Source organism: Marmota monax, unplaced genomic scaffold (genome assembly GCF_021218885.2).
Source record: "Marmota monax isolate L192 unplaced genomic scaffold, Marmota_monax_Labrador192_F-V1.1 WCK01_AAM20220418_F8-fsc00148, whole genome shotgun sequence".
Classification (NCBI taxonomy): domain Eukaryota; kingdom Metazoa; phylum Chordata; class Mammalia; order Rodentia; family Sciuridae; genus Marmota; species Marmota monax.
In genome coordinates, this window is record NW_026693034.1 from 520,980 (window position 1) to 634,735 (window position 113,756).

General features: G+C 40.6%; 4 protein-coding genes, 1 non-coding gene and 1 pseudogene across 19 annotated transcripts; 1 reads left to right on the forward strand and 5 right to left on the reverse strand.

Moving 5' to 3' along the window:
* Positions 1-21,361: 21,361 nt before the first annotated feature.
* Positions 21,362-40,084, reverse strand: Zkscan5 (zinc finger with KRAB and SCAN domains 5). Of its 9 annotated transcripts, none has more exons than XM_046453624.1 (7): positions 40,002-40,084; positions 38,282-38,781; positions 34,556-34,694; positions 31,159-31,241; positions 30,735-30,870; positions 24,916-25,524; positions 21,362-23,068 (listed from the first exon to the last, which is right to left on the reverse strand). In XM_046453624.1, exons 2-7 carry the CDS (start codon positions 38,693-38,695, stop codon positions 21,945-21,947), a joined length of 2,505 nt encoding a protein of 834 aa, XP_046309580.1. In that variant the 5' UTR covers positions 38,696-38,781; positions 40,002-40,084; the 3' UTR covers positions 21,362-21,944. The 9 variants fall into 9 exon arrangements, with proteins under 9 accessions (XP_046309580.1, XP_046309581.1, XP_046309583.1 ...); XM_046453625.2 differs by having other exon boundaries at positions 38,282-38,784; positions 40,002-40,079; XM_046453627.2 differs by lacking the exon at positions 40,002-40,084 and adding an exon at positions 39,376-39,394 and having other exon boundaries at positions 38,282-38,784.
* A 3,149-nt stretch (positions 40,085-43,233) lies between these two features.
* On the forward strand, positions 43,234-64,196 carry Znf394 (zinc finger protein 394). 4 transcript variants are annotated; one of them, XR_009227680.1, is made up of 4 exons: positions 43,234-43,853; positions 48,182-48,308; positions 48,835-48,908; positions 53,120-53,241. XR_009227680.1 is itself a non-coding variant. In XM_046453686.2 (4 exons), the coding sequence occupies exons 1-4, from the start codon at positions 43,365-43,367 to the stop codon at positions 63,487-63,489; spliced, it is 1,725 nt and encodes a 574-aa protein (XP_046309642.1). In that variant the 5' UTR covers positions 43,234-43,364; the 3' UTR covers positions 63,490-64,196. The 4 variants fall into 4 exon arrangements, 3 of the variants coding, with proteins under 3 accessions (XP_046309642.1, XP_046309644.1, XP_046309643.1); XM_046453686.2 differs by lacking the exon at positions 48,835-48,908 and adding an exon at positions 63,422-64,196 and having other exon boundaries at positions 53,120-54,160; XM_046453688.2 differs by lacking the exon at positions 48,835-48,908 and adding an exon at positions 49,329-49,377 and having other exon boundaries at positions 53,120-53,172.
* Positions 64,197-71,431: 7,235 nt separating this feature from the next.
* LOC124098756 (zinc finger protein 501-like) lies at positions 71,432-90,810 on the reverse strand. 4 transcript variants are annotated; one of them, XM_058582418.1, is made up of 6 exons: positions 90,565-90,809; positions 89,325-89,487; positions 88,346-88,431; positions 86,054-86,180; positions 78,157-79,299; positions 71,432-74,208 (listed from the first exon to the last, which is right to left on the reverse strand). In XM_058582418.1, coding segments are annotated over exons 2-6 (1,392 nt in total). In that variant the 5' UTR covers positions 89,359-89,487; positions 90,565-90,809; the 3' UTR covers positions 71,432-74,206. The 4 variants fall into 4 exon arrangements, with proteins under 4 accessions (XP_058438401.1, XP_058438402.1, XP_046309647.1 ...); XM_058582419.1 differs by having other exon boundaries at positions 71,432-79,299; positions 88,346-88,396; positions 90,565-90,810; XM_046453691.2 differs by having other exon boundaries at positions 71,432-79,299; positions 89,325-89,457.
* A 1,411-nt stretch (positions 90,811-92,221) lies between these two features.
* Positions 92,222-92,591, reverse strand: LOC124098757 (translation machinery-associated protein 7-like; annotated as a pseudogene).
* Positions 92,592-95,079: 2,488 nt separating this feature from the next.
* Positions 95,080-96,646, reverse strand: LOC124098775 (mesoderm-specific transcript homolog protein-like). Its single transcript, XM_046453726.2, has one exon. The coding sequence runs from the start codon at positions 96,610-96,612 to the stop codon at positions 95,632-95,634; it is 981 nt and encodes a 326-aa protein (XP_046309682.1). The 5' UTR covers positions 96,613-96,646; the 3' UTR covers positions 95,080-95,631.
* Positions 96,647-101,526: 4,880 nt separating this feature from the next.
* Trnaw-cca (transfer RNA tryptophan (anticodon CCA)) lies at positions 101,527-101,598 on the reverse strand. Its single transcript has one exon. It is a non-coding gene; the product is annotated as a tRNA-Trp (tRNA).
* Positions 101,599-113,756: the final 12,158 nt, after the last annotated feature.

Here is a 113,756-nt window from a genome sequence, read left to right on the forward strand (position 1 = left end):
TACTACAGAGCAATAGTTACAAAAATATCATGGTATTGGCACCAAAAGAGACCTGTAAACCAATGGTACAGAATAGAGGATACAGAGACAAACTCACATAATTACAGTTATCTCAAATTAGACAAAGACACCAAAAACATATATTGGAGAAAAGACAGCCTCTTCAACAAACGGTGCTGGAAAAACTGGAAATCCACATGTAACAAAATGAAATTAAACCTCTCTCTCTCTCTCACCATACATAAAACTCAACTCAAAGTGGATCAAGGACCTAGGAAATAAACCAGAGACCTTGCGCGTAGGCCCAAATCTCCATCATGTCAGATTAGGTCCCGAGTTCCTTAACAAGACTCCTATAGCGCAAGAATTAAAACCAAGAATCAATAAATGGGATGGATTCAAACTAAAAAGCTTCTTCTCAACAAAACAAACAATCAGTGAGGTGAATAGAGAGCCTACAGAATGGGAGCATATCTTTACCACAAGCACATCAGAGCACTAATCTCCAGGATATATACAGCACTCAAAAACCTTAACACCAATAAATAGTAATAATAACTGAATCAATAAATGGGTCAAGGAACTGAAAAGAGACTTCTCTGAAGAGGATATACAATCAATCAACAAATATATGAAAAAATGTTCAACTTCTCTAGCAATTAGAGAAATGCAAATCAAAACTACTCTAAGATTTTATCTAACTCCAGTCAGAATGGCAGGTATCAAGAATACAAACAACAATAAGTGTTGGCAAGGATGTAGGGAAAGCAATTCTTACCAAGAAGAGTGAAGCTGGTAGCACACTCATACATTGCTGGTGGGATTGCTAATTAGTGCAGCCAATCTGGAAAGCAGTATGGAGATTACTTAGAAAACTTGGAATGGAACCACCATTTGACCCAGCTATCCCACTCCTCGGTTTATACCCAAAAGACTTAAAAACAGCATACTGCAGGGACACAGCCACATCAATGTTTGTATCAGCACAATTCACAATAGCTAAATTGTGGAACCAACCCAGGTGCCCTTCAGTAGATGAATGGATAGGGAAACTTTGGTATATATACATAATGGAATATTACCAGTATTAAAAGAGACAAAATCATGGCATTTGCAGATAAATGGATGGAGTTAGACAATATAATGGGAAGTGAAGTTAGCCAATCCCAAAAAACCAAAAGTCAAATGTTTTCTTTGATATGAGGATTCTGATTCATAATGGCGATAGAGGGGGCATGGGAGGAATAGAGGAACTTTAGATGGGACAAAGGGGAAGGAGGGGAAAGGAGAGAACATGAGGGTAGAAAAGATGTTAGAGTCTGTAAACAAGTCTGGATGGCGCCTGGCAAAATGCCAGAGGGAGTGGTTTGAGAAGTAACAAAAGCGAGCCATTAAGTGTGGAGATTCCTTATTGGTTGACTGATGTATCTAGTTTATGCTAATTAGATAAGCTGTGTGGAATGTATAAATATCGCTCTGGTCCTACAATAAACGGCTCCTACTCCTGCTGTATCAACATACACAAGTTGTTCATCCCCCCCCCCCCCCCCGATTATTTTGCTGCAGCTGGACTGCGGCAGATGGTGGCCTGTTACGGGGAGCCCCAGGACACTCAGGGGTAAGTGACGAAAAAAAAAGCTGCCTGTCCATAGATAAGACGGGAGCAAATCTGCTCGTCCCTAGGCAGATAGGGCGAGAGGAAAAATGACCATTTCGAGAAAATGGAGAAGATTGATACAGTATGTTTGTGTCTTGTTTTGTCTCAGTGTAGTGTATTGTATTGTCTTTGTGATGAAAATATGGAAGGGGTGAGAAGTAAATTACTAAGGGAAGAAGGCACCCCAGTGGAACCAAGAATAGTTAGGGCATGTGTTGATAAGAGCCCAGGAACTCTAGTCAGAAAGAAAAAGAAAGTTCAGAAGAAGAAGGATTATCAGGAAAAAAGTTGCAGCAAAAGGCTATTACTAAATACCGGAGGGTGCGTGAAGCGGAGAGGCGGCTGCCGAGTGTGCAAGCCGGTCACAGCGCAGCAAGGATTTTCCAAGAGGCGGAGGCGACTGGCCCTTCCCCGCCTCCTGGCCGGGGAGCTGGCTCTTCCACTGCCGCGAGCCCAAATCTAGACCTGACCTGGAGGCACAGTCTCGCAGGCTCTTGCTCCCTGTGCCCAGTAGCAGTTTGAGTCCGGGACACTCCCCAGGGCCATCTGGGGCTACCCGGGACGCTACAGCCGCAGAAGACGCTACTGGTGTCCCTGATGTTTGGTCATTTTCAATGCCAATAACTAAGCTACAATGTTTCTCCCACACCTGGAAGCTAATGAGTAATGAGCACTATTAAGGCTTATTTCAAATGCAAAAAAACCTTGAGATAATGTACTAAATTGTTCAGAAGGTTGTTTTCTTAGTAGAATGCTACAGGATTTTCTTTAACATCATTGCTGGAGTTCCTGCCTTCGTCCCAGTGCCGGTGGGGACCAAGGTGGAAGAATTTCCAGTGTTGCTGAAAACTGGACGAAACTTCGGCTGAGAAATGGATGAGACTTCGAGACTTCGGATTAAGCTAGCTGCCTGCAGAACTTACCTGGACTGTGATTCAAGCTAGCTGCCTGCAGAACTTACCTGGACTGTGATTTACCTGGACTGTGAGTTAATCTATTGAGACACTGCTTTACCTAGACTGAGACAACAAACTGTAATCTATATCTTTGCTAACAATGTCATTGCTGGTATAATTTTTCCAAGGGCTTCTTGCATGGAGCCATCAATTGGCTTGGTATTGTGGCATTTTGTATCCTCCCTTTCTGTTTGTAGCAGGTCGTTATTTAAATTAAACAAAAGGGGGAATTGTTAGAGTCTGTAAACAAGTCTGGATGGCGCCTGGCAAAATGCCAGAGGGAGTGGTTTGAGAAGTAACAAAAGCGAGCCATTAAGTGTGGAGATTCCTTATTGGGTGACTGATGTATCTAGTTTATGCTAATTAGATAAGCTGTGTGGAATGTATAAATATCGCTCTGGTCCTACAATAAACGGCTCCTACTCCTGCTGTATCAACGTACACAAGTTGTTCGTCACCCTCCGGTTATTTTGCTGCAGCCGTACTGCGGCAAAAAGATGGTGGAATGAGTAAGACATCATTACCGTAAGTACATGTAAGAAGACACGAATGTTGTGAAAATACTTTGTGTACAACCAGTGACTTCAATTATGCACAATATGTGTATTATGAAATAAATTTATTATGAAATTAATTGCACTCTGCTGTCATATATAACAAATTAGAATAAGTAAATAATTAATAAAGAAAAAGAAAGGGGAGAAGAATAGCAACACAAATGATGACAGAATAAAAATGCTGTAAAATGGGACAAAAGTATACAGCTGTCAGAAAGGCTTAATGGGCTTCAATAAAAAGTACAATTTTAAGAGATAAAACTGGGAGCAGAAGATGTTACACAATTTCTTGAATATTTTGTTCAGAGATTGGAGTTAACCATATACATTTACTATTTCATATAGAAGTTCATTGGTTGTTCAGGGCAAGATACTAAGCAGAGAATATGAACTCTGGAATGAAATTTACATTTTGAAGATAACATTTGGATAACGAAATTGGCATATTTAAGTGATATCTTTGGCATTCTTATAATTAATTATGAAGATACAGGGGGAAAGCAATAACATATTTGAATATCTTGAACCTATCCTAGGATTCCAAAAGACATTATTGTGTGGCAAGCAAGCCTTTATATGTTCCCAACATTGTTGCAATACATTGAAAAGACATTAAGGAAGATGACTTAAAGGAAATAAGAGAGATTGTTGCATCTCCCTTCTTTGTCTGAAACCTTTGTTACTTTCCAGAAATGAAATTTGAAATTTTTAAAGAAAATATTTGGGTGAAAGACCCATTTGCTTTTCAAAACCTAGAATCAATAATTGAGTTAAACTTGATTCCTAGAAAATAAACTATTGCAACTCGGTTCATCATTCACACTGAAGAATTATTATAAGATGTTATAATAATTATCAGCCTTTTGAATTAAGATTAAAGATGAGTTTCCATTGCTGAGTAGAAAGAATACATTGCTATTATTGCCATTCACAACTACTTATTTATGTGAACTAGGATTTTCAATCTTAATATGATTTAAAACAAAGTAAAGAAACAGGCTCAACAGTGCACCTGACATGTGAGTAGCATTGTCTTTATGTTCCTGACAAGGAACTTATGAACAGACAAGCAGACCATCACATTAAAGAAAATCTTTACAAAACTTTGCTTTTGTACTTTTTAAGGTATTTTTCATATGTTGCACTTAAATGTTAATAAAATTATATTTATTTAGAATTAACTAGAATTTTCTTTTCTTGCAGTAAGTATTGTTTCATAAACCTTGTTTCGGTTACATGAATTTTTGTATATACACAGTATGACATAGCCAAGCACAGTGGAACACACCTGTAATCCCAGCAGCTCAGGAGGCTGAGGCAGGAGGATCACAAGTTCAAAGCCAGCCTAGCAAAAGCTAGGCCCTAAGCAACTCAGTGAGACCTGTCTCTAAATAAAATACAAAACAGGGATGGGGATGTGGCTCAGTGGTTGAGTGCCCCCAAGTTCAATCCCTAATACCAAAAAACAAAAACTGTGTGTGAAATAAAATATGTTCTGTGAGTTACTGTCAAGAATGCTGGGGCTGGGGTTGTGGCTCAGTGATAGAGGCTCAGTGATAGAGTGCTTGCCTGGCAAGTGTGAGGCACTGGATTCAATCCTCAGCACCACATAAAAATAAATACATAAAATAAATGTATTCTGTTCATCTACAACTAAAAAAAACTATAAAAAAAATAATGTTGAAAAGTAGCCAGGTGCAGTGGGGCACACCAGTGACTCAGGAGGTTGAGGCAGGAGGATCATAAGTTTGAGGCCAGCCTGGGCAACTTACTGACACCTGTCTCAAAATGAAAACTAAAAAGGGGAGGGGGTAAAGTGCCCCTAGGTTCTATCCCAGTACAAAAAAAAAAAAAGTTCCAGCAGAATCCCAGTTGCACTCAGTTATCCACCATCCATATGTTATGCGCTCTTCCCTTTTTATTGTAATTCCAGGAAGTGTCTTGCTCTTCCCTTTTTATTGTAATTCCATGCTCCTTGTCACTGTCCCCAGGTTACTTAGGTAGAGATTCGTTATAACTCTAGTTAGAGAGATGTGGAGGTGGTCTATTAGTAAACATCTGTGGAGGTTTCCATTGCTCTCAAAAAGGACATACAAGAGAAGACAAGGATGACAATGGCATAGTTTGTAAACCTCCCCAAATACCTCCTTTAAGATGCACAGCAATTAGGACAGGAAAACTGAACTGAATCTACAACAAAACCAAATGACAGTATATCACCAAGGGTAAAGAACTGACGACTTCAAGCCGTTGTGTAAGAGGAATCGAAACAAGCATCGGACACACCTGAGAATGGCAGAGTGATCAACAAGTGGCCAGGCATGGTGTACACACTGGAGTCCCAACTGAGAGGCTGAGGCAGGATGACTGCTTGAGCCCAATAGTTTGAGGCTGAGTTGGGCAACAGAGAGACCCTGCATCATTTCTTTTTTTGTACTGGGGATTGAACCCAGGGGTGCTTAACCACTATGCAACATTCCAGTCCTTGTTATTATTATTTTTTTTTTTTTCATAAAGGGTCTAACCAGGGGCTGGGGTTGTAGCTCAGTGGTAGAGCGCTCACCTCGCACGTTAGAGACACTGGGTTCGATCCTCAGCACCATATAAAAATAAATAAACAAAATAAAGATATTGTGTCCATGTATAACTAAAAAAAAAAAAAAAAGAAAAAGAAAGGGTCTAACCAAGTTGCTTAGGGCCTCACTAAGTTGCTGAAGCTGGCCCCAAACTTTCGATTGCTCCTGCCTCAGCCTCCTGAGTTGCTAGAATTACAGGCATATGCCACCATGTTCAGCTTTCAAGTTTTTAAAATAAAGCTGGGCATGATGGTGCATGCCTGTAATCCCAGCACTCAGGAGGCTGAAGCAGGAAGATCACAGGTTCAAAGCCAGTCTCAGCAATTTAGCAAGGCTGTTAGCAACTAATGAGACCCTGTCTCAAAACATGAAAAGGGCTGGGATGTGGCTCAGTGATTAAGTGCTCCTGGTTCAATCCCTCAAACCAATTTTATACCAATTTTACACTAATTTTTATATAGTTAAAGCAAATAGTTTGTGGACACTTTGGTGGAAGGAAAGTGCTAGAGGTTGGTGATGGTCTGGAAATTGTGTGGGTGGGCTCTGTGAAACAGAATCCAACTTGACCAAGATAGGAACAAAAGAAAGCAAGTAAAAGCCTTACCTTTTAAAAAATGTTTTTTAGTTAGACATAATACCTTTATTGCATTTATTTATATGTAGTGCTGAGGTTGGAACCCAGGGCCTCACACGTGCTAGGCGAATGCTCTTCCGCTGAGCCACAACCCCAGCCCCTAAAAGCCTTATCTTGATGGACTTGACAGTTGATCTCTCTTTTTTCCTCTACAAATTTAAGATTTGTCTGTCTTGCTGGTTGATGATGGCCTTTGATCAAGTTCTTGGATAAATCTGCACAAGCACCACCCCTAAGGATCATAGCAGTGTTGTAGATCTTCTCAATTGAACTCCTGCCCTTTCTGGGTCAAATACTTGCCTGCCTTCACGTTTTCTCACCATAACATAACAAGTATGTGTCTCAGTAGCAGTTTTGCCAGGGATATACTGGGATGGCAATGGGCACTTTGGGGGAAAACTTTACATAGATGAGATTGTTTTTGAAAAGTGCCTTAAACAAAAGGAGAAGAAACCAAAATATTACCCTTTTGTCTCTCTGAAAGAGATCATTTTGCTTAATATAGGAGACATGATCTCCTTGGTTTCTAGACTTCAGGATTTAATGAGTTCTGACTTCTTAATTGTATGGCTATTAAACCAAAGCTGGTTCTGAGGAGTTTTTTGTTGTTGTGTTTTTTGTTTGGTTTGGTTTGGTTTGGTACTGGGAATAGGATCCAGGGTACTTTAGAGATAGGGTCTCACTAGAAGCTTAAGGTCTTGCTAAGTGCTGAGGCTAGCTTTGAACTTGTGATCTTCCTGCCTCAACCATCTGATTTGCTGGGAATACAGGTGTGCACCAGTGTGCCCAGCTTAGTTATTTAGTCCCAGCTCTGATAATAGATGTAATAATCTCAGATTAGTTCTTTTGCTTTTATGGCCCTATTTTATAATTCCTGCTCCATCTTAGAGTGGGAAACTAAGAATTGTGAGATGTAAAGGCCTGTGTGTATGTGTGTAGTACGAGGGATTGAACCCAGGGTCTTATTCATGCTAGGCAAGCACCGTACCACTGAATTACATTCCCAACCCCTTAAAGCATTTTACAGTAAAACAAATACTCGTAATGCATAACACAGAACTTCCCTGATGAGTTACAAGAACACACAGAAGAACTGATGTCAAAGTTAGCTCACCACGTGCTAACTTCTTATCACTGCTACTTAGGTTTTGGGAATATAAAAACCAGGAAAATAGCCCTTCAGAGCTATTAAATCCCCTAATTAGAAGATTAATTCTCAAGATCAAAGATGATAAAGAGAAGTTGTTCCATGATTCTAGAGGCTTTGAACAATGCACTGATATCCCACTTTTTACAGCTATTCCTGCCCTGGGTTGCTCCAGGTGTTTGAAATGATTCTGGGGAGCTATCATAAATTTTATGAGAACATGCCCAGGCTTCCCATCCCTGGACTAGGAAGAACCAGCTAGGGTCCCAGAATAGAAGATAGTCTTTTGAGATCTCTCTCTCTCTCTCTCAGTGGGGGGCGTGGCAGTTCTGGGGATTGAACCCAGGGAGGCTTTACCACTGAGCTAGATACCCAGCCCTTTTTATTTTAAAAAAATATATTTCTAGGGCTGGGGTTGTGGTCAACAGTAGAATGCTTGCCTAGCATGTGCAAGGCCTGGGTTCGATCCTTAGCACCACATAAAAATAAATAAATAAAGGTATTGTGTCCAACTATAATTAAAATATAAATATTTTAAATAAAATTTAAAAAATATTTCTAACTGTAGATGAACACAATACCTTTTATTTATTTAATTTGATGTGGTGCTGAGGATTAAATGAAGTGCTTCACATATGCTAGGCAAGTGCTCTACCACCATGTTACAACCCCATCCCTTTTTATTTTTTATTTAGAAGCAGGGTCTTGCTATGTTACTGAGACTGACTTTGAACTTACAATCTTCCTGCCTCAGCCTCCCTAGCCACTAGGGTTACAGGTGTGCACCACTACACCCAGCTCATCTCACTCTTAAAGGAAGAGTGATGGAAATATTCTCCATTTTGAGATGAAAACTTTTGCCAACTTAAAGGCTCCTGGGGAGGCTGAGAATGTGTAAAGAAATGACCCCAAGTCTCCACATTCCTCTCACCCTCCTCATCCAGATGTTGGAACGGGGAGGTGAGCTCTAGTATTTCGCTGCCAGAATGAAAGAACTAGAAAGCTGTAAAAACTGGGCTCGGGATGTGGCTCAAGCGGTAGCGCACTCGTCTGGCATGCGTGCGGCCTGGGTTCGATCCTCAGCACTGTTACCGCTGTTGACCGGTGACGAGTCCTTGCTTCCCCAATGTTGAAGAATAACACCAAAGAAGCACACCGAGGCAAGGTCAGAGTAGAAATTAGAAGTTTATTAAAGGACAGCAGAAAAGACTTCTCCCGGAGGAAGAAGGGGACCCAAGAGGTGGAATCCATGGAAGGGATGTTGTCTCCCCTTTTTATAGTTCTTTCAGTGATGGAATGTAGGTGGGAAGGACCGAGGGGTGGGACACAGGTGGGCCAAAGAAGTAATCTGGTCAGGAAGGACTTCTGAGTCAGCACCTTTTTGCTGGGGGCTGTTCATTAACATTTCTTTGAGGTGGACTTTGGCCTAGGGCCTTTTAGGACTTCATTAACATTCCTTGAGTTGTCCTGCGTTTCCCGGAATCATTGCCAGCATGGCCTCCATTTTAGATTTCACTCGGTATTAGACCCGATTTACCTAACTACACTGACTACCTAACTTTAAATCTGGCTTCATTCCCCCCTCTAAGTTGGGAACTCCTTACTGCTGTAAGGAAGGGGGGCGAAGAGAATCTCTCTGGCTTCTTCAGGCTGAAAAGGGACGGTGTGGGGCAAGCAGTTTGGAGTCCCCCTTTAAAAATCGGGTCTATCGAGTGGTCCATGATATACATCTGATTGAGAAGTAATAGGCTGGAGGGCCATTTGAGTGATGGATGGTCTATAAGAGAAACAAGAATTCATTAGTACTGGAACCATATCGATGCAGCAGCAATAAATGCCATACCACAGGAATATGCCAATGAGTATGATGGCAAAGACAAAGATTAACAATGTTTTCCACCAGGAAGTACCAAGAACTAGGAGCTAAGATATTGTTTCCATGACAAAGTTGCTGAGGACATGGCTTCTATCTGAGCATGTAAATCTTTAAGGATATTTGTCACATTGCCAGAAATGTCAGGGATGTAAACACAACATTTAACTTTTAGGGTTACAGATGTCCTTTTCCTTAAGATACAGTTTAATAATTTAATGTCATCTGGTCTTGTAAAATCCTTTTACTAGTATGACCTCTGTGTCTAATAGAGAAATCTTTAATTCTGTTACTTAGGGCTGGATAACCATACTTGCAAACACTAAGCCTACCTGTGTAAGTTAGAAATAAAGGCCTTAAACTAAAAACTACTCTGGCAGTTCCTTTTGATAGTTATCAGGCATTCCTGTCTGAGAATCTCTTTTGTAGCCTCCAGTTTACTTATTTTTGGAAGTTACATTTAACTATTATTATTATTTAAAATGTCCAGGAACAGCTGTGCTTTGGCTTTGACTGTTTTTGCTAAGTGTTTAAGATGAAGCAAGTCAAACTGACTTTTGTTTTTATCTATTGTTAACAGTCAGCTGAGCTTCCCTGGGAGTCCTCGGGGAACTTCACAGCAGCTTCTCAGTTCTGCTAGTGCCATTGCGCTAGGATGGGTCCAGGCCTTGCTTGACCATGTGGCTTCCCTTGGAAGCATCAGGGATGTCTCCCTTTTCTGATGACCCTCCTCTTCACAGCAAATGCACTGATTGGCTTTCTGTCCTCCACTGGTCTCATTAATCTCCCTGATCGGGAGGTTATGTGGCCTAGAGTTGCAAAGCTCTTTGGAGAAGTCCCCTATTCCCTGATTCAGACTGACTCAGAGGGCAAGAGCCAAATATTGGTTTTCTTGGCCCTTTTAATTTAACTTTAATTTTAAAACTTAATCTTAAACATCCAGCAAATAAGTTTCAACAGCCTTATACTAAGAGTACTGGGCTTTAATGTCTATCTCTCTCTCCTGTAGGTGATAACTCCTTATCTTAAATTAACCCAGGTTGTGTGTTCTTAAAGCAGTACCTCTGCAAAACATTAACAGGCAATCTTAAACCATCTATAAGCAAACTACAAAATAAAATTATCAAGAGTAAAAACATTTAGCTTATATAATAGCTACCTTGAATTCTGGCAGGGTTATACATCATAATTCCCTGTTTGAGATCCTGGTAATCGTGACAAAAACCAACTTTTGGACACAACTTTAAATGTACTGAAATCTGGCCTACTTCTTCCATAGTCACTTTCACATGTAGTGAGATGGGACAGAGCCTTATCTCAAGTAAGGCAGGGCTGTTCATAAATCTTAAGTACTGTAGTTCTGAAACTGATCTTTGTTTTTTAAACATCATTTTACAAAGCCTACAAAAATTGTTGTGAACTTGAGCAAACACAACATAATATCACATCTAAAACATGAATTAAAGAAAGGCTGAAAGCTTTTAACCTTTTGTAGAAAAGTAGCAAAGTACTTTTGTGTTTTGCAATAAAACCTTCACACAGATTAGGCTCTCATTAACTTAAAAATACATTTAAATTGTATCTCAGTGTAAAAAGTAACATGGAACTTTACATATCTTATTGATAACAAGTCCAGTTATAGAACACAAATGATAAATAAATTTCCAACATGTTTTTCTTTTAAGCCTAAAATTACCATACAACTTTAGAACACCAGCTTGATATAATGCTCTTTTAAAACTTCTACCTTACAGACTTGTATACCTGGAAGATATGGACACATTAACACCACAATTACATTGATGTTTTTATATTAATCAAGTTTAGCTTTTTAAAGAAATAACATGGCACAATTCTCTAAAAACAGTACTTGTTTAACCAGCTGTTTAATTTCTTTAAGATTACTTGCTCAAAAACTTACACTTATAAGCAACTTACACAGACCTTTTTTATATCATTTACTTAAACCCTCTTAATTACTTAATCATATAGACTCTTATCCAGAAACACATTTTCCCTCTATTAAATCCATACCTAGAACCTTCTAATTTTTCTTTTTCATCTGTTAACCTCCTCCTGTTCACATTTTGAAACAATACTTGTAAATTTTTTGAATTTAAGCAGATTTAACATTTTATTAGGGCCTTTTTGAACATCTAGAAAAACTTATAAGCTTAATTTTAAAGACATCTTTACTTTCATCTGTTTACCCAATTTAAATTGAACCATTTGAATCACGTGAATCAAAAGATATTTGGATCCATTTTTTAAAAATTTTTCATGAGCGCTCCTCATTTGTCAATTGTCATATCCCTGCATGATATAGACATACACAAAGACATACCGACATACAACACGTAACACAAGTGTAACACAACACAATAGTAAAGGCCTTAGCTTTTTCAGGTGAAATCTCATTGCAATGTTTAAAAAAAAAACTCCAGTTGATCAAAAATAGAACTTATCAGAAAAACATTAACTTGTCTGTAGGATCAAAATCATGAGCTCAAAAAAATACAGAATCTAAGAAAAAAGCAAAAGTCCTAGAAAAAATTGACCGGCCAGTAATTAGTAAATGCCATACAATTTACTCTTTGGTTTAATCTAGTTTGAGTTCCCATAGAAAGACACTTTTACTCTTTTTTTTTTCCTTGGGCCTGAAATCTGCCCTCTGTTGAGCCCCAGGCTTCTTCTATTTGCATATCAGCTTAAGTCCTGGCTGAGGTCTGGAAGGAACTGGGAAAACTGGAATTCTGAGCAGAAACCTCATGCCTAAGGCATTTTAACCATAAGTCACAATTTTCAGGTTTGGATGTTGAAAATTATGATACAAGTTTAAGATACAATTTACAAAATTTCATACCTTTACATTTTCCTACACTAGAAAAACTTGCTCACACAAAACTGAAAATAGGATCTCTACCATCAGAAGAAATTTCTTTAGGATCATTAAGTCACTTCCTTTGTTCTGAAGTTTCTAAAGTAGTATTAAGTTACATTAAATCACCTGAAAAAAAATCTTGAGAACCACACACTACCATGTATATCCAAAATTAAGCTTTAAAAATTTAAGACTGTTGCTATTCAATGTTATTTCAATAAGCCAGACCAACGTTCCAATTCAACATTTTTCCTAAATCTTACACACTGAGGGGAACAGATACCATATCATAATTTACTATCCTTGCCCAAGTTAATGCACTGGTATACCTAGTGAAATCTTCTCAGGCTACCCAGTTCAAAATAAAACTAAATGATCGGGAGTTACTTGCCAACTTGGAAGTAGAATTCTTTTAATTTTCTATCCTAAGTATTTAAGTTCTCTGGCATGAATTATCTGAAATCAAACTAAACAATTACCTAACCCCAACTTTTAACTGCAAGATTATGCAGTGCTTCAAACTCATTTAGGTACCAGATGTTACAATGAAACATCATCTTTTAGACACACATTTAGCCTAGATTATCCCCAAGAAACAATCTATAATAACCTTTAAAATAGGCCAGATAAGAGAAAACTCTCCAGGTTTTTAACTTCCATTTAATTATGACTCCTATCAGTGGCACCTTAGATTTCCCATGAGTGGACCAGATGTTTTCACAGAGGGACAACTATAGGTGTAAAATCAAGGGTCTCAGTGTGACTGACTTTACTGCATTCAGTGTCCCTTCTTTTTAAGTGGACAGAGATGGAGCAATCCTTACAGTGCAGGGAAGAATGAGGAAATTCCCCAAAGCGAAAATGGCTCTGGCAGCTGCTGGGAATCCTCAGTTTCCCTTGTCTTGAAGGGGGAAGGGGGTATGTAGTTTGATCGGCCCAAATTTTTCTCTTGATTCTTTTTCCTCAGTGAGTCCAAGATTTTTTCTCTTCATGGCAGATATCATAGCTAAGTCTACTTTGCACTGTTGGCATAATTTAGGATTTTCCCTTAGAGCAAAGAAAATCTGAACATACAGCACCTCACACCATTTCCTTTTTGTAAATTTTATCAAACTGTAAAATTGTATTAAAATTGATATTTCCCTCTGGTGGCCAGGTTTCTTCAGAGAGTTTGTATTGAGGCCAGGCCAAGAAAATGAGGCGCTTTTTCTTGAACGTCTGAGGTTCAAATTTATCCCAATTTTTCAATACGCAGGCTAGTGGTGCACCTGGCATATTGGAGAGAGAGAAGCTCCCGTCTGAGTGAGAAGAACAGGACTCAGGCGCCCCCGCCGCACTGGAGAAAACTGTTCTCATTAGGGACGTCTCCCTAAGCTTGAGCTTCCTAAACGGTCCAGAAAACCCGTCTCTCACCTTGCTTTGCCAAGGGGTTTCTGGTCCCCTTTAGCAAAGTGCTAGGGTCTCAGTTTGCCCTGTGCCAGAGACCCTGGGAGGATTCAGACTTAAGGGCATTACTGCTTATCCTCCCGGCCACTAAAAACCCATTGCAAAAGAGAAACATGCGCTCTTTCATTGCCTTTGCTCTGTAGACTAAAGGAGCCTCCTAAGTGTTAAGGGATATCTACTGGTTGTAAGGTAGCAGATTACCAGAGGAGTTGATTCTAAAAATGCCTCTCTAGCAGCTTAGGGAACACAACGCATTTTAAACATTGGGGCGGTAAAACAGACTAGTTAAAGTTACCTATGCATCTTAGGGAACCTGGGCAGATTTTGCTAATTATCCCATGCCTTTCTCTCAGTCCTACAACCTGAATTGCTAACATTTCTGACCTGCGAAGGAAGGGGAGCATCCAGGAGGAATGGATGCGGGGTTGGGAGTGTTGCATGGCCCATACGGAGGCAAATGTGATTGGGGCTTTCCCTCAGTGCCATTCATCTACCGATCACCCTAGATACCCCTGAGGGCTGTCGGGAGGGGGCTCAAGAGAAAGGAACCTTAGGAATCCTCTGAGTGTAGCCCAGACCGGAATTCCGCAGTTGTTCCAAACTCCTTCCTCCACCTCCACGCATCCGAGGCAGATCGGGATTCGGGACACTGTGTACTTACGCCAATTGCTCTCCAGGCCCAGACAGAAAAGTTGGAAGCGGCTTTGGCAGAACCCAACATGCCTGCTCTGTATTGAACAGGTGATTGAGAGCTGCCTAGGCCGGGAAACCTCTCACCCGAGTCTTGAAGAGTGGCGGCTGCACTAATTGCGTTTAAGTAGCTGTCGGGTGCCCACCTTACCCTCCAGAAAGAAAGAGAGAGAAAGATGCACCTCAAACAGACATGGGGTGCGTGCACTTACCTCGGTGTAGAATCTCGGTGGGACCTCCAATATGTTACCGCTGTTGACCGGTGACGAGTCCTTGCTTCCCCAATGTTGAAGAATAACACCAAAGAAGCACACCGAGGCAAGGTCAGAGTAGAAATTAGAAGTTTATTAAAGGACAGCAGAAAAGACTTCTCCCGGAGGAAGAAGGGGACCCAAGAGGTGGAATCCATGGAAGGGATGTTGTCTCCCCTTTTTATAGTTCTTTCAGTGATGGAATGTAGGTGGGAAGGACCGAGGGGTGGGACACAGGTGGGCCAAAGAAGTAATCTGGTCAGGAAGGACTTCTGAGTCAGCACCTTTTTGCTGGGGGCTGTTCATTAACATTTCTTTGAGGTGGACTTTGGCCTAGGGCCTTTTAGGACTTCATTAACATTCCTTGAGTTGTCCTGCGTTTCCCGGAATCATTGCCAGCATGGCCTCCATTTTAGATTTCACTCGGTATTAGACCCGATTTACCTAACTACACTGACTACCTAACTTTAAATCTGGCTTCAGCACCACATACAAACAAAGATGTTGTGTCCGCCGAAAAACTAAAAATAAATAAATTCTCTCCTCTCTCTCTCTCCCCCTCTCCCTCTCCTCTCTCTTTAAAAAAAAAAAAAGCTGTAAAAACATCAGCTGCATAAGCTGCATAGTGTAGAGCATTATCTAGGTTAGGATTTAGGAAACCTGAGGTTTGGGGCTTCATTTAGAAAATAACTAGTTATGATCGTCATATCTTTGTGCTTCCATTTCTTCATCTGTGAGACTGAGATAACGACTTAGGATATACAATTAATCTTACCCCCTAGCTACTGAAATGCAGAAAGCACTTTACAAACCTTGAGCTTGAGCGACAAGCTCTCAGACCATGCCCTTGTGAAATGAGGGAAATACACAATCAACAGAAAAACTGGTGAAAAATTGTGTAGCTCTGCCCCACCTCCACTTCTTGTCCAGCCCTTAGCACTGGCCCTCTATAAATATTAACACCCCACACCAGAAGGTTGCTCTCTCTCCCCCTGGAGATGATCTTGCACCCATTCTCCCTTGAATGCTTATCTTCCTTCCTAAGTAAGCCTCCCTTTATGCCTTTAACTGGCATGTGCTGAAATTGTTTTCAATCACATTTATCAAGAACCCTGTTGGTCCTGAGTCCAGTTCCCCCTTCTCTCTGGGAGCTCTGCAGACCCTTCTCTGAGACATCTCTTCTTCTGCAACAAGATGGGTACTATACCTCCTGCTTTCCCAGCATAGCTTCTGAACATCATAAGACAATGCTTCAGAAATGTAAAGCACTATATGAACATAGTGTATAAATTCTCGTATATTAGAGAAAAGATATTACATATGCTGCAGAGAAAGAAAGAATTCAGGCTTCAGAGATGAGCATCTCAGAGTTTCAATCCTAATTCCAACTCTTTTAACAAGGGCCACTCCTTTGAGAACTGACTTTGGCAATTACTTTTTCTTCTCTTCTTTGCCCAGCATTCTAAATCCTAAAGAAAACCACACCTAAATGCCGGGTTTCTGTTCTCTCAACTAAAAGACTCAGGGGTTACTCCAGATGAACTGGGCTGACTGGACTGCGCAAAATAACCATACAAGGGACACAAATACCTTTTTCTTTGGGGTCGCTGTGACGGCTCCTCTGACCTTAAGGGTCCGCAGAAAGTGAGCGAGAGCACGCCCTGAGGAGAAGCTATTCAAATGAGGCAAGGGGTCAGGTTTCAGGGGGCTGAGTCTATCTTCATGATGTCCACTGTCAGCAGGTTGACTGACACCTGGGTAGGCCACACCCAAGGGCACAGTAAGAGAAGGGGACACACAAAGGCACTTCCATGGAAGATTCTATCCTAAACAGGGCAAGGGGTTATATTAAAAAGGAACAGGTGAGCATAGCTTCACCCATGGGGCTGTAGCAAGACACACCCAGGCACAAGACACCAACCCTCGAACCCAAGAAGGGTGAGGAAAGCTCTGCCACATTTCTGTGACTGAGCGCCTCAGCACCCAGCCAGGGAGTGTGACCCAGTCACCTGCAAGGTTGGTCTCTCACACCTAAATGCTTGATATTAACTTCTAAATGATCCTTTAGATTTACAAGACCCAGATCATCTTGTGACATTCAGGTAACATCAGAATGTGTAATGCCCCTCTTTATTCTTTAAATCTGTGTATCAGTTGACACAAAGCATGAAATATGTAACTTGCAGAAAAGTAGAATACTTGTAAGTAGGGACTGATGAAGAATTTACCCTGAGTGAAAGGTACAGGTAACCAAATTTGAGAACTAGCACATGACATCTATTTCTAATTGTTTCCTCTGCAAGAAAAGGGCCCCAACCTCATTCTCCAGTCTGATCACATGCAGATGGCCCCAGTATCTTTGGAAAAACTTCAACAGAAAAATTTAGCAGAATTAGCTGGGTATAGTGGCTAGGGGTCATTTCCTAACACACATTCTCAGCCACTCTGAAGACTTTAAATTGCTAAAAAATTTCAACTCAAAACGGAGACTATTCCCGTCTCTTTCCTTAAAAGAGTAAGATGTCAAAAGACTGCCTTGTGGGACCCTGGCTGGTCCTAGTCAAGAATTTAGCAGAATTATCTGGGTCTAGTGGCAGCTACTCAGGATATTGTGACAGGATGGTTGCCAAGTTCTAGGCCAGTCCGGGCAACAAGGGTCCTGTCAAAAACATAACATACACACACAACTTGCCACCTCTTTCTCATTTGGGTTTAATTCAAAGGATAGCACTGTTATAATGACCAGTGTGATATTCTACAGAATGTTCAGACAATTCAGGGCCCTTAGGACAATAATTAACATAACCTTGAGGTATGGAGGTAAATATATACTATCATCGATCTCACAGAAATGTCACTATTTCTGATCAGTTTTTCCTTGTGGATATTAAAAAATGCATTCACCAGATCAATAACCACATACTACATATCTGAAGGTGTTAATCAGTCCTAAGGACACCTCTCACATGGGACAACAGCTGTAATTGGGGTTAATACTTGGTCAAGTTTGTTGTAGTCTACTGTCATCTGCATGATCCATGAGCTTGGTTTATAGGGACATGACTGGAAAATCAAATGGAAACACAAAAGGGACCACTTACTCCCTTCCATCTATTAAATATGTAAAGATAGCACTAGTCTGCCATTCCCAAGATGAAATACAATTTTTGCTTAACTAATTTGACTTGGTTGGGGTAGTTTCAAGGGCTTCTGCCACATCCCACCATATTCCTAGCCTTTTTCTTGTGAAGACTTTCAAGCATAAAGATGCTAACCAAGGGATTACTTTTCTACTACAATAGCTCTTAATCTACAGGTGTAGGTACCAAGATGAAGGCTCTACAATGTAAGCTCGTCCATTCTACTCACATACCAAGAAACCTAGAAAAACACCATCAAATGTGCACCCAGGGGATCTAATGGGATATAAACCTGGGGTAGGACTCCATTTATTATCTGACCCTCTAAGAAAACAAAGGGGGAAACAGAAAGGGGAAATGATGGAGCTTCAGGTATTCTCCTAATTCCTCATGTTCAGTAAATGACCATGGGCCTTTTTAGGAGAAATAGGGAAATCACTCTGTACTTATTGCCATCATGTTGCAGGATCTTTCCTCAAGGCAACTAGATTCACCTCTTTTTTAGTGTGGAGGGTACTGGGTATTGAACCCAAGAGTGCTTTGCTACTGAATCACATTCCCAGTTCTTTTTATTTTATTGGTGAGAAATAATATTTAAAGCCATTGCGATTTTGCAGATTGTCAATCTTGACTTAACTAATTAATAATAAGGGTAGGGAAAAACTCAAAATTCTCATCAGATTTGATTTATAATAAATTAATTCAATATCTTGATGTTTTTCCTTCATTAATTAAAGACACTGAGCTGACATAAAAACATGCCCATTGATCAATGACCTTGCCCTGTATTCAAAGGTGATGTTATTGAATCACTGTTGGAAGAACATTTTTTAAGTTAATTTGTCCTTTTTGAGACAGGACTTGCTAAATTGCTAAGGATGGCCTCGAACTTGTGTTCCTCTTGCTTTAGCCTCTTGAATCACTGGGATTGCAGATATGCGCCACCATGCTCGGCAGGAATTAGACTCACTTTTAATCCGTGGGTTCTGCGAATTGGTTTAAACCTACAAACTGAGCCAGTTTTCAGTGGAGTGGTTGGCTCCAGACTTCTGTTCATCCTTATCTCTTCTAACTATGTTAAGCAACATTCTTGTTTCATTAGCCATCTCCATGTAGCCCTAAAGTCAGCTTCCCATCTGTCCTTTCAGGCCTTGCTGCCCATTATAGTAATTACACCCACTCGGTTTCTAACAGTTACATACTGCCACCTGGCTTCTGCTATTCCAGGATCCATCATCCCCTTTGCTACTAAGGAGCTCAGCACTGTTAAGAGCATTTCTTACTATCAGGCCCAGCAAATGAGGACAACCACTACTAGGCTTCACATTGATACTGACTGCCCTACCACGACTGTGGTCTTTATTACCTGTGTACAAGGAGTGCTCCCCAGACCCTCCCAAGAAACGTAGCTGATGGTGGTAGTCCCATCCTAGATCATCTATGAACTTTTAATCCTCTGTTCAGGGGTTATGGCACCTTTATTTCATTTAATGTGGGCCATTAGCCTTCGTAAGCTTTCAAGAATCATCTCAGCAGCGCATTAGACTCTTCTCCCTCTTGTCATATTGCTAAGTTCTGTCACACAGGGAGTATCTTCATGTTGTCAGGTGTTCCCATTCCAACTTTGACCTCTCTGGTCAGCACTCTCGGGATCCTCTCTCTGGCATGGTCTCCTGGTCCTGCCAGCACATGCTAACCAGGACTTGCAGCTCCTTCGGTGTGGAATCTCTGTGCTCCTTTAGCAGGCCCAGCAATTAATGTCGGATTGTGGTGAGACTTATCTTCCTAACCTGTCTGGGAGACCAATAGGGAGGTTGGAGCGGATTGTGAAGGTCAGCATTGTCTTGTAGATCACCCACCTCATTTGCGGCATCTTGGTTTATCAAGCAGAGGGAAAGTTCTATATTAGTGAGCCACTTTTGCAGGGCGAATTCAAGGGACTCTACGGATTTAAATAAGTACAGCTACCCACAGAGTCCCATCTTTTCCACCCCCTCCCCACCAGAGCCCTGTCTTTGGTTAGACCTATCTCAGTTGTGAATTCAGGCTTTGTTGATGTCCTGTCATTCTTAATTAAGCCTTTTACCTGAACTTCTGTGATTATGTTTGCAGATGAGGATCTTTTTAAATCCAAGGAGGCCTCCAGTCACTCATACTTTGTAGTTTTTGCTTTTTGCAGTGCTAGGGATCAAACCCAGAGCCTCATGCATGCCTGGCAAATCTACCAAGGAGCCACATCCCCAGCCCCCATACACTTTGAATTGGTGGCTATTTAACCAATTGTCTTTTCTCTCAAGGAATCAGTGGCTTTCAGCAGAACCACCCAATTCTACAATCCTTTTTCCCCCCGTTTTTCCCAAACTTTATACAAGTTAGTTCATCCCTTTCCACCCAGTTCACAAGTGAACATCTCAGAGACTGAAGAGGTACCACATGCCAAGGACTAGCAACACTCCACCCTCTATCAGTAATAGCTCCACAAGCCACTCCTTTTATTTGGTGGTGCTTGAGATCAAATACCTGCAGCCCTCTATAGGCCATTCTTAGCTTCTTTAGGTCCACTCATGGCCCCAAATGTCTAAGATCAAGTTCAAGTTCTCTACAGTACAGCCTGAGACAGGGCTTCAGAGTCAGTAACTAATGGAGGGCATGCTCCTCAAGAAAAGCCCTTGAAGGAGGAAAAGAGAAGACAGGAAAGGAAAAGAGCCAAGTATGGATGTGGCTTAAAGTTGACTCGGTCTGATCCTTAAAGAAGGTTCTGGAGCATAAAGTACACCATTAAGTTTCCCCATTCAGACAAGGGAATCCACCTTTTGTACCCCAAATCAATCAATCAGTAGCTAGGGGTGTGGAGGGGAGAACTCCTGACTGAAGCAGCTCCCATCTTCTGAGGACAAATCCCCAGTATCTGGAGCAGATCTGTGAGCACTTAGCAGCTAAAAAACAGAGCAGCTGAGTGGTAGGTGACAGTGTAGCCAAGGGGTCTAGACAGGACACCACCATGTGCCACACATCCAATTAACAATACTTAGTGGGCACTTATTGTGCACCAGGCAAAATCAGCAGAAGTACTCTTGCCCTTTCTGGCAAACAGGTTCAAGTCAATGTTCTTATCCATGTCATAACAAGACATTCCCACACTGCAGAGCTAACCAACCACATTCCTTTCTGTTCCTTGTTACTATTTTTCAATTCCAGCTGCAATGTAAACTCATTCTACGTGCCATCACCCTATCTATAGGGGAGATCTATTCCCAGGGTAGCTGGGATTGACACACACATTGCTTGGGCCAAGGTTTTTAATTCAACTTGGATTTAGCTGTCCTTTTCTTGTGAGTAATATAATATAAACCAGTCTATAGTTCTGTCTTCTCAATCACCCAAAGGTTTCTCTCCCATACCATAATATGTTCTTGGCTAGCACTATCTCTCATAAACTTAAAATTTAACTCCTCTAGCTAATCTTGTTGTCAGTAGAATCAAAACTAATGTTAGTGTTTCATGGAGAAGTTGTAATAAGGTAGTAGGAACACATCCCATCCAGCCTCAGAACCCCAATCTGCCAAAACAGAGATACCTTTAATCAATTTCTTTTCAAAGGGTTTAATACTCAAGATGAGAACAATGGAGTATTCTAGTGGTAGAATAATAATTTCTAGAAAAGGTTCATTGCTGAGGTACCAAACGGATATCATGCTAGAGAGTTCTTTCTTTCACTGCACTCTTCCCTGAATAGATATACGGTCAAACAAGGCCAAAACTACAAATAAAGCTTATTTCTACTGCATTCATGAGGCTTTTCCCAGTGTCAATATTCTGAGTCTCAAATAGACTGTCATCTAAAGGCTTATCCTTCATTGGGTGTCTTCAGAGATTCTTTTTGTCTACTTTCAAGCATGAGGATGCTAATCAAAGTGCTTCTCAATGGGAAGAACAAACAGGGATTTCTTTATTGTGATGCTCCCGGTTCCTAAAGCCAAGTTCTAACTGAAGGATTTAACACACCCATAGGTTTGATGGTTACGCTGGAAAAATGCTTGACATCATTACCACACTCATTATAGTAGTTAAGGTTTCTCTTCAGGAAGGCTGTTGGGCTAAACAGCAAAAGTTGGGCTGTTTTTCAACAGAAACACCTACACACTTAAGTTGTTTATGGAATCTGTCCTCTCATGGCTCCTCAGATGTTTAAAGAGGCTGCAACTCCAACTGAAACTCATTCCACATTCTTTACACTGAAAGGGTTTTTCACCAGTATGGATTCTCTGATGTTGATTAAGATGTGACTTCAAAGTGAAGACTCTTCCACATTCATTACACTGGTGGGATTTTGTGCTGGAGTAGATTTTTTGATGTTGTTTTGTGTGAGAACACTGGCCAACATTTTCTCTACATATATCACATTTATGGATTTTCTCTGCAGTATGAATTCTGTAATGCTGAATAAGGTCTGAACTGTAATTAAAAGCTCTTCCACATATATCACACTTATAAGGCTGCTCTTGTAACTCAATCTTCTTATCTTCAATCACTGTCAAATTCCAACTATATGCTTCCTCACAAATGCCATTTTTTTCATTTTTCTGACCCATGTGGAGAACTTGATGTTCAATTAGGCTAACATACTGGAAAAAGATCTCCCCACACTCATGACACTGATGAGATTTCTCCCTTGAGTGAAGTCGTAGATGTCCAGCAAGGTGTGACCGTCTCCCAAAGCCTTTCCCACATTCATTACACTTGAAGGGCCTCTCCCCACTGTGCACACTCTGATGCTGAACAAGATGGGACCTCACTCTAAACGCTTTCCCACATAAATGACAAGTATAGGGTTTTTCACCAGTGTGAACTCGCTGATGTTGAGTAAGGTGCACACGCTGATTGTAACTTTTTCCACATTCGTCACACCTAAACGGTTTCTCCCCAGTGTGTATTCGTTGATGTTGAATGAGATGTGCACTCTGAATAAAGCTCTTCCCACATTCATTACATTTATGTGGTCTTTCTCCTGTAGAGGATTTTTTGTGGACATAGGAGACGTCACTACAATTCATCCTCTTTGAAGACGGTTGTCCTAAAATTTCTTTCATGGGAATTCCCTGCTTTCTATCTGCCTTGCCTTGGTGTTCATAGCCTTCTCCAAAACCTTGAACTTGAGAGGCATTCCTCTGGATTTTTCCTGATAGTTCTATATCTGCTTCTGAAAGTTCTATTTTCTTCTTAACATTCAATTTTGTATTCTTATTTCTTTTGTCATTACCTTAAAAAAAAACGGAAACGTCATCAATTCTTTTACAAAACAAAAAATAACAGGAAAAAAGAGGATAATAAGATGAAATTATGATGTAATAGGTGTAACAAAGGGGGGTACATGTAGATACTTAATGCCAATAGGAATAAAAATAGAAAACTGCTCAATGTTGCGGTACATGCCTATAATCCCAGCAACTCAGGAGGCTGAAGCAGGGGGGTTGCAAGTTCAAGGCTAAACTGGGCAACTCAGTGAGACACTGTCTCAAAGGAAAAAATAAAAGGGCTCGGAATATAGCTCAGTGGTAGAGGATCCACTGGATTCAATGCCCAGTACCACACAGACAAAAAAAGAAAAGAAAAAGGAAAAAAAAAAAAAAAACTGTTCTGCTTATTCATCTTGTTAAAAAAAATTTTAAGTTTGGGAATGGTGGCACATGCCTATAATCCCAGCAACCTGGGAGGTTAAGACAGTAGGATGACAAGTTAGAGGCCAGACCGGGCAACTTAGAGAGACCCTGTCTCAAAATTAAACTGGGGATATAGCTCAGTTATGGCATTCCTGGATTCAATCCCCAAACAAAAACAAACAAATAGGGCTGGGATTGTAGCTCAGCAGTAGAGCGCTCTCCTAGCACAGGCAGGACCCAGGTTCGAACCTCAGCACCACATAAAAATAAAGGAATTGTGTTGTGTCCATCTACACCTAAAAAATATATTTAAAAAAAAAAAAAAAAGAAGAAGCAATTTGGGGCCGGGCACTATGGCATACACCTATAATCCCAGAGGCTCAGGAGACTGAGACAGGAGGATTGCGAGTTCAAACCTAGGCTCAGCAAAAGTGAGGCAATAAGCAACTCAGTGAGACCCTGTCTCTAAATAAAATACAAAAAATAGGGCTGGGGATGTGGCTCAGTCATAGAGTGCTTGCTTAGCATGTATAAGGACCAAGATTCTCTCCCAGTACTGCTTAGGGAAAAAAAAAAAGGAAGAAGCAATTTGGTGATATGCATACAAGGCAAGCGCTCTACCACTAAGCTACAACCCCAGCCTCCCAAATCAAGAGCCATAGAAATATATTTTGTCTTTTCATTACTAATTCTACGTCTATGATCTATAATAAGGAAATAATCCTAAATACAGGAAAATTCACAGATATAACACAGGACAAAGAAGAAGATATTAGAAGTTTAACTATTAAGGAACAGTTAGGTAAATTAAAACATCAACAACAATGGCAGGTTGTCAAAAATAAACAGGAGGGCTAAGCAACACTGGAAACTGTATATGTCTAATAATTGTATCCTGTGAGTATACAACTATGTAAAATAGACTCATGAAAAATAGAGAAGGAAACACACTAAATAATAACAGTTCTCTTGATTAGGATGGTGGGATTATGCGGGTAATTTTTTTTCTACCTCCTACTTTCCTCCAAACTTCCTACACAACTGTTATTTTATCATTTTAAAATAAAATGAGTGAAATGACTAAACTGCAAGAAGGGGAAACCAACAAAGAATCATGTAAGAGAACCAAAATCCTCATTTACTACAATATAAAGTCTACAGATAATGTCTGTTCATGAGTCAATCGATAGCGGTATTAGTATGCAAAATGGAATTATCAAAGAAACAGGTAAGACCTGGAGCAGATAAATGTAGGGAAAGGTGAGTTATTCAGTAGTGGGTTTTGCCTGTCAACTTGACAATTTAAGTTTAAATAAGAATAAAAAACTATTCATCTTTGCCCCTTCCTACTGCTCCCAGTATCACAACCTATCTGCCCTGTGGTACCAAGTTCATAAAACAATTTTTGCCTCCATTTATTCCCCAAGTACAAAATCCTCACACATACATCTTTGGGATTTCTCTCTGAAGTGGCGTTTCAGGTGTTCGATCAGGTGTGAATGGCGGCCGAAGTTCTTCCCGCATTCTTTACACCCATAGGGCCTCTCTCCACTGTGGACGCTGTGGTGCTGCACGAGATGGGAGCTCACCCGGAAAGCCTTGCCGCACACCTGACACTTATAGGGTTTCTCACCAGTGTGGACCCTCTGGTGCTGCGTGAGATGCACGCGCTGATTATAGCTTTTCCCACATTCACCACACTTAAATGGTTTTTCTCCAGTGTGGATTCGTCGATGCTGAATAAAGTTTGAAGCTTGAAGGAAAAATTTCCCACAATCGGTACATCTGTGGCCCCTCTCACCATTTGTGTTCTGCTTACGGTTAATGGCTGTGCTGACACCAAGATCTCTTTTCTGAGAAGGATTCTGTCTGGATTTCCCCACAGTGGGGTTTACCTGCCACCTCTGTACCATGCCTTTAAGGTCACTAACTTCGGCAAACTCTTGACTCTGGGGTGCATTCCTTTCAGGGCTTCCTGGTGCCATCCAATGGGTGTCTGCTTCATCAGAAATCTGCTTTACTATGAGCTCCATATCATTGTCCCTGGACTCATAATCTGAAATAAGACAAGGAAAATGGGGGAGATTAGCTATTCCTTGCATTAGAAGAAATGACTGAGGGATACTGGATAATTAAGTGAAACCCATACATCTAGAAATGCATGACTTTGTAAAATGACCTGCCAATACAAGGTCGGAATAAAGAATAGCCAAGCAGAAAACTGAGACAGGGGAATAAACCGAAGAGTTGGCAAGAATGGTTCAAAGATGAGACTGGAGAGCAGTCGTTCTAGTCATTAATGAAGAGGAGAGCTTCTTGGTGTGATACACAGAGGAACTATTTGTGAACACCTGTGCACTACTAAGTAAAATAGTCTTAATAAAGATTTGACATTGGGTTATGCAGCTAACCCAGTCTTTACTTTCCTCTTCCTTTGAATTCACAGCTTGAAGAAGAAAGGTGAACTTTCTAGTTTTTCCAATTTCCAAAGGATTTCAGTGTGGTAGGAATTAGTCTAAAGAAAAAATGAAATTCTTTCTATAATTAAGTACCTACTGCTTTTAAGAGCTAGGTTAACATACAGTAGTCACTGATAAATATATCATGTTTAAATGACTACAGCCCGTTCCCTTGTGACATTGTATCAGCAACTGATATTTTACTCAAAAGACTGAAGATTAATATAGTTGGCAAAGACAAATCTTTAGTAAATAACAAAAATCAGGCAATATTATTTTTTAAATGCTAGGGAGATCATGGCCTATTGAGAATTTTCTAATAAAATTTCTGTGAAAAGAGTTTTCAATATTACATAATTTAATGGTAATAGAGGTAACATTTAGCTAGACACAGAGGCACACACGGTTTTGCAGCGACTTGAGAGGCTGAGGCAGGAGTTTCAAGCCAGCCTCAGCAACTCAGCAAGGCCTAATCAACTAGGCAAGACCCTGTCTTAAAAAAATTTTTAAAGGGCTGGAGATATAATTCAGTGATAAGGCACCCCTGGGTTCAATCCCCAGTACCCCCCCCAAAAAAAGCTAACATTTAACTTATTGAGTGCTTGCTGTGAGCCAGGCACTATCCTGAGTGTTTTACAATTTATGGCATAGTTAATCCTCATAATGATATTTTGAGGTAGACACTATTACTATTTTTTTGATATAGTCAGGAGTTATAACTCTTGTACTATGAAGACATTTTAATTTACCATAGAGCTATTTTTATTTAATTTCTCTTCCTAAGGATATTTTAGCAGTGTAAACAAATATATAAACAAAAAACACTCTCATAAAACCAGACTTTTTGGGGGGGCAGTACTAGAGATTGAATTCAGGGTTCTTGCACATGCTAGGCAAGTGATCTATCAATGAACTATGTCCCAAGGCCCAAACTAGACTTTTCACATGTTTTTCTCTCCCCCGTTTAACTAATGAGATGATCCCAGGTACCATAATATTTTTTCTCTTTTATTCATATTACATATTTGTTTGGGGTTTTTTTTTTTTTTGGTTCCAAGGATTGAACCCAGGGGTGCTTAGCCACTGAGCCACATCCCCAGCCCATTTTATTTTTTGAGACACAGTCTCACTAAATTGCTCAGGGCCTCACTAAATTGCTGAGGCTGGTTTTGAACTTGCAATCTTTCAGCCTCAGCCTCCTGAGTTGCTGGGATTACAGGTGTGCACCACCACGCCTGGCTCACATATTTTATTCTTATTAGAATTCTCATGTTCCAAAAATCAAATATATACATGGCTTTCTTTTTACAGGACTGAATTTGAAAAAAAAAAAAAAAAAATCCACAGTGCATGTACCTCCTTGGGGCTATTAACAACGGTCCCTTTCCAGGGACAGGGTTGACACAGGTTGCTACACCACCTGGCTTATACACCAGCTTCTTGCCTCTTCCCCAGCCTCTTCTTAGTGTGCAGGACAAGCTTTCTGATGATTTCCCTGGCTTATCTGCATATGAAACATAGAACTTTCCTTGTTCAGTGCAATCCCAGGCTCCTGAGTAATGCAGTTGGGGGCTGGAGGTATATGAACACATCCGATCAGACAGACCTGGTACTTTACGAAATCATCATCTTCAACCCCACAGTGTCCTGTTTGGCATGTTGTTTTCTAAGGCTGGCTTCTCTCCTCACTCATTGTTCTTAGCAGCTATATCAAAACATTCCATCATAAACTTCCAGTTATATCACTGTGGTAAAAAAAAGGAAGCTGGGCCAGGTGCAGCGTGGCGCATGCCTATAATCCCAGTAGCTCGGGATTAAAGGGTGAGGCAGAAGGATTGCAAGTTCAAAGTCAGTTTGAGCGACTTAGTGAAAGTGTGTCTCAAAACAAATTATAAAACAGGTTGGGGATGTGGCTCAGCGGTCAAGCACCACTAGGTTCAAAAAAGAGTAAACAATGAAAGCTGGGCATGGTGACATGTGCCTAGAATCCCAGTAACTCAGGAGAGGCTAAAATAGGACATGAGTTTGAAGTCAACCTGGGCAGCACTGTGAAACCCCATCTCAAACACACACACAAAAAACAAAACACGAATAGTGCACATGAGCCTACATACATATAGAATATGTCCAGATCTGGTAATAGTTTTGCCTCTGAAAGGAAAACTATTTTTCACTTTATATCCATTTTACTATTTGAATTTTTTTACTATGGTGCAGTATGACCTTTTAAAATAAAAATCAACGTTCTCTACTGCATTGAAACCACTACTCTACCATCTACTTACAGCCTATGCTGTCATCTCTGAACAGGGATTTTTTTCTCCTATTTCAGGGAAAGTCAAAGCTACCCAGCCAAGAACTCCTTTAAATGTCCTTTACCCACATCTCTGAACTTACTGGTAGTCTCTTCTTTCCTCCTCCCTCGTCTCATAATAGAGAGATCTCTCTCTCCCTAGCCAAAGCCACCGCGTGCTCCTTCCTATACCCCGGACTTCATGTCTTCTTAAGTCCTCCCTACAGCACATTTCTGCTCTCACCCCTATATTAAACAATGAGTTCTTTCTCAGGAGCATTGAAATATGCTTAAAACTTCTCCATACAAAATATCCATCCACTCAACCCATGTACTCTTTTAGTGATTAGGTCTTTTTCTCTTCCTCTTTAGAGACATTGTTCTTGAAGTATATATCGTAATAGCTCTTTCAAATCCTTCTCCGTTGCAGTCTTCACAGACACTGTCTTATATTCCCCAATCTACACCATGAAAACTACTGTTTCCAAGATACATTCATTTATTTTTAAAAATCTCATTTCCAAACACAATAAACATCTTTTAAAATTCTGACTTTCTATGATGCTGTTAGAAAGCCACAGGCATGAAAATAACCAAATGCGGTCTTCTAAGAAAAGTTAAGGGGTTGGGGTTGTGACTCAGTGGTACAGTGCTCACCTAGCATGTGCGAGAGGCCCTGGGTTCGATCCTCAGCACCACATAAAAATAAAATAAAGTATTATGTCCAACTACAACTAAAAACTAAATTTAAAAAAATTTTAAAAAAGAAAGAAAAGTTAAGAAGACGGAAACTACTGAATCTATTTTTAATGTGGAGAAGAATACTGAAGCTGTAAATATGCTGTAATGAAGCCAATGACAAAAAGCAGATGGTAAGAAGTGAGAACTGCTTGGAGAATGATACAGGAAAGAAATACACTAAGCATCTCAAACTCTGGAACCCATGAAGTACTGATACAGTAACTGAAAAACATAAAGCAATATGAATAGACTCAAATTAGAAAATTAGACAAGTGAGCTATCAGAAATTAAAAGAGAATTTAAAAAGGCATTAAATACAACATTTTTATTATATAAATTCATTGACATAAAAGACTACTACTAAGATCCCAATAGATTAATGAACAAAGGACACATAAAAATAAATCAAACAAAAAGAAATACAAACAAATATTAACAGCAATCAAAAAACTGTTAAAAAGAGGAGTCATTTTTATACCTTTTTGGTAAAAGCATGTGACTGAACTAAAAATCCTTAGACAATGTACACTGACATAATGTTTCTCAAAAGAAATCTGGCCTTGTATGTGTTTGATCTGAAGTTCACCAGCGTGCCTGATATAGAGTGGTTCTTCTAGAAGTATGAATTTAAAAAAAGTAAAAAAATCACAATCTCTAAAATGTTTGCAACAGTGTTTAGCTACAGTTTATCACTGCCCCAGACAGCTAACTGAATGTTAGCTTTCAGGATCAAAACCTAGTTACAAATAGGACCTTAGAAACCAATAAGTGATATGATAAAATGCAGCTCCCAAGGTAAATATCACAGAATAGGGGTTGGTGGTCTGAGGATGGTCATGGGGTGAACAACTAACCATCCACATATGAAAGGGAAGGAAACAGTGTTACTAAAGAATCATAATAACCATTATAAGTTAATCAACAAAGTATGAGAAATTTTCATAAATCAGAAATATTCTGTTAAGAACTACCCAATTTATCAAAGAATAAAACTACCAAAAATTTACTTAAATTTAAACCTATTAGTTTAAACTTTATCTTGTGTGTGTGTGTGTGTGTGTAGTGTACTGGGGATACAACCTAGGTAACTCCACTACTAAGCTACACCCCCATCCCTTTTTTAAAAAATTATTTTTGATTTTTTAAGACAAGAACTCATGAAGTTGCCAAGGCTGGCCTCAAACTTGCAGATTCTCGGGTCTCAGCCTCCATAGTCAGTATGGTTACAGAATGACAGGTGTGCACCAACATGCCCAGTAAGCTCTTTTTTATTTTAAAAAAGCAAAAAGGATTTGCTGGATGGTAAACACTATTCCCCTAAGTACTATCAGTTTCAATTGTACCCTTATGAAGGCAGAAATAACCAGAATAAACTGAATAAGAAAAAAGGAGGTTTACTCTCTGGGAGAAAGAAAAAGAAAACCAACAGCAACTAAAACATACAAATTTCTTTTTTTAATTGTTGTTGTTACTGGGGGTAGAACCCAAGGTCTCATGCATGCTAGGAAAGTGCTGTACCACTTAGCTACATCCCCAGCCCTTTTCCTTTTTCCTTTCTTTTTTTAAAATTTATCTTGAGGCAAGATCTCAATAAGTTGTCCAGGGTGGCCTCAAACTTGAGGTCCTCCTGCCTCAGCCTCCCAAGTAGCTGGGATTACAGGCTTATGCCACTACAACTGGCCACATATGCTTTTATAGGACGTGCTAGAAATATTCTTTAAAAGGCAACAAAATTAAAATTTCCTAATCCATGCAGGTGGAAATAAGTCTTACCCATAGAAGTAATACTCCCATAATTCTCCTTCCTGCCTTCCCTATAAAGAGACTTCTGGGACTGGTCCAAATGTTCCCATTCCTCCAGGATGAAGGACACAGCCACATCAGCCACGTCTTCAATTTTCACCAACTTCTGAAACAGGAGATCTCTGCTAAATTCCCAGTCCCTATGTTCAAATCTGGAGCGAGGGGAAAAACTGGGAGCATTAAGGAAAGAAGTCAGGGGAGGGATTCTGCTTCAGAAAGGATTGAAAAGTACTGGGAAGAAAGAAAAAGACAAAGGGAATGAAGATACTAACCCCAGATGGGTCTGGTTGCTGATTAAAGAAACAAATCTCCTGATAAAGATTTGGGAACAAGGCGGCTAGTCTTTAGAGAAGAGATATGGGTCCTCACAGAGGGAGAGGGGGCTCCAGCTCACCTGGGACCCAGCTGAGAGAAGTGAGGCTGTCAGCTCCTGGCTGTCCTTCAGGGGAAGGGAAGGAACTTGGAGAACAGGAAGGGCTGAAGGAGGAAAAAAGGTGTAAGTGAGACTCTCTGTTTCGTTCTCAAAGCCATCATGTGCCTCCTTTGCTCATGAATCTACAATGACCCCTGCCACACCAGGCCAAATTCTTCTGCTTTGCTCTCAAGACCCTCTACATTCTGGTCCCATTCACATTTACCTTCTTTTTCCTCCTTTCCCCTCAAAACAGACTTCTTGCTCTGATCAGGGTAATCCCTGCTGGCCATTCCCCTGTAAAGGATGCTTTCCACTCTGCTTAGGTTGGCCCTATTTACCTCCAAGAATAATCAGAGTTCCATATCTTCCAAGCCCACAGCATTTCCTAGTGTCCAGGGCTTCACAGGAGACCCCAATACATGGCAAATTCTAACTCAAGAGTCCTGGGTGGGGCCTGAAATTTTGCATTTCTAACAAGCTCCCATGTGATGCCAATGCTACTGTTTCTTGGACTATACTTGGGTTAGCAAGGCTTCAGTTCAGTCTCTCCCCTCAAGGAATATCCACAGTTAGTTTATATTCAGTCAGGAAGTATGCATGAGGTCTATTCTGTGTTATAGAAATAAGTGGAAAAACAATTCTTGCCTTCGAAAACTTTTACCTTTGTGTGTGTGTGTGTGTGTGTGTGTGTGTGTGTGTGATATTGGAGATTGAACCCAAGGGCACTTTTACCACTGAGCTAAACATCCTTTCTACTTTTTATTTTGAGATGGGGTCTTGCTAAGGTACCTAGGGTAACCTGAAACCTGCGATCCTCCTGCCTCAGCCCCTCAAATTGCTGCAATTACATGGTGCACCTCTGTACAGCTCTGTATTTATTATTTTTAAGTCTTCTGAAGAACAAAAGGAAATTTATTTTCTTTAACTAGGATAAAACTCTTTAGAGATCCTTTGGATACTCGTACAAATCTAAGATACAGTTTAGAATCTGTGTGACCTTAGTTTTGTTATACCTTCAAATACTGTTCCATTTTATCAGCCTAAGAATTAACTCATTGTTACTGATCATTATTAATTATTCTCAACAATGCCACATAAGACTGAAATAATGAGAATGGAAAAAATAAAGAAAATATTTTGGATCACAATAGCAAAATAAATCATTCTTCATTTTTCTCAAAATATTACATGTTGCATCATTCTTCAAGAAGGTATAAAAGAAGACTGTTGATATCCATAGTTTCATTTGACACAGTTGAAAATTCAGAATTTTTCATTTGCTGCCCATATCAACAAAGAGAAGAAATTTGCAGAAGACAGTCACTATTATTAGGCAATTCAGGGGCTGGTAAATTAATTAATTAATGAATTAAGGTCTAACAAAAAAATAAAAGTCTACCAACAACTTTAAAAAAAATCAATGATAAATGTATTTCTAATTTCAAAAAGGAACTATAGCATTTTCATCTAGCAAATCCTTCAAAAGGAAGGACACCACCATGTCTTTTTCTTTCTTTTTTTTCTTTTTTTGGAGTTGTAGATGGACAACATGCCTTTTTATTTTATTTGTTTATTTTTATGTGGTGCTAAAGATAGAACCCAGTGCCTCATAAGTGCTAGGCAAGTGCTCTGCCACTGAGCTACAGCCCCAGCCCCACCATGTGGTATTTTGCAACAAGATCTTGGACCATCCCATTTTGCTAAAAGGACAGTATTGTGTGATAGTATTCTTTCATCTTTTATAAGACTTTTATGTCAAAATGTACTTGATACTGATTCAATAAAATTTCTAAAAGATTATTTCTTGCTATCTTTTGCATTTTACATAAATTATTCATGAAATGACTTAAAATATAAAAACCAAAAAGGTACTGACCCCAAATAGGACCATTTTTCCTGAGACTCTGAAGGCTAAATGAAGTCCAAAAGGTGAAAAATACTTAGAACAGTTTCTACACAACGTACACACTACATAAGGAAGAGCTATTGCTGCTGCTGCTGCAGTTTAACCAGCATGGAATTAAAGCTGGAAGAGATTAGGGCAGTAAGGTATGTCAAAGGAAATACCTGACCACCTGTAGGAGCACAGAAGAAAGTCTAAGGTCAAACAGAGAAAACACAACCCCTTATTCACAACTCGGAAATCCAACTCTAAATACCAAAGGATTGTTTTGTTATGTTTCTCTGACAGGATCTTGCTATGTTGTCCAGGCTCATCTTGAATCATGAGTTCAAGGATCCTCCTGCTTCAGCCTCCCAAAGTAGCTGGGACTACAAACATGCTCCATCATGCCCACCTCCAAAGGAAAGTTTTTTCAATAAGGTAGGCATCAAATTAATTTGACAGCAAAACCTGACCTGATGTGACGCTATTTCAAGTCTATTTAATCAACTTAATGTAAACATGCACACATTTCACTGCAAAAATATTAATCCTGCTGATAGTGTAACATATGATATAAATCATATTACCTTGCCAAATCTGAAAAATTCTGAATCCTAAAATATATTTCACAGCAAGGGTTTCTGATTAGGGAATATGGATTTGTGGACAAACATCATAATAAATATGACACTCAGGGCCTGGGGTAGCTCAGTGGTAGGGCACTGCATCGCATGTGTGAGGCACTGGGTTTGATCCTTGGCACCACATAAAAATAAATAAATATTTTGTATCCATCCACAACTAAAAAATGTTTTAATTATAAAAAAAAAAATGACACTCATCTGTTCATTTTTCTTCCTTGATATATCTAATGCAAGTAGATAAAATTGAGATGGGAGAGAGAAGGAGGGAAGAAGAAAACAAATGTTCTAAAGGTTTTTGAGAAAGCTGCTTCAAATAAGATTTCCAAGCAAATTTGCAGACAAAAATGAACATAACTGGGAACTGCAGAGCCTTTTCAAAAGCATATGACAACAAAATCTATGAAGCAGAGGTAAAAAACTGCAGCAAGATGATGGTACTTTTTTAACAGACTTAGTAGATCTTTGAACAGTACCTGTACTTACTTATCATCTGCATTATAATCATATGTGTTATAGCTTTTGCGATAACTCCTTTTTGGGGGATGTTGGGGGCGGGAGCTAGGAATTGAACTCAGAGTCTCACACATGCTAAGCACAGGCTCTACTACTGAGCCACACTCTCAAGCCCCATTATTGTTTCTGAACAGAAGTGCTACAGTCCTAGCTATCCTAGAAGCTGTGCTTTCTCAATACCAGCCCACCCCAGGTTTCCAGACCTTCCCAACCTCAGACCCTGCTGGTTGCAGAGAAGCTATCCAACCTCTAGTCTTTTACAATGCCACCTGCCCACGTGGCCAGGGTACCCAAGCTCCAGCCATGTCTGTTCCACTGAACTTCTGAGCCTCACCATTTTCCTCCAGAATATGAGGCTTCTGTGGCTCCTGTTCAGGCTGGGTGTCCATGGCCAGGAACTGGGAATCGAAGGACTCCTGCACTGCTCCAGGTGGGACCATCTTCTGAGGAAGCACTTCAGGACATGCAACAATCTAACAACCACAACCAATCAACACAGTTACATAGAGGGCTATGAACAAACAAAGTAAAATTCCATTGGATTTTCATTTGTTCCCTTACCAAGTATTTAATGTGTATCCACAATGAGTCGGACATTAATTATACAATGGTATAACAAACACAGTTTACTTCTACTTGTAGAAAACTTTCAAGGAATATGTCAACACACAAATAGTTAATTACCAGTTGTGTATATGTCACACAAGGGGAGAAACATGGTGCTATGAGACACAACAGATGAGACTGGGAGGCCAGGGAAGGTTTTTCTGAGGAAACATCTCAAGGATGAGAAGAAGGCATCCAGGGAAAAGCACAGAGAAATGACCCAGGCAGTCAGAAGACTAGCAAACACCTCAGGCAGAAAGAGGATCTTTGATACAATCCAGAAACCATAAGGAGTCCAGTGTGGGTAAAAGGTTAGTGAAGGGGAGAGATGAGAAAGGAAGTTGGAAAGATCATTATAGGACACAGGAAATCACACTTGGACAGACCAACACTAAGACTTAAAGCTAGTTCCTATCCAGTGTACTACAGGCCTCCACCTTTCTGCTCTTGGTCCTTGCTCAATCCTAGGGTACACACAATTACTCTGTCACAACCATTCTCTAGAATCTACCTGTTCTGAAAAATACCAGCTCAGTTCCAGTATACTGGAAGGTAACAGGATCTTGCACTAAAACAAAATTGCTATCTCCCTTTTCCCCTTCCTTAGGTTTCAGAGCACTTTAAATTTTAACCCTCCCAGCAAATATGTCATGGATTTTACATTAAGAGGTAGCTGCAACATACCTATGGCAAATACCCACTCTGAAAGTTTGTGCATTCCTGTGAGTCCACTCAGAACAAAAGTTCAGATGGTTCCAAGTATGTCAATGGGCATCTGAGCTCCAAAGAACCAAAGTAGCCCTTGAGATCCACTGAGAACAGGAGAAAGGACCCAAAGGAGTAAGGATGGAGTAAGAAATAAAGCTGAGGAACAAAGCTGGGATACAACAAGGCAGGTAAAGGGAAAGGCAAAGTGAGCTCTGAAGGTCCTTGGGAAAATTTCATCTATGGACCTGAAAGTACTGACTACCACTAAGAACAGATTTTTCTCTGTGTCCCTTCCAAAGACAAGCTGCACATATCACAACGAGAGGGGTAAACATGCAATATGTGCTATAAATTCTCTATTTTTAAAAAATCCTTTTAAATTGTACCTTTCAATATCTATTTCTGCAAAACACACTAATGGAAGTTGTCCATTAGTGTTCCAAGTTAGGTTCAGAAAAGGAATAACTGAATGTCACCATGAACCTTTACTTCATGTCGAGACTAAGCAACAGAAAGGTCTAAACGTTCCCATCTGAAGGTTAATCTTGCAGGACAGCTGCAGGGTCTGGCTGCAGGAAGGTCAGCAGCCATCCTTCTGCTGTTACCTGAATCACAGAGGGAGCTAAACTAATCCATAAGCCCAAAGATATTCTGGAACTCTTAAGTATCCCTTACCCAGAGGGTAGGAACAACGAACTAGTACCTTATGCTTAATTGCAGTGGCTCTAAGAAATGAAGGAAATTCTTTAGCTAGCTTTCAACTCTTATAAACATGACCCCAAGATTAAGATTTTTGTTTGTTTGCTATGGAAAACAAAAAACAAAAATTAAAGTTTAGATCATGAGGCTAACAGCAAAATAAAGGAATGGAGTTAGTTTATAAATTAGGAAAAGAAGATAAAAAAAATCAGTTCTCCTTGAATTAACCATGATGTAATGGAACACCAACAATAATACCAACAGGTTTTGGGGTTTGGTGGAAACTAAGTAAGTAATTCTTAAGTCCATAAGGGGAAAAGAAAACATTGAAAAAAAAAAAGTGGAGGGATAAGGGTAGTCCTATCAAAGCTGAGCATTTTATACAGAAATCAAATAATTAAAATATCAAAACATGAACAGCCAAGATGATTTAAAAAACGATAGAAAGACCTGAAAAGGACCCCAAACACAAGCAGAAATTTGATATGTGATAAAGGTGGCATTTTAGTTAGTTAAGAAAAAAAGGATTACTATAAGATGCAGTGGTGCATGCCTATAATTCCTGGGAGACTGAAGATAGGAGGATCACGAGTTTGAGGCCAGTCTCAAAAACTTAGTGAGACCCTGTCTCAAAAAGTGAAAAGGACTGAGGATGTAGCTCAGTGGCACAGCGTCCCTGGTTCAATTTCCAGTACCAAAAAAAAAAAAAAGATTATAAGTTGGTGGGAAAAACTTATCTAGGAAAAAATTAAGCTGCAACCATGCCATACAACCTACACAAAAATAAATTCAAGATGAAATAATCATTTAAAAGCATAAAAAAATAGTGGAAAAGAAAATGTTTTCATAATATTGTAGTGAAGAACATCTTTTTAAGTATTACATGAAACCCAGAAACCATAAAATAGACTTATTCTGATTGTATAAAAATCTTAAATCTCCACAAGCAAAGACAAACAACAAAGTGGAAAGATAATATGTGGAAATCATATGATACACACAATGCTTATTATTTCTAACACGTAAGGAACATGTAAGAAACATAAACAGATAATTTGCAAAAACAAAAAGCAATTATGATGTATGATTAACCCTTAAAAATATGTACTGTGGCCAAACTGACAAGACAAATGCAAATTAAGATGGCACAGAAAGGAAATATTGCATTTTTCACACTGATAATAATCAAAAAGTTTGATAACACTGTGTTATCAGACTGTGGACAAAAAAAAAAAAACTCATACATGGCTGGTGGGAATATAAATTGGTATAACCTTTATGAGGGGCAATCTGCAACAGCTATCCAAATTTCAAACATACCACCAAGTCAAAAATTTGACTTCAAAGTATCCATCCTATAATTGACATATATAATATATATAATAAAATATATAGGGGATACTCATTTCAGAAAAGTTTGTCATAGTAAACATTAAAAAATAATCTAAAGGAACAACTTAAATGGAACAACTTAAACTCCTTGAACAGGAGTTAAATAAATTATGATACATCCATACAATGGAATATAAAAAGAGTAAGGCAGATGTATTTGCACAAATTAAGATATAGGAAAAAAGAAAGAGGAAGAAGTGTATAGACTTAACATTTGTGTGTGTTTTTAAAGCACATTATATACGTATATGCCAAAATATAAATGAATATGGTATATCTCTGTAAGGATATATAAGTTTCATGTAACAGTGGCTGCCTCTGGAGAGGAGAACTAGGCAGTTGGGAAATTAGGGGTGGGAAGAAAACTTACTTTTCATTATAACCTTATGTACCTTTTTGGATTTTGTATCATGTCACTCAAAAAATAAATACAATCTTAAAAATAAATAAAATCGCTGATTGTCTTCTACAGGTTAACACACTGGATATTGCTTCTCTTTGCTGGAGTGGCAGGAAATCTCCACAGTGTACCTAATCCCAGGAGAACAAAAGAATATGAATGAAGCACCACAGGGCTAAAAATCTCACCACTGCTTAGCAGTTCCTTAACTCTTTCTTCTCCTTCCTCACTGCTCCTGCCTCTTCTTCCACTCACCTGTTGCCTGCGTTCCTCAAGCTCTCTCTGTATACTTTCTATCACAGCCACAGCCTCTTCGCCACTTTCAGGATGATGTTCTCTCACCCAGGCCTGGAACTCTTCTGGCAAGATGGTCAGGAACTGCTCCAGCACCAACAGCTCCAGGATCTGCTCCTTGGTGTGCAACTCGGGCCTCAGCCACTCACAGCAGAGTACCCGGAGTTGACTGAGAGCCTCACGTGGACCTGATGCCTCATGGTACTGGAAATGCCTGAACCGCTGGTAAAAAGTCTCAAATGGTGGCGGATTGTACTCCTGCATCCAGGTGCAGTCTTCTTCTTCCACCTTCACTATTAGAAGGTCTTCCTGTTCCTGTGAAGTCTCAGCTGGAGGATCTAAGTCTATAACTTCCCGGGATTCTGTCATTATCATTCCAACTCAGAGGGAATTCTCTCGAGGCTGGCTGTGTTACTCTGACCCAATTTGTCTTCTGAAGAGCACTTTCAGTAGTGTGCAACCTACTGATATATACCGGGAATCATTATTAGCAAAGAGAGACGGCAAAGACGTTCTATACAAAAACTAAAGATGACACTCAACGAAGTAATTTACTTAAAAATATGGACTGCAAGGCAGCCGCCACTCCATCCATAAGAAGATTATCAAGAGATTACCTCCAAGATTTAAAAAAAAGTAATGAACACTCATAAAAATTTCACATCAGTCTCAATCTAAGACACAATTTTAGAGGCAAAAATACTTGACAGTTCCTATAAATAATGAGACAAAACTTACTATTACAGATGGAGCCCTTCCTTCTCTCTACCATAAATCAAACTTAAGTCAGAATGGGGGTGAAAAACATTAAAATGTTCATAACTGGTTCTGTCCATCAAGCCACAAGAGCTTGACAGACAACTTTAGACTTCATTGGTCCAGAAGAGATATGGTATAAGGTAAAGATCTGGACCCAAATTCCTCTGAAACCGCTCCTGACCCCACCACACAGACAGCCCGGTCAAGGTTAGGGACAGATCCCCCGTCCGAATACAAAAGCCCTACTCCCTCCCCTCAAGTCCCCAGTCCCAATTAGCTCTCCAGAAAGATCATACTCCCCGCAGCCAAGATTTGGAAGACCGGGAATCGTACAAAACAGGAGAACACTGATGCTGACACTTCCCAACACTTCCTCACCGGAAGTAAGCAAGTCCAAGCTTAAGCCATAAATCCCACCCACGAGAGCACTTCCGAGGCCTCTCTAGGAATCCCGGAGGTCCTCGCCTCGCAGCGGGTGGGGTGGGGGGTGCCGCCCCTGGCCCCGCCCCAGAGGGAAAGATGACCAATCGACACCGAGATAGGGCGCGGCCGGACCCCCAGCCCACCGCCCACAACCCGGACGTCCCTAGGCCTCTAGGGTGCAAATACAAAGTTACCAGAGTCGGCCAGGAAACCCAGTCACCCTCTTCCCCACCCCACAGCACAGCCAAGAAACAGCCGAGCTCCTCCCCCTTTCTTGGAGTGAGGACAAGAGGCGGGGCATCAAGGGTTAGGCAACAGTTGCCGGCGCCTGATTGGCCGCGGTCCTGGCGCCTCCCCACCCCCAACGCTCTGCGCCCCAATTCGAAGTAGGTCCGTATCTATCTTTCTGCGAGTCCGTAAGCCTCGGACATCTTATACTTTGAGCACTTTAGGTTTTATTCACCCAAATTCTCATCCCTCCCTTTCCAAACACACCCACCTCTTTACTGCCACAGTCGGCTCACTGGGCCGAAGTCTCCAACGTCACACCCGCAATTCGCCAGCGCGAGAGGCTCTTGGGACTACATCTCCCAGGAAGCCCCGCGCGGGCTACACCAGCTAACCAATAGGGCCACGACTCTACTTCTAGCCTCGTTCTCGCGGGCCTATCAGAAAGCGGCAGGGTGGGTGGCGTGTCCGCTGGCGCCCGTCTGGAAGACTAGTGGGGGCGCCGGGTGCCTATTGGCCTTAGGGGTGGGGAGAGCAAAACTTGCAAAGGCCGTTGTTTACTCAGGGGTTCCCTATCTCAAGCTCAAGAGATTTAATAATCTCTCACTTTTAAGTTTGCCCGTTTTCAAAGCTGTCGGACAGACACGACAGATTCACTTATCGCCACTCTTTGGGGCTCAAACGGCTCTGGAACTGCAGCTTCTACCAACAGATTGGAGAGGATATTTAGAAGTTAAAGGACACTTTCCAGACCACTCAAAATCTCATGCATGATAGGTTGCTTCCTATTTAAGACCAAGACTCTGGTGAAAGTCCGCAATGTATTTTGCGTGTAAGTTGACATTTAAAAATAAAAATAGAATCGACGAAGGAGTGTGGTGTAGGATTTTGCAGCTGGGGCTTAATTTTGGTGCTTTTATTCAGTTGACTTAATGTATGTAAAAGTTGTCTGAGATGGATATCTATTTTTTCCAAGAAACCTACCTCAATTTGAGTGGCTTCGAAATGTTCTCCCCTTTTTGCGGGGCGGGGGCAGGTACCGGGGATTGAACTCAGGAGCATTCCGCCACTGCACATCCCCAGCCCTATTTTGTATTTTATTTATAGACAGGGTCTCATTGACTTGCTTAGCACCTCGCTTTTGGTGAGGTTGGCTTTGAACTTGTGATTCTTCTGCCTCAGCCACCGAGGGGCTGGGATTACAGGAGTGTGCCACTGCACTCTGCTGACCTTTACATTTTTAAAATGTCATTTATTTCTTAAAGTAGGGAATGGATTTGCATGAGCCAAAATTCAAGTCATTGTTTGTTTGTTTGTTTTTGTACCTGGGATTGAACCCAGGGGTCGCTTAACCAGTGAGCCACATCCGCAGCCCTTTTAATTTTTCATTTTGAGACAGTCTTTTGTATGATCCTCCAAAATCAAACATTATTTTGAATAATTATAATCCTGTTCCATACTTGTTTTATATATTGGAACAATAAGGCTTATAATCCTTAGAGGACTTTTCCAAAACCATATCTGGACCTTTTGGGCAAAGAAGATCCAAGTTGTCTCAGTTCTAGCCCAAGGTTTACTGTACTAAGTTACTCACAGTTGAAGAAAATAAATCTACAAGTTGCCCCTAAGGTAAAGATTTGGTGTAAAAAGTTCAAATCAATATAAATAGGAAAAAGGAAAAGTAAGGGTTAGGATTGTGGCTCAGTGATTGAGTGCTTGCTTAGTATGTGTGAGGTACTGGGTTTGATTCTCAGCACCACATATAAATAAAATAAAAGGTCCATCAACAACTAAAAGATATTTTAAAGAAAAGTAAAAATAATGGAAGAAAAGACTAGAGCATTAGGTATTGCTATCCTGTTCTAATACCAGTTCTGCCACTTAGTAACTGAAAACTTTGGGTAAATTATTTTTCTCTGGTTCTCAGTTAACTGCACTAACCCAGAGTGTCTCATTGTAAGGATTGAGATATAGCTCTTCAAACTTCTTAGCACATAATAAGCACTTGATAAGTGTTGGGGTTATCATGAATCATATAAATAGCAGTACACAAAGGCTCCATGACATAGAAATGAGGAAATCTGGGGAGTTTTCCAGTGATCATTCTCTGGGATAGGAGGGCAAATTGCTGACTGTTCTAAGTTCTTTCTTCTTTTACCCTAGATTATCATCTCACATTTGCTCCTTTTGAACCTGGAACCTTCTCAGAAATTTAGATAACAGACCTATATAGAGCTTATTCTTATGGATTGAATTGTGTCCCCCAAAATTCACATGTTGGAGTCTTAACTCACAGTAACTAAGAAGGTGACCGTATTTGGAGATAGGGTCTTTACCAAGTTGAAAATGAGGTCATTAGGGTGGGTCCTAATTGGTTATAACTGTTGTCTTATAAAAGGGAAATTTGGAGACAGACCATGCCTGCAGGTAGAACGACATGTGAAGATGGAGTCAGAGTGGGATGATACTTTTGCATTTAGCCAAAGAACAGGGAAGAGTGACACCAACCACTAGAAGCTGGGGTGAACTAAGAGCAGATTCTTCCTCTCAGCCCTTGGAAGGAAACACTCCGCCAACAACTTGATATCACACTTCTAGATTCCAGAACTGAGATGATAAATTTCTTAAACCACCCAGTTTGTAGGAATTGTTAAGACATCCCCATCACCCCCTATTCCATCCCCTGCTCTCACTTCATACAGCACCCTGAAGGAGGGAGGAGTTCTGTTACTCTGCTAGAGCTTCAAAGGTCTTAGATGCTCAGGAAATATTCACTGGGCATTTGGTGACTGAAGGGCCACAGTGTGCCCTGTACTTTTAGGAGGTGCAGTGACATGTACCAATAATAACAGGCCAGGTCAACTTGTCACTTTCCGGAGAGCAGAAGCACAGCAGTCAACTCGCCACCACCCACTGGTCCAGGGGATTGGACCCAGGGCCTTGCACATGCTAGGCAAACGCCCTGCCACTGAGCTACATTCTCAGTCCTTGGATAGGTTTCTTGAATAGATGAATGAATAAATGAACCAAATAGCTTGGGCGAAGAAATCGCTTTGGGGGGAGAAAAATTACAATAACTGAACATGTATCAGTGGAAAGTGCTCAGTTTTGGAGTTTGAAATGGGCATGTTGGTCTCATTTATTAGTCACAAGCCTATTGATTATCAGGCAAGACTTCTTCCAGCCACAGTTTCCTCATCTTTGAGAGAATCAAAGGCCATAACATGTGACGTACACAGAAGCAGTTAAAGTTCTTTTTTGTTTTCTCCCAACTCTGACAGTTCCTTGTCCTATCAACTGCTCCTAAACCGGTTATTTTCTCCAGATGCAGAAATCAGCACAGGAGTCGCCGCCTCGGGATGGCGGGAGTGAGAAGGATGGTAAACCACCGAGATGCATCTCAGTCCTCCGGGCCGCCTGGAGAGGCCCCGGAAATGCTGGAGCGGGCACCGCAGGGATCGGTGACGCACTTCCTGCGTAGGCTGGTTTTTTTTTTTTTTTTTTTTTTCTATCAAAGGACCTAGGGGGTGCCGGGGTATCCCCGGTGCTAGGCGAGTGCCTAGTGGACAGCGGGCTGCGTGGAGTCGGGTGTGTGGGACACGATTGCCGTGAGCCCTCGCTTTGAGGAGGGCCCATGAGTTCCTGGGGTTTGCTGTCTTCTCATCTGAAGGCAAGACTCTGGGAAAGTCAGCAAGTGCCGGAAAAAGATGGGTTCGAGCTTGTTTGCCCAAAGGCGCGGATGGCCGCGAGATCCAGGGTCGCCGCGCAGCCCCTACCTGAGGGGCTTTTCATAGTGAAGGTGGAGGAAGACTCCGTCGGAGGTCTGGAGTCCGACCCGCCCGGGGCCTGGCAGGACCCCGAAACTTTTCGACAGCAGTTTAGGCAGTTGCGTTACCAGGAGGTGGATGGACCCGAAGAGGCGCTAAGTCGGCTCAGGGAACTCTGTCGTCGGTGGCTTAGGCCTGAGATGCGCTCGAAGGAGCAGATCCTGGAACTGCTGGAGCAGTTCCTGACCATCCTACTCCACGAACTCCAGGCCTGGGTGCGGGACCACTGCCCAGAGAGTGGGGAAGAGGCTGTGGCGCGGGCTCTCCAGAGAGCGCTGGGCGGGACCTCACCCCCGGTGAGAAGGGGAAAGGCCTGTTCTGGATGGTGGGAGTGTGAGGGATGCTCCGAGTGGCCGACATTCTTTCTCCCTTGTTACATTTTGTGTGAACTTTGTTTTATTTCCATAGCAAGCAGGGCCTAGTAAGGACTTAGCATCAAGCAAATTACTGGTTATCCATTGCAAGACACCCTCTTCTTTTACTGGACTGGAAAAGAATGATGTCAGGATGGAAAGCGGGCTTATGTCCTTAAACAACTTAGAACAGCAATTTCTCAGCATCTTTAATGTGAACATCCCGTTTTGCTTTTTAACAGCTTAGTTATCCCCGCCTCCCACAGTGAAGTTGGTTGTACTTTTTTATTTTTCAATTTGCAGACATTACTTGATATCAGTTGGGGAGTCGGAAGCTGCAGCAGTGGTGGGCTTTTTTAATTTTTTTTTTTTTTTTAGTTGTAGATGAACACAGTAACGTTTATTTATTTATTTATTTATAGTGCTGATGATCAAACCCATGCCTCACACATGCCAGCCAAATGTTCTACCACTGAGCTACACTCCAGCCCACTGGTGGGTTTTTAGCGAAAGTATATTTGATGTAATAATGATTTGTGGATTACTGTTGGATTTGGGGGGGCGGGTAGCTGATTGAACCCAGAGATTCTTTACCACTAAGTTTATCCCTAGCCCTTTTTGTTTTTTTACTTTAGTCTCATAAGTTGCTTAGGACCTTGCTGTGTTGTCTCAAACTTGAGCAATCCTCCTGCCTCAACCTCCCCTTGAGTAGCTGGGATTATAGGGTGCCACAGTCCTTGGCTACTGTTGGACTTAAAATGAGCCTTGTTGCATTAAGGGATTCACTGGACCTAATTCTGTACCTTTATGGTACTTGCCATTGAATTCCATTTTGCTGCTGCAGGACTAAAGCCAAAGCTAACTAGTTCTAGTCATGACAGACATACCGCAGCCTGGCACAATATCACTTGCCTGTGATTCCAGTGATTCTGGAGGCTGAGGCAGGAGAATCGTAAATTCCAGGCTCTCTTGGCAATTTAGAGAGACCCTGTCTAAAAATAAAAAGGACTGCGGACTGTACCTCAGTGGTAAAGCTCCCTTGGGTTCAATTCCCAGTACCAAAAAAAAGAAAGAAAGAAAGAAAGAAAAATGCAGCAGTTGAGAGTCAAATTTTTTAAAATATTTTTTCAGTTGTAGATGTACACAATATCTTTATTTATTTTTTTTATGTGGTGCTGAGGATGCCTCATGCATGCAAGGCAAGTGCTCTACCACTGAGCTGCAACCCCGGCCCTAGAATCAAATATTTTTGTGATAAGGTGTCATAACATTAGCAGATCTTTGTTCATTGCTCTATGTCAGTCTTTTATGAATGACCTTACATTCTTCTGCACATTACTCCATATTTCTTTTCCACTAAAAGCAAAAAATGAAAAAGGGTATTTTGTTGTATGAGTATTGACACCATTGAACAACAAACCAGAACACTCCAGCTTTGGGGTTTTTTAATTCAATATTATTAGTTGTAGATGGACAAAATACCTTTATTTTGTTTATTTAGCTTAGTTTAGTTTTTTTTTTTTTGTTGTTGTTTTTTTAATGAGGTGCTTGGGATAGAATCCAGTGCCTCATACATGCTAGCCAAACGCTTTACCACAGAGCCACAACCTCAGCCCTCCAGCTTTAGCTTTAAAGGTAGGAAGAAAGGAATGTCACTGAAATCAGCAGGAGATTGACTTTATTACACAGTACTGGGTTTCCCAATCCTTAGAATCTGAAGATTTCCAGTACTGTGTTTGCAAAGCATTCTCTGAAGTTTCCATCTATATCTCTTAGGTAGTTTTTAAACACTGCCCACTCTGAAAATAAGTGATCATCTGTGTCATGGCAGCTTGCTATTAGGTTTTATTTTGTTTGTAATTATCCACAAGAATGAAAGTAGTAGCCAAAAGTCATTAATATTTGGTTTTAGCATATGGCCTTTTTTAAAAAAAATACTTTTTAGTTGTATAGATGGACACCATATCTTTATTTATTTTTATGTGGTACTGAGGATCAAACCCAGTGCCTCACACGTGCCAGGCAAGTGCTCTACCACTGAGCTACAACTCCAGCCCCTAGCATATGGCCTTTTGCAGCAATTGAAGACAAATAAAATCTAGTAGCTAAAAAATACCATGGCGGTGTCATCCTCTCTCATTTCAGAGATAAATATGAGGCACAGACGTTTAGGGTCAAAAAACTGTAAAATAGGAAAAGTGTCCATCTGGGAAAGAGGAGATCCAGATTCCGTAACCATATCTATCTGTTTAAAATGTGAGGGTTCATGCCACAACTTGCATGGCCGAACCTTAGAAACTGGCAAGGACCAGTTGGGTGTTAAGAAAAACACAATAACACTTATAGAAAGCAAGCTGGGACCAGGTGGGACACCATCCTCTGCTGGAGGAACAGTGACCCAGAGCTAGTACAGCATGTTTATTATGTAGGTTTTATCATCAAAAGGTTATTTATGAGCTGGGTGTGGTGGCACACACCCTTAATCTCAGTGGCTCTGGAGGATCACAAGTTCAAAGCCAGCCTCAGCAACGGCAAGGTGCTAAGCAACACAGTGAAATCCTGTCTCTAAATAAAATACAAAAAATAGAGCTGGAGATGTGGTTCAGTGGTCAAGTGCCCCTCAGTTCAATCCCCAGTACACACACACATAAAGGTGATTTATGGGAAAGTTTCTGCAAAGCCTGAAAGTCATGGCACTTACAAGGCATTGTGGTTATCTTATTATGTCCAGAATTATTTATCCCTGGCAGCTGGTGTCTGAGATCAGGGTCAAGACTGATATAGTTCTGTGCCTTTACACAGAGCTTCCTCAGGCAGGATGTTGCCATAACAACTGGGCAATCTTGACCTGCATGTTTGCACAGAAAATTCCCAGTACAAGTGCATCCACAGCCACAAGGCAGTCAGAGACCATGATCCAAGTCACCGTTCTCCACAGGTTTATTTAACAGTGTCTCCTGCCTTTGATTCCTGGTCCACAGCTATATACTTATGTACATCTTATTTACAATCCTAATTATTTTTGGGTTTTCAGATGTTAAAATACAACCGTGTGGTAGACTCTTCAGAAGAATACTAGAAAAAATAGTACTAATATTCTGAAAGGTACTCCATTACTGGTTTTGAAATATAATTTGGAGACTATAGACAAAAAAAGAAAAAAGATGGCCATTTCATATTTTAGCATGATAACAGGCAGAGTTTCTTAACTTCAGCACTATTGACATTTGTTGCAATACTTATTTGTTGTAGGAGCTTGAAACTCAAGAATTTTTAGATTTTAGCCAGGTGCAGTGGCACACACCTGTAATCCCAGTGACTCAGGAGGCTGAGGCAGGAGGATCCCAAGTTCAAAGCCAACCTCAGCAATTTAGCAAGGCCCTAAGCAACTTAGCAAGACTCTGCCTCAAAACAAAAAGTAAAAACGGCTAGAGATGTGGCTCAGTGGTTAAACACCCTGGGTTCAATTACTGGCACCAAAAAAAAAAAAAAGATTTTGAATTTTTAGATTAGGACTGCTCAGCCAGTAAAATTTATGCAAATATTCCAAAATCTGAACTCTAAACTCTGACATTTTTGCTCCCAAGCATTTCAGATACAGGATACTTAACCTGTAAATACACATAGGCATGGGTCGACATATATGTACATACACACAGTACGGTGAGTGGAAGAGCCTTGGAGTTAATTTATGACCCACACTAGAACTGGAAAAACATCTCCCTCACCACTTTTAGAATCTTCCCTTTCTATATATTGTGGCATTCACCCACAGAAGTAGTCAGCTTACATTTAATAAGCCATCTCAAAGAGTGTCTTGTTGCATAATTATCTTATTATAAAGTAGCCAAGGGCAGAGAACTGAAAGGACTTAGCACCCTCTGGCTGAGGTGTGTCTTTTGCTCATAAGGAAACAGCATCTCAGAGTGTCAGCACTGGAATGTGAAAGTTTCTGGTTATATATTTCTCATCTATATCAAGTTTCCGTTTTGATAAACCACAGTGATATAACATGCATTAAGTATTTGCTCCTGCCTACCCCAAATTAGTGTAGGCAGTACACAGAAAAGCTTTTTAGGATTACAAGACAATGTCAATCCCTTCAAATCTCCCCGCTCAGTACAAGACTCATTGGCCCAAACTGAATAGCTATGGTTGGTTCTCAGTGCTTCCTCTTCTCAGTACTCTCTGGAGTTTCACCTCATATTCAGACTAGTGACAGTGCTGCCCAGGGACAGCAGGTATTGAATAGGAATCTCATGTTGTTCCAGGGATTGGTGACACTCAAGGATGTGGCCGTGTCTCTACCCTGGGAGGAGTGGGAGCAGCTGGACACAGCTCAAAGGGACTTCTGCAGGGAGAATGTACAGAAGGATAATGGGAGCACAGTCCTGCATAGTGAGTGCTATTACTCTGCTGATTTATAATGTATGTAATTTGTGAAGGGCTCAGTTCACTGCATTTCCCGAGCCATTCTACCATGTACAGATGTGAGCCAAGAGCTTTAGAGTTTCTTCTGTGACCCAAGCAGGACCTTTCTATTCTCTGTTGCTAAGTGACAGATTCAGCTTTTGGGGGTGGTGGGTACCGGGGATTGAATTCAGGGATACTCGACAACTGAGCCACATCCCCAGCCCTATTTTTGTATTTTATTTAGAGACAGGGTCTCAATGAGTTGCTTAGTGCCTTGCTTTTGCTGAGGCTGGCTTTGAACTTGATATTTTCCTGCCTCAGCTTCCCGAGCCACTGGGATTACTGGCGTGTGCCACCATTCCCGGCTTGATTCAGCTTTTTATTTTAGTTATTTTTAATACTTTACACTTAGAGAAAATATAAAAAGATAATGAGCAACTGTTTATTTACCACCCAGGCTTATCAAATCTTAATATTTGGCCATATTGATTTTGTTTTCTATTCCCCCAAGAAATAAGAAGTCATAGCTAAAGTGAAGCCTCATGTACCCTCCTTGAAGCTATTCCCCATGCTCTTTCTCCAGAGGTAACCAATATCCTGATTGTGGTATTTATCCTTTCCACACATGTTTTATATTTCTTTATATACATTCAGTCACAGATCAGATATAATTAAGCTTTCTTTTAACACCTTATTTGCTGTGTGAAAACTCCAAAATTAACCTTCCATTCTGCCAATGGGCATTTAGGTGTCTAGTTTTTCACCATTACAATGTGACACTGAACATTCTTGTTACATCCCTGTATTCATATATGGGTGATTCCAAAGAGAATATACAGTATGCAAAGATGTATGCCCCTCTTGCTGTCCACAGAGCTTATCACCAATTTATATGCCTATAAGCCACTTATGAGAATTTTTCATTCTCTGCATTCTTGTCAACATTTGGTGAAATTGGCTGGTGGCATGACATCTTCACACAGCAGCCTGATTGTTCCTTTTCAGATGTTGGGTCATGTCACTCAGGACCTACAGTGGCTTTCATTTCATGAGGGTGAGAGCCATTGATTGTCCTTTGATGCTGGGAACCTTCCTCCTTGAGCACCCATCCTTTGGTCTCCCCACTGTCTGCAATCCACTCTGCTCTGACCACACTGCCTGGCTGAACTTGAATGTACCAGACATCCTGCCTCCTGGTCTGTGTAATGATTGCACCAATTGACTTCATTGCCTTGAATGTCCCTCCTCTGGATTTTCAGTAAAGCACACACTGACTCAGCTTCAGGAATTTGCTTAAATAACTCCTTTTCAATGAAGCCTGATCCTGACTGCCTTGTTTAATGCTGCACTTTGCCTATCAAGCCCTCTCTTCCCACACTGCTGATACTGCTGATCCCTCAGCCTTTGTTTTTGTTTTTTGTTGTTTTTGGTATCAGGGATTGAACCCAGAGGGGCTTGCTTAACCACTGCGCAACATCCCCAGCCCCTCCCCACAACACACACACACCACCGCCCCACCCCACCCCGTATTTTTTTTTTTTCCTTGAGACAGTGTCTTGCTAAGTTTCTAAGGCTGGCTTTTTAAATGTGTGGGCCTTCTGCCTCAGCCTCCTGAGCTGCTGGGATTACAGGCATGTACCATTGTGCCTGATATTTTTTTATACTAATCCTTTGTCATCTTGGCTGTATAAGGTGGCTTGCCTTTTTACTGTGGCATCTTTTATTATATAGAATTTTAAATTTTTAATATAGGGAAATCTTTCAATGTTTTATTCTGTGCTTTGTGTTTATTGAGTCTTTTAGATAAATATCAGACCCTTCTGAATCCAAATTTTAGCTTCTCATAGGCAACTATTTTCAAATCTTTTAACTATTGCTGAGGGTGTAGATTGATGGTAGAGTACTTGCCTAACATGCCCAAGGCCCTGCATCCAATCCCCAGTCTTGCAAAAATTAAAAAAAAAATCTTTCAGCTAGCCACTCAGCTATTTATTTTTATATTTCTAAATAAGATGCTTGTACTACTAACCCCCCCTCCCACCAATTTCGATTATTGTCTCTTGGCTGCCTACTGGGGAAAATGAAGAATTTTGTTCCCCCTGCATATGTATATTTAGTGGTCCATAATTCTCTACAGTTAAATTAGCCTTTTATAGTTTATAATTATAGTTAAATTAGTATACCATACTTCAGTATTATCTATATTCACCTATGTGTCTTTTCTGTTGCAACTTTTTGTTTCCCTGGAGTTAATAATGCCTCATTTTGCATTTCCTAGTTTTCTTTTTTTAAAATTTTTTTTATAGAGAGAGAGAAGAGAGAAAGAGAGAGAATTTTTTAATATTTATTTTTCAGTTTTTGGTGGACACAACATCTTTATTTTATTTTATGTGGTGCTGAGGATCGAACCCAGCGCCCCGTGCATGCCAGGTGAGCGCGAAACCACTTGAGCCACATCTCTAGCCCACCTTTTTTTTTTAATATTTATTGTTTAGTTGTTGTTGGACACAATATCTTTATTTTATTTATTTATTTTTATATGGTGCTGAGGATCAAACCCAGGGCCTCGCACATGCTAAGTGAGCGCTCTATCACTGAGCCACAATCACAGCCCCGCATTTGCTTAGTTTTCTATTGATCATTAGGTCATGGATGTGCTCCCAGTTTTATTTTTCCCCTTGCAGAGATCCTCCTCAAAGCTTCCTCTGCTCTGGTATGAACAGAATGCTTCTTTCCCAGGCCTGTTACACAGCTTTTGTCCTAGGATTCCCTTCATCATTTTCCTGGAAACTCCTTTTCTCTTTACTGGATTCTGTAATATTTTCTTCCTTGGTATATCCCCTTGATTTGGTAGAGAACATCTGCCAGAGAACATATACTTGGGAACTAAATCTTTTGAAACTTGGCATGTCTGCAGATATCTTTATCTCTCTCACACATTTGGATCAGAGTGTGATGCTTTGGTTGAACATGTTTCCCAAATATTACAGTTGGAAATTTAATCCACAAACTCAGCCTGGTAGTATTTTGAATTGGGACCTTTGGGAGGTGATTAGGAATAGATAAAAGTCAAGAGGGTGGGGCCCCCATTGGTGGGACTGGTGGCTTTATAAGCAGGGGAAGAGAGACCTGAGCTGACAACATGCTTGCTGTCTCGCCATGTGATCCCTCTGCCATGTAATGATGCAGTAAGAAGGGCCTTGCTGGATGCCTGCACAATACTCTTCAGTTCCCACCCTTAAGAACTTTGAGTTAAATGAGTCTTTGCTTTTTGTAAACTACCCATCTCAGGTAGATATATGGCTAGGTATTTCAGGTTAGAAATAATTTTGAAGACAGTTAATTTTCTATCTAGTTTGTCATGTTGCTTTTGAGAAATTCTGATGCCATTATAGTATTTTATCTTTGATGTGTATTTTCTTCATGTTTTTCATCTTTTTGTATATTATGACATTTTGACATCTTAAAATCTTTCTGACTGAGAAAGAGATTGCCAAGGGCTAGCCATTCTGAAAGACAGCAAAGAATTCAGCCAGGAGCATGCCTTTGCTGTGCAAATTAACCAACCCTGAACTCCAACCCAGATCCCCCTCCGTCTGGTCCACACAGCCTAGACAGCAGTATTCCAATGCCTCAGTCATCCCAGAGTCTGGTACCAGGCAATAAAGGATCACCTTTATGGCTTGGAGCCCTGCTAAATTATTCAGAACAGCCAGCCCTCGCCAGTTCACCCTGCCTTTCTTACCTTTCTTGTCCAATAAGTCATGGCTTAGGTTCTCCCTTACTCCTATCTCTTCTGCCTCTGCCATTGCTGCCTTCCTATGTGGCTTACATGGCTTGGTGTGCCTCCTGTCCTTAGGACTGTGAGTATAATAAACTGTTTCCTAGAGCCTCTCCTCAGTCTTCTCTTGTGGCCACACCTGACAAGCATATAAAAGAACACAGCACAATGTGTGATCTGTCTTGGGTGGAGACATTTAGGTGTTTTCCTTTGTATGCCTCAGTGTGAGATGTATTTTTTAAAATATTTTTAGTTGTAGATGGACACAATACCTTTATTTTATTTATTTTTATGTAGTGCTGAGGATCGAATCCAGTGCCTCACACATGCTAGGCAAGCGCTGTACCACTGAGCTACAACCCCAGCCCGAGATGTATTTTTTTAATTCATTGTTCTGAGTAGTTGGTGGGCCCTTATAACAGAAGCTCTGGGGCTCGGGTTGGGGCTGGGTGGTAGAGCACTTGCCTTGCACATGTGAGACCCTGGGTTCTATCCTTAGCACCACATAAAAAATAAATAAGTGAAATAAAGGTGTTGTGTCCAACTACAACTAAAAAATAAATATTTTAAAAAATAATATAGAAGCTCATGTCTTTGAATTGTGAGAAACATTATATGTCTTTTATCTATTTATTTTTATATCAACTTTTTCTTTTCCTTTTCTGAATTTATTTTTGTTGCCCCACCCCTGCCCCCAGTACTTCAGATTCAATCCTTTCTTGTCAGCCCTTCCAAATGTACCTTTCACAAATAATGACATATCACTGCAGTGGAGTGGGGCTAGGGAAGAAGAGCTGGGTTGGTTGACATAGGCATGAGTATAAAAGGAAAGATATGGGGTTTGCACTGGCAAATATGAGCATATCAGACAGGTTAACTAAATAACTTCACCTAAGGAATTTAATGGAAAATACTTAAAAGGAGGCTGGGGTTGCTTTTTTGCTAGTACTTGCTTGTTTTGCTATATTGCACAGAGATGAAATGAATGGTAGCAGTTTGTACTTTAATGTTTCAGGTTTGGAAACTAAAGCTGAGAACAAAGAGTTGATTCCAAAAGAAGAAATTTTAGAAGAAGCAGAGCCACAGGTGTGGCTACAAGAAGTTTCCCAGGGGAAGGCCTCCCTGTTTTCTAAGTGTTACAATATGTGTAAGGACAGAGTAGAAAAGCACCCGAGAGACCCTGTGTCACTGAAACTCAAAAATTCTGAAGAACAAGGACTCAGATCAAGAACTAGCATCTCAGATCTCAACAGCAGTGGTTCCACAGAAGAGAGAGTCTCCAAAAATAATGAATTTGGGAATAGTGCTAAAAGTTCCAGCTTTGTCCTTGGTCAGCACATCCAGACATCACTGAGGCCAGTTGATGGTGAGGAACAAGGGAACAAGTGCAAAGAAAGTTTTGATCAGGTGAAACATCACATAGTGAAACCTCAAAACTCTGTTGACAGTGAGACCCAGAGATGGCTCCATGAAGAAAGACCTTATAAATGTGATCGCTGCGAGAAGAGGTTCAAACAGCGCTCAGACCTCCTGAAACACCAGAGGATTCACACAGGTGAGAAACCCTATGAATGCCAAGAATGTGAGAAAAGCTTCAGACAGAGTGCTGCCCTGATTAAACACCAGAGGACACACACAGGCGAGAAGCCATATACATGCTTGAAGTGCGGGGAACACTTCAGACAGAGCTCGCATCTCAATCGGCATCAGAGAACCCATGCTGGAGAGAAGTTCTGTAAATGTGAGGAATGTGGGGAGACCTGCCATGTTTCTAACCTTTTTAGACATCAGAGACTACATAAAGGGGAGAGACCCTATAAATGTGAAGAGTGTGAGAAGAGCTTCAAACAGCGCTCAGACCTCTTTAAACATCAGAGAATCCACACTGGAGAGAAGCCTTATGGATGTTCTGACTGTGGGAAAAGCTTCAGTCAGAGTGCAACCCTCATTAAACACCAGAGAACTCATACTGGAGAAAAACCTTATAAATGTGTTGAATGTGGGGAAAGCTTTAGACAAAGTACACACCTTGTCCGACACCAAAGGATCCATCAAGGTAAAGTCCCATCACTTTGAAATGTTTTGCTCACTTGGATTTATTTTCGTGTCCAGAAACTATATTCTTTGGCATTTGGAGCATTCAGTCATTCATGAATCCTATTTCTGCAGGCATCCCACACAGGGTACATTCAGTCCAGCTTGAGTCTCAAGAAATACTTATGATGGAGAACTTCTGTGAAGGAGGAATGAATATAAACCCTCCAAAAGATTTGTACTAGATATGACATCTGATAAGAGCAAGAGCAATATGTGACAAACTTCTGTCCTTGTCACCACTACTGCTTTTGGACAAAATCTTTCCTGTTTCAATTACTTCTCTACTTCCCTAAGAATTTGGGCCCTTGGAATTATCTTGCTCTTTAGATAGTGAAAGAATTTCAACTACTTCATAATTCTAAAAATACTTGGTAAATTTCAACACATACATGAGACACTAGTTTTTACATTTTAAGATTGTGTATAGCCCTCTTTCTTTCCCATTCTAGGAGTCTTGATTTCTTTTAAAACAAGAAAAAAAATCATTACAAACACACACACTTCTGGCACAGTATCCTTTTAACAGTTTATTGAATAGGGTTCATTATTTGATAATTTTTGGTTTCTGAAAAAGGTTATCAGTAAACCATCACTGAACTGTACATGTATGGGCTCTTGTAATACCAAAAAGCCTAAAGCATTTTTCCTGAGGAGGCTTCTTATAGTGTGGAACATAAAGAAGTGCTCCTGTGGTTTTCCTTGGGGTCTTCAAAAAGAGAGGGCCCTGAGGACAGAGCTGCTTATTTTGTTAACAGCAGTATTCATTGGCATTATGTAATACTCTGCATTTCTCCATCAATTTCCAAGCACCCCTCCAAGGAACTAAGAACTTACCTTGAGCTGGGGCTGTACCTCACTGGTAGAGCATTTGCCTAGCATGTGTGAGGCACTGGGTTCAGTTTTCAGCACTGCAAATAAATAAACAAACAAACAAATATCAATCAACTGTTAAAAAGAAAAAAAAAAGAAGAACCTACTTCATCCCATTTACAAAGGAAGAGAGAAAGGTAGGTTGACATCAACACTTGAGAACTCAGGAGGTCTCAAGGCTTGCCCAGTCAGTGCAAGATTATATCTGTAGCTGAGTATGTGTCCTCCATCCCATAATTGACTTACTCTGCCCTTTACTCCAGCTGGATCCTCTGCAGTGGTGGGCTGTGGACCCCAGGAATAGCAGCAGAGGATCAGTGAGCGCATGCACCCCCACCGTAACAGAGAATATGAGCTGCAAGTTTTCAAACTTGATTGCTCCTTCACTTCCCAGCACTTTTTTTACCCCTGTATCCAGATGGAGGAAGGACATTGGGTTGGCTTTAACATACCTGTTAGGTTCAACTTGAGGCACACAAGTATTTGGTGAGAGAAAGGTAATAGCTAGGCATGGTGGCACACACCTGAAATCACAGCCACTCAAGAGGCTGAAGCAGGAGGATGACAAGTTCAAGGCCATCCTAGCAACATATCAAGACCCTGTCTTAAAAAGGCCTGGAAATGTAGATCAGTACTAGAGCATTTGCCCAGCTTATACAAATGTATCTAATCATCTTTCTAGCTCTGTGTACTCAAAACAAATACTGCATCAATTTTTTTTCAAATTCTTTGAGAACCTTGACTCTTAAATATATTTAAGAATATAAGCACCTTACTGGGTTTTTGGGAAAATAATAAAGGACAGTTCCACATGATCAACCTATTATTGGCATTTGATGGTATTTGCCTGTGATTTTTTTTTCTGCCAACCTGAACTTTTAGTTGGCATCTGTCTAGCTTCTTGGGGCGTAGGGTGGTGGGGTGGTAAGGCTAACCCCACTCTAAGCCCTCTTGAGATGGAATTCTCTTCTCCCAAGCAAGTTAGTTCAGCAAGGCTTCCGACCATCATTATCCCTCCCTCCTGTGTCCAGGGAATTCTGCTAAATGTTCTAATTTTATAGGGACCATTTACAAAGGTCCATGTAACTTAATTGTAAGAAATAGCACTAAAAAGCTCCCATTTTCCTACTGTTTGCCCACAAGAAGTCCTTGGGTCCTCTCTGCCACTGCTATCAAGTAAACCTTTCTGCAGCAGGAATAGTCTGTATCTGTGCTGTCCTCAAAATGTGGCTATTGAGAAGTCTAGTTTTAGTTTTATTTAATTTTAATGACTAAACAGCCTCATATGGCTAATGGCTAGCATACGGAACAGTGCAGCTCTGCATATCCTTGTGACAGAGCTGGCACTAAGCCTGTCTCATGTTTTCCCAGGATCCTGTGTTATACCTCTCTGCTTAAAGTTGATGGCTCGTGCACCTGATCAGAATGGACTTAGCAGCTTGGACCAGCCTGCTGTGTGCTCAGGCTTGGGAATGCTTTCATTAGGCCCCCATCTCCCAAGGTGGTGACAAAGGGAGCTTGTTTACTCCTCATTGGCTTACTACCTCCTCCTTCTGACATCTCAACTATTCTGCTTAGGGATGTACAATGTGGCAAATCTTTCCTCTTGCTGTTCATGCTGGCCAGCATAAATATACTGGTTAGGTATTTTTGAGCCAAATATACAGTCATAATTTTCCTCCCACAAAGAAGTAAGAGTTCCCAAGAATATGGGGTGCCACTTGCTTGTGAAAGTGTAGCAAAATTCCACCTGCATCCTCTTAGGGTCCCTGCTGGGCCCAAGAAGTAGTGACAGATTAACAGGATACAAATTCATTTACTACAAATTTTACATAGTACAAGAACTTTCATAAGTAAATGACCCAAAGAAGCAGTTACTTTTATACTCAATTAGATTACTAAATTGTCAAGAGGCAAATAAGATATGGGGGGAGTGGTTACATATAGTTATTTTAGTAAGAGCTGCACAGAATTCTCAGTCTTGACTTTCCATCTTGATGACAAGATGTACAGAAAGGACAGCTTCTATATAGGAATTTAATCTCTTTTTAAAAAACAGCATAAAGATGAGAGTGATCTTTTTGCATCTGCTGGTTTCAAAAGTCATTCGCTTAAATAGTTAAATATTCCAGAGTGGTATATTTTTAATGCTCATTCTCACTAGAACTTTTTAAAATTTTTATTTTATATGCTAGATAAGAAGTTATGGGGGGCTGGGGTTGTGGCTCAGTGGTAGAGTGCTCGCCTAGCATTCATGAGGCACTGGATTCAATCCTCAGCACCACATAAATGTAAAATAAAGATATTGTGTCCACCTAAAGCTAAAAAATAAATATTTTAAAAAAGAAGTTATGGAATTGGTAGAAGAAAATAAAATCAAGCAAAAACTAAAGATTGTGTACTATAAGAGGATCTAAATAGCAACAATTTTTAATATAGACCTAGGTCTGTTTAGGATATCAAAATAATAGGATATAAAATAAAAAATTTCAAAAGGATTTCTCTTATGGCTGAGCTCCAGGGAGAACTCTACAGTCAGCAACCTATTTATCTTGTCAGAATGTGCTGGGAGCAAATGTGGAAACAACAAATTTTGAGTATAGCAAATTACTTGTGGAGGAGGTGTTAAAACTGGTGAAGGCGGTACAAGACGGAAAGGGTACAGCAGATAATAAGGCAGCTACCACAGGAGTAGCTGAGTGTACTTCCATGGGGAAACTTGAAACAAATCCTCCAGTGATATTCCACCCAAGGGAAGAGGATGAGCCTGATTTACATTTCCATCAGTGACTAGTTGAGGGTTGCATGCAGGATGCATTATGCCCTCCAGGCAAGAAGATGCAGACACTGCAGTGTCATATTAAGCACACAGAAGGGGTGAAGCCAGAAGGGCAGGGATGGGACACCAAAAGCATCTGCTACAAACACCAACTTAGAACTCAATAGACTGAGCCTGGTGCAGTGGCACACGCCTGTAACCCCAGCAGCTCAGGAGGCTGATGTAGGAGGATTGGTAGTTCAAAGACAGCCTCAGCAACTTAGTGAGGCCTTAAGCAACTCAGGAGACCCTATCTCTAAATAAAATATAAAAAGAGATGAGGATGTGGCTGAGTGGTTAAGCACCCTGGCTTCAATTAATAGTACCAAAAAAAAAAAAAAATTCAGTAGAATCTAGTAACATGCTAATTTTTTATGGTGTCATTTTTTAAATACTTTTATTTTTTTAATAGTGATTTTTTTAATATTTATTTTTTAGTTTTCGGCGGACACATCTTTGTTTGTATGTGGTGCTGAGGATTGAACCCGGGCCGCACGCTTGCCAGGCTAGCGCGCTACCACTTGAGCCACATCCCCAGCCCCTAATACTTTTATTTTGTTATTTATTTTTATGTGGTGCTGGGGACCGATCCCAGTGCCTCACACGTGGTAGGCCTACGCTCTACCACTGAGCCACAACCACAGCCCTGCTAATTTTTTATAGATTATAAACTTTAGCTTTTTTTTTTTTTTTTTAGTGCTGGGGATTGAACCTACAGCCCCACACATGCTAAGTAAGTAAACTTAACACATCCTGAGCTGGGCCCCAACTCTGCTACATTTTTTTTTTTTTTTTTAGTTTGAGTCAGGGTCTCACTAAGTTTCTTAGGGCCTTGCTATGTTGCCATGGCTGGCTTTAAACCTGCAATTCTCCAGCCTCAGACTCCCTAGCTGCTGGGATTATAGGCATGCACCACTATGCCTGGCTGTAAATCATGGCTACAGCAGGAAAATAAGGTACACATAGGAAAACCACTTCAGTTCTGTTTATTACTTTTCATGAAACTTGTTATATATACTTGCAGTAGATGATAAGTTCTGGTCTTTAAATGACAGCTCTTCTGATACCATCATGTATATCCCTGTCCTTTGTGTGTACCCTGATGCTTAATAAAACTTATTCGCCAAATGAAAGATTTACCACACATGTCACATCTATAAGGTCTCTTTCCAGTGTGAATGATCTCATGTTGATTAAGATTTGTCTTGAAACTAAAAGTTTTTCCACATTCTGTACATTCAAAGAATGCCTCCTTGGTATGGATTCTCTGGTGCTGAAGGAGATCCACATTCACTGCACTTACAGAGTTTTGTTTACTATGAATCTGTTGATGGCTCCTAAGGGTGGAAAACCGACTAAAGGCTTTTCCACATTCAAGGCTTTTATGTGGCTTTTCTCCACTATGGATTAACTGATGTCGAATAAGGATTGAATTCTAGCTAAAAGTTTTTTCACATTCTCCACATTTATAGGGTTTTTCTTTGGTATGAATCCTCATGTGTTCAACAAGATATGCAAGCTGACGGAAACACTTTCCAAGTCATGACAAGTTACGTGGGTTTTTTTGCAGGTGACTTTGTTTATGGTCAATAAGAGTTGACCGTTGTTTGAAGGTTTGTCCACATATGGAACATTCAAAGGGATTCTCTAAAAAGTGAATTCTTTGCTGTTTATCAAAATTTGCCTGATGCCTAATGTTTTTTCCACATCATTCATAAGGCTTTGCTCTTTTAAGAATATGCTCATACCTCAAAAATAATGACCTTGGGTTGAGTTTCCCACATCTGCCCTGTTTCTTCCATGTTCGAGCATTCTGATGTTGAATAAGATCCAGGTTTTCAAGAAAGTCTTAATATCCATTGCTACTACTGGGGAGTACAAGCTTGCTACTGTCCACAACTTCATTACATCTATATAACTTTTCTGAAAATTTCTTGGTTATTTCCTGCATTACCAGTGATGGCTCATACGACTCTAAATCTTCAGAAATTTTTTGCTGTGTAGTTGGCTTTTTCATCTTGTAACTGGCTCCGGGACCTAGCCAAATACAAGGAAAGACAAATGATGTTTTCTACCACTGAAGAGACAGAAGGAAAAGCAGCCAACTGTTTGGGATAATAGACAAGCAAATGATGCTGAGAAGTGCTCATTTGTTTACGTCATTCTACCCAAGAGGACAAAATTCTAAATTCCATAGGACTCTGCTGTTAGAAAGAGCTCTTGGTATCAGCAGACCCACTAAAAACACATAAGTATATGCCAAAGAATGTGTGAACAAAAAAGTCCATCATGAACTGGGGCTATAGCTCAGCTGATAAAATGCTTGCCTTGCATGCACAAAGCCCTGGGTTCAATCTCCGGTACCATCAAAAAGAAAAAAAAAGTCCATCAAGAAGACAGAAAGCAACGTTATGGGTACTCAGTAGTGTCTCATAAATGTAGTTTTGAGAGGCAGCACCTTATATTCTAGATAGGCATGCTTTTAATACTTCTGGATGGAACTCCATCTGGAGCCTCTTTGGTTGTCACAAAAGGGGTAGGTGCTATAATTAGCATGCAGTGGATAGAGACCAGGGACACTGCTTAACAAGCAGCCTTCCACAAAGAACTGACCAGCTAAAAATGGCAACAATGTTGAGAGTGAGAAAGCTTGAAGCAGAGGGCAGAAGCAGAAAGAGGAGATGTATCAAGAAATACTGAGGGAATAGGAAAACAATACTACAGCAAGAGAGCAGGAAACGGTATGGGGAATGGATCAGAGGGGTGGGATGAAGGTCTCTGGGAGGAGCATGAGAGCTGCCATTTAGCAAACACCAGGCAGCTGTTTCAGAGAAGCCATTCCATATTGCAGCAGAAAGAGGATGAGCTTCTCAGACTTGGAATTCAAATCTCAACTGTGAACCTTCTCACTATGTGAGAGACATCTTCCCTTTCCCATTTCTTTATCTGGAAGAGGTGGGTGATGATCATCCTACCACCTTCCCAGGGCAGTAGCAATGAGGAAGTGGGTATAATATATGCTGCACATTTGGCACACAGAAGCAGCTCTTTAGCATGCCTTCCCTTTCTCTTCACGACTTCTCTTGCCTGGGCATCCTCCTCACCCACCTGGGCAAGCACCACTAGAAGCTTTCCTGATCCCAGCACTCTGCAGATCCCAGATCCATGGCTCGTCCCAGTTTTCCAGCTGACAGATCACCTCAGGTTTGGGAAACCAAGATCCTACTCATGGAGAAGTAAATGGGAGGTGGCTGTTAATAAACTGCAGAGAGATGTCCCAGGGCTCAGTCTCGCCCCTCTGAGTCCACAATGACAAGCAGAAATAATAATAATAATTAAAAGTGCTAATGAGAACATAAATTGATGCAATCTTTGTGAAGACTGGCAATCTTTATTGAAAGCCTGAACAACATTCATGCCCTTAGATAGCAATAATTCACTCTTAGAAATACACCCTAAGGGGGGGCTGGGGATGTGGCTCAAGCGGTAACGCACTTGCCTGGCATGCGCAGGGCACTGGGTTCGATCCTCAGCACCACATAAAAATAAAAAATGTTGTGTCCACCGAAAACTAAAAAATAAATATTAAAAAATTCTCTCTCTCTCTCTCTCTCTCTCTCTCTCTCTCTCTCTCTCTAAAAAGAAAGAAAGAAAAGAAATACACCCTAAAGAAATATTAGGGAAAAGATGAACATACCAGAGATGTTTGACATAGTGCTCCAGCAGTGTAAAACTGCAAATTAACTGTGTTTAATAGAGAGACTGAATATAAATAAAGTATAGCATGTTAATACAATGAAGTTCTAAGTATTAGGCAGATATTAAAAATCCATGTGTTCCCTTACTAACCTAGGAAAATGTTTGCTCTGTGTGTGTATGTATGTGTATTTATTTATTTTGGTATTATTTCTTTATTAATTCCCCCAGAGATTAAACCAGCATCCCCAAGATAAAAAACCCAAACAAGGCTATTTGAGCATTCTTTTTTTCCCCCACTATAAAGCTTTCCTCTGCTGTCTTTGGGGCTCTGCCCACCTCAGTGCTAGTGGTTGACTTCCTTGTTGGAGGAAGCTCTGAATAAAGAGCCATTGCTTCCTCTCATTTGAGTGATATTTATTTACTTCCACATCACACAAACAATTTCAGGAGATCATTGAAGAGTCCAGGCTGCATATAAACAACGAGGCTATTATAGTATTCAATATTGTTTGCTCAATATTGAATCATAATTCAGTATTGTTACTCTCAGGGATACAGATAATTCTAATTTTTTGTGTTTTTTTTTTCTATTTTCAGAATTCCTCAGTGAACTTAATGTTACTTTCATCAAATAAGTACACTTAGATAAGAAATAGGTTTTATCATTTTTTTTTCTTTAGTCACTTGAACCATCAGTGGACTCTTCACCAAATCTAGCCATCTAGCTCTTTAGGCAGTAAGATCACATCTGGTAACATCATATTTGTATTTGTTTTTCTACATGTAGTTATGTATTGCCAATCACGTTCCCACTGCCAACTCTAGCCACTAAAACCACCTGTGCCAGCATACAAATGCTAAAATAAATATAGTGAGGGGGGAAAAAACTTTCTATCCTTATCACAAAAGAAAAAGAGAAAGAAAATGAATTGGTCAATAAAATTCCCCCTTGTGCTGGGTGAGTTGGCATCCATGATTATCACTTTGTTACTTAAAGTCAATTTCAAGCGAAACTGGAAAAACATCAGAAATTGGGGAAGGGGAAGCCAACCATGGCGATATTGGGGATACCCACATTCCCGCTAGTGTAGTGATTTGCTAGAAGGAACTGAGGACTACACAACAGAAATAACAGACTAGCCTGCTCACCACAGGTGACGATATAAATTCATCTTCAAGCCGCTCATACAGCCCACGTACCCTAAAAGCGTTGTTTGGAAGACCCCCACACAAACCCTCGCCCTTTCCCCATCCCCTTAAACAAAGTCATTTCAAAAACTGTCCTGATCTGTGGCTCCAAGACTGGGACAGAGGCCTCCTCCCTTGCATCATCTAAACTGCATTTGTTGAATAGCTACTGTGAAGACGGTGCTCAAGAAAAATCAAATAGACGCACGGTTTGCGTACAATCCTCCGCCAACCACCCAAACACCACGGAACCAAAACTTAGAATCACCCTGATTTCCCCAAGATGCTAGCACTACATGAACAAAACCCGCTTTTCTTGTCCGCATGAAAAGGCCAATCAATCAACTTCAGAGGGTAGGCTTACGCACGTCTCTACCTGCCCTAAGCGGTGCAAGTTTGTAACAGCCACTTAACAACAAGATCACTGCACCTGCTCGTTGATGCTTCAGAAGCTGCGACCGCATACTGTTCCTTTGTGTGCACAATGTACTTTGAGCTGGTGTTAACTTTGGGCAGACTCTAAAATGCTACTGCATCATGATGTGAGCACCTTGGATTTAAAATCGCGTTTCGCTTTTCCCCATAAGAAAACCACTGTGTGCAAGAAGCAGTCATTCATCGGATTTTGTTCCTCCTTTTCTGCAGGAAAGCTGCTGAAAGCTAGCGCCACAGACGTCAGAGACCCTGCGCAAACGCCCTGGAGCTTTCCCTGACGGCCGGGGGGTCTTCGCTCAGCGGCACCCATAGCTCTCCTCACACTAGTTTCTCTCAAACCTCCGCTCCTCCGACATTCCGCCCCGCCGCCTCCTCCAGGAAGTCCTCGGCGCGGTGCACTGGGACCACCTGCTACGGCCATGAAACCTGGGCTCCGTCTCTTCGGGTTCCCAGGCTCGACCAGGAGTCCCCTCCCTTGGCGAGCCCCACCAGAGAAAAAGGTCCCCTGACCCGGCCTCAGGAACGTCCTGGGCGATTTCGCCCACCCACGCGCACGGGCCGGGCTCCGAGTCCCTACCAGCGTCCATTCTAGGACTGCGGTTTGCAGCTCGCTGGTCGGGACAGGAGCGCGGCGGCCTTGCGTTTGCCAGGACCAATCAACAGCAGAAGAAGCCCCAATTCTGTCATGTGACCGCAAGGCCCCGCCCCACTTCATCTGACTCTCACCGGCGTCCCGCAGCGGGTTTTCGGCTTCTTTGATCCCGCAGGGTGGCTGGGTCCTACGTCCTCCTGGGTATCTTTTTGGTCTGGGGAACCCAGGGACGTTTTACAACGGAGCTGAATCCCTAGTTCTTTTTATTCTGGAAACAGAATCTTCCTAAGTTACCGAGGGTCTCGCTAAATTGCTGAGACTGGCTCGAACTTGGGATCCTCCTGCCTCAGCCTTTGGAGTACCTGGGATTACAAGAATAAAGGGTGCAAACCACGCCTGGCTGAAAACTTCATTTTTCAGAATTGCCAAACTGCTTAATTTTAGGATTGGCCACATAAATTTGCATGAGACATCGAGCGTCAAGCATATTTGAGCTTAGAAGTTGGGTTTAAGGAAAAAATAAAAGAAGTTGAGTGTAAGATAATAGCTGTTGAAGTTCAGGCACGTCATTATCCGGGGCTCCTTGTTGACATCGGGCTGCAGCCCAGTGAGCAGCGGCTTTAGCTTTCACCAAATTTAGGAGAAGGGTAGAAGCTGAAATCCAGCTCCTCTAGATCTTATAGGATCTCCTTAAACTTTTCTGAATCCTGAGTCAGGTTCATTTGCAGCTTTATAGCGAAGCATGGCGTTCATTTTTTTAGGTTACCTGTGTCATCAATGTAGGAATTTGGAAGTGGTGAGAATACAATGTGGGTCTAGCAAGAGATAGATGCGAGATTCACTTTGTCCTTGTTCTTCTCCACTCCACATCCATCTTCTCTTATCAACTGTCAGCCTAGCTGACTTAAGGCCTAGCACCAAAGCAATGTCAACAGATTTATATTGCTTATCTAGTTTCCAGTTATAAATTCCTTAGTGGTTCTTCTTCTCTGATCTTATTCTAACTAATGTACTTAATGTTCATATAAGTTTCCAAGTTGTTAACCGTATCACTCTTAATGATGCACGCCTGTAATCATTAATGAGTTTTCTATTGTTGCCATAACAAATTATTGTTGCCTATAATCCTAGCGGTTGGGGATACTGAGGCAGGAAGATCACAAGTACAAAGCCAGCCTCAGCAATTTAGCAAGGCCCTAAGCAACTCAGCAAGACCCTGTCTCTAAATAAAATATTTTAAAAGGCTGGGGATGTGGCTCAGTGATTAAGCACCCCTGCGTTCAATCCCTGGGACCAAAAAAGAAAAAGTGTATTAAAGATAGTTCAGCATTAATTTATATGGGTTTTGATAAGGTAGCATTTACAAAAACTAATATCCACAATTTTTGGTTTAAGACAGGCTCTTGCTAAGTTGCTGAGGCTGGCTGCAAACTCACAGTCTTCCTGCCTTAACCTCTTAAATTGCTGGGATTACAGGTGTGGGCCACTGCACCCTATTTGATAGCTCTCAACAGGAGGATACATCCATATAACTCACACTCATATCAAGATATATTTTCCTCATTCCAGAAAACACCGCAGTGTCCCTTCCCATTCAATTCCTACTAATGTAGACAATAATAATTCTAATTTTTCACTATGATTCATGTATGTGTTTTCTATTGTTGCCATAACAAATTATCACAAATTTAGCAGCTAAAAACACCACAAATTTATTCTCTCTTTTGTAGGACAGACGTTCAAGTGGACTCATTTAGCATTCTGCTTACAAGGCTGAAATCAATTTTTCTTCTAGATGCTTTGGTGCTTTATAGTTCACTTTTTACATTTAAGACTCATCCATCTCTAATTAATTTTGCCTATAAGTTAGTATGAAATAGAGGAAAAAATTCATTTTTAAGAACCTTCTGATGTTTTTATACCTTTGTTAAAAATCAATTAACCACATAAATGTGTGGGTCTATTTCAGGATTGTGTCCTGTTTCATTGATTATTTATTTAGACTGAACTAATACTGCACTCTTAATTATCATAACTATATACTAATTTTTATAATCAGGTAGAGTTAAGTCCTCCAATGTTGCTCTTCTTTTTGAAGATTATTTAGGCTTATTTGGAACTATTGCATTTCTGTATGTTTCAGAATCATCTTGTCAACCTGCTTAAATTATTATTGGGATTATTTTGACACTATAGATTCATTTGCCGGGAGAGACTTCTTGACAAATGTTGAGGCTTCCAATCCATAAATATAGTATGTTTCTATTTAGGACATTTCAGTGTTCTCTAAGAAACACTTAGGGGCTGGGATTGTGGCTCAGTGGCAAAAAGCTTACCTTGCACTATTGGGCACTCAGTTCAATCCTCAACACCACATAAAAATAAATAAATAAATAAAGCTATTGTGTTTATCTACAGCTAACAAAATATTTTTTCAAAAAATAAATAGTAATGTTTATATATTTTTTTATTTGTAGATGGACACAATACCTTTGTTTTATTTATTTATTTGTATATGGTGCTGAGGATGGAATCCGGTACCTCACATGTGCCAGGCAAGTGCTCTACAACTGAGCTACAACCTCAGCCCAGTAATTTTTAGTGTAGAGTTCTTGCATATACTTGATAAACTTATTCCAAAGTATTATTCATTGTAAGTGGGTTTTTTAAAATTTTTCATTTCCAGGTGTTTGATCTGGTTAATAGAAGTGGAATTGGTCCTCTGATATCCATAGATATACAGATTAATTCAAATACTTAGTAGATTTCTTAAGATTTTCCAGGTAACCATGTTCTCTGCAAATGGAGACAGTTTTATTTCTGCCTCTTAGATTTTTGCCATTTTCTTGTTTTCTGTCTTTATTTCCCAGTCTGCCAATATAATGATGAATGAAAATAGTGAAAGTGGAGATCTTTGTGCCTAATCTTATAGGAAAATCAGTTACTATTTCATCTTTAAGTATTATGTTATGTGAAGTGTGCACAGCTGTCTTTATTCAGATTGTGGAAGGTTTCTTTTATTCCTGAATTTTGCTGAGCATTTTAATGCTGAATAGTTTTGAGTGCTTTTATGCATCTATTAATGGTTTTTTTCCTCCTGTATCTTTTTTTTCCCTCTTTTTGTACTGCTGGGGATTGAACCCAGTGCCTTGTGCATTTGAGGCAAGCACTCTACCAACTGAGCTATATCCCCAGCCCCCTCCTGCATCCTTTTAATGTGGTTAGTTATATCAATTGATACTCAACAGTTAAGCCATCCTTGCATTTTTGGTATGCTCTCATTTTATAATGATGTATTTTCCCTTTTATATATTTCTGGGATTCATTTTCCCAATTTTTCATAAGGATTTTTTTTCTCTTTTTTTTCTTTTCATACTTGCTAAGTTGTTAAGGCTGAACTTGAACTTGTGATTCTCTTGCCTCAGCCTCTAAATTACTGGGATTACAGGTGTGTGCTACCATGCCTGGCTTGCATCTACCTTTTGGAGGCATAGGGTTTAATATTCTTTTTAAGAAATGGGAGAAAAGAGCAAATGCTTTTATCAGGTTTTGCTAGGAGAGTGAATCTGGTCTCACAAAACACATTCTTTCCTGAAAGACTATTAAAAATTGGCATTCTTTTTTATTTATTTATTTTTTAGTTATAGGTAGACACAATGTCTTTATTTTATTTTATGTGGTGGGTGCTGAGGATTGAACCCAGTGCCTCACACATGCTAGGCGCATGCTCTACCTCTGAGCCACAACCCACCCTAAAATTGGCATTGTTTATTAACTAATGTTATCAAATCTACTGACATAAAGATGTTCATAATATTCCCATGTTGCAGTTGAATTCTTAGAAAAAGTAGTAACTTTTTTTTTTTTTGCAGTACTGGTATTAAACCAGGAGCACTCTACCACTGAGTTATAACCCTTGCCCCTTTTTATAATTTTATTTTGACACAGGGTCTAAATTGCCCATACTTCCCTTGAATTTGCAAACCTCTAGCCTTATCTCTTTCTCTTTCCTAGTCTCAGTCCCTGGGAGTACAGGCATGCATCACTGCCTGGGCTTGTTTTTAATTTTGACAGTTTGGGGTTGTTTTTTGTTGTTGTTGTTTTCCTTCAGAAACCATGCCAATGTTCATCAATATTAATAATATAATTAATAATATATAATAATAATATAATTAATAATAATAATCAATATTAATATTTTCAAAGAGGCATCTTTTGGCTTTTATTAACTTTTTCTATTTATTTGTGCTTTTAATTTATTCCCTCTATTATTTCCTTCCATTCATTTTGGCTTGGATTGGTATCTTTTTCTATCTCCATATGGTAGAAACTTAGATCATGGATTTTACACTCCTCTTCTTTTCTAACATCATCATTTAAAGCTTTACATTCCCTTCTAAGCACTGCCTCACTGCATCTTGCATACAATTAGAAAATGTTCTGAACTGGATGTATTTTTCACATCATCCAATCAAAACTATTTTCAAGGGCTAGGATTGTGGCTCAGTGGTAGAGTGCTCACCAAGCACATGCGGGGCCCTGGGTTCAATCCTCAGCATCACATAAAAATAAATAAATAAATAGTGTCCAACTCAAACTAAAAAAAAATTTTTGATATTTTCAAATTTTCCTTTTACATTTTTTATTCAACCCATGGATTGATTATAGATTAATTAATTACATTTAATTTTCAAATATTTGGGAGTTTCCTATCTTTGTTTTTTAATTTTAAAAATTTTGTGGGACTGGGGATTGAACCCAGGGTCACTTTACCACTAAGCCACATCACCAGATTTTTTTTATTATTTTGAACCAGGGTCTCACTAAGTTGCTGTGGTTGGCCTTGAACTTGTGTTCCTCCTGCTTCAGCCTCGTGAGAAGCTGGGATTACAGACATGAGCCAACATATCCAGCTTCTTGTCATATTTTATTGACCTCTACTGGAAGTCAATTGTAGTGGAGAATATTCTCAGACATTTTATCTTTCAGTTCTTACATTTTCATGTGGTTCCTGTCTGTGCGTGCACAGTGTGTGTGTTACTGGAGATTGAATACAGGATCACTCTACCACTGAGCCACATCTCCAGTTCTCTTAATTTTTTATTTCATGACAGGATCTCACTAACTTGACCAGGCTGACCTTGAACTTGCAATCCTCCTGCCTCAACTTCCCAATTACCTGGGATTATAGGTGTGGGTCACCAGCTTCTTTTGCTATAGTAATTTTTTTGGCTGAGATTACTCTTCTGGCCATTCATTATGAGAATATTTTCCTTCAAATCTTTGGACATCTTATTTTTTATAATAGTTGTTTGAAAGTTTTTATCTGCTTGTTCCAACATTTTAAAGTCAGTTTAATTGATGGATTTTTTCCCTTTGAAATAGGTCATATTTTCCTGTTTCTTTGTATATTTAGATTTTTTATTGTATGCTGGGCATTATTAATTTCACATTGTAGAGACTCTGGATTGAGTTATAATCTGGAGAGTACTGATTTGTGTTCTAGCAGAAAATTAATTTGGCTATATTCACACTAATTCTATTTCTCCTGTGGCAGGAGAAATATTCATTCAGTTCTTTTACATCCAACGGCCGTTTTCCTGACATCCTCTGGAGTCTCCCCAACCCCAGCTTGCATAGTCCAGTGACCAATATACATCAGGACAGATTTCATATGCAGTTTAGAGACTTTCCCCCTCTGAATCTCCCTCTTCCCAGGATGACCCTCATTGGTTTTCTAGCTGTTCTGCCAGGTTTCAGTTCTGTCCTCTTACCCTTCTGGTCAATGAGACTTCAGTTTTCTGCTACCTCATGTCACAGATACTGGGAGGTTTCGTTTTACGCAAAAATTCATAAGCACAAAATTCCACTTAGTGCATTTCTCATCTTTCAATTATTGACATCCTTCTAGTTTGGGCTTTCTTTTGTTTATTCTGGGATGCCTTTAAGTGGTTGTGCCCACCTCAAGAGATTATCCAGGTTGCGTAGTAATTGCTATGGATGTTAGTCTGAATGAACTATTCCATTACTACTGGAAGCTTGAACTCTCCTAGGAGCTCTGTTGAAAAATATCTCTTACCCTACTATCATGTTATTCTTCATGTGAACATAAAAGTCTTGGATGGTAACTAGGCTACCCTCTTGGATTCCATTCCTCAATATCTCCCTTCCCCGTCTCTGTCTTATACTTGACTTCTTGATCAATGTATTATCTTTTCTTAGACCACAAATGCTAGAATCTCTATCAGTAGCCTCTTTATTAATTGAATTTGAGTCTGCATTATACAGTAAGGCTATGGGGGAAATTACATTTGGATAGAAACCACATCCACAGGCTACTCTCAAATCTCTCCAGTCTTATACCCTCCCATTACAAACCAATTCTTACCACCAGTTATTGGAACCATTTGGTGCTGGAGGGTAGTTTACCAAAAAATAAAAATAAAAAAATAAAGAAAGAAAAAAAGAAAAAATCATTATAAACACTCTAGAGCAAAATTTTAGTTTATATACTTTAAGGAAACAGGAGGATGGAACCATTATAGATGTCAGGGGAATTCATGTTCTACATTAGCCAAGAGAACAAGATGTCACAAAAGTTGGGTGTGTGTCTGCAAAGCATGCTTTCTTTATATGGAAACCTATACTTCCAATTCTTTCAAACTCATACTTTCCAGTTACAAATTGTAGAATATATCTCAGACCTTGAGTTTACTCCTTACTGAGAGATGATGAATGAGTCTCAGTAAATTCAGCCTCTACAATATGGGGAAAGTTCCTATGCTTAGAGGAAGAATAGGACATAATCCCTGGAACACCGTGGGCATTAAAAATTGCATGCAGATACTCTGGACATGCACAAATTCTGGCCTAGTCTAATCCTGATAAAACCTAGAACAGGAAACATAAAATCAGAGACTTCATCTCCTTTCCTGAGCATGAACAATGCTAACCTAAAGTTTTGTTTTGCTGCTGTGGCCTGAACCCATGGCTTCACACACGCCAGGCAAGTGCTGTACTGAGCCACACACCCAAGCCAATATCTCCTGTGGATTTTCTGCCTCCCATCCAGAAGGCAGCATATATCAGCTGATCTCTGACAACCAGAACATACTTCTAGAGCACCTGGGCTAAGATTTATAAACATAAGATTCTTAATCTTTGCCCAATCAGCAGAAGTAACCATTTATGATCAGACAGGACAGAGATGTCCCTAAAGAAATAATAATTGGTATTAGAAGCAAAATATCAATGTAGTGAGCTGAGGTTATAGCTCAGTGGTGGAGCACTTGCCTAGCATGTGTGAGGCACCATATAAAAATAAATTAAATAAAGGCATTGTGTCCATCTACAATTAAAAAAACCTTTTTTAATCAATATAGTTATTAATGATTAACTAGCCTATGCTATCATGTAGCTGATCAGAGCTACAAGTAGAACTTTTCTGTATTCATAGAGGCATCTTGAAAGAAGTAGGTGATTATAAATTGATATATAATGAAGGTCAGTCTAGAATTTGACACAGACACAGGTGAGACAAAAAGTATTCAGTTATCCACCAAAACCAATAACATGACTTAGTTTAAATCAATCCCACAAACACAAATGGTAAAGAACTAGATTTCTAATACACATTAAATAATTTTTATTAGTTAAGGTATTAATGTTTTAATATACCACATTTATTATACTTATAATATTTAATAATCATATTAATTTTTAAATTTATAACACTACATCTGGAATATTTCAATCAATTTAAAGGAACATTGAAAAATTCCTCAGTACTGAGTTAAATAATAATAACCAAGAGAAGAATTAAAGCATCTGATCAAAATAGCAACTGATATCATTAATCTATTAATCTAATTTTTATGAATTATACCTTGCTAATTGGCTTTTACAAAGGACTACACAAATGATGGTTATGGAACTGGAGACATTTCCTCTGAGGAGATATTTAGGGGAATCAGCATATCAGTCCTTAAATGTTTAATGATTTCTCATGTGGGCTGGACATGGTGGCACACACCTGAAACTACAGAGACTCTGGAGAATAAGGCAGGAGGACTGCAAATTCCAAATCAGCCTGGGCAATTTAGTGAGAACTTGTCTCGAAATTTAAAAAGAGCTGGGAAGTTGCTCAGCGGTAGAGCACCTCTGCCTTCAATCCCAGTACCAGGGGAAGAAGAGGGATGCCGGCACAGTGTGCATGCCTAAAAACCCAGCAACTTGGGAGCCTGAGGCAGAAGGATTGCAATTTTGGAGGCCAACCTCAGCAACTCAGCAAGGCTTTCAGTAACTTAGCAAGACCCTATCTCAGAATAAAAAAGGGCTCAGCGCTAAAGTGCCCCTGGTTCAATCCCTAGTCACCCACTATCAAAATAAAAAAAGATTTTTTTCACGTGGAAGGATGATTTGTCGTTTGGCATCAGAGGGCAGAGCCAAGAACAGTAAGTGGACATTATAGAGAAAACCGTACATACAGTATTAGGGAGAATTTTCTGTTAGAATTGTCCAGAAATCTAAGAGTCTTCTTGGTCGAGCAGATAAAGGCATAAGCCAGAAGAATAGCAATACCTCTAGAACTATTTGGCTAGACGAGGAGATCAAGTGGAGGCTGTTTTGTTCTTTGTTGCTAAGGTATTCTATAAATGGATAGTAGATAGGAGATATATATCTCCTCCAAAATCTCTTATTGGGTTCTACAATTTATGTGACCTACTGTCATACCTCCTACTGAACCCCTCTCCTAGTAGCCAAAAGTGGTTCCTTTCCCAGGAAGAAATAAAGGCAAATCCCTGACATATTTCCCTCCCCTAAAGCCCTCTGGAGGCTATCCACACATTTGGGTTATATGGTTACATTTAGTCCCCATCGTTGCTCAAATCCAAATATTTCACCCTATTCTTGATTCCGTGACCTTGAAAAAGTTCCTCTTTCTTAGTGTTAATTTTTTAAAAATGTTTGTTTTTTACTTTTATTTGTTTATATGGTGCTGAGAATTGAACCCAGTGCTTCACACATGCTAGGCAAATGCTCTACAACTGAGCCACAACCCCATCCCCATGTTTTGTTTTGTTTTTTGTTTGGTTCTTTGACTAGTCATATTTTTAGGTTTGAAGGCAAAATCATGGCTCACTAGTAACAATGATCCCTTCAGTTGGTCAAAGGATAAATATTTACTCTCCTGGTAATTACAAAGTTTCCAAAAGCAGACACAGTGATAGATCAAAGTTACAAATCTCTCTAGAGCTATACTACCTTAATCTGGATAGATGTGCTCAGCTAACACTATATATCCTCCCTGCCACACACAGAAAATCATCATCACTACAACAGTACAATGATCCCGATGTTCTGTGGAACAAACAGCTGGAAAGAAAATATAAGAAATCTACATGAGTTGTCTCTTTCTTCATTTCTATACTATTTTTATAAGTCTTAGCCATTCTATGAACAATCAACTTTTGTATATGTCCATACAAAACAAGTTTTGCATGTCAGCCTCAATTTCTTCATCTGTAAAATAAAGGTGATAAAGGTATCTAATTTGTAAATTTTTTTGGTACCAGGGATTGAACCCAGGGGTACTTTCACCACTGAACCACATTCCCAGCTGTTTTGACATTTTATTTATAGCCAGGGTCTCACTGAATTGCTTAGGGTCTTGCTAAGTTGCTGAGACTGGACTTGAACTCAAGATCCTCATGCCTCGGCCTCCCAAGCTACTGGGATTACAGGTGTATGGCACTGCACCCAGAAAACTTGTATATTTTTGTGAGAATAAATGAGTTTACATACGTGAAGTGGTACAATGGTATTGGGTACACAGTAAGCTGTTGATATATTCTGGCTGTCATTATTACCCTGTGTTTCAGACCAGCCTCTCAGTGGCTGACATTGCAACCCTCGCGCCCTCATCTCTTAACGAAAAGTGCCTAGGGATACCTAGGAGCTCCCTGATACTATGGACCAACGCTACCAGATCCCCTGTATATTGTATTAACATTTCTGTTTGTATTCTTCTAATTTCCTAGTATGCTATCAAAGGCCAAATCTGCCTCAATCTGGCATTTATCTTCTGTTGTTGCCCTTATATTCCAAGCAGAGATTTCTTCTAAAAGACTATGAGGTCCACATTCCATTGACATAGACACTGACATTCCATTTGCTTTGCCTCTAGATAAACTACGCTTGGTTTTTCAATTTCTATTTCTGGTGTTTATATTTGCTCAGGTTGTTTTCTTAGCCTTGACCAATTGATACTTAAATTCTGTCACCTATAATATAATATAATAATTTTCATGGTCCTGATCAGAAGTTATCGATATCTTTGCCAGCTAGGGGCTTCCATGGCATGGAGGTAGCTCTGGGCATAATCAGGGAAGCCAGATAATCCATCCTGCAAAGGGAATGAGAAGAGTCAAGCCTGGGAGCCAATCTTATCTTGTCATTTACTAGCTATGCAATCTTATGTGAACTGTAGAACCCTTGGAGCCGTAACTTCCCCTTTTAGAGAATGTGAATATTCTTGGCATATGAAGACATTTTAAATGAGTATAGAAAGGCAGCTGACAAGTCAGGCATAGTGGCAAACACCCATACTCCCAGCAGCTCACAAGGCTGAAGGAAGAAGATCATGAGTTAAAGGCCAAACTGGGCAATTTAATGAAACCCTATCTCAAAATAAAAATCAAAACGGGCTGGGAATGTGGTTCAGTGATGGAGCACCCCTGGGTTCTCCAGTACCACTGAAATGAAAAAAGAGAGACAGACAGGTGTGCTGGTGTACACCTGTAATTCCAGCAACTCAGGAGGCTGGGACAGGAGGATTGCAAGCCTGAGGCCAGCCTCAGCAATTCAGTGAGACCTTGTCTCAAAATAAAAAAGGCTAAAGATGTAGCTCAATGGTGGAGTGGCTCTGGGTTTAGTCTGAAGTACTAAAGAATAAAATTTTTTTAAAAAGGCAACTGACATTTCCAGGCAATGCACAACATCTGCTAAACAATTTTGCTTCCCTTTTTGCACTTCTCAGAAGCTGAGAATCCCACCAGTCCATTCTGGAGTCGATCTCAGTTTAGTCCAGGCCTCATGATAGGAACCCCAAGCTCTTTGCAGTTTTGAGCCATATTACCATGTACATTAAAGAACCTAAGATACTGTTAAAACAAACTAACAAGACGGGTACAGTGGCACATGCCTATAATCCCAGCAACTCAGAAGGCTAAAGCAGAAGATCATGAGTTCAAAGACTGCCTCAGCAACTTAGCTAGGCCCTGAGCAACTTAGTGGGACCCTGTCTCTAAGTAAAATGTAAAAAAGGCTGGGGATGTGGCTCAGTGGTTGAGCACCCTTGTGTTCAGTCTCCAGTACCCAAAATACAACAAAACATACACTGTTTTCCCACTTAGCCATAAAACTTAAAAGGGGCCTGCATAGTTATTTTGACAATCAGTTAGCAAAGAGAGTAGAGGAGCTAAGGTGGTATCATTCTACTCCAATGGAGGAAGGAAACCTTCCCAGAAGATGGCTGTATAAAGAAAAGCAACATATGACTACATGACCTATGTGATTCTGCATCATGTGCAACCAGAAGAATGAGAAATTATGCTCCATATACATATGATGCATCAAAATGCATTCTACTGTCATGAATAACTAATTAGAACAAATTTTAAAAAAGGAAAGCAAGCTGAATCTTTGAGGATCTAAGGGAAAATAAACATGATGAAATAATCTAGGACAGATAAAAATCACCCCAAGGGCTTCAGTGGAAGAATACTAAGGTTACCCTCCACACCTACCTTGAGGCTTCTACCAAATTAGAACTTTTTCAATTGAGATAATTCTTTAATACTCACGTCACTATCTACACTGTACTGGATTTCATCATTCTCCTTCAAAACACACACTTCCATCTATTACCTAAATTGACAGTATTATGATGCTAACTATATAAGTTATAGAACCATCATGGTTTACTAAGGTCTATGGACTCCAGGGTCTGCTCTTATACTGTTATGGCTTGATTTTTTTTTTTTTTTTTTTTTTTGTGGTGCTGGGGAATTGAACCCTGGGCCTTGTGCATGTGAGGCAAGCACTCTACCAACTAAGCTATATCCCCAGTCCTGTTAAGGAATAATGAGAACATAATGAGTATTGTTGAAGAAAAACATTCTGCTTAAAAAGAATTTCCTGCACTGCAGAGAAACCATGGGAGACAGAATGCTGGACCCAGCACACCCTCTGATGTTGGAATATGATGGTAGGTTTACAATGAAACCAACTGCAAGTTCCCTGAGTGTAGGAGCCACGCAAAAAAAAAAAAAAAAAAAAAAATTACTCCACTCCCCCATGTCTAGCAGAGCAGCTGCGTGAGTAAATCAATTTGAAGTAAGATTTTGCTCATTCCTGTAAGATTATAAAAATAGATGTTGACCTTTTTCATTTTTTTCTTCTCATTTTTTTCGTACTGGGGATTGAACTCAGGGGTACTCAACCACTGAGCCACATCCCAGGCCCTATTTTGTATTTTATTTAGAGAGAAGTTCTCACTCAGTTGTTTAGGGTCTCCCTAAGTTGCTAAGGCTGGCTTTGAACTTGCAATCCTCCCTAGCCACAGGGATTACAGGCATGCACCATCATGTCTAGCTCCATTGTTTTCTTGATTTGCCCTTCCTACCACATGCCTTCCTTGAAATCCTATATTCATTTGTGTATACAACTAAATTTTATTATAATTTCATGGAATGCTACAACAAAAACTATGTAGCTGGAATCAAATTTTTAACTCCAAAAGTCCCTTCCAGTCACTTTGTCTTCTTTACTGATTTCTAGTTTGTAGGTATCCCTCTTAGCTGTTTTTCATGGTTAACATTTGCCACCACTAGATCATGTGTAGCAAGCCCAATTTGATACACAGATGTGGTTGAGGGCTATAAACAGGTTTGAAGGAGCATATTGGCGATAGTCAGTCCGGGGCAGAAACAAAGTTAGTTTCAAGTAGGTCAGTCCGTGTAAAGTCAGAACAAAAAAGATCCAAGTAACGGGATCAAAAAACCAGGTCAGAGATGTTATGTAATAAGCAAAAACAGAAACAAGGAGGCAAAAGAATCTTAAGAGCTTATGTTGAGTGTTATCTGTTCAGCTGCAGCTAATCCTTGTGCACAGTCTAAATCAATGGTTCTTAATTTTGGCTATTTACTGGAATTACCTGAGGAGTTTAAAAATTCCTGGTGCCCAGGTTGTACTACCATATCAGGTTTCATTTGCATCTCTGGAGCTGGAAATCAGGTATCTTTTAAAACTTCTCATGCAATTTCACTTTTCCAAATTTTTGTAAGGATTTTTCCATCTGCTTTTTTTGGAGGTGGGGGGTACCAGGAATTGAACTCAGGAGTGCTCAACCACTGAGCCACATCCCCAGCATTTACTTTTTTTTTTTTTTTTTTTTGGTACTGGGGCACTCTACACCTAAGCTACTTCCCAACCCTTTTTTATTTTGACACACAGCCTTGCTAAGTTGCTGAGGCTGGCCTTGAACTCATGGTCTTCCTTCCTGAGGTGTCAGCCTCCCAAATGGCTAGGTTAACAGATGCCTGGCATGCCCCACAATTTTAATGGGAAGTATCTTCAGCTTTTCACAACTTCATGTGTCCCCTGCCTCAGCAAAACCAACAATCCTCCAACTGTACCAAAAACACCTTGGCCTTGTTGCCACCTAATCACTGTCCTCTTTCTAGGTAATGGCATTCATCTCATGATCAGATGTTCCATTTTCTAACGGCTGTGTGTGTATGTGTGTGTGTGTGGTGCCAGGGATTGAACCCAGGACCTTGTACATGCAAGGCAAGCACTCTACCAACTGAGCTATATCCCCAGCTCCTCTAATAGTGTTCTTTAAAAAGATCATAGATATTCATATTTACTGCTTCTTAGTCTTTTCCATACATAGCAACATTTCAAGGAAGAGGGCTAGTGACTATGCAACACAGCCCTTGTTTGTTTTCTTTGATTTTTTTTTTTTTTTTTGGTATTTTGTTCGTTTGTGGTACTGAGGATTGAACCCAACAGCACTCTACCACTAATCTACAACTCTATCCCTTTTTAAAATTTTGACTTAGGGTCTCTTGCTAAATTTCTGAGGCTCACCCCAAATTCGTGATCCTCCTGCCTCAGCCTCCAGAGAAGCCTCATTATGTTTTTTAATATGCCCTAGAATATTTTAAACAAATCTATACAATCAGGAGAAAATGAATGTTTTGTGAATTTAGTACATTCTATCCATCATGAATTTTTTTATGTTGATGGAAGGCTGAACGGACACTGAAGGTTTTCTCACATTTCTTACATTTGTAGGACTTTTCTCCTGTGTGAATTTTCTGGTGTTGAATAAGAGATGAACTCTGGCTGAAGGCTTTCTCACAATTGTTGCATTTATATGGTTTCTCTCCAGTGTGTGTTCTCAGGTGCTTTGTAAGGGATGAGCTCTGGCTGAAGGCTTTCTCACATTCTTGACATTTGTAAGGTCTCTCTCCAGTATGAATTCTCTGATGTCTCACAAGAGCTGACCGGTCACTGAAAGCTTTCCCACACTCGATACATTTGTAAGGTTTCTCCCCAGTGTGTGTTCCTTGGTGTTGAATGAGAGCTGAGCAATAACTAAATGCTTTTCCACATTCACTACATTCATATGGCTTTTCCCCTGTATGAGTTCTCTGATGTTGAATAAGACCTGACCGGTCACTGAAGGCTTTCCCACACTCTTTACAGTCATAGGGTTTTTCTCCAGTATGAACCCTTTGATGTTTAATGAGGGAAGAGGTGTCATTGAAAGCTTTTCCACATTCCTTACACTTGTAGGGTTTCTCGCCAGTGTGTATTCTGTGGTGCTGAATGAGGTATGTGCTTTGGTTGAAGGCCTTCCCACACTCATTGCACTCATAGGGCTTTTCTCCAGTGTGAATGATGTGATGTTGAAAAAGGGCAGACCGGTGACTGAAGGCTTTCCCACATTCACTGCACTCATAAGGCTTCTCTCCAGTGTGAGTCCTCTGGTGCTGAATAAGTGATGAGCTCCGGCTAAAGGCCTTTCCACACTCACTACACTCATAGGGCTTCTCTCCAGTATGAATCCTCTGATGTAAGACAAAGGCTGAACAGTAGCTGAAGCACTTCCCACATACATTGCATTCCCATCGCTTTTTCGCCCGGTAAACTTTCTGATGTTTAATTGGGTTGGAGCTCTCCCCAATTTCATGATAATGCTCTGTAGTTTTTCTCTTACGTTTGATTATGACTGGCCTTAAATCTTTCTTCAGATTTCCTGGATGCCTTTCTAATGAGTGTTCACATTCCCAGGCTTCTAACAATGTGGAGCCCCAGGAATCATCCTTTTCAAGTCTTCCTATTACCAGTTCCCTTTCAGGTGATTCCTCTTCATAAACTTCCTGCTTTGAAAAAAACTCTTTAGTTTCAGGCATAGATTCAGAATCTGAAATAAATAAAAATAAAAAATGTGTGTGATTTCTGTGTTGAGGAAACAAAAACTGCTAAGGTAAAATTAAAACGATGCTTATTAAAAACATATATGTATATCAGGTACATGTATAAATGTGTAGCAAGGAATCTCACTACCATGTATAATTATAATGCACCAATAAAAATATGGGGGAAAAACATATTTGAATGACTAATAAAAGGCATTATACTAATAAAAGGTCAGACGATGAGGATGCTGTATCTAACAGAATAGAAAACTATACATAGAAACCAGGGAAGAGGATGAACAGAGGAATGAGAATAGATGCTAACATAAAAGAACTGAGGAAGGATGGAAAGATTACAACACAGGTTGAGACTTGAAGGTTTTTAAAAATAAATCACTCAAAATGATACTACCTGAAGACCAGCACATGTGGCTTTTTATATAGCTCTCTTCAGCCCTCCCCACCTGGTGTGTGTGTGTGTGTGTGTGTGTGTGTGTGTGTGTTGGTATTTTGCTTTGTTATCAGGCTGGTCTTGAACTCTTGGGCTCAACTAATCCTCCAGTCTCAGCCTCCTCAGTAGCTAGGACTACAGACATGTGCCACTGTGGCTCTCAAGTCCTTTTATTTTTTTTAATATTTATTTTTTAGTTGCAGTTGGACACAATATCTCTATTTTGTTTATTTATTTTTATGAGGTGCTGAGGATCGAACCTAGTGCCTCACACATGCTATATGAGCACTCTACCGCTGGGCCACAACCCCAGCCCTCTCAAGTCCCTTTATAAAGACACGGAATTTTTGTTTGTTTTCTGTCTGTTTTAAATATCATTTTGAGTCTCCTTCTCCTCCCTCCCTTCCTTCCTTCCTTCCTTTTCTTCCTTTTGTCACAGTCAAACTTCTCAAGCAGATTCTGCACCTTCTTTTCATCACAAGCTTGCTGTGCTTGCTGCATTCTGGCTTCTCTCCCGACCACTCAGTTGAAACTTCTCTCACTGAAGTCACTAACCATTTCTAAGGTGCATAAATCCAGAGGATCCTTTTCAGTCCTGTGTAGTGTGGTATCTAGGCAGCACTTGACACTGGGGCCAAGCCCTCCTCTCCTGACTCTCTCTTCTGACATTCTTGATTCTATGCTGCTACAGTCTGGATCTAGAATATCCCTCAGAGGCCAAAGGGTTAAAGGCTTGGTTCTCCATCTTGGCACTATTACGGGGATGGAAACTCTAAGAGGTAGGCTTACTGTTAGGTTTTAGGTCACTGTGTATGTGCCTTCAAAGGTGCTGTGGGACCCTAGTCTCTTTCTCTCTCAACTTTTGCATCCCAGTCATGAGGTGAACAGTTCTGCTCAGCCACATGCTATCTGTCACGAGGCACTATGTAGCCACAAGCCCAAAAGCTATGGGGCCAACTGACCATGGACTGTAACCTCCAAAACTGTGAATCAAAATAAATCTTTTTTCTTTATAAATTTATTATCTCAGGTATGTGTTACAGTAATGGAATTCTGACTAACAAAACATAAATGCTCTCCAGGGTTTTCTCCTAAACTTTTTTTTTTTTTTTTTTTTCAGTACTGGACATTAAACAACCCAAGGCAGCTTTATCCATGAGCCACATCCCTAGCTCTTTTTCTTTTTGATTTTGAGACAGGGTCTCACTAAATTGCTGTGGCTGGTATTGAACTTGAGATTCTCTTACCTCGGCCTCCTGCAGTCACTGCATCCAGCCTTCCTAATCTCTGCTACTTCTTTGGAACTTTTCCTGGTGTTTCTTCTTCTTAAATGTTAATAATTCTTAGCAATCGGTCTCAGTTCCCTTCTTCTTGCCCCTCTTCCTACTTTCTCTACTTTAAAGACCTATCCACGCCATGGTTTTAATAACCTGCTATAGACCAATGATTCCAAATCCATTTTTCCAGAATTAATTACCACATTAATTCTCTCTCTCCCACATCCATATATTCAACTATCTATATTATGTATGCATTTGAAAATCTCAAGTTTAATGTTACCTGTACCACAAACTTAAAATTACTTATACCTTGATTCATCTCCTCTCTCAACTTTATACACTTATAAATATATACATTCCACTATATATTTCCCCATCTAAGAAAATAACAATGCCATCATTCTTGTTAACAAAAAGATTTTAATATAAAAATATAAACTTTGTCACCAAAAGGCAAGTTGTGTTAGGGAAGAAATAACACCTCTCTTGTTCACTGATATTACCCAGGGCCTATCACAGTGCTGGTAGAAAGAAAGCATGCATTAATAGGTCGTATGAAGTGGACACAAATAATATAAGTAATGAAGCAACTCTGGAGGGCAATTCTTAAGATTCTTTTATCTCATTATGAAAACATACCTGATTTTGAGGCAAATATATTCTTAATGTTGTCATAAGTTTCAGAAATTGAGAATATCAGAATAAATGAAATTCAACATATAATATGAACTTAAATTTAGATTAAACACTCTCATGGTATTTGTTATGGTTTGGATGTGAGGTGTCCCCCAAAAGTGCATGTGTGAAACAATGCAAAAAATTTCAAAGAAGAAATGACAGTCATGAAAGCCTTAACCCAATTAGTAAATTAATCGCATGATGGGATTAATTGAGTAAATACTGAAGGCAAGTGGGGTGTGGCTGAAGGAGGTGGGCATTGGAGGCATAGCTTTGGGGAATATATTTCTATCTGGCAAGTGGAATGTATCTCTCTCTCTCTCTCTCTTTTTCTCTGCTTTCTGATCATCATGTGAGCTGCTTTCCTCCACTACGCTCTTTCACCATGATGTTGTGCCTCACTAGAGCCCCAAGGAATGGAGCCTGCTACCTGTGGATTGAGACCTCTGAAACTCTGAGCCCCCAAATAAACTTTTCCTCCTCTATAGTTGTTCTAGTTGGATCCTTTCATTACAGTATCAAAAAAACTGACTAAAACACTATTCATTATGTGTAAGCTGCTATCCTGTGTGTGTGTGTATGTGTGTGTGAGTGACGATGGGGATCAAAATAGGACCTTGCACACACTAAGCAAGCACTCTACCATAGAGCTACACCCCCAGCCCCTTAAGCTGCTATTCTGCTATTCTAAAGGGTTAAATATACAAATACAAAACCATGAAGTTGTTGTAGCTGAAAGTCAGAGAACTGAGAATCCCACTGGATTCTTCCCTACATCCTACCAACCACAAAATATAAATCACCAAGTTTTATGGATCATACCTCCCAAAGCTCTCTCAGATCCATTATGAACTCTCCCTCCCCATGATTGTCACCCCGATTCAGCCACCATCCTCTCTCACCTACACTAATGCAACAGCCTCAATTTCAACTCTGGAATGAAACTGATCACACCAAATTATGTATACATATGAGTATGGATCAGCTTGCAACCATGGATCAGCTTTCGACCATGCTCCATGCACCACTTCTCAACACTACTCAAGATTGAGCGCACCATAGTTGAAGAAATCAACAGATAAGAATGAATGATTACCCAGAGAGTAGAACTGTGAGAGACTGAAAACTGCTATGATTGTTACATAAAATACTCTTACAGAAGAGGTGGACAACATGCATGAATAGTTGGGGAATTTTAGCAGAGAGATGGAAAGTATAAGAAAAAGTAAAATGGAAATACCAGAAATAAAGACACATGGTAACAGAGATGAAGAATGTCTTTCTAACTATGTACTTGACATAGTTAAGAAAAAGAATAAACTTGCAAATAGGTCAACAGAAATCACCAAACTAAATACAAAGAAGAAAAAAGAGTGAAAAACAAACTAGTAAATCAGAACAGAGCACCTAAAAACTGTGGGACAATACCAAATGCTCTAACATACATGTACCTAAAATCCTAGAAAGAGATGAGACAAGGAGAATTGGAAGAAATAGTATCTGATGAGTTAGCAACTGAGAAATTTACTAAACTAATGAAAGACATCAAATTGAAGATGCAAGGAAGCTCAAAGAATCCCATGTAGGATGAAAACACACACACACACAGAAACACACACCCCTACCCAGATGATCACATTCAAACCACTGAAAACCAAAGATAAAGGACAAGTCTTAAATTCAACTATAAAGCCAGGCATGGTGATGCACACCTGTAATCCTAGCAATTTGGGAGGATGAGGCAGAAGGATCACAATTTCAATGCCAGCCTCAGCAACTTAGTGAGGCCCTAAGCAACTTAGATCTTCTCTCAAAATAAAAAAATAAAGAGGGCTAGGGATGTAGCTCAGTGGTTAAGCATACCTGGGGGTCAATCCCTAGGACCAATTAAAAAAAATGGGAGCAGGGAGGTACTGGGGTTGTAGCTCAGAGCCTAGCATGTGTGAGGCCCTGGGTTTAATCCCCAGCACCACATAAAAAAACTAAATAAACAAAATAAAGTTACTGTGTCCATCTACAACTAAAAATATTTTTTAATCCCTCTGTTAAAAAAAAAAGAAATTTTCCAACAAAGCAAATGCCAGGCTCAGATGGCTTTACTGGACCAAGCATTTAGAGTTATAGCTAACGGAAGTTTGCCTTACAAAAAGTCACAAAGACCATTCTTAAAAGTTTTCTTGTAGAGTTTTTATATTTATTAAATATGGTAGGAGGTATGGATTGAAGGGTTTTTTAAAATATTTATTTTAGTTTGAGGTGGACACAATATCTTTATTTTATTTTTATGTGGTGTTGAGGATCAAACTCAGCACCCTGCAGATACCAGGCAAGCACGCTACTGCTTGAGCCACATCCCCAGCCCATGAAGGTTTGTTTTTTATTTTTATTTTCTTTCTTTCCTTCCATCCTTCCTTCTCTCTCTTTCTTTCTTACAAATCGATATCCAGCTGAACAACTGGAAAGAAGAGTCTCCTTCTTTCCCAAACCCTGGTTCTCCTTCCTCTATTCAACTCTTGATCTTCCTATTTATTTACTGTTTTTTAAATGGAAACTTTATATAAAAATATATATGAAATTCATTATGGTATACATATATATATATTTTTAAATATTCTTAAGTTTTAGGTGAACACAATATCTTTATTTTACATTTATATGGTGCTGAGGATTGAACCCAGTGCCTTACGCATGCTAGGCAAGCACTCTACCACTGCACCACAACCCCAGCCTATATATATATATATATATATATATATATATATATATATATGAAATTCACTATGGTATACTCATACGTATATATAGTTTAATGTGATCAGTTTCATTCTAGAGTTGAAATGGAGCAAATTATATTCCATGCATGTATGGCTGGGTCAAAATGAACCCCACTATTATGCATAACTACAATGTACTAATAAAAAAATTTTTTTAAAAAAAGCATAAAAAAGAGGCTGGGGATACAGCTCAGTTGGTAGAGTGCTTGCTTCACATGCACAAGGCCCTGGGTTCAATCCCCAGCACCAAAAAATAAAAAGCATAAAAAAATACACTCTCCTTTCTCCACTGAATTACTTTTGAACTTTTGCCAGAAATTGACTATATATATGTATGTCTATTTCTGGATTATTTTGTTCCATTATATATATATATATATATATATATATATGCTTTCATCAGTATCATACCATTATGATTATTGTAGCTTTACAAGTCTTTTCTGTGTGTGTGTGTGTGTGTGTGTGTGTGTTTTGTGTGTGGTGCTGGGAATTGAACCCAGGGCTTTGTGCATAAGAGGCAAGCACTCTACCAATTGAGCTATATCCCCAGCCCTATAAGTCTTAATATCAATATAATAAAGCTGTCCTTTTTCAGTGTCACTAGAAAGAACTTTTACTTTTCAAAAGAGAAAACTTTGGGGCTGGGGTTGTGGCACAGTGGTAGAGCTCTTGCCTCACACACATGAGGCTCTGAGTTTTATCCTCAGCACCACATAAAAATAAATAAATAAAGGTATTATATCCATCTACAACTAAAAATATTAAAGAGAGAGAGAGAGAGAGAGAGAGAGAGAAGCCCAGAATGGTCAGAGATCCCCTAGAGGATGAGGGGGTCTTTGAATCTTATGCAAAACTATGGCATTTTATATTCTGTTAATTATTGAGGAAGCTTTCAGTCGTGGTCTGAATGTTTGCATCCCCCCAAAATTCATGTATTGAAATCTTTTTTTTTAAATATTTTAGTTGGACATAATACCTTTCTTCATTTATTTTTATGTTGTGCTGTGGATCGAACCCAGCACCTCATGCATGCTAGGCAAGCGCTCTACCGCTGAGCCACAACTCCAGCCCCATGTATTGAAATCTTAACCCCCACATTGATAGTATTCCAAAGTGGGGACTTTGGTAGATGATTATATAATGAGAGAACAGCCCTCAGGAATACAATTAAAAGGCCTTATAAAAAAAGGCCCTAGGGGCTGGGGTTGTGGCTCAGCGGTAGAATGCTTGCCTTGCACCTGTGAGGCACTGGGTTCAATCCTCAGCACCACATAAAAATAAATAAACAAAATAAATGTATTGTTTCCATCTTCAACAGGAAAAAAAAAGGCCCCAGAAAGACCCTTCTGCTATACGAACAATGAAAAGGCACCATCTATGAAACAGAAAGTGGGTCCAAATACCAGACATGCTAGCACCTTGATCCCGGAATTCCTAGCCTCCAGAAACATAGAAGTAAACTTTTGTTGTTTATAAGCCACAAAGTTTATCCTATTTTGTTATAGCAGCTCAAATTGGCTGAGATACTGGTGTCCTAAAAAGCAGTTTGCAACACAAAATTATATTTCCTTACCCCAAAATACTAGGCTTCCATAATTATCCACCTTCATATCCATGCCCATGTACCTGTGGGCAGAATTCAGCTCTTCCAGCTCTTCATGCGTGAAGTCCATTTCCTCATCTTTGACTGTCATCAATTCCTGGAAGATCAAGCACATTAAAAAAGGGGTTGTTAATCCTGAGGGGAGGAAATAATCTAGAAGAGAAAATCCTTTTCAATCTGAAGGTTAAACCTTTACCTTAATGGAATTTTATCAAATTACTAAATATTAGTCTGTTAAGAAACATAATACTAAAAACCTAAGATTTATAAAAATTTACTTACTTGGACTAAGTCCTTTGCACTATCTCACAAGAACAATCATATAATACAATAGTAAGTACTATTATTAACATCATCTACAGATGTTAGTGTCAGATCTGGGATTTGGACCAGGCAATAATGACTCCAAAGCTATACTCCTAACTATAGTCTTCTGCCTCTTATATTTTACTAAATGATCTAATGTAAATTAATCACTGAATGATAACCCAATGTTAATCACTGTTGTTGATGAGATAAGGCTCAAATATGTAACTTACACTGATCCCAAGTATATTCTGAGATTTTAAAGAAATTCAAGCTGATATTTTGAATGTATGTAGATAGTAGTGCTATTCTAACAGGCAGGCCTCTTTTTGCTCTGGATTTTGGGTCATGACTTTTAGATTCATTCAGTTACACTCTGGTAGTTAAACTTTCTCTGAATGAGTGAATTTACTAACTTAAGTTGAAAATTATCTACTGTTCCAAGGTAAGATTCATATTCTTTTTTTTTGGTGGGGGGCAGGTACTAGAGATTGAACTCAGGGGCACTCAACCACTGAGCTACATCCTATCCTATTTTGTATTTCGTTTAGAGATAGGGTCTCACTGAGTTGCTTAGTGCCTCACTTTTGCCCAGGCTGGCTTTGAACTTGTGATCCTCCTGCCTCAGCCTTCTGAGCTGCTGAGATTACAAGCCTGCACCACTGAGCCTGGCTAAGATTCAAATTCTATGTATGCTGATAGTCATACATGTACTTTATTAACCAGACTTACCTGTAGAATTCTTTCTGGAAAAGTCACTCAACAGATTAGACTGGGGCTGGGCTGTAGCTCAGTGGTAGAGCACTTGCCTAGCACATGTGAGGCCCTGGGTTCAATCCTCAACACCACATAAAAATAAATAAGTAGAATAAAGGTATTATGAAAAAAAATTCTTAAAAAAATAGATTATACTGGCTAGAGGAACAGAATTGAGAACGAGACATATCTCAATTCTGACCCACTACTTGATGGTTCTGAGCAAGTTACAATGAGTCTCAGTTTCTTCATCTGTAAGTATTTTCCCTAACTCTCCCAATTACTTATTTTTTAAAAATTTAGTAATATTTGAAAAATGGCTCTAAATTTTGAGTTCTCAGGGCTCAATCCTGAAGCATCTTTTCTTCTCCACCTACTTTCATGTACCTATAAATAATATATTTTTCCTATCTTTAAAGAACAAATGATCATGAGGCACTAAGCAACTCAGAGAGATCCTGTCTCTAAATAGAATTCAAAATAGGACTGGGGATGTGGCTCAGTGGTCAAGTGCCCCTGAGTTCAACCCTCCGTATCAAAAACCCTCACAAATGATCAAACACCGCTTTAGTCTTCAATTATCACCCCAACTCTTTTCATTTAAAGTAGAACTCTCTAAAATAGTTGTATATAGTCTGTGGCTCTAATTTCTCTCCATTATTTTTTTAACTCATTCCCATGCTATCATTCCATGAAATTGCCATTCGAAGTCACCAGTAATCTTCCTGTCTTTAAATCCAATTCCCAGGCCTTGTCTTTCTTGATTGAGAAGCAGCATTTAACACAGCTGATTTAACACTCCTTCCTCCTTACAATACTCTTTTCAATTGGTGACCGGGATGCCATACTTTCCCTCCACCTCAGTGGTCACATTTTCTCAGTCTCCTTTGCTGCTTCCCTCCATCTTTCTGATCTCTAAGTGTTGGAGAGCTAAGCAGTCAGTCATGATATCTTGCCTCTTTTCTTTCTATACTCATTCTCTTAATAATCACAGTTTCATAGTTTTAAATATGGTCCATATAGATTACTCAAATTCAAACCTCCAACCTGAGCTCTCCCCAGAGCTTCAAGTTTTTAATAAAAAATTATTTTTGTGCTATTCTCTAAATAGGATTTCCTTTGATCTCTGAAACATGAAAGAAAGGAACAAGGACACATTGTACCAAGATTTTAGCAAAATGAAATTAAACTCAAATTCACCTGGAACTCAACAGGAAGAAGTTCAACAGTAGGTTCCATTTCTTCTGTGCTCTGTTTTGGGGTTAGAGAAGCATCAGTAGTCATGGCTGGAAGGAACAGCAAACAAACCATGAAGGAGATAACATCCATTTTCCCAAATTCACTGGAAAAAAGCTAATTACATAATAAGACTATTCTTGTTAACTAAAAATTCTCAGTTTGGGATAGTGTAGGACAACAAAGTGAAAGTCTTTTAATAAAAAAAAGGTTAAATTTCCCAGGTATGGTGGTGCACACCTGTAATCCCAGCAACTCAGGGTGCTGAGGCAGGAGGATCCCAAGTTCAAGACCAGCCTCAGCAGTGAAACCAGCCAAAAAAAAAAAGTGGTTGGGGAGGGAACTCAGTGGTTAAGCACCCCAGAGTTCAATCCCCCCCCCAAAAAAAAATTAAACTCACAGTACCCAAACATATCATCTTTTTGGAAGAGCCTATCAGGGGTAGAAAAGTGCTACCTGTGCTTTTCATGAATGCAAACACTATGGAATATTCTCCCTTCTACAGCTTTTAGAGGGGATGTGGATGAGTTCAGCAGTGCAGAAAGAGGAGGAGGGGACTGGAGAACATGCTACAGGAGACGATCAATGATTTATTTTGTGCATGTGTGTGTTACTGGGAATTGAACTCAGGGGCTCTCTACTACTGAGCTATGTCCCCAGCCCTTTTCATTTTTTTAAATTTTGAGACAAGGTCTTGCTAAATTACCTACACTTGTCATGAACCTGTGATCTTCCTGCCTCAGCCTCCCAAGAAGCTGTGATTACAGATATAGGCACCATGACTAGCCCTACTAATTATTTCTAATTGTGATAATATTTACTCTGGAGCCTTCTCTGACAGATATCTGCTTCTCTTTTCTATCATGTGGGGCCTTCTCATTGCATAAGAGGTAGTTCTCCCACTTCTCACTTTCAACTTCATGTTTATTTCCATAGTTCTTACCTGTTGGCTCAACTTCAATGGTAAGATAATCCATGATCAGCTTTTCTTCCTTGTCCTGCTATTTCTTTCTCAGTATATACTGTTTCTGATGAGATGAAAATGGACTTCTCAGCAACACATAACCTGCTTCTTCCTGTAAATCACCCAACTCCGCTGTGAAACTCTACAGAGAGATTTTTGAGGTCAGGTTTGCCTTCCTCTAGAACTCATTCCTGCTCCCTGTGGAACAGAGGGAGATACTCTATCTCTAGTCCCGGTAAATTCGTTCCTATGCATTTAAGTCCTAATGCCTAATACGTACTTCAACTTTGCTTGGAATCTTTATTATTGGGGGAAATTAATCTCCACGGTTGGGAAAACCATCCTCTGGAGTCTCAAGACAATACCAGGAGGGATCAGGGCAGTGAGCCTCAGTCACACACCTATTTCCAAAACCTTCAGAAATGCCTATGAGAGCTAAGGGTATCGCTCAATGGTGGCGCACCTGCCTAGCACGCTGAAGGCCCTGGGTTCGATTATCCCCAGCATCACAAAAAACAAGAAAGAATTTTTTTTTTTTAAAAAAGCACAAAAATACCTCCTACAAGACTCAAAAGCACAAAAGCAGCAAGAAGGTGGCCTGTCATTATGGTAGCAGTAACTCTATGGCGCTACAGTTGGTTCATCCTTCGTATTCACCAACACGAAGCAGTAAATGGGATCCTTATAGTTCAGATTCCTCACTCGCTTTTTAATTTAAGATCCTGAAAAGTACAAGCTGGGGACTCCTTGAACATTCAGAGCCAAACGGCTGCTGACAATGGCCCCCCAGTACAGGGAGACCCCAAAACTCTGACAGAGCAAAGCACAGAAGGGGGATGGGCAAGACACAGGCCGCCTAGGTGCAGAACGCCGCCGCTCCGGTCCAAGAGCAGCGACAGGTGCTCGCGGTCCCCCGCGACGCCAGCCTGAGGGCTCCGCCCACCACACGCCGGCTCCCAGAATCCTCCGAGAGCGGACTCCACTTCCCAGAGGCCTTAGCGGCAGCCCCGCCCTAGCAGGCCCCGAGCTCCTAGCAGAGCCCGGATATTCCCGCGCGCCCGGGATGGAGACCCCGGTGGTGCGCGCCCTGCCCCCGCGGTTGGGCGGGAAGCTGGGGCTGCCCAGCTTTACCCCGGCCGGAACCTGAAAAGCCTCTGGGGCTACGGCGGGAGCGTTAGAGCCGCGCGCACGGACGGGCGGCACCCCCGCGTTCACTTACCCCCGGACCTGCTCCGGGCCCCGCTCTGGCCACGGGGCGGGGTCCTCGTGGGCTGCGCTCTCCCGGACGGCTGAAGGAGCGGACGGGGCCGCCGGCCAGAACCACGGAGCGCGGGGACACAAAAGGCTCGAGCTCGACGCCGCTCCGCCTGGAGTCGCATCTGCGCACTTGGAGGCGACAGCGCCGGGTCGGGGGTCCGGGCGGAAGGACTCCACTTCCCAGAGGGCTTGGGGACATCGGCGCCGGTCCTGGGGGGGGGGGGTTGCCTGCAGAGTGAGCGGAGAGAGGAGTGCGGGCCTGTCATTCAGCCTTGGAGCGGAGATAAGGCCCCACTTTATCTCCTGTCCGGGTAGAATGAGAAGCTGTCGCCAAAACAAGCCAAATGATTTTAGTGTGTGTTATTAACCCGGGGGGAGCGGAGACCTATAAAACAGGTCCGATATTTCTCCATATTCTGTCTCGGATCCCTAGGGGGATTGAACCCGGGGTCTCGTACATGCTAGGCAAACTCTCTACCACTAAGCTACATGCCCAGCCCTTTTTATTTTTCGAGACAGAGAGTCTTGCTAAACTGCCCAGACTGACCTCAAATTTGTGATCCTCCTCCCTCAGCATAGGTGGAATTACAGACCTGCACCACCGCACGTGGGTCTCCATCCTATCTTATAATAAAGTCCAATGTCTGTAAACTATGCTAGTGCTGCCAGAGAGAGAGAGAGCGCATGCGCATTCTGGCTGTTAAACAGAAAGCACAGGCAGAGTTGAGAAGCCATTGTCCTTATTTAAGAAATATTAAAGAAGAAACACGATTAGGAATGAATTCACAGGTAGACGTGAGAAGGAAGTAACTGTGAAGGCTGGCTTTGAAGTGGGTAAGGGTGCACACCAGGAGTTAAGGGATTTTTATATTGGAAGGGCCACTCCCCCTGATCCAAAGAAGTTAGGGTCATCTCTGGCCATCGACCGGCGCTGACTAGATAAGATGGTTTCAAAAGAGCTGACTGCAACATTAAGCTAAGAAAACTGCGAAAAAGCACAGGACGCATAAGTAATTTTCATATCAGAGTGGGACTGCTCTGCAACCTCATGGGTCCTCTTCCACTCTGGAAGGCAAGAGAGGGAGGGCACCTGCAATCCCTTCATTTATAGGATAAAGAAGACAAAGGATTTTCGTTAGAATATTCTACACCAAATAAGTCAGAGATAAGGTTTCAAAGGTGGAGTCTTGCTTCTGATACCTGTGGCCAGCAGATTGATTGACATCTTGGCAAGTAATACCCATCTCAGGTGCTGTGTGGGGTCACGGGAAGAGGGAGAGGAGAGGGGCACTTGCATGGCACAGCCCAGTCAGCGTGCAATGCCAGACCTGTCCGCTCATATAGCTGCAATGCACATAGCTCACACACACAGCCCATGGATGGCTTTCGGCAGTCATCCAGCCTAAAGAAAAAATAAAAGAGCTGGGAATGTGGCTCAGTACCAGTGCCCCTTGTACCAAAAAATAAATAAATAAATACAAAGTGAGCATTTAAAATGTTGATACCACTCTTGTCAGACCCCTCCAGTGGCTCCTCGTTGCCCTGGAGCTAACACAGCTTCTTTTGTTTCTTAAACAAAGAAACAAACAGTTTTGTGTGTGTGTGTGTGTGTGTATTATTATTATTTTACAAAAGTTTATTAAATTTGCAACAGACTCTAATACAACACTTCATTCTAGCTATAGGTGGCAAAAGATGTTCCAGCAGGGATCCTGATGTCTAAATAGGAATGGAATCAACGGTCACCATCATTTCAGGCACAAGAATCGGCTTACTTTTTGCCAGATTTCTTAATTCTGCCTGTGGCCAGGGGGCCCTTCCCCGTGGCCTTCGCTTTTAGCTCCTCACGTTTCTTCTGCTCCTCTTTTTTGTTTCTGTTTGAAAGCCTTATCTTCCTCATCCATCTCCTTGACCTGCTTCTTAGGTTGTTTCAGGGGCTTCTTCTTGCTACCTTCCCAGCCGGACATGGTGCCTGCCGCCCCTACCCCAGACCTTCAACACCGCTTCTTAAGACCATGGTGTTATCCAACTGTGCCAATCCTGAATCATTTGCTGCTGTCTCACTGTAATTCTCTATGCTGAGATCAAATGGGCTCCTTGTATCTAATACAAGCTGGTGTGGTCGAGCATGCCTGTAATCCCAGCAACTCCAGAGGCTGTTTCAAGAGAATCACAAGTTCGAGCCCAGCCTTGACAAAAAGTGAGACCCTTTGTCAAAACAAAAAATAAAATACACCAGGTGCAGTGACCCACACCTGTAATCCCAGCAGCTTGGGAGGCTTAGGCAGGAGTACCACAAGTTCAAAGCCAGCCTTAGCAATTTAGTGAGGGCCTAAGCAACTCAATGAGACCCTGTCTCTAAATAAAATATTTTAAAACGGGCTGGGGATGTGGCTCAGTGGTGAAGCACTCCTGGATTCAATCCCCAGTACCAATAAATAAATAAATAAAGCAGTTGGGGAAACAGCATGGTAATAGAGTGCCCTTGGGTTCAAACCCCAGTAGTAAAATAATAATAATAATAATACATACGTACATACCAGATTTGCTGTTCTTTAATACATGCATTTTGTCTACATTGAACATGTCCCTCTAGTCCTCCTTCATAACCACATTTACAACTGTGTGCTGATACAAAAATAAGATAGTATCTGGGACTTTTGACCCCAGAACCTAAGATAATATACCTTCTGGGACTCCAAATACCAACATTTCAGATTGCTAGTTGAGACATACCTTCCTGTGACTCCACTCTTTGCAAGTATTCACTCTGAAAAGGCAGAAGGTCCTGTCAAATTAAGTCATTTCACTTCATCTTCAGCATTCCAGACCTGTAGGAATGCCACCTTCAAGGGCTTGCTCTTGCAGATTATTTGGACAATTTCTTCCATGGACACAAGGCCTTTGACTCATTACTAACATTCTGTGTTGGAGTTATTTTCTTTGCCTATTTTGGTTTATAATTTCACATATTCCTTTTTCTTATTTTGCTTTTGTGCACATTGCAATAAACCAATTCATTCAGAATTTATCTTTGCCTCACTTTGATTAAAGTAGTTTTGTTGTGCCAGGCATGGTAGTTCATGCCTGTAATTCCATGATCTGTTTTGGAAGCTGAATCAAGAGAATTGCAAGTTTGAGACCAGCCTGGACAAATTAGCAAGAACCTAACTCTAAAAATAAAAAGGGCTGGGGAGGGTGTAACTCAGCAGTAGAGTGCCCCTCCATTCAATACCCAGTACAGCCACACACAAAAAAAGAAAAAAAAAAGTCAATGTCAGTAAGGCTATAGCTTAGTGGTAGAGCTTTTGCATGCAAGGCTGTTGGGCTCAATCTTCAGTACCACACACGCCAAAAAGTTCTAAAAATGCATTTTAACCATAATATGTTGATTAGAATAGAATTGTTCTATTTTTTTTCCTCAAAAATTTTAAGTCATTGCTTATTTACGTTGGTATTCCACTGGAGATCTCAGTTACCATTCTGTATGGTGATTCTTCAAATGTGACCTATTCACCTTTCTCAATTTTTTTTTTGGGGGGGGGGAGTGCTGGGGATTGAACCCATGGTCTTGTGCATACAAGGCAAGCACTCTACCAACTGAGCTAAATCCCCAATCGAATATTTATCTTCTTTCCAGGTATTCTGAAATTCCATAACAATGTAAATGTGAATGTTGCATAAATGAGTATAAAATGTTATTTATTTTTCTGAACATACTATGGATACTTTAAATATGGAAACTGGTTTACTTATATCTGGGAGCTTTTGTTGAATTATTTATTTGGAAATAATTTTTTTTAGTCACAATTCATTTTTATTAATAGAAAATAAACACTTATTCCAGTTTCAAAGTTGTTATACTTGAAGTTCCTAATTTTTAAAAAACGAATTTAAAATTAATCACTTAATAATCCTACTTTGACTAAGACAATGAAACTGTGGCTTAAAAAAAACTGTTCAGCACCATTTGCTTATAGGTCTTTGAGAATTTGTTCTTAAAGTGTCTGGGAACTATCCTGTCGGCTAAGTACAGGAACTGCTGAGCTGCATGAGAAAGCCTCTCTGGGACAGCCAATGGGAAGCTAAGCCACCATCACCAGAGGAGTCAGTGTACTTCAGCAAGGCTAACTCCGAGTATACAACAGTCCCCTCCCTACACTTCAGCCCAGGAGGGACATGCTTCTAAGCACTGAGGTATGAGTAGTTAAACTATTATTTGCTGTTAGAATTGATCTTTCCAGCTAATAACAGTAAATCTCTGGCACAGATGCAATTGGTTCTTAATGTCTGTGATTTTAGGAAATTCTGTAAATAATTTGGATTTAGTTTACTCAGAAATTACACGTTTAATAAGGTTCACTACTTTAGCAGAGTAAAGGTCTGCCATTTTAGTGTCCTTATAAACTATATACAATGTGTAGGCATATCATACTCTTATACCATACTTTAAAATACTGCATTACTTAAACAAATATTTTAACAAAATGTCTATAATTTGAAGCAGCTGATGAAACTAATCCAAGTATGACAAGGGATATTCACTCTCACTTAAACTATGTTGCCTAGAGAACTTTAAAAACCATGTACCCTTCAAGCCATTTAAGGAGAGATAACAGGCCCCACTCCTCATTCTCTACTGTGGAATTCCAATTCGGGTTGGGCCAGAAATTAGCATTTTCAGATACTTCAGGAAAGTTCCACAGAAGTGTTAAAAAGTCTTCTAAGCAAAAGAATGTCTAATGCCTGTCTCTATGCATCCATGAGAAGTCATGCTCATCAGAATTTCCTAATAACACAAAGACAAGTCTATATACTTCATCAGACGTCAAAGGAATGAGGTGGGCTATTTTGTCAGAGTTTCTGCTGCCTTTTTTCTATATTCTGATCCATCAATGTGAGTAAAGTGGACTTTTGTGAGAAAACAGTGTTTGATTGCCAGGACCTCTTTTGGGCATTTCTTCCTAAGTGGAATACACAACAGATATGGGAGTGGGGGAGATAATACAGGGAAGCTACTCTTTCCAGCTCAGAAGGAGTTGATGAAGCCCATATATGCATTCAAGAAGCCCATGGGATCCTCTAGCTGTGGGTAGTGGCTAATGTGGTCATCCAGAATCGACACTGTGGACCGCGGCAGCGTTTTCCTGTACAGCTCCAAAAACTCTGGATAGGGATTTATAGGATCCAATGGCCCATAGATAAAATGAATGGGAATAGTTACAGAGGCAAGAGCTCCCACCCAGCGTCTTCTAAACTTCTTCCTCTGATTAATGTACTGTAAGAGACTGTCAATCACCAAGTTCCCGTCATTGTTTCGGATCCCTGCCCACATATCCCACAGCTCACTCTCGGAGGGTCGAGTGTATGGTCCAAAGACTGGAGTAAGACCTCGAGAAAATACAAAGAAATTCATCAACCTCGTGAGGATGGGTGACAGCACACCTCCATCTTTAAGTAGCTTTTGGAGAAGGAGAGGCCGATGAGTCTCAGGAAAGATACCTCCATTTGACAGACAGAGACTCTTTATAGTAAGCCGGCCAGATCGATTTTGCTTGTACCTATACAGCAGCTCCTGAGCAACAATGTCTCCATAGTCGCGAGACAACAGGTTGATCCTACGGTTCTGGAGTCCTAGATGGCGCAAAAGCGCCTCCACGATGCTGGCCTGCTCAAATATGGAATAGTGGTGTGGTCTCGGTTTGTCACTGAAGCCAAAGCCTAAGAAGTCAAGGGCAATCACTCGATGAAACCTCAGGGTCAGACCTTCCCAAATCTTGTACCAGTCATAGCTGGAAGTTGGAAAGCCATGTAAAAGCACAACTATCTCAGGACTGCCAACCACACCCACAGAGTCCTGGTAGAAGATGCGCAGTCCCTTGTAAGTGAAAAACTTGCCAGAAGTCTTCCATGAGTGCAGCGCAGGAGACAGCTGAGGGGGTGGGATGTGCAGGTATGCGGCCAGCAGGGGCACGGCCAGTAGCCCCACCTGAACCCACCACTCCCTCATCCTGACTCAGGTAAGACCTGGGCTACAGGACTCCATGTTTGGGGGACCGGGCGCGCATGCGCTCCTTGGGGCCAGAGCTGGAAATAATTTTTTTCTGTTGGTACTACAGTATCAGAGTTGATTAAATTTACTATGAATAAGAACATCTTAATGAAACAAGAGAAAATGTTTATACCTTTTAAGAGTCCAGCCATGAGCAGTCCTGCTTCACAATGTACTTGGTGAAGACTGAAAACTGTGACTTAACCCCATAGAGAGTATTAGAGCCAGGCTTTAGTCTTTGCTACTTCTGTTTTGCCCCACTTGCCCTCCACTAACCCTGGGCAATTAAGAGGCGAAGAAGTTGTTTGCCATAGGAGGCTAAGTTGGCAAAAGAAAACAAAATTCAGCTGAAAGCTTTAAAACTAAATTCAGAATAAGTAAATTTCATTGAAATTTATATAGAAAAAGAAAAACCTATGGAAAAAATAAGTTTTGAAAAGCAAAATTTAAAGCAAATTGCAAAATAGAAGCTGGAGATGTGTCTTGGTGGCATAGTACTTGACTAGCATGCTTGAGGCCCAACAGCAGGAAATAATGAAATCAAGTATGTTGCATTCCCCAGTCCAAAAAAAAAAAGTATGTTGCATTTATTATGTGAAGATGAATGAGCACAGTTCCTAATTTAAGAGGTGAATTTAGAGCACCATTATGAAGTATCTATGTATATTTCATTAATACTTAAATAAGGGAATGTTGATAAACTATCACGGTAAACTAGGAAAATAAGTGTATATATCAGTTGGATAAAATACAATGTAACCATTAATAATATGTATTATCCACTCATAGATATGTATCCCAGAGAAATGAAAACATGTGTCCACAAAAATATTATATACAAGTGTCACAAAAGACTACATATTGAATGGTTACATTTATATTAAATGTTCAGAATTGAGAAATTTGTATAGAGTAGGTTTGTGGTTGCCTATGGCTGAAGTGGGGTTAGGGAGGAGGAATGAGCAAAAGGTTTCTTTGGGGGGTTATAAAAATTTTCTGAGGGCTGGAATGTAGCTCAATTATACAGCACTTGCCTGGCATATGCAAGGCTCTGGGTTCAGTCCTCAGTACTGTGAAAACAAATGTTCTATAATTGATTGTGATGATAGATGCATAACTTTGAATATACCAAAAGCCATCAATTGTACACTAAAATGAATTGCATCCCTTGTAATTACATCTCAACAGACTTGTAAAAATACACATGTAATTTATAGGCAGTACCTGTCAGTATAGTATTATTAAGGAAATTGTTTTACAAATATTTTTTAACCAAAGAATAATGTTTAAGGATATATAGATGTAGAAAAATATCAGGGAAGATATACATCACAACATTCTTGATTTTTCTTGAGATTTTTGATTATGGGTAATTTTGAGCTTTTTCATCATAATTTCCCATGCTGGGAATATTTCTTTTTATTCTCTCCTTTGGAATATTTCTTTATTTTTATTTTTATTTTTTTAGTTATTGATGGACCTTTATTTTTTTTATTTATTTATATGTGGTGCTGAGTGATAGACCCAACCTGATCTTTTCTTAAAATTGGGAGCCATCTTGCCACAAAGCCATGAAAAGATAATTTCGGTTTTACTATAAATTACTGTAAATTCTGAACCTGCTTGGAATGCCTGCCCGTGCCTTGAACTCACCCATGCCTGGCTCTCTGACCAGATAGCAGCCCTCTCTGAAACTTAGTGACACCTCACAAATCTTGGCCTTCCCTGGCCAGATACCGACCCTCTCTGAGGCTCTAATGACCTTCATAAATTCTGATATCGGGGCCAGCAAAAATGTAAACTACCATTAGTGTTATGCTCCTCAGAGTTTTGTTATTTGCAACTCCCCTTTGTGTAACTTTCTGGGCTATAAAGCTGGGCTACAGGAAAGTTGCAGCTGCTGTCTTGTTCCTGCGGTTTTGGGTGGGAGAGGCAGCCCGGCCGGTCGAAATAATAAGCTTGCTTTAATTTGATTTTTATTTGGAGTCAGTGGTTTTTTCTTGCGTCCTGGTCTAACACTGAGAATTGAACCCAGTGCCTCACACATGTGAGGCAAGCGCTCTACTACTGAGCCACGACCCCAGCCCTGGAATATTTCTCTTTAAAAACACATTTTACTAATTTAGAAGAAACTTAGCAATTGCCCTCTTAAGAATAGAGTGAATTATGCTGGGCAAGGTGACAAAAACCTGTAATCCAGTGAGGCTAAAGCAAGAAGATCACAAGTTCAAGGTCAGCCTTCAACAACATATTGAGATCCTCTATCTCAAAATAAGATCAAAGGCTGGGGTTATAGCTCAGTGGTAGGGCACTTTCCTAGCATGAATGAGGCCTTGGGTTTAACCCCAAGTACAACCGAAAAAGGAAGAAAGGAAAAAAAGAAAAAAAAAAAAAAACATGACTAAACCAGTCAGGGTCACTCCAGATGAACTGGGATGGCACAAAATAATCACACAGAGACAGAGAAATACCTTTTTTCTTTGGGATCTGTGATAGCTCCTTTGACCCAGCTCCCACAAAGGAGGCAAAGCAGCAGGCAAGACAGAGAAAGACCATGAACCCAGAGCAAGTGAAAGGGATGAAAGGGATGCATACAATGCACAGCCTAGACAGAGCTGCATCCTCAGTCCAGTCGGCTTTGTATGTTCAAAATGCTCACAGCTCACACACACAGCCCATGGCTGGTTTGCCACATCTCCACATTCCCATCGCTCAAAGCTAGGGGGCCCTCAGCTCCTATGTGGCTGCTCCTGAACAAAACAGTTAAATAAATGGTCATGGGCTGGGGTTTAGTGGCAGAGCACTTGCCTAGCATGTGTGAGGCACTGGGTTCAATCCTCAGCACCGCATGTAAATAAATAAAGGTCCATTGACAACTAAAAATATATTAAATAAATAAATAAATAGTCATCATAAGAGTGATTCCTGCTTTGTAGGAAGGGTTAGAAAGAAGAGAATCCCTACTGCCAGGCCCTAAGCAACTTAGCAATTAGGAGACCTTGTCTCAAAATGAAAAATAAAAAGGCATGGGGTTGTGGCTCAGTGGTAAAGCCCCACAGGTTAAATTTTCAGTATCCCTTGCCCCCCAAATGACAAGAAACTCAGAGGGAATTCCAAACTCTCTGGAAAAGGGGACCACAAATATTGAGCTATCCAACTGAGAGGTGATAAGATTGATATACAAAGAATTTCCTGTTGGGGCTTTTTACAAACAGGAACATATGCTCCAATCAGAAGATTGTGCATTCAAGCCACTGGTACATTAAAGCAAGCTATTCCTCTACCATTTCTAAAGTTTGTTTAATTGGCTTTTTAAAAAACAATACCTAGAAGAAGCTCCACTCCCATCTTTTCTTTAGGTGCTATGTGGGAGGCCAACCTTTAGGGTAACTGAGTTACACTCCCCAGCTGGGTGCTGAGGCACTCAGTCACAGAAATGGGTGTGTCTTGCTACAGCCCCATGGGTGAAGCTACGCTCACCTGTTCCTTTGTAATATAACCCCTTGCCCTGTTTAGGATAGAATCTTCCATGGAAGTGCCTTGTGTGTGTCCCCTCATCTTACTTGCCCTTGGGTGTGGCCTACCCAGGTGTCAGTCAACCTGCTGACAGTGGACATCATGAAGATAGACTCAGCCCCCTGAAACCTGACCCCTTGCCTCATTTGAATAGCTTCTCCTCAATAAAAGGGGTCAGCGCGCATGTGCGCGTGCTCTCTCTCTCTTTCTTTCTGCGGACCCTTAAGGTCAGAGGAGCTGTCACAGCAACCCCAAAGAAAAAGGTATTTGTGTCTCTTGTGTGGTTATTTCGTGCAGCCCAGTTAGCCCAGTTTAACTAGAGTGACCCTGAGCCTTTTAGTCTCAAGAACAGAAGCCCTGCAGTGCTAGGTATGGAATCCAGACTCTTGTGCATGCCAGGCAAGTGTCCTACCATGGAGTTACAGCCCTAGACCAGGACAATCATTTAAACTGAGGAAAGAGCCAGCCCACAGGCTGATGCAGGGGAAGCTCAATCCTGGAAAGCATAGAGCTATCTCTATTTCTGTTAAACATGTGTTTCTCTTCCCTCTTGGTGCAGGACAGCTGGTTTATATCTGGAACTTATTTGTTTCATAGCCGGATGGGAAGGATGAATTCAACTCCTAAATGTAACGGTAATAAATGCTCTGGTAATTTTCTACTCTTGGAGAGTTCAAGAGCTTTCTTGTATATATCATTCATTTTTAATCAACTCACAGTATTTTCTCTTTAACCACAATGTTCAGAAGGAACATTGAGGGAAGAAACTCAAACAATGAAAAGTGTGTTTGTGTGTGTGTGTGTGTGTGTGTGTGTGTAGGGAAGGGCAGAAAGAAGGGAGGGGGAAGGATGGAGGGAGGGAGAGGGACGGGGGGAGAGAGAGAGAGAGACAGAGAGAGAGAGAGAGAGAGAGAGAGAGATTGATTTTGACTTATTCATCAAGGTGATCCAGATATCAACCAAAGAAACTGTGCCATACCCCATAGCTGGGTCCTGGGACCCCAAAACTATTTCTGAACTTGAAAGAATTAATTAACCAAGTCTCCTCTCCTGGGTTGTTTTCAGGTCCTGTTTGAAGTCATCTGACTGTCTTCTCTGAAGCCTAGTCCTGATAGGGGTAAATCCTGATAAGGACGTGAACAGAATGACCTAAATTTCAGCTCTTGTGGATTTTTTTCCCTCACTTCCTCACCCTTCAGTTTAAGTTTCTGTCCATTGTAAGAGTTGTTCAAAATAAAATTCTTGGGGCTAAAGAAAAGCTAAGGAAGGTCGGCGTTGAGAGCAGCAAGACGTTTATTTCACTCAGAAACGATTTTTAATATAAATCCCAGGGGCTAAAGAAAGCTACCCCAACTCTGACCCCGACGTGATTTGAACACGCAACCTTCTGATCTGGAGTCAGACGCGCTACCGTTGCGCCACGAGGTCCGGGAAATGTAGTGGATTTGCGTCTTACAAGGATGTTGATTTCAGCAGTTGTCAGGTGCAGTGACCGGGATTTGTGTTTTGCTCTGCCCTTACAATAATTTGGTATTGACTATGAGTTCTTTGTCCCTTTTGTAAGGTCGCAATTCAAAGCGAGTAAATGAAGCCGGCGAGTTCCAAAAGGCACGGGGGCACTCGCGTAAATAATCATTCTTGTAATTTAGGAAAACTACCTTCCCAGGGCCATGAAGGCTGAGAGCGTCGTTAGGCGAAGGACTGAAAACAATTTTCAATTGGAAGCGCAGCTCACCAGGAGGGCTGCTGGGGGAGGGGCGCGGGTGTCTGTCATCAGGGATCCAGGTTCTCTTCCCCGAGTCCGTCTGCTCACATATTTGCACATGAGTCGCACCTTAGGAGGAAGACTATTTCCTGGTAATCTCAAAAGGCACTTTAAAGTTCCTTCCTTTTATGCTTAAAACAACCACAGTCTTTGTAGAAAAATAATTAGATAAAAAGAAATTATAAGAGGTGTTGAGCACCTACAGGCACCAAGGGAGGTTCTGCATATACATCTTGCCACTTCCTGTGATCTCAGGTTAAAGGACAGAGGTGGGGGGGGGGGAGGGCATGGCATTTTCTTTGGCATGTTGAACAGACTATGGATTACACTGTTTATTTCAGTATCAGCACTTATATGTATGCTTACATTCACATTGTTGTGTAACCAATCTGTACAACTCTTTTCATTTTGCAAAACTGAAACTCAATTATTGTGTGTGTGCATGTGTGCACGCTCTTGCCCTCGAGTGCTAATGATAGAACTCAGGACCTTACACATATTCAGCTAGCACTCTACCTCTAAGTCTGAATATAACAAGTTCTCATTCCCTCTTTTCCCAGCCCCTGGCAGCCTTTCTATCTCTGTCTATGAATTCAAATACTCTAGGTACCTCAGAATCAGAAGAAAAAAATGTCTTTTTGTAACAATATAATGAAGAAATGAATAAATGATAAGGTTGTATTTGAAGATGCTGGAAAAATGCAAACAATAGAACAAATCCTTTGTGACATCAGATGCAATAAAAATTGTTTTACTTGGGGATTGGCTTTTCCACCAAGGGGATGGATGTGTTTTCCAATATAATATGGTAAAGAAAGGTACACATCTGTGCAGAACATTTTATTGGTTGATGGAAAGATAATCTCACCCTTCCCCAATGGGATCAGTGAATTATTAGGCAAAATTATCAAATTAAAGAGGGAGGAATTTGAGAAGAACTTAGAGATCTGTTCTAGATGTTGGGGTTTCAGGGAAAATAATTTCATTAGGAAAAGCGAAGGCTGATTTCTGGTGATCAAGTGCTCACAGTTACTACTACCCACTGAACTTTGGCTTGCCCAGACTAGTCAGATTGGGAAGAATGTTCCAGCTCTCAATCTATTTACTGGTGAGGCAGACCTCTGATGAACAAGTTATCTCAAATTTGGGGTGGATCAGTTGCCCTGGTAACTCCTGGAGCTGGAGAATTTTAATCCCCTCATCACATCTGTAAAAATCACTTCTCTTTATACTCCTCCTGGTAAAGTTGGGGGTTAGAACTGGTAGTGTAAGGAGATAGGTGATTTGTTCTTTTTTCCAGGTATATAGAATTGGATACATTTTCACCAATTTCCCAGCGAGTGGTTCAACGCTAATGTGCCCACTGGTGCGTAAAATGAGGTGTGAAGTGCTGTGAAGTGTACTTATCAAGAAAAGTCTAGGGGCCTGGGTGTGTGACTCAGCAACAGAGCGTTTGCCTAGCATGCGCGGTGTCCTGGGTTCGGTCCCCAGTGCCAAATAAAGACAAAATAACTCAAAGAATATGCAATTGCCTATTGTAGGAAATACCAGCATCTCTAGAAAAATCTGGACTCTCCCACTCCTCTCGTCCATTTGTTAACTAAAAACTTCTCTTTTAGAGATATAATCATAGATGGTGCCCCTTCTGTCCTTGGATCCACCGGGGGTGGAGATGTACGGTCCTTGCGGCGCCCGCCTCTGGCCTTTCCCTGTGGCCTTCTAGGCTCCGGATGTAGGGATCGTGGGCTGGGGTGGCGTCAGCTTAGTGTCCGAAGAAGGACGTGGGGAGGGGCGGGGACGCAGGTGCCACTTGCCACTTTTTCCTGGTATTGTGTGCTCCTGTGAGGTCCGCGGGGCGGAAGTTTCCGCAGCTCCTTGCCCTCCAGCCCACTAGAGGGGTCAGTACCAGGAGGCGGCCGAAGCTAGGACTCGGTGCTGTGGGGTCTCCCCGGTCCCCGAAATCTTCTGTGTCCCCTCCCCCTCCCCCGCACTTCAGCAGGAGTTGCCATGTGCCACCCCTTTGCGCTCTCCCCTGCCGTATGGAACCTTAGGTCAGACCCCCTGGACCGGATTTGGCACGGATAAAGCCAAGCAAGTAGCCCGGTGAAACTTAGAAGGACCTTCTGAGTGAGCTAGGAAGCGCCCACTTCGTAAAGAGAAAGCCACGTCCCTACACCTGCGGCTAGTGGAAGCCCAGTCCTGAAGGGTGGGAGTGAATAGGCGCTGGCTCATGGGCGAGGTCTTCCTTGAGTTCAAAACGCAGCTCTAAGTACGTGTGACAAACTCCCGGTAAGACCAAATCCTACTCCCAGGCACTGTCAATCTACACGCACCACTGGGAACTAATGAACTTTGAAGACAGAGAGTTCAAGGTCTAGTGAGTGATTGGAGCACAGGTATAAAATGAGAATAATAAAAGTACCAGAGCAGGCAAGAGTGACATAGAACTAACAGAGTGGGCTATGGAGAGGGGAAGGGGGGAAAAGGAAGAAGAAGAAAAGAGGAGGAGGAGGAGGAGGAAGAGGAGGAGGAGGAGGAGGAGGATCATTATTATTATTATTATCATCATCATCATCAAGCCATGGCACAAGCCTAGAGCCCCAGCCACTCCCGAGGGTGAGGCAGGAGAATGGGGAGTTGAAGGCCAGCCTGGGCAATTTAGTGAGTGCCCCAACCTCCCAATAAAGAATCCAGCTGAAGGTTTAGGTAAGGAAAATATGTTACTGTCGATGTTTGTTGTGGTTTATTAGAGAGCATCAATAAGTCAATAAATCAATAATGAATTCCTTTTCTTCAAATTTTTATTGGTGCATTATAATTGTACAAAATGATGGAATTTGTTGTTACATATTCATACATTCACATAACAAAACAATATAATTTGACCCAGCGCTCCCTGCACCCCCACCCCCACCACTACTTTTTTTGGTAAGTGGGGAATGTTTGAACCTAGGGGGATACTCAACCACGGAGCCACAACCCCAGCCCTTCTTATTTATTATTTTGAGACAGGGTCTTGATAAATTTCCCTAAGTTGCTGAGGCTGGCTTTGAATTTGTGATTCTCCTGCTTCAGCCTGGGATCACAGACATTCACATCCACATCTGCTAATAATAAATTCTTTTTTTCCTCACACATATTTTTATGGTTGTATATACTGATGGACTTTGTTGTTACATATTGGTACATGCACACAATACATAATAGAACAATATAATTTGACCAACATCACTAATAATGAATTCTTGTTAAATTTTTGTAACCTATCAGACTGGAGGAAGATAAAATCTCAGTGTAGTTTTGATTTGCATTTCCCTAATTGCTAATAATGTTGAACATTTTTTCATATATTTGTTGACCATTTGTATTTCTTCTTTGGAGACATGTCTATTTAGTTCATTTGCCCATTTATTAATTGGATTATTTGGTTTTGGGGTGTTAAATTTTTTTAGTTCTTTATGTATTCTAAATATTAATCCTCTGTCAGAAGAGTAGCTAGCAAAGATTTTTCTCCATTCTGTAGATTTTCTTTTTGCATTCCTAATTATTTCCTTTGCTGTGCAGAAACATTTTTTATTTGATGCCATTCAATTTATTAACTCTTGGCATTATTGCTTGACTTTTAAGGATCCTATGGAGAAAGTCATTGCCTGTGTCTATATGTTGAAGTGTTGACCCTACATTTTCTTCTAGGAGTTGAATAGTTTCTGGTGTAATTCTTAGGTCTTTGATACATTTTTGGGCTGCTGTTTGTGTAGGGTGAGAGATAAGAATCTAGTCTTATCCTTTCATATATGGATAACCAGTTTCCCCACAATGTGTGTTTAAAAAAACACTGTCTTTTGTCCAATGTATGCCTTTGGCTTCTTTGTAAAGGATCAGATGACTGTATCGTGTGAGTTTGTCTTTGTGTCTTCGATTCTGTACCATTGCTCTATGTGTCTGTTTTTATACTGGTACCATGCAGTTTTTGTTGCTACAGCTCTATAGCATAATTTTTAGTCAGATATTGTGATGTCTCCAGCATTTTTTTTTTTACTTAGAATTTTTTTCGGCCATTCTGGGTCTTTCATTCTTCCAAATTAATTTTAGAACTGTTTTTTCTATTTCTGTGAAGATTGTCTTTGGTATTTTGATGCAGATATAACTGAATCTGTATATTGCTTTTGGTAGTATGGCCATTTAAACAATATTAATTCTTCCTATCCATGAATATGGGTGGTCTTTCCATTTTGTGTCTTCTTCAATTTCTTCAATGTTCTATAGTTTTTATGGAATAGGTCTTTAACTCCTTGGTTAGTTTTATCTTTAGGCCTTTTTTTTTTTTTTTTGAGGCTGTTGTAAACAGGAGTGTTTTTTCTTATTTCTTTCTCAGCAGATTCATCATTGGTATATAGGAAAGCTATTGATTTTTGTATGTTGATTTTGTCACCTGCTACTTTGCTAAATTTGTTTATTAGCTCTAGCAGTCTTTAGTGGAGCTTTTTGAATCTTCTAAGTACAGACTTATATCATCTGCCAACAGTGAAAATGTGATTTCTTCCTTTTCTATTTTTATCTATTTTATTTCCATCTCTTACCTCATTGCTCTGGCTAGAACATATAATTCTATATTGAATAGGAGTGGTGAGAGTGGATATCCTGTGCCCTTTCACATTTTAAAGGAAATGCTTTCAGTTTTTCTCTATTCATTATGATGTTGGTTTTGCCTTGTTCATTTGTAGTCTTCTTTGTTGTTGAAGTAGCTTCCTTCTGTCCCTAGTTTCTTTGGGTTTTTATCATGAATGGTTGTAGAATTCTGTAGAAGGCTTTCTCTGCATTTATTGAGATGAGTAAATAATTTTGTCCTTAATTCTATCTATGTAATTAATTGCATTTATTGATTTGCATGTTAGACCATTCTTGCATTCCCGGGATAAAACAAACTTGGTCATGTTGTGCAATGTATTCACTAATATTTCATTAAGAATTTGTGCTCCGGGCATACTGGCACATGCCTGTAATCCCAGTGGGTCAGGAGGCTGCGGCAGGAGGATCGCCAGTTCAAAGCCACGGCAATTTAGTGAGGCCCTAAGAAACTTGGCGAGATCCTGTTTCAAAATAAAACATAGAAAGGGGTGGGGATTGTGGCTCAGTGGTTAGCACCATGGGTTCAATCCCTGGTTAAGAAAGAAAGGAAGGAAGGAAGGAAGGAAGGAAGGAAGGAAGGAAGGAAGGAAGGAAGGAAGGAAGGAAGGAAGAACATATCCTAGGTTTTAGGCAAAAACAAAAACAACAACAAAAAACAAGACTATAGAAACAGCTGAAATATAGACATATAGGGAGCAGCACACAGAGGAGGGAAGTTTTTTAAAAAAGTGACAAATCGGAAGAGGGTGTTCTTTGAGAAAAAGGAATGGAGAGAATAAAGGTGCTGTTTGCCTTTTGTGTGCCAAGGATTGAGCCCAGGCATTTAACCACTGAGCCACATACACAGAGTCCTTTTTTTTTTTGTATGTATATATATATATATATAGAGAGAGAGAGAGAGAGAGAGAGAGAGAGAATTTTTTAATATTTATTTTTTTCAGTTTTTCAGTGGACACAACATCTTTATTTTATGTGGTGCTGAGGATCGAACCCGGCACCCCATGCATGCCATGCGAGCATGTTACCACTTGTGCCACATCCCCAGCCCTTTTTTTATATTTTATTTTGAGACAGGACCTTGCTAAATTGCTGAAGCTAGCTCTGCTGTTTGCTTGTTTAGTAAGAATTCTGGAAAGTGTTTTATTTTTTAATTATTTATTTTTTAATTTGTTTTAATTAATTATACATGACAGTAGAATGCACTTTGGTACATCATATATAATAGAGTATAATTTCTCATTCTTCTGGTTATACATAATGTAGTATTTCACTGGTTAAAGTTTTTCTATATAAATATATATATATATATATGTATATAAATTGTAGACGGACACAATCCTTTTATTTTTCTTATTTATTTTTTATGTGGTGCTGAGGATCAAACCCAGTGACTCACACGTGCTAGGCATTGAGTTACAACTCCAGTCCCTCTGGGAAGTTTTAATACTTTAAACCATTTGAATGCATGGTTTCAAATTTCTAAGCAGGCATTCAACAAGATCCTGCTCCTCTCAGGAGTTCTCAGGTCTCTACCTGGGAGAGCCCAGTTACCCATCCTGACCATGAACATGCCTTGACCAGAAGATTTTACTTGGCTTGAGAAATTCCTGCTCTTCATGGGGCAGGTGCACATCTGGGTTCTAACTTCATATCTCCTCCTTTCCAGTCCAACTCCCAGTTTTTCCAGTTGCTGTTGCCCATTCCTAAAGTCTGCAGTTCCTCCCTACAGAACCTCAGATTTCTGAACCTGAACCCTGGGCCACCCACTGCAGGACTCCATTTCTCCCATTTGGCATCTGTTGTCATTTTGGGGTCACCTGTTTTGTGCAGGTCAAAATGGGAAACCCATGTTGTGCTGAGGTTTGGAAAACATTTAGGCATCTTTGGCAGAACTTGAAGAGACTTAGGGCCCAGACATAGTGACTGGGGAAAAAGGGGATTGTGGAGGGCGAGGGATGTCCCAGCCATCAGGGCAATTCCAAGAAGCACATCTGCTTGGCCTCTCTTCTCAAGCTCCACCTTGTGTTTTCAACTGTCATAATATATTGTAAGGATTTTAGAATAATATGCTATATTTACACAGAGATGCATCTTTTCTGTGATTTTTCCTTCACTTCTGAAATAGTTTCCCTTTTGGGGGGGGCGGGGTGGTGCCAGGGATTGAACTCAGGGGCACTTCACCACTGAGCCACATCCCCAGCCCTATTTTGTATTTTATTTAGAGACAGGGTCTCACTGAGTTGCTTAGTGCCTTGCTTTTGCTAAGGCTGGCTTTGAACTTGGGATCATCCTGCCTCAGCCTCTGGAGCTGCTGGGATTACAGGCATGCAACACTTTACCTAGCCTGAAATAGTTTCCTTTGATCATTTTCTTTCCACCCTTAAGATTTCCTGTAATGTTTCTTTTACAGCATGTTTATTTGTAATGAATTCTTTGGTTTTGTTTGTTTTAAACTATGGTGTCAGGTGTGACTCCACATACCTGTACTCCTAGATACTCAGGAAGCTGAGGTCACCAGTTCAGTTGAAGATCAACTATAGCACTACACTGATTCAAAACAAAACAAAACAAGCTGGGCACGATGGTGCATGCCTCAGCAGTTGCTGAGGCTGGCTTTGAATTCGCTATCCTCCTGCCTTAGCCTCCCAAACTGCTGGGATTACAGGTGTGTGTCACCATGCCTGGCCTTTGTTTTCATTTTGAAATATATTCACTGGATGTAGAATTCTGGGTTGACAGTTCTTTTCCTTAAAAGTTTCGTGCCACTTTCTTCTGACCTTCATTGTTTCTGATAGAAAAATTTGCTTTTAATCGCATCATTGAGTCCTCAGGTAAAACTGCTTTCTTTTCTGGGTTCCTTCAAAATTGTTTTGTCTTTGATTTTTCAGAATTTTGATTTTGACATCCTGCATAAGGGTTCTTTGACTTTATGCTGTTTGTAGTTCCCTGAACTTCTGAATCTGTGTTTGTCTTTTATCAAATTTGGAGTTGTTCCATTATTTCTTTTTTTAAAAAATATTTATTTATTTATTTTTTGGCGTAGATGGACACAACACAATGCCTTTTTATTTTTATATGGTGCTGAGGATCGAACCTGGGTCCCGCCGGTGAAAGTGAGTGCTCTACCGATGAGCCACAATCCCGGGCCCTGTTGTTCCATTATTTCTTCAAAGATTTTTTTTTTCTGTGCAACACTTCTCTTCTCCCTCTGGGAAACCACTGACCAAAATATTTTGGTATTGCCCCACAACACCAAAGGTAAATTTTTTCTCAACATTTCTCTGTAAATTTTTTCTCAACATTTATTTCCTATGTTGTTCAGACTGGATCATGTCTATCAGTCTGTCCTGAAGTTCAGAAAAGTTTATGTGTTATCTTCATTCTGCTTGTAAGTACATCAGTTATTGCATTTTTCATTTCTAAGATTTCTATTCTTGAGCTGGGGCTGTGGCTCGGTGGTAGAATGCTTGCCTAGCATGTGTGAAGCACGGGGTTTGATTCTCAGCACCACACAAAAATAAATAAAATAAATAAATAAAGGTATTGTGTCCATTTACAACTAAAAAATATTTTTTTAATATTTATTTATTTTTGGCGGACACAACATCTTTGTTTGCATGTGGTGTTGAGGATCGAACCTGGGCCGCACACATGCCAGGCGAGCGCGCTACGGCTTGAGCCACATCCCCAGCCCCTAAAAAACATTTTTTAAAAAAATTTCTATTTCTCATTCAGTTTTATTGTTTTTTTTCTTTCTGAAACTTTATATATGTCCACTCATTTTGATTGGAAATGAGTGTTTACCCTTACTTTTGGAGTATCATTATAATAGCTGGCTTTAGGTCTCTGATAATTGTCTTTTCAGGTGGACAACTGTTGGTTTTCTCTTCTGCATGAGTAGGGTTTCTTTTTGGGGGGGTGTTTTTGGTGATATTGCAAATCAAACTGAGGGGTGTTCTACCACTGAACTACACCCCACTCCTAGCCCTTTTTATTCTTTTATTTTGATAGACTCTTGCTAGGTTGCCCAGGCTGGTCTCGAACTTATGATCATCTTGCTTCAACTTCCTGAGTCACTGGGATTACGGGCTTTTGCCACTGCACCAAACTAGTATTTTTATTGTGATAAAATATACATAATATTTATCACTGTAAGCATTTTAAGAATACAATTCAATGTCATTAAGTACATTCACTTTGTTGTGTAATCATCAGTACCATCCATTCCCATAATCCTTTCATCATCCCAAACAGAAATACCATACTTCTCAATCATCCCTACCATTCTGACCTAACCTTACCACATAGCCACAGTCCTCTACAACTTTGCACATACAGTTCTTGGTGCTGGCGTGAACTTCATCATCTTGTCCATTTGGGCAAATACTCTTTGTTTTTTCAAAAGCCAGCTCAGATAAGTGCCTTTTCTCTGAAGCCCTCTTTGACCTCCCTCACTGAGGAATGATGGCTCCTTGTTCAGGGCTGTGCTCCTACCTGCCTCCACAGCATCAGCTACATAACACCAGGGCATCTTACAATGCAGAGAAATTGTCTGATTGATTCTTATAACCCCAGTGCCTAGTACAGAGCAGTGTGGTTTGATAAATGGAGAAATGACAAATGAAAGACAAGTTTGATCATTAATTCCTAATACAGTTATCAGTTTACTGATCCAATAACTAACATACATTTTTTTGGGGGTACCAGGGATTGAATTTAGGGGTATTTGACCACTAAGCTGTCAGATCAGGTGAGGCGGGCAGTGACCAAAGGAGGCAGATTTAAAAGGGCCGCTGAACGAGGCTTTATTGAGATATCACTCCCTGGTGGAACTTGATCAGACCCACAGAGGGGACAGGAGAAGGGTCTGAGGAGAAACCGCGTGGAAGCTCGACCGGACTGGACTTTTATGGGGCTTACAGCAGGAAGGGAAGGGCTTGGACAGGAAAAGGTGTTTTTAGGGTCCCTTGTCCTGCTGGAGTTGGTCAGGGGAGTTGGCTGAACTCCAGGATTGGCCAGGGGGTCCTGCTGATTGACAGGCATTAGTCAGGAGATCTGGCTGATTGACAGGCGTTTCTGCCGGCATCTGATTGATGTTCTTTTCCCTCACTGGCTGCTTTGTTCTAAGTCGCCACTAAGTTGCCACCAAGTCGCCACCACCGACCTAACATAAGCCACCTCCCCAGCCCTATTTTGTATTTTATTTAGAGACAGGGTCTCACTGAGTTACTTAGTGCCTTGCTTTTGCTGAGGCTGGCGTTGAACTTGTGATCCTCCTGCCTCAGCCTCCCTAGCTGCTGGGATTATAGGCATGCACCTGTAATCTGTGCCCACCCTCATGGCACCTCTGTGCGCCCAGCCTAGTACCAGTGATGACCTGCTTCCCGTGAGCCTCTGCTCCCAGCATCCGCTGGGGCGCGTGCTCCCTACCCATTCAATTCTTAGTCATTTAGTTTCATACACATTGTTTCCTTTAATTCCTACAAAGATGCCCAGTAAGCATTATGCCCTTATTTTATAGAAGAGGAAACAGATTCAAAGAATCAAATCACCTTGTTCAAGTCAGAATTGCTGAATGAGGGACAGAATCCAATGATTTGAGTCCTTGATTATCAATACCAGATTGTGGCCTTTCTAGAAAAAAACAAGATGGTGGTGAAGTATCCTTGTGCCTGGAGGCCTCACTGTGGCAGGAAGAAAAACTGGAGCGGTCAGCTGACCATGACTCTGTCTTTGATTCCCCCTGCTCAAATCAGCACCAACCTTGGCCCATACAAACTTAAAGAGACACACAGTTTCTTTCTTCTTAAAAAAAAAAAAAATTTTTTTTTGTAGTTATAGATGGACAGAATACCTTTATTTTGTTTATTTTTATGTGGTGCTGAGGATTGAACCCAGTGCCTCACACATGCTAGGCAAGCCCTCTGCCACTAAGCTACAGCCCTAGCCCCACTTCTAACAGGGCATCCCTAAGATGACCCATACCTTCCCTTATGAAGTGCTTTCTTTAGAAAGATCAAGCCTGCCAAAAGAATTTTCTGTTCCAGCCAACACCCTTGTGCCCCAGGCTCCGTGGGAGGGTAGACGTCTAACTTCCATAAATGCCAGTTAGCAAATCCAGATGGGTTTTATATGTTTCAGACCCCTTCCTGGTTTTTGTAATTTTTCACTTCCTTGACTTTACAAAGACCCCTGAACATTCCTTCCCTATCCCTTTAGAAGGCTGAGTCAACTCTGTACAAATCTAAGTTGAGTTAAATTTGTTAGACCAGGACGCAAGAAAAGACCACTGACTCCAATTAAAATCAAATTAAAGCAAGCTTATTATTTCCACCGGCCGGGCTGCCTCTCCCTCCCAAAACCGCGGGAACAAGACAGCAGCAGCAGCTTTCCTGCAGCCCAGCTTTATAGCCCAGAAAGTTACACAAAGCGGGGTTACAGATAACAGAACTCTGACAAGCATCACACTGATGGTAGTTTACATTTTTTGCTGGCCCCAACATCAGAATTTATGAGGCTCATTAGAGCCTCAGAGAGGGTCGTTGTCTGGCCAGGGAAGGCCAAGATTTGTGAGGCGTCACTAAGGTTTCAGAGAGTGCTGCTATCTGGTCAGAGAGCCAGGCATGGGCGAGTTCAAGGCACAGGCAGGCATTCCAAGCAGATTCAGAATTTGCAGTAATTTATAGTAAAGCCGAAATTATCTTTTCATGGCTTTGTGGCAAGATGGCTCCCAATTTTAAGAAAAGATCAGGTTGGGTCTATCAAAATTCACACTGGACTCTCCCCTTTTGCAATAGTTTATTACTGATTAAAATCTGTTCTTACACCTTTAACTAGCATCCGGCTTTGTCTATCTTGATAGTCTCCCTAGAGTGTTATTTCTGTCCTCAGAGAACAGCCCATAGCCTGGACACCTACAGGTGCTCTTGAGTCAAACCTCTGCAGAGCCTAAGTCTGAACACGAGTTTTTCCTGGCTCCTGTGAATTCTTTGAGAATTTCAGCTTGCCTCTCATACTTCACAGCTTAGAAGAAAGAACGTGCTATGCCCCTCTCACTCCTCATAACAATTTAAAAAATATCTTTTTATTAGTCCTTGATGGGCCTTTAATTATTTATATGTGGTGCTGAGAATGGAACCCAGTGCCTCACAGATGCTAGGCAAGAGCTCTACCACTGACCCATAACCCCAAC

Excerpts from the sequence above, each read along its gene's own strand:
- LOC124098756 (XM_046453691.2), bottom strand. The coding sequence starts at position 89,358 with ATGGATTATCTTACCATTGAAGTTGAGCCAACAG. Across the intron at positions 88,432-89,324 it reads CATTGAAGTTGAGCCAACAG|CCATGACTACTGATGCTTCT; the intron begins GTAAGAACTATG and ends TGTTCCTTCCAG. Across the intron at positions 86,181-88,345 it reads TTCTTCCTGTTGAGTTCCAG|GAATTGATGACAGTCAAAGA; the intron begins GTGAATTTGAGT and ends TTGATCTTCCAG.
- Zkscan5 (XM_046453624.1), bottom strand. The coding sequence starts at position 38,695 with ATGATAATGACAGAATCCCGGGAAGTTATAGACTTAGATCCTCCAGCT. Across the intron at positions 34,695-38,281 it reads TTGAGGAACGCAGGCAACAG|ATTGTTGCATGTCCTGAAGT; the intron begins GTGAGTGGAAGA and ends TGTGGTTGTTAG. Across the intron at positions 30,871-31,158 it reads TTCTCTCAGCTGGGTCCCAG|AAGTTGGTGAAAATTGAAGA; the intron begins GTGAGCTGGAGC and ends CTCCTGTTTCAG.
- Znf394 (XM_046453686.2), top strand. The coding sequence starts at position 43,365 with ATGAGTTCCTGGGGTTTGCTGTCTTCTCATCTGAAGGCAAGACTCTGG. Across the intron at positions 43,854-48,181 it reads TGGGCGGGACCTCACCCCCG|GGATTGGTGACACTCAAGGA; the intron begins GTGAGAAGGGGA and ends ATGTTGTTCCAG. Across the intron at positions 54,161-63,421 it reads ACACCAAAGGATCCATCAAG|GAAAGCTGCTGAAAGCTAGC; the intron begins GTAAAGTCCCAT and ends CCTTTTCTGCAG.
- LOC124098775 (XM_046453726.2), bottom strand. The coding sequence starts at position 96,612 with ATGAGGGAGTGGTGGGTTCAGGTGGGGCTACTGGCCGTGCCCCTGCTG.